This window comes from Sciurus carolinensis, chromosome 4 (assembly GCF_902686445.1).
Source record: "Sciurus carolinensis chromosome 4, mSciCar1.2, whole genome shotgun sequence".
NCBI classification, from domain to species: domain Eukaryota; kingdom Metazoa; phylum Chordata; class Mammalia; order Rodentia; family Sciuridae; genus Sciurus; species Sciurus carolinensis.
The window spans coordinates 110,373,188-110,485,152 of NC_062216.1; the positions used below are offsets into that span (position 1 = coordinate 110,373,188).

General features: G+C 45.3%; 5 protein-coding genes and 1 non-coding gene across 10 annotated transcripts; 4 read left to right on the forward strand and 2 right to left on the reverse strand.

Moving 5' to 3' along the window:
• The first annotated feature begins 20,042 nt into the window (after positions 1-20,042).
• Positions 20,043-46,402, forward strand: Asic1 (acid sensing ion channel subunit 1). 4 transcript variants are annotated; one of them, XR_007108526.1, is made up of 14 exons: positions 20,043-20,584; positions 21,457-21,834; positions 22,663-22,858; positions 37,270-37,941; positions 40,613-40,763; positions 41,366-41,493; positions 41,781-41,931; positions 42,262-42,318; positions 42,744-42,897; positions 43,360-43,451; positions 43,978-44,057; positions 44,132-44,236; positions 44,394-44,623; positions 45,524-46,402. XR_007108526.1 is itself a non-coding variant. In XM_047551828.1 (13 exons), the coding sequence occupies exons 2-13, from the start codon at positions 21,473-21,475 to the stop codon at positions 44,496-44,498; spliced, it is 2,253 nt and encodes a 750-aa protein (XP_047407784.1). In that variant the 5' UTR covers positions 20,043-20,584; positions 21,457-21,472; the 3' UTR covers positions 44,499-46,402. The 4 variants fall into 4 exon arrangements, 3 of the variants coding, with proteins under 3 accessions (XP_047407784.1, XP_047407783.1, XP_047407785.1); XM_047551828.1 differs by having other exon boundaries at positions 44,394-46,402; XM_047551827.1 differs by having other exon boundaries at positions 44,132-46,402.
• Positions 31,996-32,069, reverse strand: Trnav-uac (transfer RNA valine (anticodon UAC)). The gene has a single exon. It is a non-coding gene; the product is annotated as a tRNA-Val (tRNA).
• A 976-nt stretch (positions 46,403-47,378) lies between the features above and the next one.
• Positions 47,379-60,065, forward strand: Smarcd1 (SWI/SNF related, matrix associated, actin dependent regulator of chromatin, subfamily d, member 1). Its single transcript, XM_047548139.1, is given in 14 exon segments — positions 47,379-47,749; positions 48,389-48,576; positions 48,842-48,884; positions 48,979-49,015; positions 49,018-49,100; positions 49,579-49,701; positions 50,746-50,862; positions 52,108-52,209; positions 52,481-52,642; positions 52,733-52,830; positions 55,112-55,247; positions 56,769-56,891; positions 58,111-58,212; positions 58,338-60,065. Coding segments are annotated over 14 exon segments (1,545 nt in total). The 5' UTR covers positions 47,379-47,572; the 3' UTR covers positions 58,392-60,065.
• A 2,829-nt stretch (positions 60,066-62,894) lies between these two features.
• Positions 62,895-70,461, forward strand: Gpd1 (glycerol-3-phosphate dehydrogenase 1). The gene is made up of 8 exons (XM_047548140.1): positions 62,895-63,049; positions 63,563-63,740; positions 64,554-64,694; positions 65,300-65,438; positions 65,818-65,930; positions 66,924-67,157; positions 67,381-67,487; positions 68,626-70,461. Exons 1-8 carry the CDS (start codon positions 63,009-63,011, stop codon positions 68,720-68,722), a joined length of 1,050 nt encoding a protein of 349 aa, XP_047404096.1. The 5' UTR covers positions 62,895-63,008; the 3' UTR covers positions 68,723-70,461.
• A 777-nt stretch (positions 70,462-71,238) lies between these two features.
• On the forward strand, positions 71,239-76,232 carry LOC124982026 (cytochrome c oxidase assembly protein COX14). 2 transcript variants are annotated; one of them, XM_047548142.1, is made up of 2 exons: positions 71,239-71,415; positions 75,760-76,232. In XM_047548142.1, exon 2 carries the CDS (start codon positions 75,781-75,783, stop codon positions 75,952-75,954), a length of 174 nt encoding a protein of 57 aa, XP_047404098.1. In that variant the 5' UTR covers positions 71,239-71,415; positions 75,760-75,780; the 3' UTR covers positions 75,955-76,232. The 2 variants fall into 2 exon arrangements, with proteins under 2 accessions (XP_047404098.1, XP_047404097.1); XM_047548141.1 differs by having other exon boundaries at positions 71,247-71,415; positions 75,773-76,232.
• A 4,223-nt stretch (positions 76,233-80,455) lies between these two features.
• Positions 80,456-110,906, reverse strand: Cers5 (ceramide synthase 5). Its single transcript, XM_047549858.1, is given in 11 exon segments — positions 80,456-81,336; positions 83,240-83,396; positions 84,367-84,473; positions 84,580-84,708; positions 86,798-86,890; positions 87,568-87,618; positions 90,394-90,451; positions 91,152-91,282; positions 91,856-91,961; positions 110,534-110,565; positions 110,567-110,906. Coding segments are annotated over 11 exon segments (1,179 nt in total). The 5' UTR covers positions 110,732-110,906; the 3' UTR covers positions 80,456-81,186.
• Positions 110,907-111,965: the final 1,059 nt, after the last annotated feature.

Here is a 111,965-nt window from a genome sequence, read left to right on the forward strand (position 1 = left end):
ATTTGGAGAGATGTTAGTCAAGGATATGAAATTTCACTGGGTGCCATGGTAACATACCTATAATCCCAGTCACTCCAGAGGTTGAGACAAATGAATGGAAAGTTCCAGGCCAGCCTCAGCAATTTAGACTCTATCTCAGAAAAAACGGTGGTGGGAGGGCGTTGAGGTTAGCTAGTGGATGTAAACTTCAGAGAAGTTAATTCAGGAAATTATTATAACATGATGACTATAGTTATTAACAATGAATTGGGGCTGGGGAGATAGCTCAGTTGGTAGAGTGCTTTCCTTGCAAGCACAAGGCCCTGCGTTCGATTCCCAGCACCACAAAAAAAAAAAAAAAAAAAAAAAAAAAAAAAAAAATTGTATACTTGAAAACTGCTGAGAGTAGATCTTCTCACCACAAAAAAATAAATAAATAAATAAACATGAAGTAACTGGATATGTTAATTAGCTTGTACAACACAAATATACATATTTTTTATTTGTCCATTTAAAAAAAATCAGGACTGAACACAATGACCCATGCCTATAATCCCAGGGGTAGCTGAGCCAGGAGGATCACAAGTTGGAAGCCATACTCCACAACTTAGGGAGACCCTGTCTCAAAATTTTAAAAAAATTAAAAATAAAAAACCTGGGTAGGTAGCTCAATGCTAGAGTGCTGACTTCAATCCTCAGTACTACAAACATCACAGATTTTAAAACCAGAAAACTTGATTCCATTTTTGACAATAGTAATGGAGCACTGTTGTTTGCTAGGCATACCACTTAACCAGTTTGCTTTCTTGCTTGCTTGATTGATTGATTGATTTTGTGCTGGGGACTAAACTCAGGGTTTCCCACAAGCTCTACCACTGAGCTACACACCTCCAGCCTCTGCATTATTACTTTTTATTCCCCCAGTACTGGGGATTGAACCCTGGAGTGCTCTACCCACTGAACTACATCTCCAGCCCTTTCTATTTTTATTTTGAGACAGTTTTCACAAAGTTTTTGAGGGTCTCACTAAATTGTTGAGGCTGGCCTTGAAATTGCAATGCTCCTTCCTTGGTCTCCCGGGCGGCTGGGATTACCGGCATTGCGCACTACCATGCCCAACATTTTTTAACTCGTATGTACATCACTTCCTCCAACTATAAAATAGAAATAATAAAAACCATTACTATCTCACAGGTTTATTCCCAGATCAATTGAGGTAGAGTATGGTATGCTATCAAACTTTATTCTCTGTAAATTGTAATAGATTATTAGTATTATTAGGAAAGGGATGAAAAAGGAAATGCAACTGCAAATATATTGCCCCGTGTAATCCTCCCAACAACCTTTCAGAGTTAGAAGCATTTGTTGATTACATTAGCCTGTGTTCCTAAGATACCCAAGGACTAAATTGTCCAACTTCTACTAGGACAGAGATATGTGTAAAGTAACTTAGAAGCGCAAATGAGAAAGGAATTAATCCTATCTGGGGAGTGGGAGTGTTAGAAAAACCTAGACACTGATATCTGAGCTGGGACTTTTAAGTGTGAATAGAAATTTCCCAGAGAGAAGGGATTGGCAAATTCCTGGCAATGGAAAGATCATGTGACCTCTGAGGAATGAGGCAAGTGTATATTTAATAAATACACAAACACACAGTTTACAAAGGCTTAGGGCTATGAGGGAACATTTACTTCAACTTTCAGATGACCCTGGGGTTTCAGTAGGTGTAATACCTCTGGGGCAGTATTGCCCTAAGAAGGGGAAGAAAAAACTGGCAAAGTAGATTGGGAGGAGACCAGAAAGAGATTGGATTTTGTCCTATAATAGACTCAATGACAAGTGAGGTATGGACTGACTTAACTGATTCAGGACATACACTAATATAGGGCTGAGGGTATGGCTCCATGGTAGAGTACTGCCTAGCATGCACAAGATCCCAGCTTCAATTAAAAAATATATGTGTATATATATACCAAGGTGCCTTGGTGGATGATCTAGAGAGGAAAATATCTTGATTTAGGCCAGTAGCAGTGGTGATGATGAGGAGGCGACAAGTGGAAAACATTCATGAAAGCAATGAATTAGATGAAACAAATATATTAAATGATTGGAGCTCAGGGTTGAGGGAAAGGAGAGAATGTAGAATGACTTGGCTCTCTCTCCTTTACACCCCAATTACACTGAGTACAACTCCTGATTCTCTTGTGTGTGCTCTTTCATCTTCTAACTACTGTTATACCCTAGTCCAGTTCAAGAGTACAACCACCCGTGAAACTGTGTGCCCCTCCCCTGCATTCTCCCGGACCCCTTGGTACTGGGGATTGAACCCAAGGTTGCTTTACCACTGAACCATCCCCAGCCCTTTATATTTTGAGGTCTAAGTTCCTAAGGGTTTTGCTAAATTACTGAGACTGACCTTGAAGTTGCCATCCTCCTGCCTCAGCCTCCCCAGTTGCTGGGATTACAGGAAGTGCCACTGTGCCTGCTCCCTCCCTTGCATTCTTTACACCTTGAATGGTGTTTAAAAATGCAATTGTAATCATGCCTTTCTGTTGCTTAAACCGTTAATGACCTCAGCTTGCCGCCTTAATTAAGATCAAAATGCTTATCAAGACTCTCCTATTCTGCCCTTACTGTCCCCTTCAGCTGTACTTCTGGTTTTTATAGTTGCTCAAGTGCATCATGCTACTATTCCCATCCAAAGTTTCACCCTTGCTATTCTATCTACCCCAAACATTCTTCCCACTGCCTTTTCATCTGGCTAAGTTCTAGTCATCCTTCTGGACAGCTTAAACTTTTACTGTTTTCCTCAGGGGGGCGTTTCTGATACCTGACTCCATGCCCTTGCTGTAACATGCCCTTGCTGTAAAATCCCCTTAGCACTCCCATCTTCCATTCTCATCCATGTCACCTCGTTTTTCTTTCTTTCTGGTTCTTCTGTTTACTGTTATATGGTCTTCCATAAGCCAACTGTGCTTTGGTTCACTTGCCTATAAGTAGAAATATATCACCTATCTCATGGGGTTGTTTTTGTGTGTGTGGTGTTTTTGTTTTGTTTTTGTAGTGGGAATTGAACCCAAAGGTCGCTCCACCACTGAGCTGCTATAACCCCAGTCTTTTTCATTTTTTATTTGAGACGGGTCTCACCTAGTTGCTAAGGCTGGTCTCCAACTTGGAATCCTCCTGACTCAGCCTCCCAAATCGCTAAGATTACAGGCTTGCGCCACTGGACCCTGGCTTTCACATGTTAAGAGGAATAAATGAGACATTGTCGCAAAACAGCGAACGCGCGGGGGCGGGGGGGGGGGGGCAGGGACACACACACACACACACACACACACACACACACACAAAACAGTTCCCGGCAAGTAGCATTTAGTAAATATTCCTTATTTTCCCTACTGGACTATAAACTTCCAGAGAACAAGAGATGGTACTCCTTTCACTTATTGCTATATTTTCTTGCAGCTGAGCTGAGTTCAAAGAGACAGTTGGTAGTATTGCACCCATCCCCCAATCTGTGTGCCCCAAATGATGGGCGAGGGGCTCAAGACACCCCCCCGCCCCCGTGCTGGGGATTGAACTTAGGGCCCTGTACTTGGAGGTAAGGACTCTAACAACTGAGCTACATCCTCGGCCCCAAATGTTTAAGGGGGTTCTTACCACAAGAATGGAATCCTAATTAGAATAAGTTGTACTCCGTATATGTATAATATGTCAAAATACACTCTACTGTCACGTATATCTAAAAAGAACAAATTTTAAAAGGAGGGGTCGGGGGCTGGGGATATAGCTCAGTTGGTAGAGTTCTTGCCTAAGGGCCTAAGGCCCTGGGTTCAAATACCCAGCACTGCAAAAAAAAAAAAAAAAAAAAAAAAAAAAAAAAAAAAAAAAAAGAAGAAGAAGAAGCAGAAGCAGGGGTTCTTTAACTCCCTTTCTTCCCAAACTATAGTTCTTTTGGTAGGGAGGCATCCTGGGGCTCCACCTTGTACCAGGAAAAGCAAAAATGTTAGTACCGGGAAGCCTAGAGTTCGATTCCCGGCTCTGTCACTTATTAGAGGCGAGATCTTTTGCCCTGGTTATTTAATCTCCGGCGTCTGGAGAGACAATCACCGGGTGGTTGCGAGGTGCCAGGGAGGTAATGGCTGTAAAAAGGACTTCTGTGTGCTGGAACGCGCCGTCAGAGGACGCGTTATTACTCTCAAGCTCAGGAGGCGTGCCCGCGGGTCGGTGGGGGCACCACTCTGCGCCCGCCCCTGTCCGCGCCGCCCGGCAGCCATGCGCTGGGAGTGCTAATGGGATTTATGCTAATGACGAGGATGCGGGTGACCGCCCGAGCGCGCCCGCGCCCCGGAGCCCAAGCCCGCGCTTGGTTTTGCTCGCCCGCACCCCTCCAGGAGTCGGCCGCTTGCCCGGAAGTCGCTATAGAGGAACTGTCACCGTCGGTCCGTGGGCAACCGGAGAGGCCTAGAGGGATGGGAGGAGACGCGGTCCCTGGCTGCGGTCCGTCTGGCCGCCGACGAGTGTTTGTCTTCATGCCGCCCACCCCGCCCCAGCTGGTTTCTGCCTTCCAGTTCTTTTTTGATTGCTCTCGGTCTCTGGAGGTCTCGCTTCTTACCTCATTCTACGGTTAGCTGCTGTCTGTCTAGTAAACCGAGATATTTTGAGCACTTCTGCCTTCCGGATAGTTCTCTAACCCTCCCCCCTGGGCGGCGGCAGGATGAAGAGGAGGCCCCGAGGCCAGTAGCAAACAGCTCCGAGTGCCCAATGAGGGCTGTGCTCTGGGAGCTGGGCGAAAGTGAACCCACTTCTTGCCAGGAATCAGGAGAGAGTACCCGAAAGCCAACCCTTTGGGCTGAGCTCTAAAGGAAAGATAGAACCCCAACTAGGATGGGATTTGGAAATGATGTAGGCAGATGTGTTCAGAGAAATGGGAAAGCCAATACAGGGTGGGTGACTGGAATAGAAGGACCCTGTTTGGAGGTTTGGGGGGGAATGCTGGAAGGGATTTTGAGAGGGCGAGGTGAGAGACCTTAATACCAGGCCAAATAAGTTAAATGTAATTCCTGAAGCACTAGGGAGCCATTGAAGGCTTCCTTCCTATTTCTCTAAGAGACACAATAAAGCTAGTGGTTAAATACATGCTGGGACTCTGGAATTACACCGTCCTGGTTCAAGGTTTACAGTCCACAACTATAACTGTGTGATGTGGAACTTCTCTTAGCTTCTCTGTGTCCATTTCCCTCTTAAATTTGGGTGATAGTAATAGGAAATGATAAAGGGCTCTTGGAAGGAAGATATGAAGCTGTTTGCAAAACAGCACAGGGCCTGGTACATAGTGTTACAGGAGTATTTGCTATTATTTTGTATCTCCCCAACTTCCTTTGTTTGATTAGACCTCAGAAATGCAGGAACATAGATATTTTCTCCAGTTTCACCTCAGTCATCCTCAGACAAGAAGGGGCTATAAGATGAAAAGGTTCCTAACAAGACAAGAATGGACTTCACTAGAACCTTGGGAGCCCAGGGAATGGATGGAGATTCATAGAATCAGGGAAACCTTTTTGAAGGGGACCATCAGGGAGAGTTAAAGGGTCACATCCAGCAGGGTGATCTGTCTAAAACGGGGATAATTAGGAGAAGACCTCTGATAATAAGAAGGGTATGCCCTGCCTTGCAATAGGAGGCAGCAGCTCATAGCCAGAGGAAAGAATACAGGAAGCCAGAACCCTCCTTCCACTCGCTGTCCACTACCTGCTGAGCCCTGGGCAGAAGTCTGAATGGCTCATCCAGACCATTCTAGTAGAAGTATCTCCTAGGAAAGGCCAAAAACCTCAAAGAGAGAAATTGGTCACACAAACACACACACACTGACTGAGGCACTCTCCCACTCATAAACTATCAGGATCCAGAAAACATTCTAGCCTAACCTGAAGGTGCATCCTAAAGATAAGATGCTCACTATGATGTGATACAGAGACACTACCCTACCCTAGGAGAGTCAAGGCTGGGAGAGTGGTCAAAATGGAACCCATCCTGGCAAAATGAAAAAGATTAAGCAATACATTTGCTGTCAATGGCATTGGGGGTTGATTTTTAGCAGAACAAATGAACAAGGACCAGAGTTTCTGGTTCCCCAGCTTCTCCAGTCAGAGCACCAGATTCATCCTACGTCCCTTCTACTCTATATATGCCACCTGGTCCTCTCCCTGGTCAAGTCCCACTCATCTGCACTTCCCCTTTCATGTACCCCTAACTGATTCTGAGCTCTAGATTTCTTCCCACAATCCTCTGTCCCACCCTGTCCCGTTGTCCTTTGTCTGGGGTCTAGGTACTATCCCTGTCCCCCAGGCTGGGTGCTCCCAAGTCTGTTCCTCCCAACTTCCCACACATCTGACCCTTCCACGAGGCTTCTCTGAGGTTTGCCAAGTGATTGCTCTTAAGTGGAGAAGATCAGAAGGAGACACAGCAAAGGAGCAGCAACATGCATATTGGCAAGGCTTCTCTGGACAGCAGAGGACAGTAGGACAGGCAGGAAGGTCACACACACACACACACACACACACACACACACACACACACACCAGGACTGTGTGCTCTGCAGAGGTCAGTTTCCCTGGGGCCTCAGGCCTGCATCCTCATTGCCCACCAAGTCTTTCCTATCTGCTTCCACAGGGAGACCCTGGTCATGGGGGTATGGAGGGACTGGCTTTCCCTAGGGAGCCTCCACATTCCAAGAAGCTTTCAGCCTTCCAGTGACAAGACCATTATCAAGTCTGGGATTGCTGCAGCTGCTGCCCCATTGATAACCCAACATGCCCTTCCCCTCTCCCCTTATTTCTTCTCCTCCATCATGTCTCCCTCCCGCCTCTGTGAAGCCTTCAAGGCTGTGAGGAAGGACAGAATGGAGCCCATCCCTGCAAAATGAGAAAAGATTAGAGCAATACATTTGCTGTCAATGGCAATAAGGCTGCCTGAGCAGGGGAGGAGGAATATTTGATTTCAGGCTCTCCAGGGGTCTTGATGGAGGAGCACTGGCAGCCTGCAGCCCGGAGCCTGACTGAGTGGGGAGGGCTGGTCCCAGCTCCAGCCAACTGGAGACCCTTGTGTCCCAGCCCTCCCATCTCCATATCGACTCTATCCTCTGCAGTCACCTGCAGGGTTCCAGCTTCCTCCTCCCCACCCATCATTTCTTCCTCTCCACTGCCAAACTTGTTTCCCCACAGCAGTTTTTCTACCCGGTGCTGGGTGATAGAGCAGAAAGAACACGGCCCTGGGAGGTGGAGAGGAGTCTTTGCCTCTAACTCACATTTTGCTTCAAACCCAAGTCACTCCTCTCTAAGCCATGGGACAGCATGGGAGAAGAGAACATGGCGTTTGGCATCCTGGAACCTGAGGTCAGTTAAGCCACTCACAACTTTGGTCCTTTAACCTGTCAGCTTCTATTTATCCATCTGTAAAATGGGGTGAAGCAAATAATAAATAATAAGGTTTGTGTCCTAGGGTGGTACTGAGCATTAAAAAAGCTGTGAATATGAAGGTTGTTAACAATTGTGAGGATTCATGGTACATCTCCTGCTGAAGATTGGGTCTGGATTTCACAAGACTCCCGAGGGTCCTGCCAGTCCTAGGATCCCTGATTCTGGATCCTGACCTTCAACAATGAGGAGAAGGTATAGCCTCTGTGGGAAAGGGGATAAGGCAAATTCTCTGCCAAAAAGTCCAGAACTGAGAGCCTTCAATTCACCTGGGATCAATCCTGAAAGACTTTCTGCAGGAGGAGGTTTTAGCAGTGGCTGGTCACTAGTGTCTTCTTAATTCCACTGACCCTCTTATCCACATGTGAATGGTGCCCCCTGGAGTTACTTAGTGGCAGGCCTGCCTGGATGCCATTTCTGCCCAGCCAGCCTCCGTTGCCAGACAAGGTGCTGGAAAGGAAAGGGTGGAAGGGACTAAGGAACAGAATTAACGTTTATTACTAGGCTGCCATGTGCCAGACTCCTAACAGTGTTTTTCATATGATATCTAGTCTACAGATAGAGCAGCAGCCTAGAGGTAAATATGACTGATACGGAGTTGATTGACTTTCCCATTGTGACCACAAGGTGTCTAGAGCCCATCACTCCACACTGCCTCCACTAGGGTTGAGGCTTCTGTCCTTGGCCTGTCTTCCATGGCTGTGCTGGAGAACTGGGCAGATTTTTCCCCCCTGGGGAATTGAACCAAGGGTCTCACAATGCTCAACTACTGAGTCACATTCCTAGTCCATTTAAATTCCTCTAAATGATAGTTTTTCCTTCTATTAAAGAAAGTGACCTCCATGAACTTACAGCCCAGAAAATGCTTTGAAAAGTATAAAGTCATATGCAAATTTATAATGCAATATACTTCCATGTGCTTCTTTTTAAAACAAAAATTTTTTTTTTAGTTTTAGGTGGACACAATATCTCTATTTTATTTTTATAAATAAAATAGAGTGCTGAAGATTGAACCCAGAGCCTCACGCGTGCTAGGTGAGCACACTACCTCTGAGCCACAACCCTAGCCCATCCATGTGCTTCTTTTCTGACTCCAAACTCATTTCCCACTTCTCCCCAAAATGGCTTCCCCTCTGAGATCTCCTCACTTCATTTTTATCCAGAAGCATCAAGCTAATTCACATCTTCCTCTTCCCCCACTACCTCTCGTCATCTCATTGGTTCTTTGTTTAAAAATTACTTTTCTATATATTTTTAGTTGTTGATGGACCTTTATTTTATACATTTATTTATATGCAGAGCTGACAATCAAACCCAGTGCCTCACACATGCTAGGCAAGTGCTCTACCACTGAGTCAAAACCCAGCCCCATCACTGGTCCTTGAAGGCCTAAATTAGATGCCCTCTGCTCCATGAAGACTTCTCCTACCATCCTGATCCACAGTGTCAATAAGCATAGAATTCCTTGACTTAATATTCATTTTTTATGACTGTGTCCTGATTCCTCAACTAATCTGCAATAGATTCTCTGAGGGCATAGACTGTCCCCTACCTCTTTGTAATCCTAGGGCTTGAATAGAGTCTGGCATATATTGGGTGCTAGAAAAACTTCTGCAGCTGATAATGTGGTGATGGTGCGCATGGGAATCTATATTTGAAATTAAAGTAATGGTGGTGACTGTGATAGCAGCAGCAATGGCTGTGATGGCAGCTACGGTAGTGAGTTTGCCAGCATGTTGTTTTGGAGATGGTGCTATTGATGATATGAGTTTGAAGATGGTGATGGTGATGGTGACTACATTAGTTACCTATTGCTGCATAACAAATTACCCCTATTTTTGGTAGCTAAAACTAAGTGACTCAAAACAACATGCATTTATTGACTTGTGGTTTCTGTGCGTCAGGAATCAGCATGACTTAGTTGGATGCCTCTGGCTCACAGTCTCTCACAAGGCTGCTTACCAAGGTGACAGCAGGGGTGCAGTCTCATCTGTTGTCTTGACTGAGGACTATCCACTCCTAAGTAAATGTGTTTGATTATTGGCAGGATCCATTTCCTCTTACACTCTTGGGTCTTGCTGAATGTTGACCTAAGTCCTGCCTTCATTCCTTGCAGTGTGGGCTTCTCCATGGGTAGCTGGCAGCTGGCTTTCCTCAGTGCAAGTGATAGAATGATAGAATACCCAAAAATGGAAGCCACAGTCTTTTGATAGCCATTTTTTCCCCCTTAATACTAGGATTGAACCCAGGGGCACTTTATCACTGAGCTACATCCCCAATCCTTTTTGTTTTTTATTTTGAGAAAGGGTCTCACTAGGTTGCTTAGGGCCTTACTCCAACTTGCAATCTTCCTTCCTCAGCCTCCTGAGTCACTGGATTTAAGGCATATACCACTGCTTCCAGTGATGGTAGCCTAATCCTTGAAGTAAAATCCCATCACCTCTGTTCAATTCTATACATGAGAAACAAGTCATTAAACACAACCCATATTCAAAGGGATAGGACTGCACAGTGGCAAAAATACCAGGAAGCAGGGGTCACTGGAAGCCATTTTATAGACCACCTACCACAATGGCAATAGTGGTGACAATGACAATAGAGGAAGAATGCTGGAGGTTTATGGTTCTGATGGTGGCAGCTGATCCAGAAATGGTAAGATATTTGAGAGTGAAAGTATTGGAGCTTCCTCAAACTGAATCTCAGTGGAAGAATCCAACAGGCTGGGGTCAGACATATAACACGCACTCTTCTCTGTACTCCAGCCCCATTCCAGGTCCAGGCCCAAGTCCATATCCATTCCCCTAGAGTTCTCCCTACCCATTATTTTCACTGCCAATCACCTTCATCCTAGGCTGCTGCTCTCCTTTAGGCAATTAATGAGCTAAGTAATCACCAAAGGGAGAGCAATTACTGCCAGCAGTCAAAGGGAGAAAGGTGAGAGATGGTCAGAGGCCCAGATGCTTCTAGTTCTGGGGCTAGACTGTGGTTCTCTCAAGTTAGATAAAGCCACCTGCCCCAACCGACACTGAACTCATGTTATCTTCAGTTGCCACATCTCTGTAGACACAGCCTACCCACCATCACTTTATGTTCCCTTGCTCAATTCTTCCCATAAACTTTAGGTCAGAGCTACATTAAACCCATGGAAGCCTATGTTCTCCAGAGACCCCTGCCTCCATCTCCTGCCTCCAATATCTCTCCACTTCAGATGAACCTCTATTTTTTTAAATTTCCTCCAATATCACCCCTGTTCTTTGATAAGTACAGAAAGTGTTTAGCTTTTCTTAAGTCTCATCCCTACAATGACCACCACCACAGCCCCAACTACACCAGTGCCAGAGATTTTAAGTTTGGCAAGGCAAAAGAAAGCCTAATGTGCAGGAAAGGCACTTTCGGCAGCCAGGAGATATTGGGTGTTGTGGAGACCAAATCCCCCTACAGTAGGATTGCCAGGTTGAATGACAGAGGTGAAAGATGTTAGATTGGGAATCAGGAGACCAGGATGTTAATCCCAGCTTTGTCACTCACTCATATTTCTGCTTCTGCTCTCAGGCCTCAGTATCTTCATTGGTTAACTGGTAAAGGAGAAACAGAGATTAGATGATCTCTAAAGACCCTGCCAGTCCTAAACTTATATGATTCTGCTTCTTGTGAAAATGGTAAAGGATGAGTGGAAGGTTATAGCTACTCTAGAAGGCTAAGGGTCATGTGACCCAGATAATAGTTTCTATTTGCAAAGGAAAGTCAAATCTGGTCACAGTGGGGAGGCTCCATTCTGTGCAAGTAGGAAACCAGGACTACCCTCATCTTTCCTTCTTGCCTCTGTCCAGGACCCAACTGTATAACCTAGAATTGCCAGCTTCCCCTGTGGCTCTTGTCAGCACATCCAGTCAGTCACCATCAGCCAATTCTAAGATATACTCACTTCTTTCATCTTCCTTCTGACTCCTAACACAGCCACACTGTCCCCTTCTAGTTCATACCCTTTCCATTTTTCTCATGGGCACCTGGGCACACTTCACTGTTTCTTGCCTGCAAACCATTGCCCAGTGTGACACTTCTTTCCTGGTCTGTCTCCCATTTTTATGACCAATCTTTCTCAGTTTCCTTTGTCTTTCAGCCTCCCTACTTGCCTTCCCTCCTTCTGTTCACCTCTTAAATTTGGGTGAACCCCCTAAGGTTTTGTCCTTGGCCATCTCATAGTGGTAGCAAAATAACAAAAGTAAAACAACTAGGATTTAATGGTGCTTATAAGCTACAAAAGGCTTCACATGTATTTTCATTTGATTCTATGAGGTAACTATTATCCTCCATTTAATAGAAGTCAATTTTGCCTTCATGGAGTTTCTAAAAACTGTCCTTTCCTTTTTATTTTCATTGCTACTGCTTTAATTTAAGCCCTTAATACCTCATCTTAGAACCTTGCTTCAGCACCCGAGCTGACAATACTGTAGGTCTTAGTGGTTGATGAGAAGGAAAGGATGTAGTTCCAGTTAACCAATTGACCAAGGGCTTTCGGCTTAACTGAACCAGACCAGGCCCCACTCAGAACCGTGGTTACACAGGGGGCTGTGCTGTAAAGATAAGGCACTCAGAACTAGAATCATTTTGGGAAGAAGATTAGGGTCATACACACACAAATCAGAACCTGTGATTGGTCCAAATGGAAAGAGGACAATTTCTGATGAAATAGGTGAAGCGCTGCATAAGGAGCTCCAGGAGAATCTCCTTATAAGCCCCCCACCCCCAGGACTTGTGCGCCCATCCCAATCTCTAGTCCTCCAGATCTGCAGCTTCAGCCTATGGGAGAAGGTAAATCTCCACTCTTAGTTTAAGTCAGGAAAACCCTATTCCTGAGAAGAAGAGGAAAAAAAAAAAAAAGAATAAGAAAAAAATGCAATATTAGAAATATTGAATAAAGAAATTTAGACTCATGACATTGGTTTTGTAATGAATTAAAGTTTATTTGTAATTTTGTATGTTTTATCTGCTTTATTTTATTGGCTGTGGTACTGGGGATTGAACGCAGGGCCTCACACATGCTAGCAAGTGCTCTACCACTGAGCTATATTCCTAGCTCCTTTTTTATCTGCTTCTAGTGGATATTTGAAGTTTTTAAGAAAAACTGATAGCCAGGAGCAGTGTATGCCCCTGTAATCCCAACTACTCAGGAGGCTGAGGCAGAAGGCTTGCAAGTTTGAGGCCAGCGTGGGCAATTTAGTAAGACCCTGTCTCAAAATAAAATTTTAAAAAGGAATGGGAATGTAGTTCAATAGAAGAGTGCCTATGAGTTCAATCCCCAGTACCACAAAAAATAAAAACAAAACAAAACAAAAACTGTTAAATTTATGAAGAACTCAATTTCATTTGTAATCAATGTTTTAATATTTGGAGAAATATAATTTGTTAAATTCAGAAGTTTTTTTTTATTCATTGGTTGTATATGTAATCTGAGAATATTTAGGGGAATGTGAATAATCAAGGATTAATAAATTAGAAATCAAGTACCAAAAATGAGTCTTTTTTCCATATCTCAAAGTGCTTGGAGTCACTAAATAATTTATCATCCTAAACTTTCTGATTTCTGTGTCTTCAGTTGATTCCCAATCATTGCCAACACCTCTGTGACTCAATTTCCACATCTATAAAATGGGACAATAATACTATCTGAGGGTTTAATGAGATAATTCCTTCCACAGCACTTGGTACAATGCCATGTGCTTAACACCTAAGTGCTTAAAAAATGTTGGCTATCTTTTTCTGTCCCCCCCATGTCACCTTCTGCTCAGAATCCTCCCATTGCTGCCCACTGCTCCCAGCACAAATCCAGGATCCTCTATATGACATTGAGAAAGTTCATGTCCTTACCTCTCTGCCTCCTGCCCAGCCTTGACCCGCCAGATAGATGAAATTACTCTCTCTTTGTTTCACCCTGGTCCCCTGCCCTCTTAAAGACAAGACCCATTTCTGATTGATCTTGGGAAACAGAGGACTGCCCTGTCCACAGTCTGGTGTGTAATAGGTACTCAGCTAACAGGTGATGGATTCCTCTAGCTCTGGCTAGTCAGGTTATCCAAGCAGAAGTAGCAGAGACCTGCAGGTTCCCTCACTGACCTATGCAGACCATGAGGGCACAGGAAATGGAGGAAGCCAGCAGTCAGCACTCGCCAGGGCCCACTGACCAGATGGCATGAAGATGGTAGAGCCAGATTCCCGGAGCATGTGGAGCTGGATCTGCTCCGCTCATCAATATTCCCCCAGACATTCAGCCCTATTCGTCAGTCAACACTTTTTTAGACTTCTGTGCCAGGTGCCCGTGTGAGGCAAGGCAGACACCAGACTGGTGTCAGTTCCCAAAGAGGTATGCCCATGTGCCCAGAGCCCCTGTGTGTGCGCATACATGTGCCCACATGCACCGCACACAGCCCTGAGACCCAGCCCCTGACAAGCCCCAGCCGTCTGTGAACCAGGCTGAGGGCCGCCTTTTACCCTGTTTCCAAACAACTCCCCTTTCCGCGCCAGCGCCGCTGCCTCTCCCGTCTGTTTGCCCCTCGCCTCCTCCTCCCTCTGTTGGGGCTGCCGCTGATGATGAAATTTGGCTTGCAACACCCTGTTCCTCCCCTTCCTACAGGCCTGGGAGAGGATTAAGCCGCTGGAGTCTGAAATCGGAAAGATCCCAGCTCCTGCGCCCCGGCACCTCCCCACGCCCCTCCCCCTCCCCGCCCATGCAAAACCAGAAAATTAATCTCCCCTTCTGCCTGTGATATGGCGGGCTGCATTACAAGCTGGGCGTCGAGATAAAGCGGAGAGCCGAGGGACCGCGGCCCAGCGCAGGGGCCCCGGGTGGGGCCGGCCGGGGAGATAAGGGCCTCCCAGCCCCATGAATTATTCACCGGCACTGCCTCCTCCGGCTCGGCGGCCGCCCTGGGCGCTGAGATTGCGCCTTCCACGCAAGCCCGGGTTAGGTGGGAGGCGGGGGCCCACGGGCAAGGGCAGCGGGCTGTAGAGGAGTCCTCCTGGGGAGGGGGAAGACTGCTTAGCTGAGGCACAGCTCAGAGACACATGCGCCCTGTAGGGCCAACTGATGGAAGAAAAGGAAAGTGTCCCCAGGCCTGGGGCACCCCCAGACCCAGCCAGAACCCCTAGGTGTGCTCCTCATTTATGCAGCTCATTTAACACTACTGAGCGGCTGCATTTGCCAGGCTCAGGCCAGGTCCTAGAGCAGGAGATTCAATCCCTGCCTGAGGGTGCCCTGGATACAATGCTCCTACTGAATACCTGGCGCCCCATAGGACCTGAACACCCTTCACTCGCCTGCCTGTCTATAATCCTTCTCTGCTGCCCACCCTCTTTGGAAGTCAAGATAGTTTATGTGTATCTGAGATACCCCCACTAGAAGTGGGTGCAAGGGGAAGGCAGAAGACAGACCTTCTAAGACAGCCAGAGCCCTCCAGGGAAACCATGGCAGGTGGTCCAGAAGAGACCTGGGGGTTAGTGCTAGGGTAAGGGGTTAATGTGGGAAGTTCCCTGGAGAAGGAAAAGCCCCCATCCTCTGTGGGCCTTCTATTTCCCTCCTGCTCTCCCTCTCCTTCTCAAAGGCCCAGACATCGCTGGCTGGGTGACACATGCCTGTAATCCTAAACTACTCAGGGACCTGAGGCAGGAGGATCACAAATTTGAGGCTGGCCTGGGCAATTTTGCAAGACTGTCTCAAAATAAGATAAAAAAGGAATGGGTCTGTAATTCCAGAAGCTTGGGAGGCTGAGGCAGGAGGATCACAAGTTCAAAGCCAGCCTCAGCAATTTAGCAAAGCCCTAAGCAACTTAGTGAGAGACTGTCTTTAAATAAAATTAAAGGGGCTGAAGTTATGACTCAGTGGTAGAGTGGTCATCTAGCATGTTTGATTCTTAGCACTGCATATAAATAAATAAATAACGGTCCCTTGACAACTAAAAAAATATTTAAAAAAAATTTTTAAAAAGCTCAGTTGCTAAGCATCCCTGGGTTCAATCTCTGGTAAAAAAAAAAAAAAAAGAAGTACTGGGAATGTAGCTCAGTGGTAGAGCCCTTGCCTAGCATGTATGAGGCTCGGGTTCAATCTCTAATATTAAAAAAAAAAAAAAAGGAAAAGAAAGATCTAGACTTTTGAAGAAAACTTATCAATCCCTTTCCTATCTCAATGTCTCTTTCTACTTTTGTCCTTACCCACCCCTTTCCTCCATTTCAGTATCTGTCTCTCCATTCCTTTCTCCCCTGCTGTGTTGTGCATTCATCTCCCCTTTTAATCTCTATCTTGCCCTGATTTCTCCACCTCCCTTGCTCTCTGCTTTTCTCTCCTCTTCCTAATATATTTATGCATATATATGTATATACACACACACACATAATCTCTTTAATGATCCCTCCCTTTGGAAGGTGTGACTTCAGAAAATGACATGTTGACATGAATTGGGATGTGTGATAGAAGAAAGGTGGCCCTCTGCCAGCCCACCTGGGAGTGTTGAAGGAAAAGAAGTGTCCAGCATGAGCCTGGTACACAGACAGGGTTATCAGCATGGATAGAGAGCACCCCAGAGATTCCCTGGCACAAGAAAGAGATCCTGAGATGCCCAGGAAGCCAGCCATGTGTGGAGAGGACAAGGACCACAGGAGGCTCCTTCAGGGTAACAGAGGCAGACACCTGGCAGGCAACCTTGACCCTGCTGACTTGTAGCAGATGTGGAGCCCCACACTCATGAACCAGCAAACTAGACACATTAACTGATACCCAAATTCAAGTTGGAGAAAGAAGGGTAATGAGGGAAGAAGAAAAGGAGTAGAACAAAGAGAAGCTAGACAGGAGGAAGAAGTGGGAAGGAGGATGAGCAATTGAAGGATGTAGAAGGCAATGACTTGGGTAAGAAAGGGGCAAAATCTGAATGGAGGAGAGAGGAGATTAGAGAGAGGAATGAAGGAAGAAGAAAAGTGAGGACAGCAAAGGGTAGAGGGAGAAAGATTAAGGGCAGCAGAGAAGTGTGGGAGGAAGGTAAGAGGAGCATTTAGACCAGAAAAAAGAGTAAGCAGGGGGAGAAGGTGAGGGTCATGGGTGGGGACAACATGGAGTGTGAAAGAGTAGAGGAGGGATGTGTTGATGGGTCCCCAGCCCCTTCCCAACCGCCTGATAATTAACTCCTTAATTGTCTCTGCATTTGCTGAGCTGGCAGATGAAGTGGATGCAGACAGATTGGGGCGCGTGTGATTTCACGCACGGGGGAGCGAGAAGAGCTGCTTGAGAGTCCCAGGGGGCCTTGTCCCTCCTTTGCCCTCCCCTCCTCCCCACCCATCTCTGAGAGGCTGGAGGGTGCTTCTGCACCTAGAGCAGATGGGGCCATCTGCAAGAGAAGCATCCATGGGGAATTTGCCCCATCAGCCTTTCAGGGATGATCGTCATGCTTGCCACTATTGATGGAACACCTACTGTTTGCTAGCACACATTGTTTTATCAGTGTGGGCATTAGCTGGATTTTATGGTTTGTGGAGAAAGGTGAGACTCAGACAGGATAAGTTACTTGCTTAGAGCCACATAGCACTTGTGTGACAGAACTGAGATTTGAACCCAGGTCAGCAGGGTGCCAGAGTCTTGGGAGGGTCCTAGTCAGATGCTTTTCTCCAATGCAGAGAGAAACATCTTCAGGCCTGTTTTTCTCTCAGCCACCAGGGGAGAAAAGTTCTGAGGTCTGGAACGGCAGGGGCCAGAGATAAGGAAGTGTGGACAATAAACTGAGAAGAGGCTGAATGAGCCAGGGTCTCTCAGGGCTTGGACAAGAGGCAGGTGGGCCCAGAGAAGCAGAAGGAAGCAGTGGGACACAACTCATAGTCCTTGAATCCCTCAAGTGTCATTTTAGTAAGACCTTGGCAGTGCCAACTTCTTTTTTTATTCATCCGGACCCCACAAAGCCCTGCCAGAATGACTGCCCCTCTGCTACCCTATGCTAGTAGAGCTGGTCCATCCCTTTATTTCATTCTTGACCTTTGTACTAAAGTTATCCGTCAATATGTTCATCTTTCCTTGCTTCTGGGAAATTTTGAGGGCAGGGACTATACCACTCCTCACCTTGTCCGCAGACTCCATTCTGGGGTTTGAAACAGGAAAAGCCTCAATGGAGATTTGCTGCAATATACAGCACAGGGAGGGGGTATGCAGGAACCCACTTCATCTCAAAGGAAGAGGAAATTACAGCATGAGTGATTTAGACTGTAATAAGAAAGAACTTCCTAAGGTTGGGGCCTGGGATACTATGAAGGATTGATTCAGACCCACAAATTCTGAAGAGCTAAGTTCCCCAAGATTGGTTGCATGTTACAGGTCTTAAAAAGTTGAAAGAAGCTGGGCATGGTGGCACATGCCCATAATCTCAGCAAAGAGGTTGAGACAGGAGGATCACAAATTTAAGACCAGCCTAAGCAACTTAGCACGAACCTTTCTAAAAAAAAAAAAAAATGAGAGAGAGAGAGAGAGAGAAAAGGTGGGGGGCTTGGGATATAGTCAGTGAGAAAGGACCCCTGGGGGAAAATAAAGTTGGGAGATCTGGGGTCCACCCCAGAGATTCTGGTATTTAAGATGGGTCCATTGCATCAGTGTTTTGAAGAGCTCCCCAGGTAATTTGAACGTGCAGCCTGTTGAGAACCACTGACTTAGACTCTGTCCTGATATGGCTGTGTTGGCAGTTTTACCACCAGATATAAATACTAATGCTTATGATAATTGTTATTTACTCATTGAAGATTTACTAAGTATAAGCCAAAGAACTGAACATTTTCCATGCATTATCTCATATAATCCTCAAAAAACCCTGTGAAACCAACATTATCTTCATCTTATAGATGAGGAAACTGAGGCTCAGAGAGGTCAAGAGAACTGCCCATGCTAATGAATGGCAGAACCATGTCTAGGAGCTGAGATCTCTTGATTCATGCCTTTGATCTTCCCCCAACCTCCTCCTGAAGTTGCTGTTGGCCTCAATCAGTCTTTGCCTGCCTCCACCTCACCTCATCACCTTCCCTCCACCCCCGCTGCTCCCTCAGTAACATCCCAAGTGATTGAAGCAATTTGCAGCCATTAGAAGAGGCTCCAATGTGTCACTCAGCCTGTGAGGGTGGAAAGGTGGGGGAATTACAGAAGCTCTAATGTGATCCTCCCCTCCCCGTGAAGCCATTTTGGGCTTCAGGAATCAATTAGGTCCATTGCTTCCTCAGGTCCCTATATGGGACCCTCCCATGCGAATTCCCACTCCCAAATACCCTCTTGAGTGGAGTCTAAGTATCTGGAAGAGTGCTGCCACCCAGTGGCTGCCCAGGGACATAACAGCCCTCCAGCACCTCCTGGTGCTGCTGGACAGCTCCCCAACCCAAGACCTGAAAAGGAAATCCTTCCTTCCTTTCTTAACAGTACGTCAGCGCCCAGGACCTTAGTAAGTAGATCCCCAACCTACACAGTCCTAAATCCACACTCCCTCTAGAAAGCTCCAGATTTGTTCACTGATTCCTCATGTGTTCCCTACTCCCAACGCCTCACAACTTTTCATCCAACTTTTTTTCCACTGTGTCATCCCCTCATTTCAGGTTCCTTCTTCCACCTTAAAACCAGCACCATCTCCTGGGGACCCACCTCTCACCTTCCTTCTCCCAGAGCTGCACCAGCCTGTAAGTGGAGCAGAGGAGCCATTGGAGATACCATTCTGGTCCCCGCACCCCGCTACCATCATCTGACACCATCAGACCTCAACAGCCTCAGTGCTAAGAGCCCCTAATGAGCATCAGCAAATTAACAACTTCCCCTTGATTGCTCCTTCTCTGTTAATTGGATAGGGAGGCCCCTCCCCACAAGGCCTCTCAGAAAGGAGGAGGGAGGGAGAGAAAGAGAGAGGTAAGAGCTACAGGAACAACTCCCAGGTCTGGGTTAATACCCAGACTTCTGCTCCATTTCTAAGCACAACTCCCCTTTGCAACGTTCCCCTTCCTGTACCCCTCTTATTCCCTTTCCCCCTTTTCTTACTTCTGTCCAAATTCCCTCGAGCTCTAGCTATTTCTTCTTCCTTCCATCTACTCCTCCTTTAGAGATTTGGTAGTGAGGAGCTGCACACATACCCCCTGCCCACAGAGAAGCCAGCACTATAAGGATAAATTTTGGGTGGCCAAGTCTGTGTGCTCGTTCACATACGTGCATGTATGTATGTGTTACATGTAGGTGAGGAGCAGGGATAAGAAGAGGTGAATGAATATGTGCAAACCACTGAGTGCTTGCCCTGTGGACCAGGCCTCTGGGATGTGTGGATGTCTGTGATGTGTATGTGTATGGCTGTCAGTGGAATGGTGTGACTGTGGTCTGAATGTGTCCACACGGGCAAGTGCTTGAATCAGTCAAGTGTGACTCGGAGATGTGTGCGTGTGTACACGTGTGCGTGTGCCACCAGAGGAAGCAGCAGCAAGAGGCAGGAGCATCGATCCGAAGGAGACAACGCGGGGAGGGGGACGCTGGGGGCAGACACACTCCTTCCTGCGCGCACACGCGCGCGCGCGCGCACACACACACACACACACACCACATAGTCACACACACAGGCCAAAGGACCTCACAGGCAAGGAGACGGCTCCGGGACCAGAGGGAGGCAGCCTTGCCGAGAGCGACAGGGAGGAGGGGACAAGCTAGCGCCGGGAGCCCTCGGTTCCGCTCCGCGGGCCAGGGGCCCCGCGCGCACACCGGCCCAGAGACACCCTCGCAGACACTCGTAGGCGCGCACGCGCACCCTCACCCCTCCTCCACCACTCCCGCCGCCTCCGGGCCGGACGATGGATCCCTGCAGATCCCGGGGCTGAGAGCACCCGGCACCGCGCACCTCGCCGAGCCCGTGCGGACCGAGCCGAAGCGAGCTAGCCAGCGAGCGCGCGCAGGCGGGCAGGCAGGCGGACAGATCTGAGCCGAGCCGGGCCGGGCGGGCGGCTCCCTGCAGGGTTCTGCGCGGCGTGCCGCGGCGGCCGCCCGCTCCGGCTCCGGGCCATGAGCCCCTCCACGACTCGGCGCTGAGCCCACATACGGCCTCGCGCCCCAGGACCTGCCGCCGGCTCCCGGCTTCCCGAAGACCCCTCAGGTGGGTTTCCGATTTCCCCACTATTGGCCGCGGGGCTCCCCAGCGCCCAGAAGCGGGGACTCTCGTCTCTACCTTTCCCTAGCTGCTGGGGCGGGTCGGAGGCTAGGGAGGGGGCGGGGGCCGAGCAGGGGATCTGACTGCGACGGGAAGCCGGACTGGAGGGGGGTGCGTTCGGGGCGGAGACAACTCGCTGTCATAGGGAACCGCGCCCCCCCTCCATACATCCACCTCGGGCAACCCGCCACCCCCACCCCCCACCCCTCACCCCAAACACACACACACACACACACACACACACACACACACACACACGCCTGCGCCTACATAAGAACTGGAGACACCCCAGGTGAGTACTCAGGCTGGGCCCCTCCCCGGTATACCCACCTCCCCGAGGATTTTCTGGCCCAGGGTTAGCTCCTGGGGGGAGAGCCCAGTCCTGGGGATACCCTTGATTAGGAGAGGAGCTCCTGGGTTTAGCCCATCTGGGGGAGTTTTATCTCCAGGATAGGGTAGACATTCCTGTCCCAGAGTGACCCCACATCTGGAGGGAACTCCTGTGCCTGCCTGTGGGAGCATCAGGACTTCCCTCTCGCCCTTTAGTGACTATCTGGGGTCTCTGGCCTAGAAAGATTCCCTGGGAGAGCCCTCTCTTGGCCTCAGCTGACCCCCTGAACCTCTATTTGGAGGCGCCCTGTCCTGGGACAGTTCCCTTGGCCAGACACTTCTGGCCTTGAACACTAGGGAAGTCTTCTGCCCCAGAAGCACTGACCTCTGGAAATGGGGATTCTGGATGGACACAGTTGGGAGGGCACCATATATACTGTTATCTCTAGACAATAGCAGACTCTGTCTTTCCCCCATCCTCCTGCCAGGATCCCCTAGGCAAGGATGGAACTGAAAGCTGAGGAGGAGGAGGTGGGTGGTGTCCAGCCGGTGAGCATCCAGGCCTTCGCCAGCAGCTCCACGCTGCACGGTCTGGCCCATATCTTCTCCTACGAGCGACTGTCCCTGAAGCGGGCACTGTGGGCCCTGTGCTTCCTGGGCTCACTGGCTGTGCTGCTGTGTGTGTGCACCGAGCGTGTGCAGTACTACTTCCACTACCACCACGTCACCAAGCTCGACGAGGTGGCTGCCTCCCAGCTAACCTTCCCTGCCGTCACGCTGTGCAACCTCAATGAGTTCCGCTTTAGCCAAGTCTCCAAAAATGACCTGTACCATGCTGGGGAGCTGCTGGCACTGCTCAACAACAGGTGGGTGGATCCCACCCTCCCCTCAGCCCTGCTCACGAAGATGGGGATTCTGGATGGACGGTGGAAGGGCCCCATGTGTACTTTTTTTATGGTACTGGGGATTGAACCCAGGGGTGCTTTACCACTGAGCTACACCCCCAGTCTTTTTTATTTTTATTTTGAGACAGGGTATTGCTAAGTTGGTGTGGCTGGCCTCAAACTTGAGATCCTCCTGTCTCAGCCTCCTGAATCTCTTGGATTTCAGGTGTGCGCCACCACACCCAACCCCTTATGTATTCTTATCTCAGGGCAGTGGCAGACTCATCTCTCAAGTCAGTGTGCTTGCCTTCCTAACCTACCACAGAGCCAGCCAACCCAGCCCTCTACCCACCCCTCAAACCTGCCATTCACAGCAGAGGAATTGGGGTACTGCTGAGCGCCTAATTAAGGCACCTAATATCTGATTCCAGTATAGTCCAAAAGAGTGCTACCCTTACCCAGCCTGAGTTGTAAGACATAGGCACTTTCTAGAGTGACCTTTGCCCTCCCTCCTGCCACTACGTTCTGATCTCCTCATTTAGGGCAGACCACCTTTAAAGGGTAGAGACTATATTATAAAAGCCAAAGCTGCTACTTTTTCCATGCTTCCTCTCACCCTTGTACTGAAATACGTAGATACTTCTGTTTTCTCAAACTACATGTGGCAGGTCCTGTAGACATCCCCAGCTCTCCTTCCTTGCCTATCTGTGCCCAGGGCTAATTCCCAGGGGTGGATGCTATCCCCCAAAAGAAAGGTATGGGCACTCGTGGTTGTGTTGATCCATGTGCCACTTACCCCCCGGGCTCCAGGTATGAGATACCAGACACACAGATGGCTGATGAAAAGCAACTGGAGATATTGCAGGACAAGGCCAACTTCCGCAGCTTCAAGCCCAAGCCCTTCAACATGCGTGAGTTCTATGACCGAGCAGGACACGACATTAGAGACATGCTGCTCTCCTGCCACTTCCGGGGGGAGGTCTGCAGTGCTGAAGACTTCAAGGTGGTGAGTTCTCTGCTGTGGGGTATGTGTCAGCCTTGTCTTCAGTGGAGGAGGAGGCAGGGAGCAGGCCAGATCTCTCAGTGCTTGCTGCTCTGGGAGAGAAGTGTGTATCCTGGGATTTGCTTCTAGAGTACATTTACACTGTGTGAGGGCCTGAGACACAACCTTTCATCCATTAAAGCAGGAAAGAGAACCTACAGTGAATACCACACACTCACACACACACCACACATGCACACATGGCCAGGCATGGCCTGGATCACACTAATTTTACCTTCTGGACCACAGGTGGGAGTAGTGATGGGTAAGCTACAACCTTGTTACTCAAAGTGAGGTCTGATGACCATCACCCAGGAACTTGAAAGAAACATAGGACCTTGCCACCCACTTCCCAGACCTACTGAATTAGAATCTACATTTTTAATAAGATCCCAAAGTGATGTACTCATGTACACATTAAAGTTTGAGAATTGTGAAGCATGGTAAGTAAGAGAAGCTTCCCTTCAAATAGCCAGACAGGGCCAGGTATGGTGGCACATACCTGTAATCCCAGTGATTAGGGAAGCTGAGGCAGGAGGATTGCAAGTTTAAGGTCAGCTTCAGCAACTTAGAGAGGCAGGACTTCGGCAACTTAGCAAGGGACTGGGGAGGTAGCTCAGTGATAAAGTACCACTGGGTTCAATCTCCAGTACCCCACCCCATATACATATGTGCACACACACATGCACGCTTTCACACACAAATGCTGTCCAGTTAGGTATCCCCCTTGCCAGCAAGAGCCACAGAGCCAGGGTCAGAGGTGATCAGGATGCATAGACATAAACTGGAGGCTCCCTTTGCTTCTGAAAATGGATATGCCCCACAAATACTTGCACAGCTGTGGTGGCCTCACGTCAGCACTTCAGGTGCTAAAGAACTAGCATCTGATGTGCTAGGTTATCCAGAGCAAGTCACACACATTCTTCAGTGTTAAGATCCCACAGAGAAGCCAGATGTGGGGTTGCATGCCTGAAATCCCAGCTACTTGGGTGGCTAAAGCAAGATCTCTTGAGTCCAGGGGTTGGAGGCCAGCCTGAAAAGCATAATGAAACCCCCACCTCAAAAACCAAGATCTGGGCACAGTGGTACTCATCCATAGTCCTAGAAACTCAGGAACCTGAGGCAGGAAGGTTGCAGGTTCAAGGCTAGCCTGGGCAACTCAGTGAGACCCTATCTCAAAATAAAAAATAAAAAGGACTGGGGATGTAGCTCAGGGGTATAGCACCCCTGGGTTCAACCCCCAGTACCAAAAAACAAATAAGAAGACACACACAGAAGCTGGAAATAGGCCAAAGGACTTGGAGCTATTTACGCATAACTATAATCTCAAATGGAAGGACAATGCTTGTAACTCTTCAGAATGCTTGCTAGGCTTTCCCAATCCCTTTGATAAATAACCATATTATCTCTATTTTACAAATACACAGTCTGAGATTCAAAGAGGTAGAATAAGTTGCCCAAGCTCACTAGCTAATTAATGACAGATTCAGGATTAGAACTCATGTCTCATTAAGTACCACTGCAGTGTGCTCTTTTCATTAGTATTGCTGACCCTGGAGTTCCTGTGTCCACTTCCAATTCTGGCATTGCTCTTTCAAAACTCAGTCTCCCCAGGATCCCCTACTCTCATACCTGCTCCCAATTCTCCATTCTCAGATATTCTCCTTTCTCCCAACCTATTTCCTCCCCAACTTCCTTGCTTCCTTCTAGCATTAGGGGAGCATGGGCTGCATTTTTTTATGTAAAAAGGTTAGAGCCATGGTCATGGGTAGTGTTTCCTGCTGAGGTTACACAGGCTTCCCATTCTCTTTGTTTGTTTGGTAGTGGGAATTAAACCCAGGGGCGCTCAACTACTGAGCCACATCCCCAGCCTTTTTTATGTTTTCTTTTGAGACAGTGTCTCGCTAAGTTGCTCAGGGCCCGATTAAATTTCTGAGGTTGGCTTTGAACTTGCAACCTCCTGCCTCAACCCTGGGGATGCTGGGATTACATGTGTGCACTGCACCTGGCACTTCCCAATCTCTTTAAGCCCTGTTCTGCTAACCAGTTTCATGGGCTTTTGTCAGTCCTGTTGCACAAGGGTTACATGACCACACTCCTTGCTAAATCAAGCTGAAGAAGAACTTAGACCAGGTGCAAGAGCCACTTCCTTCTTTGTTTTCCTTCTTCATAACAGGAGAGTCCTAGATTCCCCAGAACTTGAGACCACAGGGTTCCTAAGCTTACAAACTTTATTACAAGAAAACTAGAACTGGGGCTGGGGAGATAGCTCAGTAGGTAGAGTGCTTGCCTTGTAAGCACAAGGCCCTGGGTTCGATCCCCAGCACCCCAAAAAAGAAAAAAAAAAAAAAAGAAAGAAAACTACAACTGTAGGTAAAGGTGGAAGTAAAATCCAGAACCCTACCCTTCTCTAACACATCTAATATACAAGCAGAAGGGACCACCAGGAAAAAGAGAACCTGTCAGCTGTCAGTTAGATGGTTTGTAGTGTTGGATATAGAAGCGAAGTGCTTGACTCAACTTGGAAAGGTGCTAAGGTATATAGTTGGGATACTGTTAATCCAGAGAAAATACTACTCAGTTAAGTATCCATTTGTCTGTCATGTCCAGAAAGATTCCAAGTAGTGATGCTAAGACGTTTGGAGATACTGAACTGTGATTGGTCCATGTTGTCTGAGGGGGGAAATTCCAAGCAGACAGATGGAGTATGATTGGTTCATAGAGTCCTGGAGCAATCTGAATTCTTCCTTCTCCTGGGGGAAGAACTCTGCAGGGTAGCACTCTGCAGGTCCAACAGTAACACTTGTTGATTCTGGGTTGTTAGGGAAGACCAGGTTTTTTGTTTTTCGGCCCATGTATCAAAGACCTGACCCTGAATCTGGCTGGACTCAAAACCTTCAGCCTATTCTTCTACCTTCTCTGGTTGCCCTCAATTCCAGCCCTTTTCTGTCAAGAACTCTACCACTTCTGCCTGTATGGATATTTCTCCACAGACAGGAGTCTGGTTGTGAGTACCTATCTGACATCTCTTTGGCTGGGAAGGGCCTTACAGGCCTTCTTCTCTGGGTCCCCAGTCCTAAGGGACTCACACATTCTTTGCTTGGTGCTCTACCCTCTCTCCTCTCCTTGGTCTCATAATTAGCATGTTTCCTAATTCATGCCATTCTCTGCCAGACCCAGATATTGCGATGTGAATCTAGCTCCTGGATAAATGTGGCACTGACAGAAAACATCTGATTATAGGGTCAGAGTTGTTCTGGCATCTTCTGCAGCCTTAATATCAGAGGGTCTTAACTGAGGGTCCAAGCCTTTGCTCAAAGTGTTTGCAAAATACAGTATGCATGGACACATGCAGACTCTTCTGTGGTGTTTCCAAGGACAACCCTCACTCAAACAGTAAGAACTTGTGCCTGGAAAAGGGTTTGGAGATAATGGAGGAGATCTTTTCTGGTCCCCAGAGACCCCAACTCCTTTGATGAGAATCTACAGTAACAGGCACTCCCCCAGAAGTACCTTGAAATCCAGCTCAATCTTGGGGAATGGTGGTCACAGACTGTGCATCCCCTGGGTATAGCTAAGAGCGGGGAACCTGGGAGAAATTGGGTTGGAAATCCTTTGAGACTGAAGGGGTAGAAGGGAAGTAGGGGAAGTATCCCCAAGCAATCCAGTTGGGCGGACCTCAGTAGCTCCCTCCTGATCTAACAAAAGAACCAGAAGACCAATTACAAGGACCCCTCTTTCTGGGCCACCTCCTGACCTTCCCAGTGGGGTGCTGGTTGCCAGGGTAACAGGGTCTGTGGCTCCTTTCCCACCTTGAGGCTAGTCAGGCCAACGAAGGGCAGGGGTCCCATGGAGGGGGGCCAGGGGCGCAGCTGTCTGTTGGTGTATGGACGGGGGCTGGGGAGTGAGCACAGTTGCAGCTGGTGCCAGCCTCCAGCTGCACCTTATCTGTCCCTGGCAGTGGGAGCAGCGATGTGACTGGAATGCTGAGCAGCACCAAGGGGAGGGGGCTGGCAGATGGTTGCCCAGTCTGCCCTATGCCAGCCCCCTCCCTCCAGCTGAGACCCAGAGACTTTGCCGGAGCGGGGCGGAGGTGGGGAGCAGGAATGCTGTCCGGACCTTGAAAGAGGACTAGGAGGGTAATCAGTGGAAATTCTCAGGATGGGGGTATTGTAAGAGCTGTAATCTTTTAAGAAGGGGGTAAAACTGGGGGACAGGAATTGGGGAGGACAGAGGAGTCCCCCAGGACCCTGGAGTGAGGAGTGGAATCTCCCAGAGGAAAGGTGGAGTGAAGCGGGTGGACATAGGGGGGTAGGGGCAGGAATCTCCTGAAGCACCTAAGGAAGGGAGGTACTGACATGAGAGGCTATGTGGGTGGGTGATCCTGGGATCTCATAGGGGAACAGAAAGGTCATCATAAAATAATCAGAGCCAGGGTTTTCAGGACCCAGAACTCTGCCCTTCATCCACATCCCTCACTCCCATCCCCACCCCATAGAAGCTCAGACCAGGATTCTCTTAGGAAGGCCCAACCTTATTATCTGGGTCTGTTCCCTCTGGCTAGGCAGAGCGAGTAGGAGCTGTGGAGGGGAAAGGCTGCTGTCTAGACTGCAGTGCAGAGAGGAGGGTCCTGACTACCCCACCCAGGGGTGTGGTGGTTTTCAAGGGGGTGATTTGGGAGGGGGAACGTGCAGCTAGCAGAGGCTCAAGTGGAGGAGAGGTGCTCTGCCCAAGGAGTTTGCAGATGCTAAGTTCCTCCTGCCCTATCCTTCCCATCTCTCTCTCCTCTCTGGGAAGCGCCTGAACTGAATAGAAGAGGTTGGTGAGGAGCTGAGCCGAGCCAGTTGCAGGAATCCAGGGACCCTGGGTTGGGGTCTCTCTCTTTCTCCTACACAGATTTACACAAACACCCCTCAGATAACTTAGTTTCTTCTTCTCTCTCCCCTCTTCCCCCTCCCCCTCTCTCATCCCAGCCAGTTCTCCCAGATTTCTATCAGCTAAGAGGCTACTCTAAGCTAATTGATCTCCTGGCTGTTGGCTAAAGTAATAGGGAATTGATGTAAGTAAGTGTCTCTGGAGGCAGAGACGGAAGTGGAGGGCTGGGGAGGGAAGTGATTCCTGGATGCCTAGCCAGAGAACAACTCACTTTGTAGATGTGAGCACTGTACCCCAGTGTGTCCAAGAGGCAGAGGGGAGGCCTGCAGAGAAGTCAGGAACATTCTGCTGTGGGTGGAGTTTGCTTCTGACTGTGCATCAACTTTGTCGAAAGCAATTGCAATTCTGGGGGCAATGTGAGAGAGAGTGAAGATTCCGTGAGGAGCTGGCATTGTGGGAGTGTCAAGCTGCACATGATTCATTCCTGTAATGGACACAGCTACTTCTGAGTGCCAGATTCTGTGCTGGGGTGTGGTGGTGGCAGGCAGGCCCCACCTCTACCCTCAGGGACTTGGAAACATTCAGGTGGAATCCACCCAATCTCCCCAGTCACTCTCAGCTACTCAGATAATCCCAATGTTAAAGAATATGCTAGAAGTTGGGTGTGATGGCACATGCCTGTAGTGTCAGTGACTTGGGAGGCTGAGGCGGGAGGATTTGCAAGTTCAAGGACAGCCTGAGCCACTTAGTGAGACCCTATCTCAAAATAAAAAGTAAAATAGGGGCTGGGGTTGTAGCTCCGTGGTAGAGCACTTGCCTAGCACATATGAGGTACTGAGTTCTATGCCCAGCACCACACAAAATAAATAAATAAACAAAATAAAGGTATTGTGTTCATAAAAAAATAAAATAAAAATAAAAAATTAAAAGGGCTGGGAATGTAGCTCAGTGGTAATGTACCCCTTGGTTCAATCCCTAGTACCATAAAAAATAAATAAATAAAACTGCCAGCGCCTGCCCCACTGTACCCTCCCCAAACAATGAACCAGCCAATTCTCTCCAGCAAGGCAGGATCATTTTCCTGCCTTTGAACAGGCCCTTCAGGCATAAATTTTCCCTCTTTTGTCCTAGGTAACAGCTCCAGAAGCTTCTATCCTATGATAGAGGACTATCCCAGTCAGGACCCTTGGATAAGCATTCCAGGAGACTGGGAGGGAGACAGAAAGAACAAGAAATGAAGCCTAGTTGGGCTGGAAAATGGGGTTGAGCATTAGGAATCCTGGGTTCTACTTTGTGTAGAGTTCCAGCTGATTTCATTTCTTAACTTCTAGACCCAAATTCCTATCAGGAGGAACAACCCCCCTAAGGGGGTTGTTAAAGTGTTCTTTGTCCAGGGGCAGCTTCTCCTTCAACCTCCAGGAGAGGGAACCCCTAGGAACCCCCTGGCCAAGCCCACACTAGCAGTATGTATTATGAAGGACCTGGACACATGTATCAGACGTCTTCCTCATGGGATAAAAAGTGAGCATGAAACTGCTGTGTTCCCTTAGAAAACTGTAAGAACAAGCCAGATACAGTGGCATATGCCTGTAATCCCAGCAACTCAGGAGGTTGAGGCAGGAGGATCTCAAGTTTGAGGCCAGCCTCAGCAACTTAGCAAGACCCTTAGCAACTTAGTGAGACCCTATCTCAAAATAAATAAATCAAAAAGGGTTGGTGATGTAAGTCAGTGATAGAGTACCTCAGGTTCAATCCCCAGTACCACAGAAAGAAAAGAAACTGTAAGAACAAAGACTCTGCTGCTGCCCCAGGTTCTCCATAGCCACTCCAGAGGGAAAAGAAGGGCAAGGTGTGATCTGGAGATCCTATGAGTTTTCAGAAAGAACACCCATTCCCACTGCTCTCATCTGCACATCCTCAATGTGGCTGACAATCCTGGGACCTGGGGGTAGGATTTTGTTACTTAGTGTTTTATACTTTAGTTGGTGTGTCACATCAATGTGCCAGGCTAGGAACATCCCACTACGGAACACTGCTGCAGTGACCTTGACCATGGACAGCAGCCAACTCAACCTTCTCAAATCATACTCATTGAATGTGTGCCCCAAGGGAACAAGCACACATGTGGACCTCATGTGCATGTCTGGGGAAGAATACAGATGTAGACTAGCATGTGAAGTGAATGTATATGGCTGTGCATGGGGTACATGCAGCTTGGTGACTGGAGCTATGGGAGAGAGCTTTTGTGCAAACAAACCTCTTACATGCAGAGCACATACCAGCAAAATTAATCATCTCTTTCAGTGAAGCTTTCACATTTACAGATTCCCTTTACTTTTGCTCATTCATCATTCTGGAAGGTAGGAAGATGTTTAATATCTTCACTGGAAAGATGAGGAAACTGAGGCTCAGAGGCATGTTATGTGACTTGTCTAAGATCATGCAGTCAGTATATAACAGAGTGAGGCCCTGTTACTTCTGATCTTCCAAATCTGAGTTCTCTCTATGTGGATTCAGGAATGGGAATGCATATGGTGGATGAGGCTGCTCTGGGGTCTCCAGCTGCCCATGCTGTGGTGAGGCAGTGAGGGAAAGAAAAGTGTGGAGGAAAAGACCCTAGGAATCCCAGCCCCTGGGTTGGGTGTGCCAAGTCTTTAGAGTCCTTTGACTTTTCATTGCACTATGTGGCCAAGTCCCAACCACTGCCTTTCCCCAGGATGGCACCAGGGCAGCCAGGCTCTACTGGAGGAAGCTGTACACCAGGGCAGCAAGTATCACATTGTGACCATGATCAACATCCTTAAATGGGCCTGCAGTGCTGCCTGGCAACCTCAGTGTATTGTGCTGGTCAGCTTGCCCTCCCCAGTGGTTACTGCAAACTTCTCCCTCTTCTCAAACAGCCCTCTTCTAGCTTCTCTCTCACACTCAGCATATGACCTTGTTTCCTACTTTGCTGAGAAAATAGAAGCCTCAGACAAGATCTTCTTCCTTCTTTGGGTACCAGTGCCTAGAAGGGAACATCCATCTTATCTAAGATAAAATCAACTTACTCTTTTCATCTGATCCCCTCTGCCTTTTTAGGAACTTTATCCTATTGATTCTGCCTCTCCATCCCCTATAGACAGATTCTCCTTCTCAAGTGAAACCATCCCATCAACAATGAAACATGATTAAGATGCTCCCACTTAAAAATAGATGCCTGAGCCAAGTGTACCAGCACATCTGTAGTCTCAGCTATTTGGAAGACTGAGGCAGGAGAATCACCTGAGCCTAGGAGTTTGAGACCAGCTTGGGAATGCAGCAAGACTCCATCTCAAACAAAGAAACAAACAAAAGCTTCAACAACAGCTACCATTTATTGAGCACTTACTATGTATTAGGCTTTGGGCTAGGATAAAAACCAAAACACATATGGCTCTCAACTGCGCTCTCTCTCTCTCTCTCTCTCTCTCTCTCTCTCTCTCTCTCTCTCTCTCTCTCTCTCTCTTTCCCCTCACAAAGTTCTAAAAAGTGATGTGTATAGTCACAGTTCCATTTCCTCATCTCTGACTCACTTTCTGATTTGTTCCAGGCTGCCTTTTCACCCATCACTCTTCCTAAATGGTTCTAGCTAAGGCCATTATTGACCTCCATGTTGCCAAATCCAGAAACCTTGTTTTATCCGTGATCTTTAATAGTATTTGAAATAGTTGACCCCGCCTTCTTTTTGAACTACTCTCCTGACAACCAACTCTTGGTTTTCCTCTTGGTTATGTTTAGTCATTCCTGTCTCTTTGACAATATAGTATCTTCTCCTTGACCATTAAGTGTTGTCTCTACTTAAGACTCAGCCCCAAGTTTTGTTCTTCTTTCAAATCATAAGGGTGCCAAGTATAGTGGCTCATGCCTGTATTCCCAGCAACTTAGGAGGCTGAGGCAGGAGGATCACAAATTTAAGGTCATCCTCAGCAACTTAGCAAAGCCCTCAGAAACTTAGTGAAATCCTGTCTCAAAATTAAAAAAAAATTAAAAGGTGGTAAAATGCCCCTGGGTTAGATCCCCAGTATCAAAATGATGCTGCTGCTGCTGCTGCTGCTGCTGATAATGATGATGACAATGATGATGATGATGATGATAATAATAATAATAATAATAAATCAATGTAAAAGTACAGCTTGAAGAATTTTACACTAGTATATCTTACAATGTAACAGCTACATATTATGTTGGTGTGTATTTACATTTTTTGGGGGGTGCTGGGGATCAAACCCAGGGCCTTGTGCTTGTAAGGCAAGCACTCTACCAACTGAGCTATCTCCCCAACCCCTACATTGATATAAAACATTCCCAGCATGCCAGAAAGTTCCTTCAGGCCCTTTCCTAGTCAATACCAACCCACAAGAGTTAGCCACTATTCTATCAGGATAGATGTTTCACTTCTTCTTGAGCTTCCTAGAGTATATATGTCCTCCATCCAATATCTCAATATCTACTCTTTTGTGTGTCTGTTTTTGCTCATCATTATGCCTGTGAGATTTAGTCATGTTAGTTCTTTTTAAATGCTGTGTAATATCTCATTATATGTATATACCACAATTTATTTATCCATTCTACTACTGTTAGACATTTGGGTTGTTAGCAGCTTGGGGCTCTTATTAATGAAGCTATTATGAACACACTGTTTGTGTTTTTTGGTTGACATATACACTCATGTCTCTTGGCTATGGAACTGGTTAAGTCATAAGCTATGATTCTGTTTAGCTTTAGTAGATATTGCCAACTCAGTCATTTTTTCTATTTTTTAAACACTTTTTAATTCTATTCTTGGGAAGTCTCATCTTCACTCACGATTCCAATTATCATTTACACACTGACAACTGCCAAATATATGTCTCAGTCTAGTTCTCTCCTAGCACCAGCCCCAATGGCCAATTTTCCACTTAACATCTCTACTTGGATGTCTTCAAGGTTCCTCAAAACCAGCATGTACAAAACTAAACTTGTCCTCTTATCTCTCAAACAGGTCCTTTACCTGTGTCCACGATCAGTCTAGTAAGACACCTCACTATTTAATCAGGTATGCAAATTCTGACTCTCAGTCTCCTTTGCCTGCCTTGAAAGGACCTGCCAAGTCTTGACAAGATCCTCCAGTTTTGCCTCCTAAATATCTCCCCTCTGCCACCCTGCTCCATACCACCCCTCAAACCCAAGTCACACCTGGACCACTGCAATAGTTTCCTAATAAATCTTCCAGCAGCCCCTCTGGCTCTTCTACTCAGCAGCCAGAACTGTCTTTTCAAAACACAGCTTTGATTGTTTGATAGCCTTCCATAAGGAGGCCCTCCATTGTTGTTGGACCAGAATCCTTACCTTAAAGGCCCTGAATAATCTGAGTGCTGCCTGCTTCGACCCACCTCTCCAGATATACCTACCTCCTCTCAGCTCTCTTTCCTTGGAGGTCTTTGCACACATTCCATTCTCCCTTTGGAACACCCCCCCCACTGGTAAATAATTATTATTTTTTATTCTTTAGCTTGCAATTCAAATATCACTCTCAGAGAAGCTTTCCTTGATTCCCCAGTCTGGGTCAGGTCCCTATATTCTTTGCCTCATCGAACTATAGAAATTCACTGCACTTGTCATAGTTTGCAATTAAATATTTGTATTTGTGACTTTTTAAACTGATCTCTCTCTCTTTCATCAGACAGTGAGCTCCATGTGGGCAGGATCTGGAACCATTATGTCAATGAGCAAAGGAAGAAGGAAGGGATTTAGAGAGAGATGACCTAATTCTAGTTTCAAGCCCATTACTTGCTGTCATGAGACTTGAACTGGTTGCTGTGGCTCAGCTTCCTTATTTGTCCAATGGTTATGAAGTTACTCAACCAATTTCTTTGGCAGGGTGTGTAAGGATCCCATGAGATGTCAGTTAAAAACCCTGAAACACTGCATAGAAGAAGCTGGGTATGGTGGCATACACCTGTAATTCCAGTGGCTCAGGAGGCTGAGGCAGGAGGATCACAAGTTCAAAGCCAGCCTCAGCAATTTAGTGTGACCCTAAGCAACTTAGTGAGACCCTGTCTCAAAATAAAAAGGGCTAGTGGGGGTGGTGTTGTGACTCAGTGGTAGAGCCTTGCCTAGAATGTATGAATGTTTGATTCTCAGCACCATATATAAATAAATAAAAGTTCATTAACAACTAAATATATATATATAATAATAATAATAAAAATTAAAAGGACTGGGGATATGGCTTTATGGCTTGTTGGTCTAAACCCTGGTACCAAAGAGAGAGAAAGAGAGAGAGAGAGAAAGAAATTCAGAAAGAAATATAATAAATCAGAAACCACTCAGTTGTCACACACAGCTGAAGAATACTGGTGGGGAGTGATATAGAGAAAGGGCAGAAACTTGGATAGAGAGTTCAGAATTGAGTGTAGTTCTGTGTTTGTGTGTGTGTGTGCGCACCCACACACGGGCACAATTGAGCACCTCTTCTGGGGCCCTCTGTGTTGCCTAGGGTTTGGGTATGCCCCTGACACTTTACTCACTTTTCCTTCTGTAAAACTTTGGGTTTGTCTACTTGGATGAGGTGAAGGCGAGAGAGAACCTTAGAGGAGCAAGAATACGGGGTATGGAGGAGGAAGCAGCTGGGTGTGCAAGTGTGCATTTTTGTAGTGATGTGCAGGAGTGCGTGGCAGGTCTTGGTGTTGGTGCTGGGAAAAGGTATACAGCCATACCAAACTCACAGTCCTCTGAGGCTGCACTGTGTCTGTCTGACCTTCTTTCTGGTGGGGCCCCAAGCAGGAAGCTCTCCTGCCTTAGTTTCCTCCCTCTGGAAATCCAATCTATATCCACTTCCAGGACATCTCAAGGAGGGGGACAATGCCCTCTAGTGGGCAAGAAACACATGGGCAGGGGCAACCTCCCCAGTCCAAGTCTCAGCCTTGGCCTGGCCCCCAAAAATCCAAGACAGGAAGTTACCTCTGAAACACTTTCTGAGAAGATGCAAGGCAGGAGGACTCTGCCCTCTGAGACCTGAGGTCTGGCAGGCAGGAAGAAAATGCCCACAGAGCAGGACACAGAAAAGCAGCCCATGAATCCATACAGGAGAAGCCTGGGGGCAAGAGCTGAAGGTGTGTGTGTGGGTGTCTCTCATCCTCTCTGCAGTGACTTATCTCTGGTTACCCTGGTGTCCTTGGCCTTTCTCATTTCCGGTTCCTCTGCATGGTCTCTGGGTCTTGATCTTTTACTCTCATAGGCTCTGCCCTCAAGGAGCTCCTGATCACTATGCATGCCAAAAGGGCCCTGAGCAGAACTAGACCCATCTGTTTATTCCCTGGCCAGGTATGAACCCCTGTGGAATCAGGGAAGACTTCTTGGAGGAAGTAACATATAAGCAGGTCTTGAAATATAAGTAGGAAGCCAGGTGCAGTGCTTTGTGCCTGTAATCCCAGCTATTGGGAAGCTGAGGCAGGAGAACGGCTTGAGTTCAGTTCAGGGCCCACGTGGGCAACATATCAAGACCTTGTCTGGACAGGAAAGGAAAGGAAAATGAGTAGAAACTCTCCATATAGAGTCAAGGGAAGACATGGAACTGCAGATAAGCCTAGTGTGGCCTGGGGAAGGTCATGATGGCTGAATGATGGGCTGTGGTGGAGGGACAGTGGTAAAAAGTAAGGCTGGAGCTTTACTGTCAGCTTTGTAAGTTCATTTGGGGAAGTGAATTTTACCAAGAGGCACTGGGGAGTGAGAGAAGGTCTTTAAGCAAGAGAATAGTCAGAGTCACATAGCATGGACTAAAAGCAGGGAGAAAGGGAGAAACTGTTGACAGGCAGGGAGGTCAATTAGGAGGCTGTTGTTTAGGCAAAAGAGTTTGAATCCAGTCGAAGACTAAGACTGGAGAGGGGCCAGACCTCAAGTCTCCTCTTTGGGGCCTCTGTGTCCCTGGCAACAAAGCTAAAGCTTTGACTGTCAGTTCTGCTATAGCCTGGCACCCTTCCTCCCATCCCCAACTTACTCCCTGGGTTCTCTGGCAAAAAGGCAAGGGGCTACTGGATGTTTAAGGAATGGGAAGGCCTGGGTAGACTTGTCTAGCTCCCGTTGTTCCTCCTCTGGCCCCACAGGGGAAGGGTTAATCTGCTGTGTCTCATTCCCTCCCTCCCTCCCTCCCCCTCCCTCAGGTCACCTTCTTGGCCCTGGAGACTTGGCTGGTGGCTCAAGTTCCTCAATCAGTGGCCCTGGGTAATCAGAGCACACAGAGGGGTCAGAGGATTGGGGGCAGAGGACACCTCAGACTGAGGGACTAGGAATCTGCAAGGCTGAGGGTTTTGTGGGTAGCCCAAGATTGGTTCCAAAAACACCCTACCTGACCCAAGACCTTTTGTCTCTGCATTGATCTTAATTTCTTCCATGCACTGGAGAATTCCTCGAATCCCTCTTCTGAACTGTTTTGGGGTGGGGAGTATAGTGATGATCTGCCAGCAAGCTTTTCAGCTGCAAGAGATAGGGTCCCCTCCTCCAGTGCCGGGAAATGGCCACAAATGAGTCTGTGGTCAGTGAGAGACTTCTGCTAATGGAACCTGGGTTGCCTCACAATCCACAACAGCGGATAGGAGAAGGAAAAGGACCTAAATGCAACTCAGCATGGAGGAGGGGTGCTGGCCTGAAGTAAAGCTGGAGGTTAGGGGATAAAGGGGGTCCAGGATGAGCTGGAGAGAACTTGGGGTTAAGGGAATGATTATAGGGAAATTGGAGGCTTGGGGAATAAGCTAAAGTAAATTGGGATCAGGACAGTGATTGGAAGGTAACTGAAGATCAAAGGAATGATTAGGGGGAACTGGGGTTTAAGTGTAGATTGAGAGAATAGGGGATCAATGATATGCAGGGGGAATTATGGGTCAAAGGGAATTAGAGAGGAAGTAGAAGTCTGAGAGAGTGCCTACAGAGCATGAGAGGCTTGGATATCCCAGAGGAATAACTAGACTTGGGAGAATAAGGGAGAGAGCCAGAATTGGAATTGGGAAACTGGGGGACATGCTGAGGAACAGATTGGAGGGTGAGAGAGCATGCACGTGTGCCCTGGGGGAGGGTGGGGACTGTTACCAGCTGAGATCATCCTGCAGTGGGAACAAAGGGTCCCACCTCACCTGGGGAGGGGATATGAAGAGCCCCAGCCCTAGGTTTTTCCAGGGTTTCTACACTGTCTTAAACCCTCTGGGTTCTGCTCGTGTCAGTGACAGGAAAGGGGCTCCAGCTCCCCTCTTCATCAGCCTTCCTTTCCCACTGCCATCAATTATTCATTAGCCCTCCCTGGCAGGGCAAGCTGGTCTTCCTTTCCATGCCCCACCCAGCTTAGCTACACTGCCACAGAGGCCCCAGTGAGGAAGGACAGCTAGCCAGGCAGTGGAGAACTAGCTGAAGAGCTAAGTGGCTGGCCCTGCCGGACCCTGCCTGGGGTCACATCTTTTTCCCTGTGGCACCTCCCTCTTTCCTCCTGCCAACCCCCTGGTGTCAGGAAGCCCTTGGAGAAGATGCCAATCCAGATCTTCTGCTCTGTGTCATTCTCCTCTGGAGAGGAAGTCCCAGGGTCTTTGGGAGATGTCTGGGGTCCTCACCATCACCACCAGCAACAGCAGAACAGCTCAGAATCAGAAGAGGAAGAAGAGAAGGAAAAGGATGCTTCGAAGAAGGAGGCCATCAAGGGGGCTTCGCCTGTGGATTTGGTGGCCTTTGCCAACAGATGCACCCTCCATGGTGCCAGCCATGTCTTTGTGGAAGGGGGTCCAGGGCCAAGACAGGCTCTGTGGGCAGTGGCCTTTGTCTTGGCACTAGGTGCCTTCCTGTGCCAGGTAGGGGACCGTGTTGCTTATTACCTCAGCTACCCTCATGTGACCCTGCTAGACGAAGTGGCCACCACGGAGCTGGCCTTCCCAGCGGTCACCTTCTGCAACACCAATGCTGTGCGGCTGTCCCAGCTCAGCTATCCTGACTTGCTCTACCTGGCCCCCATGCTGGGGCTGGATGAAAGTGATGATCCTGGGGTGCCCCTTGCTCCACCTGGGCCAGAGGCTTTTTCTGGGGAGCCCTTTAATCTTCACCGTTTCTACAATCGCTCCTGCCACCGACTGGAGGACATGCTGCTCTATTGCTCCTATCGCGGGGGACCCTGTGGCCCTCACAACTTCTCTGTGGTGAGTGGGGGTCCATGGCTAGCATAGCACCCTGAGATTGTCTGCTGTGGTTCTACTTGACTGTCACCTCCTGGGGCTGGGGCTGGTAACCACTCAGTGTCCCCACCTGGGCCAGAGCTCATTTGGAAGCCCAGGGTCTGGAGCTGAATAGATATTCCCAGGTCCATACCAGTACTGCCCTTCCTGTAGAATCTTGAAATGTATCTGTTCTAGCCAGTAATTAGCTGGTGCCCTAAGGTCTCTGATATTTTCCTGAATATTTTCCAGCCTCACCTGCCCTTCCCCAGCCCCCTCATGGTCCAGGAGTGCCCAGGACCTTGCTCTATCTGTGAGGTCCACATTTGATCTGTTGGTGGGTACCTATGCCTAGCTGGTTGTTAACTATTTTGACTATCACCCCTGGACTTATGCTGGGGCAGGAGACACCTGACCTCTGAAGAAGCAAAAAGGGGTGGTAGGGAGGTGGTGGAGGGGTGGAGACAGCCCCCATCTCTACCCCCTGAACCACTTGTCTGCATCTTCCTCCTTAATTGCATCCTCATTTGGTCTCCTGTGCTCTCTCCTATGGAAGCCCATCCTCCACCCACTGTGTGTTTGTGTGTGTGTGTGTGTCTGTGTGTGTGTATGAGAGAGAGAGAGAGAGAGAGAGAGAGAGAGAGAGAGAGAGAGAGAGAAATAAAGAGAAAGAGAGACGGAGGGGAGAATAACAGGTTACCTCTAAATTAAATCCCCTTTTCCCAGTTCTAAGTGGCAGAGACCTTCTTCCCAGAGGAAGCCCTCACTGAGAGTTAGCTTGCCCCTTGGCCCTCCCACTCTGAGGTCTAGGGCCTTCCCTAGACCACCTGCCACACTGCCACTTCTGCACTCTGATTCTCCAGCCATCTTCCAGTTCTTTCTGACTTGACTCTTCTCTGGCTCCTCCAGTTTACAGATGCCTGGTCTTTCCTCTCCATACCCTCATCCCTCAATCCCCCCACATCCTCCCTAGTTGGAGGTGCAGGTGGGTGCCATCTCAGACCATGTAATGACTGAACTCACATAGGGATCTGGGAGTTTTGGCCACTGGATCTCAGAAAGGCCAGGTGATACAGGACTGAGACAAGAAAAGGGTCAACCTCTCTCCTGGGGGCCCAAGGGTAGAGCAGACACTTTTTTATCCAAAACCACCAGGTGGCAGCAGCAATCCATTGCTCAGCAGCCCCGCCCTCTGAGCCAGGGCAAGGTTGGGGCTCCCAAGGAACCTCAACCACCTGGACTCCCTCCTATGCCTTGATGGAGGGTAGGTGTAGGTATGTGTCAAGAGCTTATGGCTTCATGTCACAAGAGCTTGTGGCAGAGTTGCAGAATGAGGAGCCCTCAGAATTCTCTCCGTGTTTTATCATTAGACCTCACCCACAAAATGGGGGAGAGCAACATGTTTTCTCTTCTGGAAGAGGTGGCAGAGGCTGTACGAGGAAGGAGCAAGGACTGTTTCTTAGTGACCTCCACTGGACCTGCTGCTGGAGTCTGGCCTGACACTTGTCTCTCCCTTCTCTGACTTTCTTTGTGACTCACTTTGTGGACTTTGTCACCATCCAGCAGTAGTAAAAGCACACCCATTCAGTTTATGGGGAACACTCATGGAGGCCATGGGAAAAGGGCCACTCTACTTTCCACATCCCTGTAATCAGAGGTATGATAAGGGCTGTAATGGGGTGAGGAGTCAGGAGCTCCCAGGGCTGAGATTTCTTCTGGGACCCTCATAGCTCTGCACAAGCATTGCCAATATGCTATGTCTTGGTGCTTAGTCCTGAGTGCTGGGAGAGGAGGTATTGGGTGCCTAGGTGAGCATGGTCCTTAGCATGGCAACTGGGGCTGTCAGGTTCTAATGATAATAAATAGGACAATGATGAATATAGGGGGTTGACTGGAGGAAACCAAAAAACTTTGGTTTGGGGGTCTTGGGTTTGAGGGCAGGTCTTGGGGAAGACAGGATTTCTAATGCCTGGGGTGAAATCCAGGAGAAGAGAAGATCTATCTCAGAAGGCCTCAAGGATCTGGCAGTGAGAGGATCCTGGTGATGGAGGTGCACATGGCAGAATCCTAACCAGAAAAAAAAAATTGCCACTTGATATTTCAATTGAAAAGACTTTAACAAAAAAGTGACTGTTTATGAAGTTGTGCACAGGATTAAGAAAACCAGTAAGAGGGCTGAGGCAGCTAGCAATAGTGGGAAATTGTTATCACTGCTAGGCTAAAGGACCACAAAAAAGAAACAGTTCCATCAAGGGGGCCTTCCTGGCAGGATATGTAGTCATGGAAGGTCTAAGACACTGGAATCATTACAGAAAGGTGAAGGGTGAGGAAAGATCAGTACTCCAGTCTCTCTCTCCTCTTGCCTTCTAATCCCTTACTTGTGGTTCTCATTGACCAAACCTAACCCAAAGCCCATTCAGGTGGCAAAGGGGCTCAGACCACAGATCCCACAAGGTTAGCTTCCCACTGCATATAGCAGGGCAAAGAAGGGTGGAGAATAGGTGGGAGAAGGTGACAAATGAAGAATGGGCTGCATAGGAGGAACTGTTCCTGAAGGGTGTTGGAATTCCTGCTGGGTTGGGACTTGTTTGGGGACACCACTTGGTTGGTAGTAGGTACTGACAGGACTCAGGCTCTCTATTCTGCCCCCTACCAGGTCTTCACACGGTATGGAAAGTGCTACACGTTCAACTCCGGTCGAGATGGGCGGCCCCGGCTGAAGACCATGAAGGGTGGGACAGGGAATGGGCTGGAGATCATGCTGGACATCCAGCAGGACGAGTACCTACCTGTATGGGGGGAGACTGGTATGTTGTACCCCTCAGGGGCCCCCTCCCAATGCTCCCTGGCCCTAGCCTCCACTAGGGCTCAGGGCTCAGGCTTCTTCCCCTCCTCCCAGGATTTCACCATCTGTATCTCTGACTTTACCTGACATCCCACACTCACATTTCCCTGGCTCCCCCTTCCTGGCTCAGTTACTCTCCAAGGTAACCAGCCATCCTCTTCCATCAGCGGCCGCCACTCACTCTATAAATAACTCCCTCTCTTCTTGGGCTGCCTGCCTGTCTGGTCTCAGGGGGCTGTGGGGCAAAGAGAGATGGGGAGAAGGGAAACAAGGGAGGAGGAGAAATGGAGAGTGTCTGAAACAGTGACACTTTGAGGGAAAGAATGTGAGATACCAAGATGCACAGTACAGACCAGGTAAGAAAAGCACATAGGAGGCAGGGGTCATTGCAGCAGCATGGAGCTGGTAAACCCAGAAGGCAGCTAGTGGGGGTTAGGACCCCATAGAGAGCCTACCTATCAAGTGGACACTGTGCTTATTCCCAGGAGAGGTAGGATGTCCTCAGCTCTGAAGGAGATAGGAATTCAGAAGCCCTCCCAACCCACATACCCCTCATTCCCATAGACGAGACGTCCTTTGAAGCGGGCATCAAAGTACAGATACACAGTCAGGATGAACCTCCTTTCATCGACCAGCTGGGCTTTGGTGTGGCCCCAGGCTTCCAGACCTTTGTGGCCTGCCAGGAGCAGCGGGTGAGAGGGCCATTGAAGGCTGGTCCTGGGGTGGGGTGTCAAGGGGTCAAGATGGAGTGGTGGGTGATCGATAATGGGAGGAACAGGTGAGGCAGGGCCTGAATGGTAATTGGGCTAGTTAGAAACATGAATGATCTAATGAATGGGTATATTCTACAAACTGCAAAACTTCAGAGACTGCAGAGGGAGAGGGGCAGAACTCCTGAGTTCTGCATCTTGTCAAAGAAGTCCAAGGTGACTCAGGGAGAAGTCACCACATTCCCCCAGCTCCTCGGCTCTCCCAGCAGCTCATCTACCTGCCCCCGCCCTGGGGCACCTGCAAAGCTGTTACCATGGACTCGGATTTCTTCGACTCCTACAGCATCACTGCCTGCCGCATTGACTGTGAGACACGTTACCTGGTGGAAAACTGCAACTGTCGCATGGTACACATGCCAGGTCAGGCCCCAAGTCTCCAAGCACAATCCTGGGGACTTGCCCCTCACCTGCTCCCCATCCATATCAATCTTTCCAGCCCAATTTCAGCCCATTGCATTCTTTATCCTCTGACTCTTATCTCTTCAACCACAGTTCCAACCTTTGCCAAAAAGAATGGGTGGAAGGGTCTAGGAAGGATATGGACTATCGGCAAGGGTCACTTCCAGGGCACACTGGGGGCTAGCTAATCCTACTATCTCATCCTATTCTTCCATCTTCCACCTTATATACCACTGCCATCTCATGTCTCCTTTAATCTCCATCCTGCACACTATCTTCTCTCTTCTGTAGGGGATGCCCCGTACTGCACTCCAGAGCAGTATAAGGAGTGTGCAGATCCTGCCCTTGGTGAGTGCCCCTACCCTGGGGTAGCCATGGGAAGGGTAGCAGGTGCTACTAGCCACATGCACAGGGGTATCAGACCAAACTCCAGAAGCTCCCAGTAACTCCTGCATTATGCTGCACCCTCACATGTATCTGACTTTAAGGCTAAGAATAGCATCTTCAGAAACTCCTATGAAAAATGAATGGGGAGGGGCCTTTACATGCTTTCATCAGCATTTCAGTTGGTTGACCCTAAAGGGCCCCCAGGGAATGACATATAGGATTAAGAAATACTCATGGGGAGGCTGGGTGAGAATCAGCACAGAGCAGTCACAAGGCCAAGGTGAAGAGCATATCAGGAACTGGAAGCAGGGTTCCTTTGGGCAGGGCCAGGATGTTCGTGTTGGGAACCACCACTCAATCAACATCTCTCACCTGGCTTGGTACAGACTTCCTCGTGGAGAAGGACCAAGAGTACTGCGTATGTGAAATGCCCTGCAACCTGACCCGCTATGGCAAGGAGCTGTCCATGGTTAAGATCCCCAGCAAAGCCTCAGCCAAGTATCTGGCCAAGAAGTTCAACAAGTCTGAACAGTACATAGGGTAAGGGTTCTACTGTGCAGGGAAAGGCTCGTAGGCAGGGACTGTGGAGGGTAAAAATGAGCTTGATGGGGGACCAGCAGGCAAGAAGGAGCTGAGATGACCTGGGGAAGATCCAAGAGGTAATCAGAGTTGAGAGTGAGAGTGAAGTGGAGATGGAGGGAAGATCAAGCCAGAATAAGCAATGGAAGCACCTCTTTTTCCTCCCTCCTCATTTTATCCTCTGTCTTCATCCTCATTTCTGTAACTAAGATCACCTCACACTTGCCAGTGTATAGAGCATCTTTTCTTATATGTCATTTAATTTAATACTCACAATAATTTTTAAAAGGCAGGTATCTCCATCAGCATCTCATTTTATTGATATGGAAACAGGTTTGGAGAAGCTAACTTATAAGGTCACCTTGCTAATAAGGGGCAGAGATATGACTTGAACCTAGGTCTCCTCCCCCAACCCCTATGCAGGGAGAACATCCTCGTGTTGGACATTTTCTTTGAAGTCCTCAACTATGAGACCATTGAGCAGAAGAAGGCCTATGAGATTGCAGGGCTCCTGGGTGAGCTGCTGGTATCTGTCCCGTTCCCATGCCATAGGCATGGGGTGGCTCCCTACCATCCAAAGCAGGGTGCTCGCTCTGTCCCATTCTCAGCGGCTTCCCCCCGCCACCAACCCTGTTGTCTTGGTATATAGTGGGGGAAGGGAGTTGAGTCTTCTCTTAGGGCAAAGTGGAAAAGACAGGCCCTGGATATGAGGGAGGGGTAGGAGGTGGAGGTGGAGACTATTTCACATACCTTTGAAATTGATCCAGATACTAAGAGTGTTGGTGTGTTTTGTAAACAATTCTTTTTCCTGAATAACACCTGTTCATATTAGAAAAGTAGGAAAATACAGAAAAGCATGGAGAAGAAAATAAAAGTCCTGCCAGAATCTGGCTTTGCAATTCTTCTGTGTGAAGGCTACCCACTCCCTTTGAGAATATGGCTGACCTGCCCAACTCCCACCGAGTCCTACCGTTTCCACCATGTACTGACTCCCTGACCCCGCCCCTCCGCCCTCCCCCCGCCCCTCCCCCCACTCCGCAGGTGACATCGGTGGCCAGATGGGGTTGTTCATCGGGGCCAGCATCCTCACGGTGCTGGAGCTCTTCGACTACGCCTACGAGGTAAGGGAGCGGGGCAGGGCGGGACAGGCGAGAGGCGGGGTTCCAGCCCGCCCACCCCACCCCACCCCTCCTAGGTTATAAAGCACAAGCTCTGCCGACGCGGGAAGTGCCAGAAGGAGGCCAAAAGGAGCAGTGCCGACAAGGGCGTGGCGCTCAGCCTGGACGACGTCAAAAGACACGTGAGGAGCGAGCAAGGGGGCGCCCTCCAGGCCTCCCCTTCCCCCACCGCCCAAGGACCACCCCCTCCCTGCTCGCCGTCCCTCCTTTGCCTCACAGTACTTCATAGAGACCTGTGGCCCTTCCCGTAACCAGTCCCTGTTTTGCCCCTTTCCCTAGAACCCGTGCGAGAGCCTCCGGGGCCACCCTGCTGGGATGACATACGCTGCCAACATCCTACCTCACCATCCGGCCCGAGGCACGTTTGAGGACTTTACCTGCTGAGCGCAGGCCACTGTACCAAACGCCTAGGTGGGGAGGGCTAGGAGAGCAAGGGATCTCTAGCTGCCCCAGCATCTGTCTTGGAGACTCACCCACACTTCTGGGGCAGTCCTGTCCTCTCGTCTCTGGTGAGGAAGGAGTGTGGACTGTAGAGTCCTCTCCCTGCCTCTATCCCATTCTTTTTATTTTAACAAAATTAAACTAATCTAAAAATGAGAGGGGGCAAGGGATCTCAGGCTGCCCCTCTCTGCTCCATGCTGCCTCCCTTAGCTCCCAGCCTAAATTCTGTCTGTCTGGCTGTCTGTCATCTGAGTGTCTGCCTACATTCTGCTGCCACCAGTCACCAAAGCCCCCTCCCAGTGAGGGGTGGAGGGGATCCTTGGGGTCTGGGATTTGGCCCCAAACCAGAGAATGTACCTTAAGGGGGAGGGCTAGTGGGAGGGCTTCCCCAGCCTTAAGAGACCCTCTCAGCCCAGTTACTCCCCACAAACCCAAGTCTCCAGGCAGGAACTAGAACCCCAGCCTCACACCCTCACACCATGTGGAATCTCTAGTAAGTGGATATGGGGACAAGATGTGGCCCTGGTGCTGTAGGCCACATCCTGATACTTACAAGTTCAACCCCACCCCAAAGCTGCTGGAGAGAAATCCCAAGAGGTAGCACCCTCTACATCCCACAGAAGACCTGGCTGGTTAGCTTCCAGCTCAGGGAGAGGGGCACTGGTGCCTGACCTCACTGGCCCCTCTCCCAGAGGCCCTTGCAGAGGGCCACATCCATAAATTTTCTTATGGAACTCTCCCAAGTCCTCTTCCCTAACTTCATTTGCTTCTTTCAACAACCTCATCTGCATTTTCTATTTCTATATGATACAGACTCTATATTGCTATATCTCTGTATATACTTTCCTCTAACCCTGTCTGTCTTCACCCCATTCCCTCTTGTCTCTGAGATCCATCCTCCCACTCAAAGTTCCCCCTTCTGTGTTCTCCCCACTCCCTGGTCTTTGAATGCCTTCGCCTGTATAAAGAATTGGACTCTCTCCCCTGGTGTCTGTACTGTGTACACACATCCCTCTGAGAAGCACAAGGAGACGACACGCGCATTGTAACCTTCGCACTGTCTCGGTGGCGACATAAAGGAAGCTGTGAATCACAAGCTCTGCCTCGATCTGGCCTCACCCTCTCCCCCCAAACCTGGGCACCCTCTGCCCTCCCTGTAGCCTTAACATTCCCTTTCCCTGCTCCACCTATCCCAGTGCCCTTTGCTTGACTGACTGTGGCCTCCCCAAGGAAGAGGTTGCTACAGAGGTAGCCTCTACCCAGGGAATGGAGAGCTGTGCTGGATATTAAGCCAAGTGTCAGCCACAGAGGGAGGTGGGGATTGGTGATTCCCACAGCTGGGGCAGTGGATGCCCACAGGTAGAAGCTGAGGTCTCGGCAGTGGCCCAGCCCCACTTCCTCACCTTATGCCAAGCCAATCACCTATATTTTCTGATGAGGCAGGGTTTGGTAGTGGGAGGAAAAAGGCAGGCCTAGAAGAGGAGTTGAAAGCTCTGCTCTTCTGTCCCTCCCTACCTTAATGAGAGACAAGTGAGGTAGAGGGCTTGCCCCCACCCCCTCCACCAGGCACCCATCCTAGGCCAGAGCACCAACCCTTTCCAGGCCTTCTCTGCCCAGCTGTCTCTTGGTCTCCAATCCCAGAACAAGACCTGTGGGCAGGTCACCTGTGCATTGGCCTGGAGCTGGAGTGAGGCTGTAAGACCTTTGGGAACTCTTAGGAACTAAGAGTTCCTTAGAGATCTGACCTCCCCAGAGGGAAGTAGGAGTAAGGCCAAGAAGTGTGCACTGGATAGGGGAACAGCAGGCGGGGCTGGGTGACGCATGCCTCTGGTCTAATAAACTGGGTATCAACCATGTCCTCTTCAGTGTTGTTCTTTTTTTTGGAGGGGGGGTACTGGAGATTGAATTCAGGGGCACTCAACCAATGAGCCACATCCCCAGCTCTATTTAGTATTTTTAGAGGTAGGGTCTCACTGAGTTGCTTAGAGCCTTGCCATTGCTGAGGTTGGCTTTGAAATTGCAATCCTCCTGCCTCAGCCTCCCAAACTAAAGTGTTGTTCTTTTTGTTAAAATTATTTAGGTATTCCCACTAAGTGTCTAGAGTTGAGCTAGGCATATGGCCACACAATCAGAGGAGGAGCAAAGAATTTTGAGTAGGGAGACACTGGTCCTCCTGAATGGGACAGGCTGATCGTCGCACCAGGAATGGTTTGAATCAATGGGCAAGGAAAGAGGGAGGGGACCAAAGGCAACTAATTTCCCAAACAGAAGTCCCAACACAAAAGATTCTTTGGAGAGAGGGCAGGGTCGAAATTCAAGATAAACTAGAACTTAAATCTGGAAGCAGGTTAGGTTAAAGGTCAGACAACATTAGGTTGAAGTTCCCACTTGAGGTAATTATTGAGGTACCATCAGTGGAATAAGTCCCGGGCTATGAACCAGGAGACCTGGAATCTAAGATTTGCCTTCAGTGCCAACTTGGCTGGTGTGTCTTTGACTAGTCACTTACCTCCTTTGAGTTCAGCTTTCCGGTTTGTAAAACGGAATTACAGTTTGCTCCCCTCCTCACACACCCGGGGTTAGAGCAGTTAGAGAATGAAACGAAAAACAGTCAAAGCGCTTTGAAAAGTTAAATGCACTGCGCCAACATTGAAGCAATTACTCCAAATCCCTCTTCATCAGAGGGCTGGAATCATGGTTGGGGCAGGGGTGGGGACTGTGGTCCCTTCCCAGGGCCTTGTCTTCCTCCCGTCGGCCTGGGGGCGCCCGCTCGCGCGGCCTCTCTATCCTACAGTTCCTCTCTATGGTTTTCCCTCCCGGACCCTGAAGCCGGGAGGGAGTGGTCAGCACGCCTTTTCCGCTAGTCGCCCCCTCTAGCCTACAGTCTCGCTGTCCCGAGCTTCCCATGCCGGCCGGTCAGCCGGGCGCACAAACAGGCAGGCACTCGGGGGGCGCGCGGGGGCAGGGGGAATTCCGGTTCCGGTTCTTTGTGCAGCTGCAGCGGCGGCTCCGGGAAGATGGCGGCCCGGGCGGGTTTCCAGTCTGTAGCTCCGAGCGGCGGCGCCGGAGCCTCTGGAGGGGCGGGTGCGGCGGCTGCTCTGGGCCCGGGCGGAACTCCGGGACCTCCCGTGCGAATGGGCCCGGCGCCGGGTCAAGGGCTGTACCGCTCCCCGATGCCCGGAGCGGCCTATCCGGTGAGTGAGGCAGGAGGAGGGGCGCACAGGCCGGGGGCGGGGCCCTGGGAGTACCAAGGCTGGGGGAGTAGTAGGAGGGACTCCCTTGGGAGGGGTTCGTGCCCAGGGTGGGGGGTTGGGGGAGGCAGTTGGCATCCTCACCTGCTCCCAGAGGCATTGTTTCATTGGGTAGTCGATGTAGAACCAGGGTGGGTTAAGTGGCGCCTGGCATGATTAGGGAGTCGATGTAGAACCAGGGTGGGTTAAGTGGCGCCTGGCATGGTTAGGGAGTGCAAAGGGGCTTGAGCACCTCCAGAGCTCACAGGGACACCCAAGATTTAGTTGCAAATTGAGGTCAGCATCTAAGGAGCTAGCAGAGAAAATGTGGAACTAGAGATGTTGGAAGAGTCAGACCCAACATAACCTGGGGAGAATTTGAATATAATCCGACGGTCTCTTAGCTTTAGTACCCTGTTTTTCTATGAAATCACTATTGAAGCAGAGGAAACTCCAATTACCTATATTCCAAAGAGGCAGAGAGCTGTCCTTTCATTGTCCCCCAATCCCCCTATCTTGTTTCAAAGAACTCAGATTTCCCCCATTTTTTAATGGGGTTAGCAAGGGAAGCCATTACATCTTTGGGTTCTTTCCCTTCTGTAGAGACCAGGTATGCTGCCAGGCAGCCGAATGACACCTCAGGGACCTTCCATGGGACCTCCTGGCTATGGGGGAAACCCTTCTGTCCGACCTGGCCTGGCCCAGTCAGGGATGGACCAGTCCCGCAAAAGACCTGCACCTCAGCAGATCCAGCAGGTCCAACAGCAGGCGGTCCAAAATCGAAACCACAAGTAAGATGTCTTGGGGAGTGGGGGAGGGGATCTATGAGGAGAGAAGTGGCAAATCAAGAAATGGTAGTGCTGCATCAGCAGATGTTGTTATGGGGGCTCATCCTTGAGAATGCCTTGTGGAGTTGATGGTTTTTGGGGGAGGGGGTTTTCTTTGATTTGGGAGCTTTTCAGGCCCTCACTTTATTATAAATGGAAGTACTGACAGCTTATCTTCATGTTCTGACTAGTTCTGTTCCAACCTGATAACAGTATTTATTCCAAACAGTGCAAAGAAAAAGAAGATGGCTGACAAAATTCTACCTCAAAGGGTGAGTCTAGACTATAGATCTTCTTGAAGATGTGGTGAGTTTGAGAATAGAGATGACCAGCTCTAGATCCCAATTATATCTTTCTGTTCCTAAGATTCGTGAATTGGTACCAGAATCCCAGGCCTATATGGATCTTTGGCTTTTGAAAGGAAACTGGACCAGACTATCATGAGGAAACGACTAGATATCCAGGAGGCCTTGAAACGTCCCATCAAGGTAAAACAGGACAGCATTAGGCAAAGAGCCAAAGGAGAGGACTTGGGAACCTTCACCAGGCTTTAGATGAGAAATCAAAGGCACAGCACAGCTCTCCTTGGCATTTAAATTGCATCTCTCCCTTCCGCCTACAAACCAAGAATTACATTAGTAGCATAAGAACAGCCAGGGGGGAGGGACTTTTGATGTCTCTTGCATCAGAAATATATCTTGTCCATGTTTTTGCTATAATGGCTCTGCTACCTTGGGAACCTGGCACCTTGCATGACTTTGTCCACTTGGCATCCTGGTGTATGCACTTGTTCTTAGGTCAGTGGCCTGTACTCCTCTTCTAAATGGAATCTTCATCCACCACCTGGAGGGACTGGGTAGAAAGTAAACCAGTATGTTAGGAGCAGTTTTGGGGTTTGGGGAGACCCTTGTCTTCAACATCAAACCACTGAAGCCCCACCATCAATCCTGTTTCTGCCTTCCTCAGCAAAAACGGAAGCTGCGAATTTTCATTTCTAACACTTTCAATCCGGCTAAGTCAGATGCCGAGGATGGGGAAGGGACGGTGGCTTCCTGGGAGCTTCGGGTAGAAGGACGGCTCCTGGAGGATGTGAGTTAAAGGTCCACTGTGGTTGGCATCCAGGGTGGGAACTGCTGGGAATGAGCAGTGTTGTGCAATCAGCAGGAAGCCTGACTGGTGCTCATAGCTCCTGCTGGGAGCATCAGAGAGAGGGACACTGTTCTCTTTACAGAAAGACAATAGTCCTTTGTATCTGCTTCCACAACTTTGACCCTCACTGGTGTCATATTGTCCTGAGATCTGATTTGTTGTTTACCTTTCTCCTGGTGCCTTTGAATTTAACAGTATCTGAAGTTTAGTTTTTTTTTTTTTTTTCTTAAATCAAGTGAGTTTGATGCTTAGCATTTGAGGCCATGCTTCCTCTTGGGGTCCTTAAGGTCCTTGATTCCCATTGTGGTATCTCCATCTTCATTGGAGATGCCCCTGGTTTAAGTAGAATAGATTCCTCCAACAGGCTCTTTGTGGCTTCGCAGGGAACATCAGCTGACAGGTGATAGCCCCCAAACTTCCCACACCAGCAAGCAGCTCCTTGGGGAAGCTCACCTTTCTCTCATTCCTTACACTCTCTGGCTCTCTATTTTTAGCTGCTTGTAGGCAAGCTAATTTGAATGTATTTTTGCAGGAGAACCAGAGTTCAGTGTCATAGTCTTCTCTTCTGTGTTGGTCCAGTCCATCTGCTTATTGTGTTGTTCTGTCCAAATAAAGCTGTTTTTGTCCTGGCTGCTTTTTGCCTATGATTCATTTCCCCTCTACAGTCAGAATTTTCTCTATTCAAACTTGCTTTGTTATGTGCAAAAGTTTGGCTTAACTTGTCTCATTTCCCAAAGGGTAATGAGGTAGGTAAGTCAACGATCCTGTCTGTGTTATAGGCTGCTTCCTCAGGGTTCTGTTGCTACCTATCATGACTTGCTTAATACCCACAGATGCTTTTCCATCTCCTCAGAAATATTCAGAAGGCATTTTTAGTGTTTTATTTTTTTTTCCCCCATGCTGTTGTGGACTCTTTTTTTAAGAACTTTGTTGTGGGAAATTTATTCTAGCCTTTTCTAACATGACCTTTTCTCTCTCTTCTAGTCAGCCTTGTCCAAATATGATGCCACAAAACAAAAGAGGAAATTTTCTTCCTTTTTTAAGTCCTTAGTGATTGAATTGGACAAAGACTTGTATGGGCCAGACAACCATCTGGTAGAAGTGAGTAGTTCTGCTTTCTAGATTTTGACTCTGTGACTGGAGGATGATGGACTTGGGAACCATACTTTAACCTCTGTAGTGTAAGCGGGAGGTGTAAAATAAAGGGTTACCCAGGTGTATAGTTCTACCTTTGCAGTTTGTACTTTGACCTCCAGGTGGCACTAGCTGTGTTTAGTTTGCAATCTAACTTGTCCCGCCTTTTTAATGTTATCCTGGCCACTGTCCCCACTTTCAAGGGAAATTCTAATGGAGGCCTCGTTTTACATGCCAGGCTATCTCTGCTCTGCATCTTGCTTGTTAATACTGGTGAGTCATTAGTTACCCACACACCATTCATACTTTTTCCTGGTAGCAGTTACTATAGTTAAACGGGTTGACTAATAGGATACTAGTACTTGCCTATATTATCTTTATAGTTATGGGACTTCCTTTTGGTTCCTGTTCCCTTAGAGTCACATACAAATCACCAGAAATCATTTAGTATAATGCCCAATAGCTCAGTGTTTTGAAGACTATATTAGCAATAGTATTCTTTGGGATACAATCAGAACCAGAATGACAGTCCAGCACTCCATGTAAACTTAACTTGCTCCTTTCTTTGCCAGTGTAGCCGCAGCCCCTTAACCTCAACCACTAAGAGACATGGAAAGGTCTTTACCATCTAATAAGGGAAGTAAGTCATAGAATCAATAGAAATTTATAAATCTATTTAATTTAATTTTATAGAAGTAGAGTATAGTGGCTAAAAATGTGGACCGTAGAGTCAGACACACTAGATCTCAAATCGCAGCTCCACCACTTTCTGGCTCTTTGACCTAGGCAAATTGCTTCATTCTCCTAAGCATTAGTTTTCTTATCTATAAAATAGGTATTAGTGCCTATCTCAAGGATGTTTGGGAATTAAGTGACAATCCAGTTAATGTTTTAGAATACTTTTGCATATAATAAATATTCAATAAATAGTAACTACAGTGTATTTCTGTTCTTTTTGTGGATAAAGTTATCACTAGAAATTCATGCTAATTTAAATGTGATCGCAAACACGTAGAATTAAAAAGTTAATCTATTTATACACAGACAATAATCCCAGTCATATGCAGTTTTTAGAGATGCATCATGTTATTGTTCTTCTTCAGTAGCCTCAGTAATCAGAATTGAATGAATGTTCAGTCATTACAGAAGCTCTTCCCTCCCACCCCAGCTCTTCCTCTGGGAGAGCACCCCCTGACATCTTCCTCTCTGTAGTGGCACAGGACCGCCACTACCCAGGAGACCGATGGCTTCCAGGTGAAGCGACCAGGAGACGTGAATGTACGATGTACTGTTCTACTGATGCTGGATTACCAGGTATTCCGTGGAGGTGTGAGGGAGTCCAACTTTCATAGTCATATTCCATTAGCAGTCTGACTAAGGGTTTAAGTCTGGTTGTAAATAATTTGTCACTTTAGTATGGAGATAGTTCTTAGTCCTGAGTTCTTCCTAGTGTTTTCCTACCCCTGAGAAAGCACTTTGTTAATATTTGCTGACTAGATTGAATGTTCTTCTGTACTAAGTATCCTAAAATACACATAGACCCAACTCATTAGTTTTATCACCTACACTCTTTGATTCTGTGTAGCCTCCCCAGTTTAAATTAGACCCTCGTCTGGCTCGGCTCCTTGGCATCCACACCCAGACTCGTCCGGTGATCATTCAAGCACTGTGGCAATATATTAAGACACATAAGCTCCAAGATCCTCATGAGCGGGAGTTTGTCATCTGTGACAAGTACCTCCAGCAGGTAGGTAAAGAACCCATTCTTTTGTTAGAATCTACTCACGCACTAATTATACTCAAAATGCAAATTTGTAGCTGCTTCTGTTTCCCACAGATCTTTGAGTCTCAACGTATGAAGTTTTCAGAGATCCCTCAAAGGCTCCATGCCTTGCTTATGCCACCAGAACCCATTATCATTAATCACGTCATCAGGTAAGCCTGTGCATGGGATGCTATGGAGTATGCTGGAGCTGGTATTCACCTGCTGGCACAGCCAGTTGTCAAACTTTACAGGGATTTTACAAGCAGGTTGTTAGACAAAGCTGTTAATTAAATTATATAAAATTAAAATTAAATTTATTATACTAAAAGTGAGGGTGATATATATTCAAAACTTAACTGCTTCCTGGTTATTACATTTTTCTAGTGTTTGTGTTCTCAAGATTACTTGTGTCTTGCTAGGTATGGTGGCACATACCTGTAATCTCAGCAGCTTGGGCAACTGAGATAGGAGGATTGCTAGTTCAAAGTCAGCCTCAGCAACTTAATGAAACCCTAAGCAACCTAGGGAGACCCTGCTCACAATAAAAAATAAAAAGGGCTTTGGATGTGGCTCTGGTTAAGTACCCCTGTGTTCCCTGGTTTAAAAAAAAAAAAAAAAAAAAAAAGATTGTGTTTGTATGGTGGAAATACTACTGTATAATGATTGTTTTTGTTGCATAGCTCTTCCCCATTCCCTGATCAATGATGGAATATTGGTGGCTGGAAATCAGCAAACACTGCACATTAGTGCAGTATTCCTGCTCCCTCAGATGATTAGTTGTTAAACCTTTATGAGCTGATCACTGATGTGAAGGATCAGCAGCATGTCTAAGTGGTAGGGCATTCCAGTCTGAGACTAACTCTATTGCTTCTGTTGGCTATTTAGTGTAGAAGATAGAGAGCAAGGTATCTCTAGGCAGATAGAGTGAAGAAAGGTCCCTTTAGTTGGATATTGTCTGTTTGCACTCTCCTTTGCTCTATATTAAGTCTGGTAAAAACCTGCCATTCCTTATGTCCTGATCCATCATTTACCAAGTAGTAACTCCTATAATCTATATATTGGGACCATAAAAACTGTTTTGTCCTGGATTCCTGGGATTAAGTTAGATTGCTTTTTCTTTTCTTTTCCTTTTTTTAACTTTTTATTTATTTATGTATTTTTTGTGGTGCTTGGGATCAAACTCAGGACCTCACACATTGTAGATAAACGCTATACAAACTGAACTACATCCTAGCCCTAGGTCGTGTGTGTGTGTGTGTGTGTGTGTGTGTGTGTGTGTGTAAGAGAGATTTGACTTTATTTAGGGGTTTAATTTTAATGAGTTTAGGGGTACTTTACTGCTGAGCTACATCCCTAGCCCATTTTGAGACAGGGACTTAGACTAGGAGGACTAGGGATATACCTCAGTGGTAAAGCACTTGCCTAGCATGCATGAGGCCTGAGTTCAGTCCCTAGCACTGGGAAAAATAATAAGACAAGATGTGAGACAGGATCTTGCTAAATTACTTAGGGCCTTCCTAAGTTGCTGAGGTTGACCTTGAATTTGGAATCTTCCTGCCTCAGCCTTCTGCTGGGGTTACAGACATGTATCACCTTACCCAGTGTTTAATTTCAGTGGTTTCCTTTGTTTTGTTTTTCCTGATACTGGGTACCAGCAATTGAACTCAGGTGTGCTTAACCTCTGAAGTATATCCTCAGCCCTTCTTATTTTATTTTATTTTGAGACAGAGTCTTACTAAGTTGTTTTTAAACTTGTGATCCTCCTGCCTCAACCTCCCTAATTGCTGGGATTACAGGCATGTGCCATTATACCGTGGCTTAATTTTAGTTTAAAAGGGAAAAAGATAAAATTCTATAGCGGTGATTTTCTTTAGAGAGGAAGGAACTTACTTTTCACTGGATACATTTTGTACTATTTATTTTTTAATTAATTAATTTTTTTTAGTTGTAAATGGACACAATACTTTCATCTTATTTATTTATTGAACCCAGTGCCTCACTTGTGCTAGGCAAATACTCTACCACTGAGCCACAACAGCCCTCATTTTGTACTATTTAAAATTTTTTATCATCGACTTTAAAAAAAATTAACTTCATTCAGGGCTGGGGATATAGCTCATTTGGTAGAGTGCTTGCCTAGCATACATAAGACCCTGAGTTCAATCCCCAGCACCACTAAAAAACAACAACAAAAAAATTAACTTCATTGAGGTAGAATTTATATATAATAAATTATACCCATTTAAAGTACAGTTTGAAGACTTTTGGTAGATGTATATGCCACATGGCTACCTCTTCAATGAAGATACAGAATATTTCTGTTGCACCTAAAAGTTCTTGGGCCCTTTTGCAGTGAACCCCCTTTGCTTTCATCCTTGGGCCATCATTTGACACTGTGTTTATTTACCAGGGGATAAGCCCTTTATCAGATCCCTTTGGTTTCCTTCCCAGTGTTGATCCAAATGACCAGAAAAAGACTGCTTGTTATGACATTGATGTGGAAGTAGATGATACCTTGAAGACTCAGATGAATTCTTTCCTGCTGTCCACTGCCAGTCAACAGGAGATTGCTACTCTAGACAACAAGGTAGGGTCTCAACCCTAGCTAATTTGGGTGTTACCACTTCCCTATCACAGTTTCTAAACTGCTGTTTTTCATTTTTTTCTTTTTCTTTTTCTTTTTTTGGTTAGACTGCCTTTTGATTCTTAGTTTTAATTCAAAATATGTGAATACCCAGTATTTGTCAGGTACTGTACTTGGTGCTATTTGGAGCCAGACTCATAAGAGTTCTGCCTCTGGCTATCTTTTAAAGTGTTGAGCCTTAGTTTCTGATCTGTGAAATAGAGACCGTACTCCCCATTTTTATAAAGGTGCTCTGAGGATGAAATGAGACAGTGTTTAAAGATATAACATTGGCAAGCATGGTGATGCACAACTGTAATACCAGCAACTCAGGAGGCAGAAGTAGGAGAATCACAAGTTCAAAGCCAGCCTCAGCAACTTAGCAAGACCCTATCTTAGCAAGACTGGGGGTATACCTCAATGGTAGCATACCCCTGGTTTCAGTCATTAGTACAAAAAAAAAAAAAAAAAAAAGTACAAGCTAGGTTAGGAGTACAGCTCAGTGGTAAAACACTTGCCCACCATGTGTGAGGGCTGAGCTCAATCTCAGCACCATATACAAACACACAAAAAAAGAAGTGGTACAGGCCATTTGGTGTATTAGATACAAAACAGGTGCCGGGGGATAGGATATTTGGGGAAAGGAAGCTAGATGGGGAAGTAGGAGACTTATCATAAGGTTTTGATGCAGAGAACACTGTTTTTTACTCCATCCTGTAGGTGAAGTAAGGAATTAGTCTAGTGAAGAGGTTTTCACCAGTGGAACCAGTATTGCTATTTGTATTTAGAATGATCACTGGCTGGAAGGTGGAGATTGTAAGAGGGAAGATGTAGAGGCAAGAAGCCCAGGTAGGCAACTGCTATAGTCATCCATGGAAGATCTGTCAAGGCCCTAAACTAAAGTTACAGACAGTGAAGATGGAAATAAGTAGACTAATTTGAGAGGGGTCAAAAGAATTAAGGGATTTGGCCACTGTTTGGATGGAGGTGAGAGAGGAGGAACAATGATGACTCCTAAGTTTCTGGCTTAGGTGGAAAGTTGTATTTATTATAATTGGGAAGAAGAGGAACAGGCATTAGGGAAAGGATACTGGATTTAGTTTTGGAGATGTTGAGTTAGGTTCTTGAGATGTCAAGAAAACACTTGAATTGTTTGGAGTTTAGAAAACCGACCTGGAACTGCAAAGTGGAAACGCATGACCCTGTTAGTGATGTGGATTAAGTATTCACCATGTAGTGCTGGATACTGAGGAGACTAAAAGAAAAACTGTACCCCTTACTTGGGGTACACAGAGACAAACAAGTGCACGTTACCTGCTGAAAGAATGCTGAGGGCCCGGAGTTGGAGCTTGGCACAGCATTGTAGCTCTGGGGAGTAGCACCAGTGCCTAGGTTGATAGTGACATGCAGAGACGTCACGCACTTTCTACCATCTAACTTCGTGTTTCTGTAGTATGAAAATGGTATGTTCCTTCTTCCTTTCAGATCCACGAAACAATAGAAACTATCAACCAGTTGAAGACCCAGCGGGAATTCATGCTGAGCTTTGCCAGAGACCCTCAGGGTTTCATCAATGACTGGCTTCAGTCCCAGTGCCGGGACCTCAAGGTAAAGAACTTAGTAAAGGATCAGTGGAGACTGAGGAACCAATTTTTCTTTGGTATATCCCGTTTTACAATTAAGTAGGGAAAACCATCAAGTGTCGATTTAAGTATTTATTCAGTGTTGTCATTTTGCTGCATATTGTCAAGGAAACAGAAAGGAAGTCCTGATCTCTGCAACATGTATTCTATTTGGAGAAACTAAGCTAATATGATTAAAAATAGTATGCCATATAAGACATTATCAGAACTCACCAGAACCAGCAAAATAATTAAAAAGTGAGGCTAGAGTTTCTGGGTAAGGCTTCATGGAAAACTTGGAACTTGAAGATATTCCCCCCCTACCTTTGGTACTGGGGATTGAACTCAGCGGTGCTCAACCAGTGAGCCACATCCCCAGCCCTATTTTGTATTTTATTTAGAGACAGGGTCTCATTGAGTTGCTTAGAGCCTCACAAAGTTACTGAGGCTGACTTTGAACCTGCAGTCCTCCTGCCTCAGCCTCCCAAGCCACTGGGATTACAAGCACACACCACCCTGCCCAGCTAAAGATATTTCTCAGAGAGGAGAACACTAAGCTCAGGCAAGAAAATAGGCATGGACACAGAGGGTGTGAAATACACTCAAGTTTTCACCTAACCTGCTGTTGCTGTGACTACAGTTAGGGAGGCTGCATAGAGGAGCAGAGGCAAAGGGCACCAAGTAGGTTTCTAGACAAGGCAGTGACTTGTGAATAACAGGTATTAGTTCATTGGGGCTGCAACAGCAAACTAACATAAACTGGTGGCTTAAACAACAGAAATTTGTCTCACAGATGATGTGGAGGCTGGAAGTCTAAGATCAAGGTGTTAGCAGGATTGGATCCTTCTGAGGGCTGTAAAGCAGAATCTGTTTCAGGCCTCTCTCCTAGCTTCTGGTAGCCTCAGGCATCCCTGAGCTTATAGTTAGCTTTCTCCATGTGTCTTCACATCGTCTTCCTTCTGTACCTGTTTTGTCTCTTTGTATTTCCCTCTTTGTAAGGAAAACAGTCATGTTGAATTAGGGCCAACCTAATGACTTCATCTTAATTTGATCATCTGCAGAGACCCTATTTCCAAATGAGGTCAGATTCACAGGTACTGGGGGATTAGGATTTCAGCATCTTTTGATGGGATACAATTGGACCAGTAGGAGGCATAAGGCAGAAACAAGTCTATTCTCTCCTTCTCCCTGCCTTTCTTGCTCAGACAATGACTGACGTGGTGGGTAACCCAGAGGAGGAGCGCCGAGCCGAGTTCTACTTCCAGCCTTGGGCTCAGGAGGCTGTGTGCCGATACTTTTACTCCAAGGTAGGTGCTTGGAACACACAGGAAAATTGACAAAAATACAAGGGGTGTGTGCCTCTGATAGGAGTCAGTGGTTTTAGGTACCAATTTCTGATCAACTCTCTCAGTTTCCATTATTTTCTCCTTAGGTGCAGCAGAGACGACAAGAATTAGAGCAAGCTCTGGGAATCCGGAATACATAGGGCTTCTTCTACAGCCCTAATTTGGCTGCTCCAGTTCTTTATTTGGGCCCTGTGCTGCCTGCCTCATAGCACCTGCCTTGGTCTTGCTTGGGGCCTTCCAGGGGATGCTGTTGGTTCAAGGACAACACCAGAATGAAGAGGGTCTCACATTTCTGTCTCACAAGACACCTCTTATCCTCTTCTCCCATCCCATCCCTTCCCACCCCTCAGCTTCCCTTTGCCCCACAAAGTTCCTATGTGCCTCTATCCTCCCCTGGTCTACATAGGACCTCTAGGTAGTGGTAGAAAGAGAATCTGTAGTGGTAATTAATCAGTGCTCTGAATGAACTGGGCCTAAGGCCAGATGGTCTTTAAGGAGACTATCTTCACTGATCTAAGCTAGCCCTTCAGAGACCCAGGAGTTGGGAGTTGTAGCCCCTCCTCCAAGACTCAGGCCTGGGGGCACTCTATAAGCTAGTTCATCTTGGCCCTCCTGATAACAGAATCCAATTTCCTTCCTTCCCTCCACAGGTTTGGAGCAAACTCTCCCTTCACTTGTTACCCTCTAGCACTAAAGGAACCCTGGCTCTTGGGCTCCACTGAGCCCCAGGTCAGTCCCCAGTCCTCTGCTGTCTCAGTGCTTCTCTGACTCCTTAGTAGGGGTCTACATCAGTATTGGAGTTTGTTCTTGAATTGTTGCTCCCTCCTGCACACTCCTTATAGCTGCCCTTTGTAAGATTCCCTCATATCTGCCCTAACCTAAGGCATTTGGGTGGGGGAATCTTGCCTTTTCCTGTCAGAGCCCCAGGGATGTAACCTAGGGTACTGTCATTGCCAGCAGAGGCTGTTCCTTCCTGCTGTTGCTTGGAAGAGTGACTTGTTCATTCATCTCCCCTGCTCCCTCCCTTAATGGAGAAACAGGCCTGAAATCAAACGGGTAAAGCCCTGGGCTATTCTGTCTTCCTGTCCCTCGTCTGCCCAGTTGACACTCAATGGTGACTTCTAGGGTACTGAGGAGTGAAAGCGCCTAGGGCTGGAGAACAGCTCTGAGTTGGGTTTGTGACTCTTCCCTCTCCCTGCCTCACAGGATTGTGACTTCCCCAGCCCTTGCCCTCAAAGCTTCAGACCCCTCAGGTAGCAGCAGGACCTTGTGATCTTGGCCCCTTGGAACTGAGATGGTTTTGCATCTTTCCAGGAGAGCCTCAGATTCTTCTTCCAGGTTGTATCACCCCCAAGTTAGCATATCCCAGGCTCGCAGACTCAACACAGCAGGGTGGGAGACAGCTGGGCACAGGGGGATTCTGCCAGCATGGGCTCTGAACCCACAGAACTGACAAAGCCCCTGCTTCCCCACCCCTCCTCAGGCTCCTGCGAGCATATCCCCTTACCCCTTGTCCCTGCCTGTTCTACACTGGGGACAGCAGAGTTTTTTCCCCATCTTCCCCTTCCTGCCATATTCCCATCCCTCCTTCAAAAGGTTCTCCCCACAGTGACACTGGACAACCCTGGGGCAGCTGAGCCCTGGCCTGGCTCCTGGCTGGAACCATGAGGAGGAAGTTCAGCACTCCTACACAGTGTCCCTATTGAAGATAACTTTTTATTAACTGAATTATTATGTTTTTTTCATGGACCAAAATTTTTTTTGTACTGTCCCCTTATGGATGTCACCCAGTTTTAATAAAAGAATCTTCTGAAGGGTGAGTCCCCTGCCTTCTGAGGGAGAGCTCCTCCTGAGCTCTTTGATCTTCAGTACCACCACCAGCCCTGCTCACAGTGTCATTCTATTTGACAGATATTTATTGGTCACCAGCTATGGTACCAGGAACTGGGAACCCAAGGAAAATGAGGTTTCTCCCCAGTGGGCTTGGTCTCTCCTGAGAGGTTGGTAACCCAGGGGTGAAACAGGCTAGTTGCTGTTTCAGGTTGTTGGACTTTACCACTGGATCTTTAGAGTCCTGCTCCAACTTCCCTGTTTATTAGATACTGATAGGTTACTGGCACTGCCATCTTCTCTTGTTCCTCTGAGCTCCTCAGGCCATTTTCTAGTTGGAGTCTTTAGGTGCCTGTAGTCTGTTAGGCTTGATAAATGTGAACCTCCTTTAGAGGTCCCATTTCTTCCTGCAGCACCAAGGCCTGGGTAGCAGCAGACATTTATATTCCCTGAGCTGCTCTCATTTCCACTGGAATCCCAGAGTGAGATGTCATTTCTTAAGATTGGCATGGAAGTGCTGTGTTAACCACAAACAAGTGTATGGAGCCAGTGTACACCTATAATCCCAGCTACTCTGGCTGCTGAGGCAGGGGATTGCAAGTTCAAGGCTAGCCTGGGCAATTTAGTGATACACTTCCTCAAAAAGTGTGTAACTCAGCAGTAAAGCTCCCCACTGGGTCCAATCCCCAGTAACACATGTGCGCACACACATGGTATGTACAGCCAACCTCTGGTTGGCAGCTTGCAAAGTTGAGTCCTCATTAGCAAAAGCATGAAGTTTTGCAGTTCTTCCTGCTCCCCACTTGGTGGCTCACTGCTTTCCTCTGCTACTGTTCAAGAAGAGGGAGTAGAACATCGGTAAGTGTAAATGCGTCCTAAAGTTGTAATTTAAAGAAAATTATCCTTTGCTTCCATGGATGGGAATACTCCAGTATTGCTTGTGTGCAGTGAGACCCACCAAAGATAACCATTGTTCCTAATCTGGAACTTAGGGTTTCTCAGACTTGATAGGGAAACAGAGGAGTTATGGGGGTGATTACAGAGTGGAGAAAATTGATGTCAAGGACATTGAAATGACATCTGTTTTTACCCAGGCTAATTACATGTTTAATGAATGGCTAATGAATTGTTAATTTCAAGCAAAATTCCACAGTTTGCACTCAGGAAAAGAGCTCTAGTGATACAGATAACTTCCTATGACAAGCCATTTCTGAATCTTGGCACCCTCTTTATTCCTATGTAAATGAACAAATTATTTGTCTCTACTTTATGACAATAGGGGCAAAATGAGAAATGAAGAAGCATTTAGGCAAAAACAAGGGAATTATTTTTATGCATAACTGTCCATTCTTTGGTGTTCCTAATGTGTGCCAGGGACAGAAACATCTTTCCCATCCCCCATAATCAGTGCTCCCAGCTGGCAGCCTGGCACTGGTGCCTTCATCTTGGTGCCAATGCAATGAAGGAGTGGTCTGTGGGAAGCTAGCCCTATATCGGACCTAACTTTGTTCTAAGGAAGACAACCCCTACTGATTTCTTGTATGTTCCCCTCATAGGGACTCCCTGTTCATAAGTGAATATGGCAGGCTCTTACTGGGCTATCACTGGAATGCCACAGTCTGACCTCCTACCTGATTACCCTTACCCACTGGTTTCACCCAGACTTCCCTGTAGCCCACAACTTATTGCTGTCACTGACCAGTGGCAGCCTAGAGGGTTGGTAACGCCTACTGAGTATTCTGCCAATCCAGGAGGTCAGCACATGAGCACAGTGTTGTCTGCCCTCTAGGCCAAGGTGCAGAGATAGGAGGGTTAGGAGCCTCTTGCTCCACTCTCTAGATGAGCCTGGAAACTGATGCTCCTCCTCCTCTTGGTCAAACAGATAGCTATGGGCAATGTAGAATCTGAACTGCTGAACATATTCCTGCCATTCTCTCTTTACCCAGTGATACCTGCTTACTCTCATGGCATATGAAACCACAAAACTCCACCTATCCCTGAATTTGGAAACTACTGCTCCAGGTCCTGCCTCTCCGTTTCTGGTCTCTGCAAACTAGCTGTTAACCTGTAGAAGCCACCTGGTGTGGTACAAGAGAAAGAATCTTGAGCAATCTCAAATCCTCTCAAGGACAGTGTACACTTTAGCTGCCTTATCTCTCCATAAGCACAGAAGAATTGTAGGCCACATGGCATTAGAACCCTCTGACTTTTGACCTTTCCCACTTTACCTTCCTAGAAGATATGCAGGTGGGGATTTTCTGAAAGGCCCATCAATGAGTCCCTGATATTACCAAGATAACTGTGCCCTTGGAGGCTCACATCACCCTTGGGCTGGGTTGCCCCCAAAGCAGACCCTTATTTTTATGTGGTCTTATCCTTAACAGTGGGCCCACACTCACCACTCCCCTCATTCATATCCCTGTAATGGAGTTACTGTGGGACTGCTTGAGGACAAAACTAGAGCAGCTTTGGGGGTCCTAGGAGGGCATGTGCCAGGAGTGGGGGCCCAGAGAATTCCTACCTTTGAAAAGAAAGCATTCTCAAATCTGCTACTAGGGCTAAATACAATTTATTTCAGTGCTGGAAAAAGAAGGGAGTGAGGGGGAACAATGACTTTGTCCTTATCTGGGCTATTTCTTGGCAGACCTCAAAATGAGCCCATTGCAAAGGGGGTGGAAATGTGGGCTGGAGCCAGAGAAATTCGCCAGCAATGTCAGCTGCAAAGCCAAAAGGAAAAACCAGCCTGGCCTCTGCCCCATTCCCATTCCCCCCACCTGTCTCTACCCTTTCCCTGGTTCTGCCAGACTCTCTATTTCCCTGGGCGCCAGCTTCTCGGCCACCCCTGGAGGTGGAGCTTGGCTGCACCCACGAGTGCTGGCGGAGTTAAATGCTCTCAACCGGCACTGCTTGGGCAGAGGAGCAGCACCATGGCTGGCAAGAAAGTCTGCATTGTAGGCTCCGGCAACTGGTAAGTGACTGTCAAGGACCATGGGTTTCCCCCCAAGTACAGAGGAGTTAAGGAGGGAAGCCGGGTAGGCAGGAGACGGAATGGGTAGAAAATACCTCAGGTTTTTGTTCGTCCCTTGCTGTTGTCTTCAGTGCCTACAGGCACAGCACAGATGATCGACCTCCCAGGCTGTGCCTGCCTGGGCAGTTGCACCTGTTCATCAATGTAAGGTGAACAGAGTGCTCCCTTCTCTGCCTGAAAAGCTGCTTGGGTGTGGGAAGCGGGATCTGAAGGCTGCCCCTCTTCTCCAGCAGCAAAGTGTGAGGCAGACTGAGTCTCCTCTATTGCTAGGTCGCAAGAGAACCACTTGTCATAGAAATGGAGTGGGGGGTGAAAAGAGAAGTGGGAAAAAAATTATCTGGAGGGCTGCTGTAAGGCCCTGTAGTGGGTGGGGTGCTGCCCCACCCCTCCCCTGCTGCTGTGCCCTCTCTCACATCCCACTCCTCACTTTCCTGTACTTTCACTCCCCCTCAGGGGCTCAGCCATTGCCAAGATTGTGGGTGCCAATGCTGCCCACCTGGCATGCTTTGACCCCCGGGTGACCATGTGGGTGTTTGAGGAAGATGTTGGGGGCAGAAAGCTGACAGAGATCATCAACACTCAGCATGAGAATGTCAAATACCTGCCAGGGCACAAGCTGCCCCCAAACGTGGTAAGCCCCAACTTCCTGCAAGGAAGGGAGGAAGTCCAGAGAGTCAGTGCCCAGATCTTATCTACAGGTACCTCCTGCTGAAAGGGGCCACTTCAGGTGCAAGCTGGACTTGAGAAGCATCTCAGAAGGGCTGTGTGGGTATAGGGCACCCCCATGTAGACCTCAAACTGCTCTCCTGGGCACTTTCTGGGATTGAGAACTTGCATAGTACCTCCCTCTTACAGGCTTCCAGGGGGAAGGGCAGGAGAAGAGGGGCAGTAAGTCGGTTTCCATGGCAACCAAAGACTGGTTCTCAGGCTCCCAGGTTTTGGGTCTGGGCAGTACCTGCCTCAGGCTCTAATCCTGTTACTCATTCACTGGGTTATTAGCAGATTTGGAAGCTGCTCCTTGGACTTTTGGTCTTTGGTCAAATTCATGTAGCTCTCCTCCCCACCTGAAAAAGGGGGAGCAAGAGAGGAAAAGGACTTACCTTTCCAGTTGGGGCCCCAGGGTGATGAAATCTTACTTGGCCTCTTCCTCCTGCCAAGCCCGGCTGTCTTTGGCCTCCCTCAAAGTCCCATAGCCAAGGGCCAAGAGAATGCTGGAGGGAGAGTTCCAGAAATCCAGGTCAGCTGGAGCAGAGGGGCAGTGATGGCTGGGGCAGGGAATAGGAGGGTCTTGATTCTCTCAAGCTCAGTCCTCCCAGATTCAGTCCCAAACTACTCTTCCTTCTCCCCTCTCCTCAGTCTCACTCTGGCTCCTAGATTGCTAAATAAAGTTCCTTAGGGGCTAGTAGTAGTCTGCCAAGCCCACAAGCACCTGGTCATCCCACAGGTGGCTGTACCAGATGTGGTCCAGGCTGCAGCAGATGCTGATATCCTCATCTTTGTGGTGCCCCATCAGTTCATCGGCAAGATCTGTGACCAGCTCAAGGGTCACCTGAAGGCCAACGCCATTGGCATATCTCTCATTAAGGTGCCAGGGACACCTTCATGTGGATGGGGGTGTGCAGCTAACTATTGCAGGGTTCAGGGTGGGTGAAGCAAGTAGGAAAGAAAATGGCAGTAGTAAGCCAAAAAGTTCCCAGAGAGAAGAGAGGAGTTGGCTTTGGAGAGGATTAAGAAAGCAGTGAGAGGCTGCTGAAGGGAAGCTGGGAAGTAGATAAGAGACTCATTTGGAGGCAGAAGCCTTAGGAGTGTTTAAGAGGCATAAAAAGGGATGCCTGAAGAATATGGGAGGTGGGGTGGCTTGAGGAGTATGCAAGGGGAGCTGGTTTGGAGCAGTGACTGTGCTAGCAGTTGGTTTGGGACAGTCAGAAGCGGGGGTATTTAGGGATTTGGAGGAGAAACACTGCCTGGAAGAGGTAGGTTACTGAAGGTGCATGGGAGGGCTTTTCTGATGGGTTATTTTTTTACCACTGTCTATCCTCCCCATAGCAAGCTGTATTGGGATTGGAATGGGGCAGGACCACTGGGGAGGTACACTGATAAACAGTGGATTTGTAAGGGGTAGGATTTCTGAGTGGGAAGCCCTCAATTGGGCATCAAGGGCAGCTGGCCTGAGCTTCATCCTGTGCCCAGGGGGTAGACGAGGGCCCCAATGGGCTGAAGCTCATCTCTGAAGTGATTGGGGAACGCCTCGGCATCCCCATGAGCGTGCTGATGGGGGCCAACATTGCCAGCGAGGTGGCTGATGAGAAGTTCTGTGAGACCACCATTGGTGAGAGCCTCCCCCAACCCAAGCACCACACAGCTCTAGTGCATCCCCTCCCCAAATTCTTCCCTAGCCCCACTCAGCCATCTCTTTCTACCAGACAGGAAAAGGAAGATGCATAAGAGGTGAGGGAGGGTTGGGACACCCCCAGGGATGGAGTTACAGAGCCTGTCTCAGGCAGTTGTGGGAAGAACAGTCAAGAGTCCCCGCTCTCTGGGTGTGGTGGCACATGCCAACAGTCCCAGCTGCTTGGGAGGCTGTGGCAAGAGGATCACTTGAGCCCAAGAGTCTGAGGCCAGCCTGAGCAATATAGTGAGACCTTGTCTCAAAAAACAAAACCAAAAACGAGCCTACCACTGAAAGTCTTGCTCCCTCCCCATTTTAGGCTGCAAGGATCCAGTCCAGGGACAGCTTCTGAAAGAACTGATGCAGACACCCAATTTCCGTATCACAGTGGTGCAGGAGGTTGACACAGTAGAGATCTGTGGAGCCTTAAAGGTGAGAGGGGCACCGAAGTAGCTAATGGAATGGGGATAAGGTTCCAAAGGAGGGCCCAGCTTAGCTCTACAAGATTGCCAGTATTCAAGATCTCACTCTTAGGCAGCTGTTCCCTTTCACCACCAAATCTCATATACATAGGAAGAACTGCAGAAGCAAAGCCAGGGATACTCAGGCCTGCTAATATTTCACCATCAGACTGTGAGCCTTCTTTCTTCCCCACTAGAGCCCCTTGTGGGATAGGCTACAGGGGTGGTCCAAAGGGGAAGAAGAGATGGCCAAGCTAATGGGAGACAAGAGATCCTAGCTAGATAAGGTGGTGCCCACCTGTAATACCAGTGACTCAGGAGACTGAGGCAGGAGGATCACAAGTTCAAGGCCAGCCTCAGCAGCTCAGTAAGACCATATCTCAAAATAAAATTAAAAATTAAAAAAGTGGTAGAGTACTTGCCTAGCATGTATAAGACCCTGGGTTTTCAATCCCCAGTATCAAAAAATGGGACAGCTATGGATCCTGTGCAACTATGTACCTGACTATGGACTAAAATGGTCATGGGTGGAAAGGTCCCCTGGAGAAAAAAGTGGCTCTCAGAAAATATCCTCAGGGATGTAGCATGGGGTGGGTTTAAGAGGTGCAATAAGTGGACCAGGTCAGGTGGCACATGCCTGTAATTCCAGCAACTCTGGAGGCAGAGGCAGGAGATTACAAGTTCAAGGCCAGTCTCAGCAACTTAGCAAGAACCTGTCTCAAAATAAAAAATTAAAAGGGCTGGGAATGCAGCTCAGTGGTTAAGCACCCCTGGGTTCAATCCCTGGTACTAGAGGGGAAAAACAGTGCAACAAGTAGGAAAAGCAGGTTCAGGAACCCATATGCTTCCTTCATTTACTTGGTGGGTGTGTTATAGCTAATGTGGGGAGCATAAGGCAGGTGCTAAGGGCTCCAAGTGGGGCCACTGGAAGGGGTCCTTCCTTACCCATGACTTCTACTCAAAGAATATAGTGGCTGTCGGGGCTGGCTTCTGTGATGGGCTGGGCTTTGGAGACAACACCAAGGCAGCAGTGATCCGGCTGGGTCTCATGGAGATGATTGCCTTCGCCAAGCTCTTTTGCCAAGGCCCAGTGTCCTCTGCCACCTTCTTGGAGAGTTGTGGTGTTGCTGACCTCATCACTACCTGCTATGGAGGGCGGAACCGCAAGGTGGCAGAGGCCTTTGCTCGCACTGGAAAGGTGGGTCCTGGGGAACAGGGGGGAACAGAGGGTGGCCCCTGCCAGCATCAAGGTAGAAGTGCTTAGCAGGAGGAAGCTCTTGGGCACAAACATTAAAATTGTTGTAGAAATTCTTACCCCTTCTTCTCCCCAATATGACTCCACCTCCCATTTGAGCGTGACTTTCCAGCTCATATGGATAACCCTGCTCTCCACCTCCACACATGGACTGTTTTTTTCACAGTCCATTGAACAGCTTGAGAAAGAGATGCTGAATGGGCAGAAGCTGCAGGGGCCCCAGACAGCCCGGGAGCTACACAGCATCCTCCAGCATAAGGGCCTGGTGGACAAGTAAGTGTGCTATATAGCTTTCCTGGGTGAGGGAGCCATAGGCCAAGAGCTGTCCCTGGTCACCATATTCTTGAACTCTGCACAGCCTGGGAAGTGGGCAGAGAGGGCACTGTAATCTGTTTTGAGGTTAGAATTTGGACTGCCCACTTCCCAACCAGTTCATGCAGTTCATTCTGGTCTAGTGTTCTTTATACTGCATAACTTGAACCACTCTGAATAGCCTCCCCTTTCTGTCCTTTCTTCCTTATCCTCTGCTTTAAGGGTTGGAGCTCTGGGGCAGGAATAAGCTCATCTGACTGTCTCACCTTTTTGTCCATATCCCCAAGACCAGCCCTCTGTCCTCTGCATCCCATCCCTGGTGTTGAGAATGGGCTCTGCTTCAAGGTGCTCCTTTTCCAGGGAGAACAGATAGTGGGCTGAGCAGAATAGAGCACAATTGGCCTGGGAAATAATCCTAGAAGAGAAGAGTATGAAATAGGATCAGAACAGTTCATGGCTTTGGGTAAAGGGAACAGCTGAGAGGGGATGGCAAGAAGGAAAACGGCATTTATTGACACGTTCACATAATGCATAATCATGTCTTCATGTACTCAATCATATAACTATTCTGGCTGGGCACAGTGGGGCATGCCTGTAATCCCAGCAGCTATGGAGGCTGAGGCAGGAGGATTGCAAGCTTGAGGCCAGCCTCAACAACTTAGCAAGACCCTCAGCAACTCACCAAGATCCTGTCTCAAAATAAAAAATAAAAATGGCTGGGGATGTAGTTCAGTGGTAAAGCAGCCCTGGGTTCAAGCCCCAGTGTCAAAGTGGCGTGAGGGAAACCCTCATATTTTCACTACTTTGTTATATTAGCCCCGTTTTACAGTTGAGGACACTGAAGCTCAGAGAGGCAGGGGGGAAAAAAAAACAAGTAGACAAGTTCAATATAAAAGAGCGCAGGGCTGTTAGCAACCTAACCCTAAAACCCAGGGCTGGGGAGTTCAGATACTCAGGAGATAGAAATTGACAGCCAGAGTCAGCCTGAAGTCTAAGGTGGGAGGGTAGAGAAGTGGAGGTTAGGCAGTGAATGAGGAATGAGGGATAGAGGGTGGAAAAGAGTAGGAGACTAAGCTGTGCCTTTCCTCCTCAACTCTAGGTTCCCCCTGTTCATGGCTGTATACAAGGTGTGCTATGAGGGCCAGCCAGTGGGTGAATTTATCCGCTGCCTGCAGAATCATCCAGAACACATGTGAGTGGGGAGAAGGCCCAGGACAGGCAGCTCCTTTATCTAACTGACACAAACACCTGGTCACCAGGATCTCCAGGACTCCTCACCAAGCAGTCTTCTCAGCTTTTCACTGGCAGACAAAAGGCAGTGGGCTCAGCTACACCCCTGGAAATCCTAATTACCTGAAGCCTGGAGCATCTTGCCAGAAGTGGAGCTGCCCTGTCCTCCAGCTGTGGAGCTTTCTCCCTGTCCTCTGGGAGGCACAGAATCAAGCCCCAGTGCTGCCTGATCTAGGGGTGTGTATGGGGGAGGGTGGGAGGAGAGTGCACCAGGGCAAGGGCTGCCAGTTGCTGCCTCACATAGACCAGGAGCCTGTCCCCAAGCCCAATTAAGTGACTAAAGAAGTACCTTAGCCATAGGAGGGATGAGGCAAGGGCTGCCAGGGAGGGGTCTGGGTGTTTGAGCTGATATCGGTCCCATAGATCCTTTGGCTGACCTCTGCTAGGCCCCACACAGCGTCAACAGATCTCAGTGTTTGTTAACAAAATACAAAGATCTCAAACAATCCCTTTCTAGCTTCTCCTAGCAACAATTGAGTCCTCAGAAACCTCTGGTCATCTTTCTTCCCCCTCCCCCAGCTGCCCTGGCACAAGAGTTGCTCCACGCTGGCATCCCTGGCCTGGGACTTGCCACTATCCCCAGGGACTTCCTGGGTCCTAGATCTTTGCCAGCTCCTCCCCACCCTGTGTGACCTTTCCAAGCCTTCCCTTACTGGCCCTAACCGCCAGAACCCTCTTATGGGAGCAGGAACTTAATCTGCTGACAGAGCTACACCTTTTCATAGCAGGCTCAGATCACTGGGCCCTGGCTCTCTGTGACCTTTGTATTTGCCCCGCCTCCCTGTCAAGAGTCTAGCTGGGGGAGGTGTCATCTGGGCCCCTCCTGCTGTTTATGTCTTCAGAGAACATCCCTGCCTCTACCTGATCCTCCTCCCCAATCCTGTACTTTCTCAGCTGCCCCAGAGCAGCCAGGACTGCTAACCAGCACCTGGCATCTGAGGTCTGGGGCTAGAGAGTGGCCCAAAGGCTGAACAAGTTTCCCATGCTGGTGGGCCAAAGGCCAGCTCCCCTTTCTCCAATGAAGGCCTCCTCATGAGGCACTGACCATATCAGCACTTGAGTTAGGAAACTCAAGGAGAAAGAAGAAAATTTAAAAAACCACCCTGTCCCCTGGGGTGAGGGAAGAACAAGAGGGGGAGGGAGAGGAGTGTGCTTTGCACTGGCCTTGTTCCAGGACTGGGTGGCAGCAGGGGAATGTCACAGGTCAGCAGGTCCCCTAGCTATAAATAGTCCTTGAGGGCTGAGAGGCTCCCGTGTCCAGCAGTGGTCTCTGCTTCCTATGTGGCAGCACCTGGCACACTGTGTCTCTGGCCAGCTTCATGTTAATCTTCCCTTACTTTCCAACAAACTAGGGAGTCAGGCTCCTCTTAGCTCCTAGAATTTGAGAATTCAGTCTTACCCAACATAGGACAGAGCTGCCTGCATCAGGCCAGGAGAGTGCAGGCAGTCATCCTAGGTCTGGCGGAGCCCATGTCTGGGCACCATGTGAATCCAGAGCTGCCCTCGAGGAGGTTAAAGTGGGGCAAAGACAGCTTCCAATACCTTTGCCTACTTCTCTGTTCAGTCCATAGTCAATTGTGAATCTGAGGCCTTCTGTCAGGCCATTTGACCACCCAATAAAGCATTGTTTTTTCCAGAAAGAGTATGAGTTGGGGATGTATGAGTTCAGTGCATGTGGTAATGCGTTCCCTGTCCTGTATCACCACGTATGTTTTCATTTTTACCACAGGACAAATGAAAAAGGAAATCCCTCTTCCACAATCACAGCTCTTCTAAGCCCCAGCAGTGGTGCCTGCTCAGTACTGTCCTCTGTCCCCCTCACTGGCAATGCCCCTTATACCATCTCCTCCTAAGCTGTCACCCAGTCTTCCTGGAGCTTCTTAAGTAGCACGCCGCCTACAAACGGGATCACGCACGGGGCAGAAACATTATAGAGTGACCCCTCGTGCTCACTTCGTGGTCATGGCCTCGCGGCGCAGGTCAGGTCCCTACCTGAGCTCGGTCCGCAGCCCGACAGCCCAGGAGAGGGCCGCTCCAGGCTCTAGGGGGCGCGCGGCGCACCTCGGGGTAGGGGCTGGCTCTGAGAATCGACCTAGCTACCGGAGGCGTCAGCGCGCCAAAGGCTGGGATTGGTTGTGTCCAAGCATCCTAAATTCCGGTTCCCGAGTTTAAGCCACCAAAGACACTCTCTCAATGGAGCATTATCCACAACCCCCAGAATTCACTGGGTCTCTAAGCGAGGAAGGCTCGTCTGAGGATGCGTAGCAACGACTACTGACCCGGAAGCCGAATTTCAAAACTGGCCACTGGCGAGAAGAGCGGCATTCTCGCCTCAGTGGGCGGGGTTGTGCGGGTCCGGGGCAAGTCCGCTCGTTTGAGTCGGGAACGAACTCTAGAGGCCAAGCCGGGCGGGTGGGCGGGAAGGAGGGCCTCTTTCCTCACCAATAGCTGAGGCGTTCGAAGTCGTTCCGGGGCCGTCACCCACACACGTCTGGTTCCGGGGGTAGCTTTCGGAGTTGCCTGGGAGTTGTGCAGGCAGTGGTGGCGAGACGCTACCTGCGGAGGTCTCGGTTGGACATCAGGGAGCTGCAACATCCAGGTACGCAGTCGGCCGAGTTGAGCAGGAACCGCTCACCCCGCGAAGGCGCGGCTACCCGGGCCGGCGCCTGCTAGCTGCACCCTTCCATGCGCCTGTCTGCTGACTCTGTGCCCTTGAGATCGCTCGCTTCTTGCTCAGTCCCCTGGCAGCCGTAGGTCAGCCTTGCTACATCGTAGGGCTGGCCCAGTCAAACCCCGGCTACTGCCTGGCGCCTAGGCCCTCAGGCAGCGACTACAAATGCTTCTTCCTTGTCTTATAGTCCGCTGCGACCTGAGTCCCAGTTCCTCTTCTTCGCTGGTGTAAATCTTTCTCACCTTTCTAAAAAGATAGCTCCACCTTTCCACCTTTCTACTAATTTTTCTTGAACTGTCACCCTGTCTCAGAACGCTGTCAGTGCCTCTTTGCTTCTGCTCTCTCTCCATCTTCTCCCTTGTCTGACAGAATATAGGACTCATAGCATATCCGCATAAGTTCCTTTAGACAGAAGCCATGTCAATATTCTGCGGCCTTCCATAGCATGATGTGTTCCAAGTATCTAGTAAGAGATAAATGAGTGCATTAAGTCTGAGGTGATGGAGCCATTGGAGGGAATAAGTTTTCCGGAGGAGAAATATGGGCTTTGAGATCCTCCTATGTTTAGAGGGCAGAAAAAGAGCCATATAGTCTTTGCAGATTGTACCCTATGGGGTTTTCCATAATGATTCCTTCGATGGTTTTTCTTAGTTTTCTGAAATCTGCAGTCCAACCCCATCTGTTCAGAACAGACCCAGCTTTGTGATTTATTGAGAAAAATGGATGTCCCTTACATGAGAACATTATCCTGCTGATCTCAAAAGTTTTCTTCATTTCCAAGGTTTATCCTTCTGCCTAGGCTTCTGATTTCTTTTCCTCCACCCTCCTCTCAGTCTGGTTCTGTTTCTCCCACGTCGCTTCTTTTTTTTTTTTTTTTTTTTTTTTTTTTAAATTCTCAGTTAAGCCACCATCTTCTTCTCCTTTAAAACATTCAAATCTTATCAATAAATAAAACTAGAATTTTCTTAATCTTGTTACCTTTGTGAGTACTGCTCTGTAATTCCCATTCCCTTAAGCAGCTAACCACAGAACTTCAGTTCTTTTCTTTGGGGCAAAGGAGTTATGATCCTTCTAATTATCTGTTTTTCTCTGTTCTGGAAAAATGCTAGACATATGAATCTTGAGGGGTTCATAGGCCTATAGGGGCTGTTACTGAGAATTTGTGCTCTCTACTTGATGCCTATATTGTCTGTTTCAGTTCAGTGACTAAACTGACTTCCATCATAGCCTTACCATTGACTGTTCGCCCAAGCAGTGGTCCCACCTGATCAGTCTTCATGGTGTTTTTTTGTTTTGGTTTGACTTTTGGTACTGGGGATTGAACCCAGGGGCACTTAACCACTGAGCCACATCTCCAGCGCTTTTTATTATTTTTTTATTTTGAAACACCAAGTTGCTGAGGGCCTTGCTAAATTGCTGAGGCCAGCTTTGAACTCACGATCCTCCTGCCTCAGCCTCCCCAGCCACTGGGATTAGAGGTGTGTACCACCACACCCAACTCTTCATGGTGTTTTGCAGTAATGGTTTCCAACTCTTATTTTTGTCAAATACATTGGAAAGATGTAACACATCTCTGCCAGTGGCAGTAACTTGATATATGAGTGATTTTCAACCCTGAAGGGAGAAGTAGCTAAATGAACCCCTCCAGATATTTCTAGAATTTCCTATGTACCTTCTCTCCTTAATTGTTTCTTTCTTCAAACTTGCTTCCTTGGTCTTTCTGGTCTTATCCTCTGCTTTGGTATCACCTGTTACCTTCATCTGTATCTCAAATATAGCCTTGTGTCCCAATATCTAGCCAGATTTTCATTTCCATTTGCCTAATACACAAAGAAAAAAGAACATGGACGTCTTTCACATGGATGTTGCATTTTAATTTTATTTTGTACAAACCAGCTCATGATTTATTTATTTATTTTTTGTGGTGCTGGGCATTGAATACAGACTTTGCATATGCTAGGCAAGTACCACTAAGACACAACCCCAGCCCCTGTGATCTTGACTGACACCACCATCCCTCACTGTTAACACACAATCACACATACCCCTTTCTTCTCTTGTTCTTATTTCTGTGAATAGTATTCCAATCCAGAGTTTTTTTAACTTGGAGGTATTTTCAGTTTTGCCCTATTCCTGTCAGTTTTTAAATCCTATACTTCTAAAATAACTTTTGCATCTGTCTTCTCCTTTTTTCTGCCCCTGCCTTGGTTCACTAAAGAGTTTCTGCTAATTTGAAAATGGGAGCAGCCTCAGGATGGATTAGATCAGAGAATGAAGTGAGATTCTAGGTATAGGAAAGTGTTTGTTAGTTGATCTTGTGTCACTATAGACAAGCCATACCATCCTATTCCTTTGTTGGCTGGTGAATGCTTCCAGCCCTTTCCCTCCAGCTCCTCAAAGAGACTGAGCTTCTGGCCAGGGTATGGGAGATAGCAGGAGAAAAAAAGACTAAGTGCACCCTGGTTCAGTGGCGTTAGCCTGTAATCCTAGCTACTTGGGAGACAGGCAGGGGAATCACAAGTTTGAGACCATTCTTAGCAACTTAGTGAGACCCTTTCTCAAAAATAAGTAAATAATGGGAATGTGGCTTAGTGGTAAAGCTCCCCTAGGTTCAATCCCAGGACAAAAGAAAAGAAAAGAAAAAAATTGAGGGCAGCCTGGGAAATTTAGTTAAGACCCCTATCTCAGAAACTAAAAATTACTGCAATAGACAGATAGATAGATAGGTAGATAAATAATTGAAGGAGAGGTTGCGTGAAAGCCGCTGGCTACAGTCTCTGCAAGGTCCATTTACTACCTTAGTATCCTTTTCTGTGTGCTTATGTTTTCTTCACTGTTTCATGTACAGTTTGGGGTCATTTTGAACTTTTGTCATTTCGTTTTTTTCCACTGATTTATTTAATGTCTCTTGCCATAGTGAATTTTAATTCAAAGAAGCTGTGCCTCAGCTCTTCTTGGGATCTTTCCTCAAGGTCTGCCTCAAAGACAATGTTCAGCCCTTAGGGCTCACCCTGAGAAGCACTTACTTGTGTCTTACCCCACCTTAGGCTCCCTCAACCAGCTAATTTTGAGTTTATCTTATTCCAGATTTTTGACTTTTTATTTGTTTGATATGGGGGGTCTCACTGTTGTCCTGGCTGGCCCTAAATTCCTGGGCTCAAACGATCCTCCTGCCTTAGCTTCCAGAGTAGCTAGGATTACTGGTACACTCTGCCACACCTGGCCCCAGTGTTTTGTTGAAACAGACTTGTCCTAGTCAGGCATGGTGGCACATGCTTGTAATCCCAATAACTCTGGAGGCTGATGAAGGACGATTCCAAGTTCAAGGCCAGCCACAGCAATTTAGCAAGGCCCTATGCAACTTAGTGAGACTCTGTCTCAAAATAAAAAATAACTGAAAAAAGGAATCAGGTGGGGATTTAGCTTAGCAGTAAAGTGTCCCTGGGTCCAACCCCAACCTCCTGTACCAAAAAAACAAAAACAGAAAAACCCTGCTTTAAGACTAACTTGGAAACTGTGTGGATAATTTTTTTTTTTTTTTTTTTTTTCAGTAATGGAGATTGAACTCAGGCCCTTTACCACAGAGCACCATTCTCAGCCCTTTCTTTATTTTCTATTTTGAGACTAAATCTTTCTAAGTTCTTGAGGTTGGCCTTGAACATGGCGGTCCTGCCTCAGTTTTCCAATTAGCTTGGATTACAGGCATGTGCCACTATACCCAGTCTAAGATTGTTTTTATAGGAAAAAAAATTGGGTCTTGCCTGAAAGATTCCCATTTGATCCTCCTAGGAGAATAATTTACTGCAAATGTTTAAACCCTGACTATTTCCATTTGTTCTCTACAGCCAGAAAAAAACTGGTGCATGCTTTAAGTAATGTACCAGTTAAGAACAGTTCTGGGCGGATCAGTTACTTCTCTCTATAAATATGGAGGATCATTAACTGTAATGACATTCATATGCCCCCAGTTCTAGTGGTGTCTGTATCTCTTGTTTTCTTTTTTTGCAGTGCTGTGGATCGAACCTATGGCATTATGTGTACTAGGCAAGCACTCTGCCACTAAGCAACATCCCTAGCCATTTCTATTTTTTATGAAAATATCTAGCCTTTTGAATCATAGACTTCCCAATGTCCAGTATCCTAAGACTCTGCTTACACTTGGTGGCGCTTCAGTATAGTGTACAGACTAAGTAGGACGCATAAGTTATAGAATAGCTCTATACAGGGAGATGGATTGGGGAGATGAGACCTTATTGTGGGGTTTAAATCCAGTTTGTCTTTGTAGGGGACAACATGCCAACTGCCAAGCAGCTAGCTGACCTTGGCTACAAGACCTTTTCTACCTCCATGATGCTCCTCACTGTGTATGGGGGCTACCTCTGCAGTGTCCGAGCCTACCGCTATTTCCAACTGCGCAACGCCCGGCGCCAGGCTGCGGAAGAACAGAAGACCTCAGGAGTTCTTTAGAGCTGGGGTGCTTTTTCTTGTGAGCACAGAGGCCTGAGGCTTGCTGTGGAAAGACCTCTCCTACAATCATTTTCAGGTTAAGAGGACTAGGGCCCTGGTGTTTTTCAGTTTCTGCTGGAAGAAAGTACGGTTACTCTGGTACTGCCAGTTTGACAGTTGTGGTGGTGGCTATTGAATCATAATAGGAATGTGAGGGTGAAATATATCCACAGAATTAAATATTTTGCCATATCTGTGTCTTGGTGTTTTTGTTTACCCAAATAAATGTATGAACCACAGAAGTGGAGCCTTGACTACTGTTTTCTACTCAGACTAGAGAGTTCTTGCCACCCATGTATATTGAGAGATATAGTTTTTAGCAATAGTAGCATTTGCCCTCATGATCTCAGAAAAAGGGTATCCCAGTATTTATTTTTTTATAGTTCTAATTTTTTCAGTGCTAAAGATTGAAGCCAGGGCCTTGTGTATGCTAAGCTTGCACTCTAGCACTGAGGTATACTTCCAGCTGTTTGGACAGTGACTACTCCTGGACCAATAACTGTGTCCAAGGAATGGGATACTGTGGTCAGCATGGCCATACGTGTACCTACCTCTGTGTTAGGAGGACAGAGGCCCTTGTTTGACAGCCCTAATAAAACTGTATCAAGTGAAAGAGGGATAATTCCCAAAAAGAAAGGCTGTCAGGCAGCATACATAGTAAATATCCCATTAAGTGTTTTTTTTTTTTTTTTTTTTTTTGCGGTGCTGGGGATCGAACCCAGGGCCTTGTGCATGCAAGGCAAGCACTCTACCGACTGAGCTATCTCCCCCGCCCAAGTTTAAGTTTTAAACTATGCTACTGCACAGGGAATCTATTTGTAAGTCTTCTGGAAATGTAAAGAGGATTTGAAAGAAGATGCATTGCATTCATGTAAAACCTCAATGTGAAGAGAGATTCCTGCCATCATTCCATTTAGAATTTTGTTGTGTTACCTGGGGTTGAACTCAGGGGCATTTAACCACTGAGCTACATCCCTAGTCCTTTTAAATATTTTTTTTTGGGGGGTGCTGGGGATTGAACCCAGGGCTTTGTACTTACAAGGAAAGCACTCTACCAACAGAGCTATATCCCCAGCTGTGCCCTTTTAGTTTTGAGATAGGTTCTCACTAAATTGCTGAGGCTGACCTCTAACTTGCAATCCTCCTACCTGAGCCTCCCAAGTCCCTGGGATTACAGGTGTGTGCCACCATTCTCAGCCCATTTAGAGTTTTGAAGCTTGCTAGTTCATGTTATTCTTGGTGATCACCAAAATATTGGCTCTCCTGGACATCTCTCCCATAGTCTAATGTGCATACTACTCTGACCTATGTACCCTCTTTTTAAATTTTTTTTTTTTTTTTTTTTTTTTTTTTTAGCTGTAGATGGACACAATAACTTTATTTTTATGTGGTGCTGAAGATCGAATCCAGTGCCTCACATGTACTAGGCAGGTGCTGTACACTGAGCTGTGACCCCTAACCCAGGGTCATTTAACCACTGAGCTACATCTTTAGTCCATTTTTTATTTTGAGTCAGGGTCTCGCTAAATTGCTCAGGCCTTTCTAAATTGCTGAGGCTGGCTTTGAACTTTTGATCCTCTTGCCTCAGCCTACCTAGCTGCCAGGATTACAGGTGTGTGCCAAAATGCCCAGCTATAAACCTCTTTCTTGATTAAAAGAAAAACACTAGCTTTGGTAGATAGGGTTGTAGCTTAGTGATAGAGCACTTGCCCAGCATGTGAGGCCCTGAGTTCAATCCCAGCACCACAATAAACCCCCACCCCCACCCCAAAGCCTTCTATATCCTTGGTCACTTTACTCTCCATCTTCTTGGTGTATTAAGTGAGCACTCTGCTGCCTCCTCTGCTTTCTCTTTTTTTTTTTTTTTTTTTTTTTTTTTTTGCGGTACTGGGGATTTGAACCCAGGGCCTTGTGCTTGCGAGGCAAGCACTCAACCAACTGAGCTATATCCCCACCCCTGCTTTCTCATTTTCTGTACGTGAAGTAGGGTCTTCATTCTCCCAGTTCCCCAGTGCCACTTTGAAGTAGTGACTAGTGACTTCCTTACCCAAGTAGGAAAATGAGTCCTTTTAAAAAAATTGTGGTGCTGAGGATTGAACCCAGGGCCTTGCACATTCTAGGCAAGCAATCTATCACTGTGTTACATTCCCCAACCCTAAAATGTGTCTTTTTTTTTGGGGGGGGGGGGGCGAGAGAGGTGGCCACCGGGGATTGAAGTCAGGCAATTCAACCACTGAGCCACATCCCCACCCCTATTTTGTATCTTATTTAGACACAGGGTCTCACTTTGTTGTTTAGCCCCTTGCTTTTGCAGAGGCTGGCTTTGAATTCACTATCCTCCTGCCTCAGCTTCCTGAGCCACTGGGATTACAGGAATGCACCACCATACCAGGTTCTTTTTTGGTACCAGGGATTGAACCCAGGAGTGCTTAACACTGAGCCACATCCCCAGCCCTTCTGTGGTGCTGAAGGGTCTCATTAAGTTGCTTAGGGCCTCACTAAATTGTTGAGGTTGGCCTTGAACTTGCAATCCTGTCTCTGCCCTCCGAGTCACTGGGGTTATTGGTGTGTGCCACCACATCTGGCTTTATGATAGTCTTGTACCAATAACATTATTCTTGCTCTCTATTCAAACCCTTGTAGCACTCTAGATTTCACTCCTAATCCAACTGTATGCACACAGTTCCTTCTCAAAACAAGATCTAATTCCTGTAATTAATCCTCATTTCAATGCATTCATCTAAGGCAAACTATTATTGGCCTATGCCTATGGGCTAAATGTTTCTTCAACATCTCTTCTAATTATGAAGTCTTGGGTAGTAGTAGTATAGTGGTTAATACAGAGCATGATAGATAGTATAGTGGTTAAAAATACAAATAGGCAAGGCATGGTGGTCCATACCTGTAATCCCAGCTGAGGCAGGAGGATCATAAGTTCTAGGGTTAGCCCGGGCAACTTGACCCTGTCTCAAAATAAAAATGAAAAGGGCTGGGGATGTGACTCTGGTTAAGCACCCCTGAGGGTGGTACCAAAAAAAAAAAAAGGTTTGAGATGTAGCTCAGGGCACTTCTGGGTTCAATCCCTAGTACCACCAAAAAAAAAAAAAAAAAAAAAAAGAATACAGACAATGGGTTGGACTCCTTACTAGCTAATTGACCTCTAGTAGGTTAACCTCTTTTTGTCTCTTCTTTGTCACATGTGAGTATTTAATAATAGTTCCTGGCATATAAGAGCTGTGTTGGCTACCATTAAAAAAAAATATTATGTCACTTGGTTGCATCTTTTGTCAGATTAACTGGACCAAGCAACTCAGACTGTATTAACAAAGCAATTGTTCAAATTCCAGAAGGCAAAAATGCATATCTGACTTTTAAAAGCATTTTCATTCATATTTCACACTAACTAGTCTATTCAACAATATGGCAAGTTGAGGAACTAAACATAGGACCTTTTAGTTTTTCTGATTAGCTCTAGCCACATGACTACTTAGAACTTCATGTTCCCCTTAATAATGCATAGTAAGTCTTTTTAAAATCCAGTCATTCAGTAAGGTTAATAGTGTTAATATCCTTAATAATGTTAATGAACAATAACCTATTTCTTTCAATTTTCATCCATCATCCTGACATGAAGCTCTCCATGTCTTAATGTACAAAAAAGCATCTAGAAACATTTTATAATCTTAATATTCACTAAAAATTAGTCTGGGAGATAAATACTACATTTGGTAATTTTGCCAAAGCCTCCACTAGATAAAAATCTGGATTAGGATGGCTGCTTCTCCATGAGCTATAAGAGAAAACAGAACTAAATGAGAAAACATCTACTCAGACTCATTTATAACAACCTTAAAATGTAACTGGTAGTTTCTGTGGTTAATAAAACAAGAAACATAAATATCTAACTAAAGTTGTCTTAGCTTTGGGACTGAAGGTGTGGCTCAGTCACAGAGCACTTTCCTAGCATGTGCAAGAACCTGAGTTTAATCTCCAGCACCACATAAATAAGCACAGGAAAAAAAGTGTTCTAGCTCTCAACCAAAGCCTTTGTTTTCAATATACATGCTCCCACTTCAGCACTGGAGACTGAACTCGGAGGTACTTTACCACTGAGCTACATCCCCATCCCATTTTATTTATTTTGAGACAGATCTAGCCTTGAACTTTTGACCTTCCTGCCTCAGTCTCCCAAATTGTTGGGATGACAGGTGTGTGCCACAGTGCCCAACTAGTGTATACATGCTTTTATCTGCTCAGCATTGTTCTTGTAATCCATCAAATATGTTAACTTTTTTAAAAAACGAAGCCCTAAAATGAAGGTACATTTGACTTTTCCCAGCATGTACAGAAAGGAAAATTTTGGTGTTCAGTTTCTCTTGACTCAGACCTAAAGATATTATTAATTAGATTATGAATTGAAATTAGTGACAAGAGTCACTAAAAAAGTTGAGACAGAGGAGACTTGAAGCACTTTAATCACAGACAAGTAAACAATAGTATAAAACCGTTAACAGCACACCCAGTGGCTGTTGTCTTCCTCCAGCCCTCTGCTCACCCTCTCCCACCCCACTACCTGTGTACCATTGAGTAAAGAGCAGGGATTCAGCAGTTGTTTGTCCCTGTCATCAGGTGGTAGAAAGGGGATCTAGCTAGGGGCCACAGCAATCCTGGCCCATCCATCCAAAGTTTTCTTTTCTATACAACTTCATCATATGAAATATTTCTGCTCCAAAAGAGGAACAGTGCAGAACCTTGGAGCTGAATGAGGCTGCTTCATTCAGATGGTCTAGGAATTTGGAATCTCAAACCTTGGTCCAAAGTGGAGGAGACGGTCCAGAGAGAGCGTAATTCAAGATGCAGCCAAATCTGGATTGAGGTGAGTTCAAAAGGGACCAGGCAAGTCTGAGGGGACCCAGTCCAGAACTGTGCCCCAGGAGAGAAAACTCATGCATATGCACAAATGCACATGCACAAACACACACACAGAGCAAATAACATTACTGAAAGGACCTGGAGGCTATTAAATACAAAATGGCAGAGTTTCTTTTAAAGTGAAAAATTTGCTTCTTTGATTCTCCTCAATGGCTGGCAGTCCCTGTAGTCACAGGAGTGTAGATGTAGGGAGGCCCAAGAGGAGTAGGTTGCCAGTGGTCCTATAAGTCCATGTGTACTGAAGTTCCCATGCCAACCATCTTATTCTCCAGCCCAGTAGCTTCCTCCCACATGACCATTCACGCAGTTGGCACCATTGCTGGAACTGCTGCCAGAGAGGCTTTTAGTGCAGGTGGTCTCATCTTCTTCCTCTGAGCTGCTCTCCACATCACTGCGATCATCCTTGGATACCTGCATTCAATGGGACCAAAGTCAAGAAAGTGAGGCCAGAACATTTCTTAAGAGAATCGTAAGAATAAACTCAGAGCCCATGCTGGCACACTATTCCCAATCTGGTCTACTCTCTGGTGACAACTGACTCAAAAGTATTATCTGTACCCTGGTTACGAATATAACCAGGTTTGCCTGCTTTCTGGTCTTCTCTTTTTACCTCTGATTGTGTTATTTATAGACTAGAAGCTGCTCTGGTAGAAAGGTGTATGCTTTAGGACCAGTTTAAAAGAACTGACACCATACACTAAGTCCTAGTTTAGGCTTGAGGGAAACTCAAGTCACTTATTCCTCTTCTACTTGGAAGAACAAAGGAGACTGGGTGTGGTGGCACACACTAGAAATCCCAGCAATTCAGGAGGCTGAAGCAAACAGATTCCAAGTCCAAGGCCAGCTTCAGCAACTTAGCAAGACTGTTTCAAAATAAAAAAAGACTGGGGATGTAGCTCGGTGATAGAATACTTGGGTTCAATCCTCAGTACTGGGGAGAAAATAAAAGAAAGAAGAAAAAAATCTGAACCCAGATGACTAATTGATTACCTGATATTTAGAAAACTTCCACAAGAGGGCAGAATGTCTCTAGAATTGAGGTAAAGGGAGGCTCAAAAGACAAAATTAAAAAAAAAAAAAAAAAGTCTGCTCTTGCCTCAATTTAGGAAAAGAATCTGGTAACTTCAGCTCTAGCCAACAATGGCCCCATTAGGTCAGAAGAGAGAGTATGCTCTAAGACAAGCACATGGGAACAGAAAGGACAGCAAGAAGGAAAAGAAATATACTGAGACAGACATGCTTCCCTGAATACTAAAAGCATAGATACACTTACATGCAAGAGATGAAACTGTCCAGTTCCCACCAGGCATAGAAAAAAGGAAGGAGGTGAGAAAAGAGTGGAGAGTACAGAGTCTGGGTCTAATCCTTCTTTGGCAGGTCACCTGGTCAGGAAAGAAAAGCAAGGGAGAAAAGAGATGTTTTGCTAGCTATAGCAAGATGCATAGGCACACTGAGCAAGTTCTAAAACTAATCATAGCCTTAAAGTACAAAGACACAAGAGAGCATACCTAAGTTATATTCCATTTGGCTGTCCCAGAATCAACACTTCCTCTAGCAGAGCCCCTCCCACATGGGATTCTGTATTACTGAAGGCTCTTCACTGTCTGATTACTTAAGCACTTAACAAAATTCATTAAATGGCACCTTTAGGGCTAGGGGTATAGCTTAGTGGTATAGTGCTTACCTAAAATGTACAAGGCCCTGGGTTTGATGCACAGCACCAAAAACAAACAAAATCTTTCTGGCACTTGGCATAAGATGGATGGGTACTAGAAGCACTAAATATCCATTCATTTAAGACCCTTGCCCCACAGAATGGTGGGGTGACACAGATACTTCCTTAATTCCTCATATAAACCACATCTTAAATATTGTCAAAGCATTAACTGGGGTGCTTCTGAACTCCCACACCATACCTAGGTAGTCCAACAATCTGCTTTTACATAGTTTATAACTTGTGATGCTGTTTGTGATTTCCTTAAAAAAAAAAAAAAAAAAGACTCCCATGCTAAAACCAAAAATAGGCAATAGGTAGGTAAGGGACAGGAAATGGTTGAGGCTACCTCAAAACTCTTAACCCTACTTGTCATTTAACAGTCATTCCTAAGGGACAGGAGGAAGGTATTAGATCCTTCTTCCTGCATCTAAGTCACATCTTAAAAGGCTAAACACTCATAGTCAAGGAAAAAACTTTGAAACCCTTAAGTTTTTTTGCTTAGCCTGGTTTGTAACTGGGGTTCATAAGGCTGAATAGAAAGAGAAGGTCTAATGAGTAATACCCATCTTCCTAAAGAAAGAAGCCATCCTTCCTTACCTTTCCTCTGATCAAGGCTTTGAAAGCAATTCGTGCAATTAGGTAGGACCAGATGACATGCAGAACCTGTAGGATCAGGAGAAGGCCATTGAAGAGCCACCAGGAAGGATAGGGCCCAATCATTTCCCAACTCTCAAAGAGGGTTGTGTTCAGAATCCTAGAAAAGGGAGACCAACAGTTAAGATTCTAGAGTCAAAGCCAGGTAGACAAGGATGAAGCTGAGTTCCCTGGTAGAGCCCCATATTTCTTTTTCAGGCCTTGTATTAGTTGAAAATTCAAAGATATTCAACCATAGTAAGAAAAGAATAAAGAAACAGGGGTCATGAGACATAAACCTCAGGAACTGATGGAATATGTTACACTATTAATTATTTAAAATATGCACAGTTTCACAAAATTGGGACAGTAGTCAGACTATCATCTTAGGAATTATTTAGATCCTCGGGCACAGAGTACAGACCAAGCAAACTCTTCAACTCAGTCACTGACTGTGCACCACAGGGTAGTAAGTGTAGAAGTGAAATAGGGCTGTGTGTGGTGGTGCATGCCTGTAATCCTAGCGGCTTGGGAGGCTAAGGCAGGAGGATCACAAGTTCAAAGCCAGACTCAGCAACTTAGCAAGAACTTGTCTCAAAACAACAAACAAACAAACAAAGGATTGGGGATATAGCTCAGTGGTTAAAGACCCTAGGTTTAATCCCCAGTATATCCTCCATCCCCAGAATAAAGAAGTGAAGTGGGTATATATGCACACGTGCATTTGTTGATCAGTATGTGGAAAAGGGTGTAGAGTAGGAACATAAACAAGAGCCTAAAATTTCTGTAATCAGTGCAAAAGAAGGCAAAGGAATTATTTAAGCAAAAGATGAACATTATTATATGGAAATGAGTAAGGAAAGCCAAAGTCAAATGACTTGTACACTCTGAGTCTAGATAACCTCAACAGAAATATTGTGTAAGGCAGCTGAGGTTCTGTGAGGGACCATAAATGATTATTAGCTTAGAGGTCAAGGAAAAGGCAGGGTGATAGGATTCATAATGTTCTATTGGTAAGAATAGAATATAAAAACTGAATTAGCAAAAAGGTATCATTAGCTACATACCTACCACCACTCCATTGCACTTACCAAAATGGATAGATTCCTAAACGAGTTACCATAAAAACAGCACTGAAGATCACAAAAAGGGTGTCACAGAGTCGCTGATACTTGGCATAATTGGCCAGCTTGGCAGCCTGGAAAATGGAAGGTAATAATTGAGTTGGGGAAAAAAGTTAGTTCTCACATAAAAAGAAGGAAAGACAAAGAAGAAAGATGAAAAAAGAGCGATTGGACTCTTACTTCCAGCAAGAAGTCTGAGGCATCATGTAGACACAGGACCAGAGTTCCCACCCGAACCATGTTGTTGATATAGGAGAAGGTGATAAGCCCGATGGTGGCCAAATGATGCACAAACATGATCAGGAAGTCCTAGCAAGGAAATAAAAGATGCAGGTGAAGACAAGGCTGTAGAAATACTACCAACTCCATGCCCTGCATTATTCTCTGAGGATCTTAGCCCATTGCTTAAATGTTCCATGCTGCTTAGACTTTACTTAGGGAGTTGCCTAGCATTTTACCCCAACATTCCCTGTATCAGTAACTGATCAGTCTTCATTAATACAGCTTGAAGCACAGGAAAAAGCATGGGTGATGACACTTGGGAGTAATTTCCCAAGAGGCAATGGGACATTCAAAGCCTTAGATATTCCTAAAATTTTTCTGCTATAATGAAAGACATTTCAAACAAAGGACCTAGCAGAAAGGAAAGATTTGTGGAGAGGCAAAGCTAAACTCTTCCAAAAAGTTTCAGAGAAATACTTATTATCTGAGCAAGCCATCTTACTACAAGCACTTCCTGCTTTCAGATTTAAGGCTTTAATTTCCTCTTGTATTCAAATGCCAAGGTTGTACCTGGAGAAATCTTTAAATACTTAAGTTATCAGACATATCTATTAAATACTTCTTAGCCTAGTGATGGGGGGAGGGTGGGAGAAGGCAGGTGAATTTGGGTCAGAGAAACAAGGATGAAGTCTGTGCTCTCTACAAAGATACAATGGTATTAATGAGGTTCTAGTTCTCGAGCTGAGTAATGGGTTCAAAGTAGTCTATTTTGTTTTAAAACATGTATTTTGCTGGGCATGGTTGCACACACCTGTAATCCCAGTGGCTTGGGAGGCTGAGGCAGGAGGACCATAAATTCAAGGCTAGCTTCAGCAACTTAGCAAGGCCCTAAGCAACTTAGAGAGACCCTGTTTCAAAATAAAAAAAAAAAGGCTAGGGATGTGACTCAGAGATAAAACACCCCCTGGGTTCAATCTTGGGTATGGCAGATAGATAGACAGACAGATAGATTAATCTATCAAACTTATATTTCAAGCTTCTGTGTTAGACAACACTAACAATCCAGATTAGTTCAATCTAGCCCCATAAAAGTATAGAAACCTGATACTCAATTCCAATGCCTTTCATTTTCCTAGGTCCACTTATTAAAATTTTAATAAGTGACACACAAAAAATTTGAAATACATACAAGTTTTAAAACAGATCATATACTTCTGACCCATCACCCAATTCAAGAGCTAGAACTTCATTAATATTAATGTATCTGTGAGAATAGCACAGACTCTTCATCTAAGTTTGAAATTCTATCCCTCAACCCCATCCTCAGGTGACTAAACCCAAGGGTGCTTTACCACTGAATATATCCTTGATCCTTTTAATTTTATTCTGAGACAGTGTCTTTTTAGGTTTCCAAGGCTAGCTTTAAATTTGTGAGTCTTTTTTTTTGTGAGGGTACTACCAGGGATGGAACCCAGGGGTGCTTAACCACTGGGGCACATTCCTAGCCCCCAACCCTCCCCTAGAGCCCCACTAAATTGCTAAGGATGGTCTTGAACTTGTGATCCTCCTGTCTCAGACTATCAAACCACTGGGATTATAGACATGCATCACCATGCCTAGCACGTCTCTTTACTCAACTTTCCAAGTAGCTGGGATTACAGGTGTATGCCACCATGTTCAGCTGTCAAATCACTTTTCTGAATCTTTGTTTCCTAAACAATAGCAGGACAAAGAGTAAACTAAATCATGTAAAACCCATTCCAGTTTTATTCTTTGATTAAGTGCAGTAACCAAAAAGGGAGAACAGACAGACTGTGTGATAAGTGTCTCTAATGCCAAAAAACCCAGGTCCAACATTTTTGGAATTGAGCCTTTTTATGAATCAGGCCTTCATATCTCCAAGTTCTAACTAATTTCCTGAGTTTCAGACATGTAAGAATGTGGAAGAATAAGAGTATGCTCCTTAGTCAGTTAACTATTCTCATCCTGGGCTACCCTGAATGTCTTCAATATATCTCATCATTAAGTCTCATTTCTGGGAATATTATAAAGAGTTAACACTCCCATCACACCTACTTTCACCCTTTTTTGTGGTACCAGTCAGGGAAGAAGAGAATCTATCACAATGGCAGTAATGATAGCTGCTAAAAAGGAGTTGAGGGAACCAAGTTCTCACCTTTCTTTTGATGTCTGTAAATTGAGAAAACATAAGAGACCAATAGAAGGCCAATTCCATGATGTAATAGTAGTAAAGCTCTCTTGTGAGAGGCTGGAAGAGAGAAAGTAGTAGTTAGAATACCAGCTAGTTAAAGGTACATTCCATCTCTTTAACTTTCTCTATCTTGGAGGATCAATACCCCAAATTACTTGACATATTTTTTCTTATTGAAGAAAGATCTGCAATAGCTCAAAGTCTTTGGTTGTGTAAAGACCTGAACCTCTTCCTTCTGCCCCTCCACATATACATCTTTAGCTATTATCTTTTAGAGATGAGACAAGGTTAACACATACTATAACACAATCAAATGACTATGCCTAGAATTCTGGGTAATTACTGTTTTTTTCACAGGATTAAATATACTCAGATCTTTCCTTCTTCCACCCCTGACACTTTTATAGTACAGATTAAAACCAACATGCTCTTAAGGATATTCCAAGTTGTCTGAAGCTGAAAGCACCTCATTAAGTGCCAGTGTACCTGCTTTTCCTTCCAGTCCAACTTGGGTAAATTTAATGTGGAAACTGGAATAAAGAGCTCACTAGATTTCACTGCTACCGTGATGCCCCTCAAATGGACAACCTGAATATATGACTCAAAGGGACTCAGTATCTAATCAATCAAGAATATCAAGGAAATGTGTCACCTGTCCTAGGAATGACAATGCACTCTTACCCACCCTGCCTTACACACATACAATGCTCAACTTGAAATGGTTCAGACCCTACCTGATATGGATAGCTATGCCAGCACTGTCGGGTGTCCCAGAACCAAGGTGACTAAGAAAAAACAGATAATCCAGGTTAGTGTTCAGAGGATTCTCACCCAGCTTGTCTCAAGGTCTACCCTATATAATCCCTTTTTCTGTGGGCTAGGGGCAAAAGACAGATTTTAGGAATCCTTAAAAGGACCAATAAGTGGATAGATTTTTCTTTACAAGAAAGTATTATAAATTGAAAAATTAGGCTTTGTGATGGTAATAACTGCAGGAAGAGCTCTAGGACAGCTTTAGGAAATATCACCACCTGGGATATAGGAAAGAGGGAGTCAGGAAGATAATAATTCCATTGAATAACCAAGAGAGATCTACATGCTAGGTTCAAAAGTCAAAAGTAATCATCTCTGATGAAGTTACAATTACATACATTAAAGAGTTTGTCCATTTCATCTATGCTGTTGAAGTTATTACCATAAAATTATTTATAATACTATCTCATTATCCTTTCAATAATGTCTATAGAGCTCAGCTCAGTGGTAGAGTGCTTGCCTAGCATGTGTGAGGCTAGGTTTGATCCTCAGCACCACATAAAAATAAATAAATAAATAAAATAAAGGTATTGTGTCCATCTAAAACTAAAAAAATTTTTTAAAAAGTCTATAGGTGCTGGGGGCTGTGCCAGCCAGGACGGCACCTGATCACATCAGCAGTGAAGAGGTTAATTAGCATAAGCGCACTTAGGTGATTTATCACTGGCCGTATTCAGTTAAGTCCACGCCCACAAACGCATGCACAGGTGTTCCCCAGCGGCCTGCTCCTTTTGACCCTTGCCTGATTGCAACTGGTGGGGCCTCACTCTGCCTCCTGGAGGGAATATAAGTGGGCGGTGGGCGGGGGCTCAAAAGAAAGGAGCAAAAGTAAGGCACCGACAGTAAGAGCAGCAGCTAGCAGATAGAAGCGGAGTAGAAGCCACCAGCAGAAAGGAAGAAGAAGTGGCAAGCAGATAGAAGCAGCAAGTAGGGGCAGTGGCGGAAGGCAGATCGCAGAGCAGAGAATTGAGAACACACCTCTAGATCACAGATAGGCAGATCGCAGTATGCAGGACGCATCACTAAGAAAGTGTAGTCTCTCTCTCTTAAGCAAAGTCTCTCTCTCTCTAAGAAAAGCCTTTCTTCCTCAATAGCCCAGGGAACAAGCGAATAAGCGAGAAAGCAGCGCACTAAAAGAAAGATAGAAGCAGTTGTTTCCAGTCCACTACCAATAAAGACCCGCGCAAATTGTTGCTGCAGGCGGTGACAAATACCCGTGGATTTGGCACCGCAAAGAGCCAGTGACATATAGGCCCTGTAGTAACAACCCCACTCCATATTGATAATTTCTATTTTCTCCTTTTTCCTTTAGAAGTTTATCAATTTTATTCATTGTTTGTTTAATGACTATTTCATTTCTTTTGTTTTTCTATTCTTCTTGTGCCAGGGATCAAACCCAGAGTCTTGTACAAGCTAGGCAAATGCTCTATCTCTAAGGTATATCTCCAGTCTATACTTTTTATTATCTCCTTCCTTTAACTTTGTTCTTTCTGTAGATTCTAAGTAGAAAATCAGCTCATTAACTTTAAACCTTTTGTCTTCTCAAATATATACATTTAAAGCTATAAATATCAAAGAATGCATGAGATGTATCCCACAAATTCTGGTATGTTGGTATGTTCAGTGCAATTCAATTATGAGTATTTTCTTCCTCCCTCCCTTCCTCACTTCTTTCTTTCTTTTAACTGGTGACTGAATTCAGGGTTTTATACATGCCAGGTGAGTGCTCTACCACTGAGTTACATTCCCAGTTCTATTTATTTTATTTATTTATTTATTTATTGAGACAGGGTTTTGCTAAATTGTCTAGGCTAGCCTTGAGCATGTAATCCTCCTGCATCAGCCTCCTGAGTAAGTGGAATTATAGGTGTGTGCCTTGTGCATGGCTCAAAATATTGTCTAACTTTCCTTGTGATTTCTTATTGGCTCCATGGGTTATTAAGAAGTTATTTAACTTTCAAATATTTTCAATGTATCACATTGTAATTTATTTCTAATTTAATTCTGCTATGATCAGAGAACATATTCTGTAAGACCAAATTTTGAAATTCACTGAGACTTATGGCGCAGAATCTATCATCTTAGCAGTTTCATGTGTACTTGAAAATTACACGATTCTTCAGTTGCTGATGTAGTGTTCCACTATCAATAAGGTGAAATTTGTTGATCATATTGTTCATATCTTTTATATGCTTAGTGACTTTTTTTGTTTAATGATTTAGTCAATTACTGAAATCTCCAACTATGACTGTGTTTGTCTGCTACCTCCCTTTGGTTCTGCCATTTTTGCTTCATCTGTTTTGAAGACTCATATTATCTGAAGAAAAATACTGTAGTACAAGGGAAAAAACATGTAATCAGGAATCAAAAAAGCCTGAAATTCCTTTGATAATTAACTAGAAAGCAGGAAAAATGTCTATCTCATCAGTTTTAAAGAATTATTGATTGCCTTCCTCAGAAGAGGATTATTGTCAGCAGCCTTGCAAAAACAATTCTTATCTATTTATTACTATTATTATTAGTATTATTTAGGAGAGAAATAGTAAGTCCTGATATTAGAGAAAGGGAAACCCAGACAGAAGGCAATTTATTAGTATAAACTTATTTATTAGCATATAAAGTGGGACTATGGGCATCACAGATATAAACTAAGGGAAAAATAAAGGACTAAAGATATTTAGCTCTTATCTCCAGAGATCTAAGCATGATTAGAACCCAATCAAAGACCAGAGAAAGTTTAGACTCACCGACCAGAGAAATCTAATTCCATAGCAGAATACACACAAATAAAAAGTGAATCTCCACCTGGATGGGCAAAGAGTAGAGGTTAGACAAATGTCTATCCAAAACAAAGTCTTTGAAGCTAGGGAAATCAAAATAACATATCTGGGGATAAGACAATTACTGGTGAGAAGTAGGATATGTTTCCAAAATAGGAACAAGTACTCTTTACCTAGAAAGCCAAAGATAATCCTCTTCCAGTCTTTGTTTAAAATAGATTTTTCACAAGTACATAATGACTGCAATCAACTTTTCTTGCATATCTTATTCCCTCAAGATAGTGCCTACTTTTTTTCATTGTATGACAGTGACTAATACACTGCTGTTTCTAGAAACATCCAGTGAACTCAAGTATAATATTTTTCAGAAAAGGAATACTTCTCATGAAAATGTCAATTTAGAGAAAACTGGTACCATCTTTATCAAGGTATACAGGGGTGTGCATATACCTACCTACATAAGTGCAGTTATAGGAATTAACTCCTACTCTATTTGGAAAAGAACAAACAACAACAACAACAACAAAACACACCTAGCTTAGTGACAAAAAACTAAGGGTGACCAGTTTTCCAGTTCCTTTCTTTCCTATTTATAATAGATTAAATAGCCTTCCACATCCATCAACTGTTATCCTGATAATAGAAATAATTTTCCAAAAAGAAAACCTCAGTCCGTTTGTATCCCCATCCTCCTTCTCATTTCCTACCTCCCTCTGCACACCTACATGCTCTCACAGAATTTAGTGAGCGTTGGAGGTTTGTCCTGATTCCTCCGACGGCGAAACCAGTATTGGATTTTTCGGACATCCCAGTCCAGTTGCTTTGACAGGCCCTCCAGCCTTTTCTCGTCAGGATACTGTAGATGTACGATCAGAGTCAGAATACTCCTTTCTCCTCAAACCCCTCATTAAATCCCTTTGACTAGCTGAGTGGCATAGGGATGATACACAGTGGCTGGTAGTCTTTCTAGGTTTCACCCCAAAATAATTTTTTAGTAAAAAATTCTATCTCACACATTAAGGACCTTTACTGCTCACCCATATATATTTTATATATTTGTTTGGTCTTCTAACTCAGGCTGAGTAAAAGAGGGCATTAAAAACCCAAACTACAAAGTTGATTAGAACTGTTCCCACCTTGATCATGCTACTAGGCAATGCCAAAAACTGAAGCAAGGAAAACAAAATAAGAACAGTGTATCTAGGATAAGAGGGATGGAGGTGACTGCTAGGTCTAAAACACAAAGATGTGTAAACTGGACCTTTGTAAGGACCCTAAATGAAAGGTATTTACCCAAAGGGCTGAAGTTATTCTTACAGGTATACAGACTATTCAGAAGTGAAAAATCATCCCATCCTATTCTTATCCCTCTTACATGTTTTCTAGATCAACACTTCATGTGAATTTTCCTGTTTCTTGGCTTACTTACCTTGGTAATAGAAAGGAACACTTCTTCAAGGATGGCATTGGATTGGGCCAGACGAGGAATACTGTCCTCAATGCCAACATGGAGAGCACAGGGTTTGGCAATAAACCTGTAATGGAGAAAATCCAAAGACCAATTCTAAATATGGTTAGCTAAGCATGAAGAAAAGATGCTGATTAGTAGATAAATCATAGGAAAAAGGGGAAACACATGAGGCTGGGAGCCAGAACATTTTTATTTGGTCCTGGATTCTGCCACTGACTCACTTGAAAAGAGACCTATTTAAGAAATGCTGGGACATATAACCCTCTTTTCATTTTTTCTCTGGTTCTCTTTATCACATCTTGAGCTTTAGAGTCAGGCATACCTGGATCATATCACTACCACTTATTACATATATGAATGTAGGAAAGTTATTTAATCTCTGCAAGCCTCAGTTTTTTTCTCTATAATATCAACATCCTTGCTACTCAATACATTGTCTACAGACCAACAACCATTATCGGCATTTTCCTGGAAGCTTTTTAAAAATGAAGAATGCTATCCCAGACTCTGAATTTTATCAAAACCTCCAAGGGATTCATATGCCCATTAAAATGTGAGAAGCACTGATCTATTTCACAAGAAACTTAAAAAGTGTTCAATGAGATAATGTACATGAACAACTTACAACTTGGCACAAGGGAAGTGTTTAATAAATGGTAATTTTCCTTAGATCAAGAAGGGCTGGGGTTGTAGCTCAGCACCACATATAAATAAATAAAAATAAAGGTTCATACACACACACACACACACACACACACACACACACATATATAAAAGAAGGGCTGGGATGAAGCTCAGGGGTTGAGTGTGTGCTTCACATGTTGAGGCCTAGCACGGGATGGCAGAGGTTTTCTTGTTGTTTTGTTGTTTTATTGTTGTTTGTGTCTTTTTATTTTTTTGGTTCTAGGGATTGAATCCAAAGTCTCACACATACTAAGCAGGTTATGCCACAGTCTTAGTTCTATTGGAAAACGGAACTGAGACTGAGCTATTCCTAAATAGAGATATCCTGAGTCATGGTCATCTTCCAGCCTAATCAAAAGGTTATGGAAATACTTAAAACTTTCAGGAGTCCTGAAAAAAGAAATCAGGAAGATAAGAAGGGTGAGAAGGAAATTACCCCTTAATATTTGATTCTTATCCCAGATCTACCACTAATAAATCATATAAATTGGGTTACATCATTTAATCTACTGGATTTAAACCAGGCACTATAATCCCAACTACTTGGGAGACTGCAGATAGGTCAAAAGTTTGAAGTCATCCTGGGTAACTTAGCAAGACCCTGTTTCTCAAAATTTTAGAAAAAGGCTCGGGGTGCACCTCAGAAACAGAATGCCCCGGGTTCAATCCCTAGTAATACAAAACATGAAACAAAACAAAAAGCTTCTTGGGTCTGTTTCATCTTTAGAAAGAAGGGTTAACAGATGATTTCTAAGATTTTTTTTCCTACATGTAAGATTCTATGATGTTATCATTCAGTTGCAATTAATTTCTAACTTTGAGACCTTTGAAAATTGAGGAACTGTTTCTTTGTTCTTCAAGAAAGGTCTCACACTTCCCCACACCAGGGGTTTTTGTGTATCAGCTCTCAGAAAAGCTCTATTTAGCCTGAGTATATATCAAAACCAGTTTTAAATGGAGATTGTACAAGCAGAGATACAGCTACAATTGAATAAATGAAAAACTGTGGATACTATAGCTAAAACAAAAACAAAAGTTTTAGCTCTCTTAGCATTTTAGGAAATTCCATGATGAAAATATGACTGGGAGGTATAAGATGGGGTGCCCTTGAACTATTTTTTTTGAACTGCATTTGAAACCAGAATTTATTATCCTAAAGGGAGGAATTTTTGAGAATAAGGAACTTTATTATCTACCTCTTATTACCAACATTTTTAAGTCTTAGGGAAACATTTATTCAAAGCACAAAATTAGCCATATCTGTAACCAGTTCTCTTTTTCACAGGTGGCAAAAAAATTCCATTCAAAGGCCAAAGTTAGTAGTCCCTTAATTTATATTTGCTGATATATACTATTCTGTGCACCAATTATTTTTAATCCACCACTTATGTTTAAACTTCTTGTACAGATAGATAAAAGTCTTTTGTATTTACCAAGGTTCTGTGCTCAGCAGTTGCTCAGTAACTATGAAGTGACAGGTCTAGAGAAACCCACTCTTTTTTTTTTTTTTTTGGGGGGGGGGTGCTGGGGATCGAACCCAGGGCCTTGTGCTTACAAGGCAAGCACTCTACCGACTGAGCTATCTCCCCAGCCCTGAGAAACCCACTCTTAATCAACTGAAGCTTAGTTTGCATCCAGAATTAACCAGCATTCAGAAGAGTAACTAAGGCAGTCCTTTTTTTGTTGTTGAATTGGTTGCTATATTAGAGATACAAAGAACTATATCAATTATCTCGGGTTGGGGAGATAGCTCAGTCAGTAGAGTACTTGCCTTGCAAGCACAAGGCCCTGGGTTTGATCCCCAGCACCAAAAAAAAAAAAAAAAAAGGGGGGGGGAACTATATCAACTGTCTCTTCCCATTGACAAAACTGTAGGAAGATCCAGATGCAGAATACAGCCTTTCCAATTCCTAATCTTACCCCCAGCCCAGGCCTCTTCTTCAATCCAGAGGCAATCAGGTGATTAAAGTTTAGGATCTTACTCCAATTAGAATGGCTATTATCAAGAACACAAACAATAATAGATGGTGTGGATGTGGGGAAAAAGGCATACTTCTACATTGCTGGTGGAGTTGAAAATTGATGCAGCCACTCTGGAAAGCAGTATGGAGATTCCTCAGAAAACTTGGAATGGACCCATCTTTTGAACCAGTTATCCCACTCCTCAATTTATACCCAAAGAACTTAAAATCAGCATACTACAGTGATACAGCCACATCAATGTTTATAGCAGCTCAATTCACAATAGCTAGATTGTGGAACCAACTTAGATGCCCTTCAATTGATGAAAAGATAAAGAAACTGTGGTATATATACACAATGGAATATTATTCAGTCATAAAGAAGAATAACATTATGGCATTTGCAGATAAATGCATGGAATTGGAGAATATCATGCTAAGTAAAATAAGCCAATCCTAAAAAACCAAAGGCTGAATATTTTCCCTGATAAATGGATGATGATACATAATGGGGGTGGGAGCGTGGGGGGTGACAGAAAAATGGAGAAACTTTAGATTACATAGCAGGAAATGAGAAGGGGAGGGGGCAGGGGTATGAAAGATGGTGGCATGAGACAGACATTGTTACCCTATGTACATGTATGATTACATGAATGGTAAGAATCTACATGGTGCACAACCATAGAAACGAAAAGTTGTACCCCATTTGTGTACAATGAATCAAAATGCAGTCTGTAAAAATAAATAAAATTTAAAAAATAAGGTTTAGAACTTAAGAGTTAGAAAGATATACCAGCTGAAAGATCTTGTGAAAATCACATTCCTAGGCAATGGGGATAACATCTCACAATGTTATTTATTTTTGTACCACTGACAACAGAACCTACAGACACTCTACCACCAAGCTACATCCCCAGTCATTTTATTTTTTATTGAGACAGGGCCTTGCTCGTTACCCAGACTAGGTAACTTGAACTTGTGAGCCTCCTGCCTCAACCTCCCAAGCAGTTGGGTTTACAGGCATGCACCACTGCGTCATGCCATCACAGGGTTACTTTAAAAATGAAATGACAATGATGTATGTCTAGTCCAGTACTTGATACTTAGTAAGTAAACAGTAGTAAACAGTAGCTATGGCAGGGGGTGTAGCTCAGGGATATAGCGCTTGCCTCGCATGCTCAAGGACTTGGGCTCAATCCCCAGAACTGAGGGAGAAAAAAAAAACTTTTATTATTTTCAGTAGGAACAGATATCTCAGTCTGGGTACTCACTGATACTTTCAGCAGGTGACAAGGAACCCTCTTTGATATTACAAGTACAGGTCTATACCCTCCTTACATGAGTGAAGTCTCCATTTTTATCATTATTTCTATCTGGACCTTGGAGTACACTTTAATATTCTAGAGTTGTGTTATTAGCTCACATTCTGGCCTCATTAGTTCACAGAATTCAGTGAAAAACATGAAGCTGCTGACATATGGTTTCAGCTGAATGCACCCTAAAAACATTTATTTGACAAATACTTATTGAGCACCTATTTTGTGCTATAACATGAAGCTTTACGATCTTTTCAAAGGACTTGTGACTGGAAAACAATTTTTAGAAATTTCTGATAAAAAATTAAACACATAGATTTAGTTACTCATTTAATGAATTACCTTAATGAAGAAAGTAAAATTTGAAACCACTCTTTTCCTTCTATGTTTCCCTGAAATCAGAACTTTTACAAAAAAAAAAAAAATCATTCTACATCATACAAAAGGCTGGTATTTGGTATAACCTATGAAGTAGGTATCTAGGCTGGTCAAATTCCTGACAAAGAGCCTGGCATTAATTCTTTTTATTAAACCAGCATTTCTCAAAGTATGGTCTAAAGATCCCTGAGGGATCTTGACCTTCAATGCAAGGTCAAAACTATTAAAACTATTTTCATAATAATTCTAAAATTTTATTTTTTTCTCATTCTCAAATTAGTGCTGTGGAGTTTTCCACAGATTACATGACATCTCTCAACAGTCTGAATGCAAGAGCTGACATGAGAACGTAACTGCCAGATATTAAAGAGATTTACAAAAATGTTAATTGATGTTACTCTTCTTATTTTGGAAAATAGTTATTTTTTCATAAAATGTTATACTACCATATAATTAGTTCATTATTATATTTAAATGAAATAAATATATATTAAATTTTTCATTTTAATTTATAAAGCAATTAGATATTTCCACATAAACAAAAATTCTTTGGGATAACTGATAATCTTTTAAGGTTGTAAAGAGTCTTAAGATCATAGTTTGAAAACTGTGTCTGATAACATCTGAGAAATCCAACATATCTTGTGATTTTTTTCCCTTTAAATCTGCTGCCCAATTTTTAAAATAATTTGTCAGAGAAATCTTCCCTTTGCTGGTAGGTCTGAATAAGTAGGCATTTAGTGGCCTATGAAAGCTATTTCTTTCCACCTGCTACTTCAGAACATGAATTTAATAGTTCAACATGTAGGTAATACACTTGTCCTGCTTTGTAGAGATCATTTCATTCTAACTTTTCCCTGCTCCCTTAATACAGGGCAATAGCTTTGAATTTGCACTGGCTTTGAACCTGCAATCCTCCTGCCTCAGCCTCCTGGATTACAGGTATGCACCACCTTGTCCAGCTATCAATTCTATCTTTGTGACTTGTTGCAACATCACTGAAGGACATGAATTATATACAAATTTGAAAGTCCAGATCAGTCAGGCACCATGCTGCACCCCTAAAATCCCAGTAATTTAGGAGGCTGACATAGGAGGAGTGCAGGTTTGAGGTCAGTCTCAGCAAGCTAGTGAGGTCTACAGCAATTTAGTAAGATCCTGTATATAAATAAATAAATACATAAAAACATAAGGCTGGGCGTGTAGTTCAGTGGTGAAGTGCCTGAGTTCAATCCCTATACCAAAAATGCAAAAATCTACATCAAATTTCTTAATTGGTGTATCATGGTAAACAATACAAATGGGCTACAGTTATGCTAAGATATTGATTTGGCTCTCAGGGTAACACATGGGGCCTGGGGTAGCTTGAGAAACTACATTAACTATACTGCCTCAACCAAGGAGAATAAGATAAGCATCTTGGAGTAATAGATAAGTTTTGTGTATGCTGACCTTGAAGTACCTATGGGATATTGAAGCGGAACTAAGAGACAAATAAATTTGAAAAATATCGTTATGTGTATATATGTATAATGCATATCTATTCATACATACATATATTTTTTCATGGAGCAGGGAAAGGGAGAATATGTTTAAATAGGAATGAATGAGGATTTAAGTGGTAGTTAAATTTGTAGGTGTGGATATGATTACCCCAAAAAAAGTAATGTAAACTTAAGAATTGAGGTGATAACCCTGGTAAATACCAGCATAAAAAGTGAATTCAGGGAAGAGAAGGCCAGAGGTGAAGTTGCATCAAAAAGGGCAGAGATTGCTTAAGTCAAAGATTTCAGTATCCAGTAGATTTGGTAATTTGGAAATACATGGAAATAGCTAAGATTCTCAAGAATCTGGGATAAGAAGAAAAGGGACTACCTTCAACGTCCTGCAACAGAACCACTAGATCTAAAGTTAATCACATCAAAAATGAAATCTCTCTGGGCCTTGGAGCTATTCTCTCCCACCCCATATATAATTTTTAAAATTATTTTTTAGTTGTAGATGGATATGACACCTTTATTTTGTTTATTTATTTTTATGTGGTGCTGAGGATCAAACCCAGTGCCTCACACATGCCAGGCAATTGCTCTATCACTGAGCCACAACCCCAGCCCCCACCCCATATTTTTTTTTATTTTTCATAATTTTAGTTTCAACTTTTTTTTTTTTTGGTGCTGGGGATCGAACCCAGGGCCTTGTGCATGCAAGGCAAGCACTCTACCGACTGAGCTACCTCCCCAGTCCTAGTTTCAACTTTTAATTTTTATTTTACAGACTGCATTTTTATTCATTGTACACAAATGAGGTACAACATTTTCACTTCTATGGCTGTACACAATGTAGATTCACAACATTCAGGTAATCATACATGTACAGAGGGTAATAATGTCTGTCTCAGTCCACTATCTTTCCTCCCCCCACGACCCCACCCCATATTTTTTAATTGATGCTTTATAATTGTATACAAAAGTGAGATTCATTATTATATATTAGTACGTACACATGGTGTACAAAAATAATTTGGCCAATATCATTTTCCCTTTCCCTTCCCTCTTCCATCCCTTTCCTTTACTCTACTGATCTCCCTTTAATATTCATGAGATTCCCCATCATACTTTTCCTTTTTTCTCTTCAGCTTCCACAGAAACATACTCCATTCTTTTTTTTTTCCTGAGGCACTGGGTATTTAACCTCACTAAATTGCTGAAGCTGGCCTTGAACTTGAGTTCCTCCTGCCTCAGCCTCCCAAGTAGCTAGGATTACAGACATGTACCACTACATCCTCTTCTTGATCAGAAATTTCATTTTATTTATCTATTTTTTTCTAATATCTTCAGGCTCACTCTCAACTTGTTCCTTCTCATCATATTTTAAACACGTTCAAGTTTTTCCCATCTTAAAACAGCTCTCCCTGTCCTTAGCACCCTCCGGCTTTCTCTCACTGAAAAACTAAAGTTCTTAAAAAGTTGTTCTTTCCTCATGATTTCTCTTCAACTCTCACTCATTTCTCAACTCTCTGACCTCTCTGTTTATGTCCCTATACTTTGCTGAAGTTGCTTTTGCCAAAGTCATCAATGACCTACTTATTGTGAAACCAAATGAATGTTTTTTAGTCTTATATCTTGACTTTTCCACAGCATCCCTTTTGAAGGCTTTTTTCCTCTTGGCTTCCTTACTGCCATTCTTTCCCTAGTCTTCTCTACCATTTAGGAAGAACTATACTGTCTGGTACATACGCACTATTAACTGAGTCACCTAAGACACGTTACTTTCTCTGCACTTAACTTTTCTGTAAAATGAGAATAATAGCAACCTACCTCACTTAATTATTATGATTCAATGTTTAGAACTTAGAACAGTACCTAGGACAAAGCAAACACTTATTAAATGCTAAGTACTGGTATTATCAAATACTATGTGGTTATCTTATGTCTTATGTTATCTTCCTTCTGCCTTTTCCTAAAGCATGATGATTCCTTAGCATTCTTTTTAGGTACTCTACACACTCACCCTTGGTAATCTCATTCAATTAAAGCAGAGGACCTCAAAATATAGTTTGCAAATCTCAGAGGTTCCCTGAACACACAAACTTTATAATAATATGAAGACATTATTTGTTTTTTTCACTGTGATGACATTTGCAATGATGAAGCAAAGCAAGGGTAGATTAAATTTACAGCACCTTAGCCCCATCAAGGCAGTGGCACCAAACTATACTAGTAGTTATTGTACTGCTATGTCCTCTCAATTTAAAAAATGCCTGGGGTGGATGTGTAACTCGGTGGTAAAGCACATGCTTAGCATGCGTGAGGTTCTGGGTTTAGTCCCTACACACACACAAAACCTATTTTGCATAAAATGTCCTTGACGAAGGGACACAGATTTTCAACTATATGAAATCTTGACCCTTGAGTATATTTTTTAAAAGTATTCTGTGATAAAATAAATGATAAACAAAGTACTTCTATATACCAAAGTATATGGTTGTCTCAAGGAAATGCAGCTCAAGAGGCTGAGGCAGGAGGACAGCAAGTTTGAGGCCAGCCTCAGCAGCTTAGCAAGGCTCTAAACAACTTAACAGACCCTGTCTCAGAATAAAAAAAATTAAAAGAGCTGGAGATGTAGTTCAGTGGGAAAGTGTCCCTGGGGTCAGTTCCCAGAAACACAACAGCAACAAAGGCACTTGCATGACTGAGTTGTTATGAGCTGACTGAGTTGTGAGCTGAACTAACTCTTTTTATGTAGCACTATTTTTACCTGAAAAAATGACTGACAAAACTAATGTCATTAACTGATGTTTTCTGGAAAAGGAATATGAGCCTGTCACTTCAAGAAAAACATTGTTGGACTGGGGAGATAGCTCACTTGGTAGAGTGCTTGCCTTGAAAGCACAAGGCCCTGGGTTGGATCCACAGTATTACCTGCCTCTGAACGGACTACTTCCCAATACCTTCAAGATTTACTGATGAGATTGGTTATAAATTAATACGATCTTTTAATATTGTATAATGAAATGTTTAACATGTAGGAAATCTGTGTAGCTCTGTGAACCAGTAACCAGTAATTTTTTTTTTTCAGGGTACTGCAAACTGAACTCGGGGCACTTGGCCACTGAGCCACATTCCCAGTCCTATTTTGTATTTTATTTAGAGACAGGGTCTCACTGAGTTGCTTAGTGCCTCGCTTTTGCTGAGGCTGGCTTTGAATTCGTGATCCTTCTGCCTCAGCCTCCCAAGCCACTGGGATTACAGGTGTGCCACAGTGCCAGCCTGAACCAGTATTTTCAAAACGACCCATCTATCATGTCCATTCAAAATATAATATAGCATCTCATGTGCAGGAACAGAACAGGATCTAGGATAGAAGAACCTAGTGATTTACTGGGCTCCCCACTTCCCCCAGGGGCCTCAGGCTCATCAGTGCCCCAAGGCCTCCAAGTACATCTAGTTCTCCCAGACTTCTCAGTGCCCCTAGTACTCCCAGGTCTTCTAAGGAGTCAGTGGCAGGAGCTCACTGTATATAAGGAACAGCGGTGCCAAGTGGAAAAACAGTTTCAGAGGAACAAGTATCTGACCTACCAGGATCAGATGGCCCAGCTGAAAGGCTCAAACTGAAGGAGCACCACGTTCAGGTCTGGTTGAAGAATCGCTGGGCTAAATCATCTTGACAGCAACTTCTACAATCAGAACACTCTTTTTACCTGGGCTGTATGGCCCTGGGGCAGCTACTGCACAATCCCTGGCCAGATCCCTGCCCCTGCTAACCCTGATCTGATGTTCCCAGTGGCCCTAGGTTTCTGCAGCCTCCCTCAAACCAAGCCCTTGGGTATCTTCTCAGCAGCAAATACTGCCTTCTCCAGCCACATCACACCTTGGTGAGCCCTGGGTGCCCAGGAGGGTCTCCCAGCAACCACAGCTGCAGCCTGGCCTCAGGGCCACTACATCCTGGACCTCTCACCCGACACTGCATTATTCCATACTTCGGGAGCTCCTCTCATTCCTAGGTCCCTTCCAGGAGCCCTTGGTCTCTGCCATGACATATGCAAACCCAGAGGGAGGTGGCATTGCAAACAAAGACAAATGAGGCCCAGGACATTACTGAATATACAAGGGTTCTGTGGCTGCCAGTTCTGCAGGTCCTGTGGGGCCTTAGAGGAAGCAGCAGGTCCTTGTGCTGGCTACTTTAGGCCTACTGAACACATGGTCTCTCCAGCATGCTGAATGGAGGTGGGCATTTGCTGTTCTCACTGAGTGGACTCTGCTACAAACGTCCCCACCTCGCCATCTGGGTTACATGGGAACATGTCTGTGGATTTCCAGTGTAGGAATGGAGTTGCAGTTCCCAGGTGCTTTTCCATCAGTCAATGCTGCCCATGAGCTCTCTAAGGGGTTGTGCGCTGTGCCCTTGCTGGTCAGTGTCCCTGCAATACTCAGTATCATGAGGTTTATGCAACATTTGCTCCTCTGCAGGTTTTGCCCTAGTTTAGATTCTAATATTAATTTCTCTAATGTTTTATAGGTTGAACATTCTCACATGGACATGTGGAATTCTTGTTTAGGGTCTCTATAAAATAGATTTTGTACAGATTTTATTTAATATAACATTCTTTTGTCAATGAATATAACTGTATCCTCTTTTGTGCCTTGTCTTTTTACTGAAGGATTAAAAAAAAAAAAAAAAAAAAAAAAAACCATAATAAAGACCAAAAGATTTTAAGCTAAGAACCTGAATAGCTCATTGATAAGATTTCAGATCCCACACTGCAACCAACCTTTAAGAAACAACTACTGTCAGGCTCCTTAGCACTCACGTGTAATCCCCAGCTACTTGGGAGGCTGAGGCAGAATGACTGCATTTGGGTTCCAACTTGGGCAATTTAGAATCCCTGTCTCAAAATAAAAGGGCTGGGGATGTAGCTCAGTGGTAGAGCACAAGACTAGCAGGCATGAGGTTTTGGATTCAATTCTCTGTACCACAAAAACAGCCTCAAAACAACAACAAACAAACCCTACTATTTAAGATTTGGTGTAGTATCAAAGAAAAACATCAAAATTATTTGAAATGGCAATTAAAATTCTTCCCCCCTTTCAATAATATATCTGGGTAAACCAAGCTTTTATTCATCTACTTCAATAAAAACAACATTCTAAAAAAGATAGAATACAGAAACCAGTGAGGAGAATCCACTGTCTTCTATTAAATCAGACATTAAAAAGATTTATAGTGTTGTTCTCACTAAATATTCTTCCTTTGGAAAACTATCTATCTTCCTTTCTTTCCTTTTGTGGTACTAGGAACTGAACCCAGGGGTGTGTTCTACATCCCCATTCCTAGCCCTTTTAATTTTTTGCGGTTGGCCTTGAACTTGTGATCCTGCGGTGGTCTCCCAAGTAGCTGGATTATAGGCATGTGCTACTATACCCAGCTTAAGGGAATCGTTTTGTTTTGTTTTGTTTTTTAGTTGTAGATGGTCACAATACCTCTATTTAATTTATTTATTATTTATATGTGGTGCTGAGGATTGAACCCAGTGCCTCACATGTGCAAGGCAAGCACTCCACAACTAAGCTACAACCCCAGCCCTTAAGGAATCTTAATAGATAAGATAAAAAATAACAGGGACTGGGAGTGTAGCTCAGTGCTACGCACTTGCTTCACATGTGCATGAGATCCTGTGTTTAATCCCTAGCACTGTAAATAATAATAATAATAATAATAATAATAATACCAGAAACAGTTAAGACTATCTAGATAGAAGCAAAAGGATCTACAGTAATAGATGTGTTTTCTCAAGGAATGTTTATAAATTAAATCCAATCATTCTAGTATACAGGAAGACTTCTATTGAAAAGAACATTAGTCTGGTGCAGTGGCACACACCTGTAATCCAGCTACTCCGGAGGCTGAAGCAAGGAAAGCAAGTTTGAGGCCAGCCCAGGCAACTTTTATGAGACCCTGTCTCAAATAAAAGAAAAAAAATGGGTTGCAGATGTAGCTCAGCAGATAGTGCTTGCCTAAGACACAGAAAACCCTAGATTCAATCCCCAGTACCACATACACACAAAGATAAAGTGCCAAAGTAATAGAAAAACACATTCATTCCTTTCATTAAACACATTTACCATTTTAAATGGCTGATTATGCAACTTAATGCATTTCCTTAAAATTGAATCCACACATACACACATGCACCTGCACACAGAAGAGCCAAATGAATAGATTGGGTAACAAAAACTATTTCTGAAGACATTTTACTATCCTTTATAGTCTAACAAATAACTGTCAGTAAGACACTAAGCCTGTACTTAGCAACTGTTTAAAAGAACTGAATCCACTTTTTCCAAACTCCCATATCATCTTGAGCCTACACTTATTACACTATATTTTAACCATGGATTTTTTTGGCTCTCTTCTTGAGGGTATAAACCATGACTTTTCACCTTTTGATCCTTAAGCACAAAGTTTGATATCTGTTATACAATGAATTGAAGAATGAAGAGACAAACAAATGGGCAAAAATTAATTCTCAACTAAAAGATGAAGTATTTCAAGGAAATGTGCTACCTAACGGATGAAATTAAAACTCGGCTTTGTCCTTCTGGGTCATCAGATAACCTACCAGCTATGTTTATCAAATGTAGAAGGCCACTGATTCTGGAGAATCAGTAGAAATTCAAGCTAACTAACTTCAGTCTATAATCAGAGATTTCCCTAAAAGAATTAAACACCACCGCAACAATGACATAGTTTGAGACCCTCTGTGCCTATGATTGACATTTCTAATACAGACATTATCCAAAAGTTAGTCTACAAGGAATACCCTTTTTAAGAAATCCTGTATTTTACAAAAGAGATACAACAGAGGGTGATTATTTTCATTGACTTAGCAGGGCTATGCAGTTCCCTATGTACATTTAAGTACTTGAAAAATTTGTTTACTGATCATTAATTACTGAGAAGAGGGCTGGGGATGTGGCTGAGTGACAGAGTACCTGCATAGCATATGCAAGGTCCCAGGTTCAATCCCTAGTACTGCAATAAACAAACAAACAAACCAACAAACCCATTAATTACTGAGAAGATATGCACTGAAAAAGAAAAATGAACAGCAATGGTTGGTTAGAAGTCACTACCAATATTACTCAAAACAGAACAACTGGTTATTTAAATCAATCAAGAAATAATTTCTGAGATAGGGTCTTGCTAAGTTGCCCAGGCTGGCCTCAAACTTCTAGCTAGGATTATAGGCATATGCCGTCATGCCCAGCAATGTAAAATTTTCCAGTAGTCACATTTTATAAAAGTAAAAAAGAAACAAGTAAAATTAATTCTGATAATATATTTTATTTAATCTAATATATCCAAAACACTATCGTGTCAATATGTAAACCTGTAAAAATTAGATAGTTTACATTCTTTTGCTTTTGAAATCCAATATATAAAACACATTTCAATTCTGACTTGTCACATTTGAAATCTCCAGGAGCCATATGTAACTAGTGGTTACTGTGCTGGACAGTGTAATTCAAGGTAATTCAGAAGGAATTATTCTTTGCTTCAGTTTTTCCATTGTTTTAAGTTAGAAATGGTTATCATTAACTCCTTTTGCAGTAACAACTCAATTAAATTTCCTAAAGATAAAACAGAAAGACATTACAGTACAAAGAGGTTACAACCCAGTGGATTCTTTAGAAGTTGGCTTTGAAAATACGTCTGGAGAGGAAGTCAAAATAGGTATACCTCCCCCTTCTTACTTTCTAAGGAAAGTACAGATTTCACTTCTGCCTTCCCTTTATTAATCTCTTCTTTACTTATCTAGAAGACCCCGGTTTTCTGAATTAGGAAGTGGCAAAGGCAAAAATATCTGACATGTTTCTTTTCAGTGACAAATACATTGTCTCTAGGGATGTCAGGAACCTCATCTCAGGCATGAAGGTACTGAGTTGTCTACAGAGCATCAACACCCACTGTGCAGAAAGGGCTGGGAAAATTTTTTTCCCAGAGAGGAGGGACACAGAAGCTTCTGACCATCTGGAACTTATTAAGAGGTGAGCTCTTAGATAAAAGCAGGTCCATGTGGCCATCTTTTCCAATTTTGCTCTGCTGGATCTGCAAATCTCATTTAATTCTGTGATTTACAATTCATTAATGTCCAAAGGATTACCTTTAGGAATGCAGTGGTGGAATGGGTTGTGTCTATGTCCCTTACAATCAAGTCAGTAGCTATGACCATTCTTCCCAAAGCCTCTCTTCTGTCTGAAGGACCTACTAATACTGGGTCACAACGTGTGGCAAGATACAAATCTGTGAGGAAGGAGCAATCCTATCAGGAAGAGGAAAATAAGTTCTTCCTCCACGGAGCAGAAGTGGGGAGAAAAGTGGGAGGTGGAGAGGCAGTAGGCAGCAGAGGAAGCAAGGCTTACAATAGGAAGATGAAATGAGTGGTTAAGAAACATGCAGAAGCCAGAAGATGTGACACAAGCCTGCAATCCCAGCAACTCAGGAGGCTGAGGCAGGAGGGTTTCAAGTTCAAGAACAGACCAGCAACTTAGCAAGGTCCTAAACAACTTAGGGAGACCATGTCTCAAATAAAAAATAAAAAGGGCTGGGGATGTGGCTCAGGAGTTGAGCGCCCCTGGGCTAACTCCCTAGCACATACCTCTACCCCCTGGAAAAAAAAAACCTTCATGAGAAAATAAGTCACTACTCTTGTTGTCAGTTACATGACAGGACAAAAAATAACCCTGTTTAGTCCCTAGTTACAGAAAATGGTATTGAGGTTATTTAGACACCCCAGTGACATGCCTTGAGGAGAGAAGATAGAAGTGGAGTAACAAATAAGCAGCAGCATACCAGGTGCAGGAGCATTCCTGTAATCCCAGCAGCTTGGGAGGCTGAGAAAGGGGATCACAGATTCAAAGTGAGCCTCAGCAATTTTAGTGAGGGCCTAAGCAACTTAGTGAGATCCCCAGTCAAAATAAAATAAAAAGGGCTGGGGATATGGCCCAGTGATTAAGCACCCTGGGTTCAACCGGATACCAAAAGAACAACAAATGAACAAACAAAAATAAGCAGCAGTGAGATTATACATCTACAATATAGTTTAAATTAACTTTATTCTGGCAACATAAAGCTCCTATTCCAATAATATATTCAAAATAAATGAGACAATATAGATCTGATGGTATCAATATTATCATCCTACTTGATCCCAAGGACCAAGTGCTCAAGGAACTGACTATTAGTTTCAAACAGTTTATGATTTAGTTTAAGGGAGGCATGGTGGTGCAGACCTGTAATCCCAGTTACTCAGGAGGCTGAAGTCAAAGGATCTCAAATTCAGGGTCAGGCTAGTCAATTTCGGGAGATCCTATCTTAAAATAAATAAAAGGGATGAAATGTAGATCAGTGATACAGTGCTAGTCTAGCATGTGCAAGACCCTGGGTTGATCCCCAGTACCACAAACACAAAACAAAGAAAACATTTTAAGTCAACCCCAACAAATCTACTTGGATCACTTTTTCCCTAAGATTTCAATTAGCAATATAATATTAAAGGAACCTAAAAGTGGAAGAGTTTCTTGTTTCTTTTGTGACAAGAAATGGGGTAGCATCGATATGTGTATGAGGAGGAAAAGGAAACATAGAGATGTAGAAAAGTACACAATATGCAAACATGGTATGCATATTGAAAATTTAACCACAGAGACAAAGAATTATAATCTCACCTCTCTCAATGAAACAACCATCTAGATTATAGGTTACTTCTCTGGGCATCTGATGAACCGAACCTTTCAATCATTCAGTAAGTAGTTAGTGATCATGTACTACATCTGAGGCACTGTATATGATACAGACTACCACAATGCAACCAGTCAACAGAGGTCCACAAAGGAAAATCTATCTTTTATGGTAGGTAATAAATGCTGCGGTAGTTCTTTGTTTCATTTTTGTTCCAGTGCTGGAGATGGAACATAGGGCCTCACACGTTAGACAAGGCATTCCACCACTGAGCTATACCCCATTCCCACCTCTTATAGTTCTTCAGCAAAACAAATAGCTAGACACAAGTTTATTTTTGGTCAGATGGCTTTTCAGGTCATCCCTATCAGACAAGGTTGAAGTTCTCTAGGGAATATGGAAACATAATAAAGGCTCAGTGTGGTTCATGAGAAGGAAGAGAAAGTAAGAACTAATCATAAATTCTATATTCTTTGAGAGAGTCCTAAAACAATACAAATAGAGATCAATTATCAAGGGGGACAGTGTAAGACTCAATAGGAACAGCAGGTTAAATCTTAACACCTGAAAGAGGGTTTAAGGAATCAGAAAAGATAGAAAATTATAAAGTGTAGAGAACACTGAGCTGGGGAAAATGACCTGAATCCTGGTTCGAGGTGAGTATGCAATCTGAAAAATTGTATGTTATCTTTCTTTCTTTCTCTTTATTTATGCAGCACTAGGGATTGAACCTAGGGCCTCACACATGCTAGGCAAATGCTCTACCACTGAGCTAATACCTCAGCCCTTCTTAAAGTTTTAAGACAGATCTCACTAAATAAATTGCCCAGATTGGCCTTAAATTTACAATCGCCCTGCCTTAGTTTTGCAATTATCTGGGATTACAGGCATGTGACACTTGACAGCTGTAAAATATTTCTAAGACTTAGTTGGCAGTCTGTAAACTGTAGCAGTTTATGATTATTACATGAAATTATTACTTCTAGAAACTAAGTAGGTAGGGATTTGAGAAATAAGAAAAAGTAGAAAAGACGAATTTTTCTAGTATTTTGGGTAGGTTTTTAAAATTACACTCATAAGAATGGTTTCTATGACCTGTATGGAAGACCAGTACATATTAACTCATCAGTCAGTTGTAATTATTAACTTAGGTAGGGGGTCTTATAGGGAACCAAAATAGCAATACTGTTTCTGGGGTTAAACTTTCTTAAGAAGAAACATGAACAAGGTGCCTGTCCTTATTAGCCAAGAAATATGCTAGACTGCTTTCAGTTCTGTATTCCTATCTACCTGTACTCCCCTGACACTGGAGCACCATAGAAACATTCAGATAGAATTCCCACAGAAAAAAGATCCTTCTCAGCAGCTCTGCCAGGGGATATATGGTCTTCAACCATCTGCCGGAACCCTTTGGAATCTCAAGAGATACATAAATTTATAAACGGGGCGTTTATAAGCAACAAGCTATTTTACTACTAATATAGGGAAATTACCACATGTATATGAAAAGTACATAATCTTTTCTGATGACAATGAACTTTACTTTCCTGTCTTGAATTCTGTATTTTCCTTTATAGTGAGTGCATTTCTTTTCTTTTCTTTTCTTTTTTTTTTTAGCCCCCCTATACAGATATTAAGGAAAGAATACCTGGATCTAGTTTACTCCTAAGAGAGACAAATGGTTTGTGTCTCTGCCCCATAAAAACGATACAATGTCTATACTCATAAAAAAACTGCAACATAAGGTTCTGAGGATCTAAACAGGCGTTTAGATCTTTGGGTTTCATTTGTTTCAGCTAAAAAGCATCAATATTTTGCACTTGAACATCTATCTGGTAGAGCATTTTGATGATAGAAGACAATATGAATAAAGAGACTGACTACACATAAGTAAATTTCAAAAATTATTTTTGCGTCAGAAATAGGCAAATTAAAGTAGTAATAAAAAAAAAAAACAGATATTAACCTTTCAAAGAGTAACAGATTGTTGGGTCTGAAACATATTCCCATCCTAGAAAGGGCATTCTTGCATTAATCATTTCTGCTGTAGATAAAGGTAAAACGGACAGAAGACGTCAAAGTGTAACCTCATTACCTGACACCTATGCAGAAAGTCGTCTTCTTTCCTAGAGTCTAAAAAGGTTTGATCAAAATCACAAACAGCTATAAATCCACATTATAAAATCACCACATCAAATCCTCAGTGAATATCTTCATTTTACACTAAAGATATAATCTACCACTCAAAAGGTGAAATCACGTTTATCAAGAGCACATGGTTCGACAAACTACGTTGTGATTTCTCTAACCTCACTTAGAAGCTGGCTCAACAGATGTCTTCTAATAAACCCTATGGCTCCCATCCCTTCAAGACGACTGACCACTCCTCCTTCCATCTCAGGCCTCCAAGGACCGTTCTGCAGCTCATCTGACACCTTCCCGTACTCTGGAAGCCTGGGGCTTCACCACACCCTATCCCAACTAGATTTCTTCTATCATACCAACAAACAATACGTCCATGAGCTGACAAATCAGGGCTTGGGGCCTAACTAATCCTGTTTTCCTCAACTTAGAAGCTAAAGTGCCCTCACAAATTTTGAGATTCTCATGGAACGTCTGGTGCTTGCGGTGACCCTCAGCGTCCACCGCCCCAACGAGCTCCGGCTCTCCAAGTCACTTCCAGTTACCCGTGTCAGGGTCTCTGCCGGACTCACACTCAACCTGTTTCCTCGTCTGTAGGAGCGATGGGAGGTCGAGAGGCGGCCTACAAGATCCCCCAGAAACCGCTGGGATCTAAACTTGCAGGGGCACAGCGTTCCCCTCAACCCTCACTCTTTCACTTGCCCACGCCCCACACTCCCGATCTCAACTCAGGCTCCACGACCACCTCAGCCAAGCTCCGAGCATCTCCGCCGCGGCCCAGGTTCCTCCAGCTTCCGGGCTTTCTCTTCAGTTCTGCTTCCGGCCCTCGGTCTTTGGCCCCGCGGCTTCCCGGGCCTGCGCGCCCCGGGCCGCCCCCCGGGCCGCCCCCGGCCCTCCGCGCTTCGGGCTCTCACCGCTCGAAGAGCAGCCTCACGGAGAAGACGCCCCGCCGCCAGCGGGAACACCGAGAGGGATGTGTCGGCGCGCGGGTAGCCGTAGCCGTCTCCCGGGCCCTCCAGGTCAGCCCAGCTCACGTTCTGAGGCAGCCAGAAGCGTTCACTCCACAGCCAGCCCCACAAGCAGGCCCAGGCTCCCGCCGTCGCAGACGCCATCTTACGCCCGCCCCGCGGCCACTGCCGCCACAGCCTTAGCTACAGCCACGGCCAACGGAACCCGCAGGGAGGCGGCCCCCGGGCGGGGCCCAGCCGGCGGCCACCCCCTTCCGGCCCCTTCTTGTCCCCCGCACCGCCCAGTGTAACTCCTCCGCAGGGCCGGGCCTTTTCTCCGCCCATCTCGCCTCCCCGCCCATCTACCCTCGCCACAGCGGACTGAGGCCGCCTTCCGTGGGTCCCTGCCCTGGGCCACGCCGCCACGACCACGCCCATTTCGCTCCCGAGCAGCCTCGGCTCCACCCACCACAGGCCCCTAACTTTGGCCCCGCCTCTTATCACACTGCGGGTCTGGGTCCCGCTTCCCTCACCCTGGCGAGCACCGCCACACCCCTTATTACCGGGTTCGCTCCCTTATGCGGGCATTTCTCTTTCTGAGTCCAGCCCATGCAAGTCCATTCCAGCTCCCAGCCAGGATATATGTGTCCCACCCACAGGGTCCCTCCGGCCGGGGCTTATTTTGCCATTCCATCTAGTCCCACCTACTCTTAACGCTCCATCACAAGCGTTGTTCTTACTCCCAGTCTCTTACCATCTTCGTGTCCCTCATGATCTCCATCCCTTTTCACTGCTTTATACCTTCAAAGTTATCGTCTCTTTTACTCGGGAAACAATGGCCTTTAAAAATTATTCTTCTCATTGGGGAAAGGAAATAGAAGAAAAGCCGTGTGGAAATAGAGACGCCCAAAGGAAAACATAAAGGCAAAGAGAAATATTGGCTGAGGGTATACTTAACTCAGTGATCCTCACGCGCTTAGCATGTGGGAAGCTCCAGATTTCAAACACCAGCATTAAAAAAAAAAAAAAAAAAAAACACATTTAATGAGGTTTACTATGTGCCAGGTACTGCACGGTACGTTTTACACAGTTTCACCCCTTCACACTCTGGAGTAGATATTGTTATCCCTAGTATTTTATGGAGGAGGAAACAAAGGCCAACAGCTTATCCAAGGTTATATAGATAATAAGTGGTAACTAGAAAGTCTTTAGACTTCAGAACCTTGAACCTTTATCCTATAAACTGCCTTAATTTAGGTTCTCACACTGAACATTGAACTCTACATAAATCTACACAAAGGGAGAAATAGACTAGACCTCTTCAAAAGACTCAGTTGTCCCTCAAGTACCTTAGAGCCCTAACCCAGACTATAAAAACCTGGCTACATGTTAAATTTAA

What these genes read in the sequence shown, in the direction of transcription:
- Gpd1 (XM_047548140.1), top strand. Translation starts at nt 63,009, where the DNA reads ATGGCTGGCAAGAAAGTCTGCATTGTAGGCTCCGGCAACTG. An exon ending in ATTGTAGGCTCCGGCAACTG is followed by an intron (nt 63,050 to 63,562) that starts GTAAGTGACTGT and finishes ACTCCCCCTCAG; the next exon opens with GGGCTCAGCCATTGCCAAGA. An exon ending in AGATCTGTGGAGCCTTAAAG is followed by an intron (nt 65,931 to 66,923) that starts GTGAGAGGGGCA and finishes TTCTACTCAAAG; the next exon opens with AATATAGTGGCTGTCGGGGC.
- LOC124982026 (XM_047548142.1), top strand. Translation starts at nt 75,781, where the DNA reads ATGCCAACTGCCAAGCAGCTAGCTGACCTTGGCTACAAGACCTTTTCT.
- Asic1 (XM_047551827.1), top strand. Translation starts at nt 21,473, where the DNA reads ATGGAACTGAAAGCTGAGGAGGAGGAGGTGGGTGGTGTCCAGCCGGTG. An exon ending in CTGGCACTGCTCAACAACAG is followed by an intron (nt 21,835 to 22,662) that starts GTGGGTGGATCC and finishes CCCGGGCTCCAG; the next exon opens with GTATGAGATACCAGACACAC. An exon ending in AAGTCTGAACAGTACATAGG is followed by an intron (nt 42,898 to 43,359) that starts GTAAGGGTTCTA and finishes ACCCCTATGCAG; the next exon opens with GGAGAACATCCTCGTGTTGG.